This window comes from Dromaius novaehollandiae, chromosome W (assembly GCF_036370855.1).
Source record: "Dromaius novaehollandiae isolate bDroNov1 chromosome W, bDroNov1.hap1, whole genome shotgun sequence".
NCBI lineage: Eukaryota > Metazoa > Chordata > Aves > Casuariiformes > Dromaiidae > Dromaius > Dromaius novaehollandiae.
Genome location: NC_088130.1, coordinates 20,326,708 through 20,470,886, shown reverse-complemented (window position 1 = coordinate 20,470,886; position 144,179 = coordinate 20,326,708).

Below are 144,179 nucleotides of genomic sequence, written 5' to 3'. Positions count from 1 at the left end.
ATAAGTGTTCTATTAACAGTGAACCAATAATAAATATTGGAAATGACCAAGGGAGTGAAAGCTGGGAAATCACACAGATTTATGGCAACTGCCCTGCAAAACATCATCTATACAGATCAGGAGATGTGTTGGCTTTCCGCTAATGTTAATTATGCTGACACATCAAAAATTGACATGTCAAAGTAAAGATGACAGGTAGCTCATTACCTTTAAAACAAGTCCACTAATAAGCTATATATAAAATAAAATGAAGTCATTAAGTAAAACACATTTCTTATTTTAGGACAAAAGTCAAGCAACTACACAGTTAACAATACTGCTTCAGACACATTAAAGGTGTTAAGTTATCTTATATAGTACTCAGATGAATTATTTATATTTAAAAGGAAAAAAAAAGCACTTTCCTCGTATTTAAACATTTCAAATATTCCCCTCCATAAAAGTTGTGGTATATTATGCTATGCATAGCATAATATACATTATAACACATTATACAATACATAATACATCATATAACACATAAAATACCTTATAATACCACATACACCCTGCATTACAGGACATCAGCTAACCCTTATGTATAAATTTATAGCTTTAGAACGATTTTGAGGGGCAGGGGAGCATGTTGGCAAGAGACGATGGGATACATGCACGCTTACCACTACTTATTCATATCAGGGACTGCAGAGACTGACAAGGTGGGTTTACTTCTTCGATTCTAATTTTATATACACACACATACAAACTGGATTAAAAAGCAGAATCACAAGGAAACAATCTGAACTAAAGATCATCTCTGGAAAATTTCTTCATCCCAAGATAAAATTGCTGGTCAATTCAGAAGGAAATGAATTCCAAGTCTGACAAAGCAGAGAAAGAAATCTACCTGTCCTTCATCTTGGACTGTCTTCCACGCTTATCTACCTAACCTGAACACAAAGAAAGGTGAAAAAGAAGGCAGAAAAGAGCAAATGCAAAACTTCAAACATGTTTCGGCTGCCAGGGTTAAGTAACCCCTTATCTGCGCTATGTCTAAGGTGAGGGTTCAGCATCCATGGAGGAAGCTCCCTTGGGGCACACACAATCCCTTTATTCCCTTCTCCATCCTTAAGCCTGTCTCTCTAAATATAAACTTGATTTATTGAAAGTAAGACTCGAAGCAACTAGGAGCCTGCATTTCATTACAGTCAGCAGTTATGAAGAGGCTGGGATCATTATCTGTGCAATTGTTCTGAAGGCTCAGATATGCAAAAGGAGCCAGTCTGAATGCAGATACCCTCTGCTTTGCCTGTTTGTTATTTCTGAATGACAGTCACGCTTTAGCTCCCATCTCCCTCTCTCACAAGAAAGCTTGATTAGGTGCATAAAAATTTCTCATTCAAATGGAAATTCTGGTAACTCTGGAAAAAAAAAAATCCAGCATTAAAACCTTTGACAAAGAACCACTTTCACAGTACGAGATGCTGGGAAATGGTCGCAGAGCACCATTACCATTCATGGCGACTTCATTGATTACTAAGTGGAATAAATCAAAATGAAAGGATCCTACCCTGCACCTTTCCTACTGGTAATATCTGTCTGCATTTTGTTGTGCTGCCCCCACTACAGTCAGTCCTATGACTAACTGCAGGGCCCCCTCATAACCGGCAGCTGAGACAAAACTGCTGCTAATTCAGGGGATGTCTGCGCAATGCAAGTTCATTTTTTGGCTAGATCTACATCACTACTTCTACCTCCCTCCTCTGCCCACCCCCAGGAGAATTCTGAATTAGGGAGTCAGATTCCTGTGTGAGCAATTTTGGACAGGAATAATTTATTACGCTTCCAGCAAACTCAGCGTGCATGGCTAAATCAAGGTTTTTCCCATGACTTAAAAAAATGGCAGATCTTTTATTACCCGACCATTTTTTGCAAACTATTAATCAGTCCTCCTAACTTAGCAGTATAAAAGTGACTAAAAGAAAAAGATTACAAGTAATTGCCTCAGAAGAACAGTGAATGGCTCCAAGGGCTAGCACAGTCCTCGTAGTCCTCCAAGAGGAAAGTATGCACAGAACCAGCCTTGGTTTCTGAACAGTAGTGGCAAATCCATTGCTGAACTTCTGTGATCAACCACAAGCTCTTCTCTTGCCAAAGAACACAGACATATGTACAGAGTATTCACAGAACAGTCACAAACACAAAGTTATCTGTGTAAAGCTGTGTAAAATTGGTACTTTAAGTACAATCACTCCAATACATGAGTTACTGAATTACGCCATCTGTTTTACGGAATTTTTTTGCTCTATTAATGATCCCAGTTGATGTTATTTAATTGGATTTTCTAACTCTTCAGTAAATGCTTGTCCATTAAAACATATTATACTTTAATTACATGAGTAATTATTTCCCTGGATTTACTTGCTTTTTTAACTTGTCTTAGCAACCTTAATTAAGCATACAGTGGTCCAACCCAGTACTTTGCAAGTGACAAACCCTTCTAAAATAACATTATTCTCTTGGATATAAACAGCAAAATGACTGAACTTGTACTCATGGGCATCTTCACAAATGCTATGCAGGCTGATTCATCACTGAAATGCTAATGTTTGAGGTCAAATATTGGTGGTTCAGCATCCACACTATTCTAACTCTCAGAGAAAGAAAAGCTTCAAAAGACTGTATAGCTTCTCTGTCACAGCTAAATATTTTTTCAAGCAACATGCATTTAAGAGACTTAGGTCAAATAGGACAAATCCATAAACAAGAAAATCAGAATGGCCCACACACAAACACAAGTGCCCTCTACAAAACAACAAGAAAAGGAGATACTATTATTATATAACTTACAAATTCAGTGAAGGGGCTGACCATATGACATTGAGTAAGGTGGAACAACATCAGTTTCTCTGACTATTCACTGCAGCTGGGGGTGAAGTACTAGTCTAAACAGCAAGACTCTCTGCTCTAGGACTCATACTTCAGCAAGATAAAAGCTTTAATTATTTTTCTTTTTTTTATTAATACATCAAGCATAACCTCAGCAAAATGTAATGAAAGAGGCTGCTCTTTGGAGACCGCATAGCTACCACAAAACGGCAGTACCAGAAATGCAATGGTTCTTACATTTCTATCAACTCTTCTTCTCTCGAGAGAGATTCAGGTGAACCCACGTTTTATAAAATGAAGATTTGTTCCTATAATTAAAGCACTGGACTGGAAGAGCCGTCTGTACCACAGAATCAGTGTGTAGCCTTAGGCAAGTCTGTGCATTTCAGTCCCACTTGCAAAACCAGGATAGCAGCTCTTTTCTCCTGCCTTTTTAGCCAACAACAGCTAATGCATGTTTGCGTGTTGCATAACACAAAGGGTGTTTCTAAAGAGCCATTGCTCCACAAGTTCATAAAATTTAATGGCAGCTTCCCTGAAAGGGACCCAAATTCCACTTCTACAGTAAAGGTTAAGACAGGGCTTCCTTTCTGTCTAAATAGCCATTATGATTAACACAAATAAAATAGGTGGCCACACTGCTAGAAGACCCTCTGCCACTGAAAAACAGTTCTACTGCAAGGAAAAACATCTTGGGGCGGTGTTGCCACGTGCTTAACTACTAACCTGCAAGGGCCAGGTTTTGCCCTGTGAGCCCATCCATGCCCAGAGACCTGCCTTCGGAGCACAGCCCCGGCACGTGGCCTCGCAGGTGCTATCCTGCCACACTGCAAGCACGATGAGCCCAAAGCGTACGACTCCATCGGGTGCCAGAGCGCTTCCACTGCAGTAAAGGTGCAGCTTGAGCTGATCCAAAGTGTTTCTCCGGTTTGGAATCTATTTTTCTGATATTTTTCGTTTCACAATATAAAACACTGATATTCCAACCTGTGTTTACCAGCAATCCGCAAAGAGTTTCATGAGCTGGAAATAACAGGTTTTGACATACACTGCTCAAGACAAAGCGTCAACTCTTTTCTTCCACCACAATGCATGTATTTCCCTTCCACCCCCTTCCCCAGAACCAGCAGTAAACAAAAGCACATCAGAACAATACTTGCAGAGAGGAGGACATCTGGGGTAGCAATGAACACCAAGCTTTTGGGCCATTCGACTTTCAACCACGCATTGTTATTCTAGCACTTTCTGTATTTTTCTGATCAACAAGATTAAAAGTCGTCTTCCTTCCTCTTTTAACACAAATCAAGTTTCCTCAGGGTCTGAGAACTGAGTTTCTCAGGTCCCTAATTACAGCTGAGCTGAATACAGTTCAGTGGTTTCATGGTATTGTAAGCACTGATTTTATTCTCATAATTAAGTAATATGGACATACAGGAAAACAGCAATGACAAAATAGAGTTTAAGAGCATTCACATTTTAATAAGATGTATTTCAGCTGAAATATAGGCAAAGCTTGGGAAAATTAAGCATCTTATTCTATGTATACCAATGTAGTAATGTTTAACATTCAGTTTTTATTTCATCAGCTTCACTTCCCATTCTTGTTATATCCATTCTGTAATCACTCCAAGGAAAAACACAATGTTTTCTTGAGTTAATTTATGAGCCTTAACCCCAAATTTCCTTTCTTTGATCTCACCATCAGAGTTCAGAATGCACTTGTGCATTGTTTAACATGTAAAGATTACATGAGAAAGAAACCACTTTGACTGCTGCCTAACAACAAAAAGAATTAGGTATCTGTAAGAAAGCATAAAAAGACAAAGCTCACTTACACTGTAGGGGATATGAGATTTCCATCATATATTTATCTGCAATTCAGTCCATTTACCAAATCTTTCAAGCACTTAACATGCAATTTTAAGCAAAGAAACACCAAGTGACTCACGTGCTTAATTATTGTCAATGTTAAGCTGTTTTTTTATATTCATTTTTTTAGTTGAATTGTAATAGACTGAAAACATTATTTAGTTAAAATTACAACTCTATATGGATAAAAAAATTAAAGTGGTTCTAACTTTATACAGCAACATTAAATATTTAGTTCAGAAGTTTGACTGAACATGCATAGCTTTTTCTGCTAGCCAGGGACCATTCATAAGCAAACAACAGTTTTACAAATATATTCCTTCAATATCTGTTGCTAAAAGACATTGCAGGACTCACTTGCCTGTAAAGGTAAAGGGGAGGCTTGATTATTCATCTGTTTCTATGTTCAATTCTACTATGGCTTCTGGTGAGAAGGACACCCAGAGCAGGTGAGGCCAGAAGTCCAACACCATCCCCAGCACCGGGCAACAGCAGAGGACCAGTGAAGGGAGGGCAGCCCTATGCTGACACTGCCTTTGTATACACTCGCCCCTGCCCATGAGCTACAAGCTCAGGGATGTGATAATTCTGTGGATCTGGTAGAGTCATGTACATCTAAATTGAAATATTTAGAGGACAGAATCAAGTCCTGTGTATAAGGCAAGCAAGGGAGAAAATGCATGCCTACCTTTAGGTTTTAAGTATCATTAAAGTTGTTTTGAAGATGTCACCTTCTTGACTATAACCACTGTGGAAATGTGTGGTATATCTAGAGTTTGAGATTTTATTTATTTTTTTATCTAGATTTGAGTGTTTTTGTTTTTTCTTTTATGAAATCCTTTAAGCACTGAACCTGAAAACTGCTAAGATTTTTCTACCTTTGGAAAAGAGATGTAAATGAATTTACAAAACTTACAAATTTACAAAAAATATTTCTGTCATACAGATGACCTATGTAGTAGATTACTGCAAGAAATTGTATGTAAGCAACACTGGATACAGAGAGAGGAAGATATGGATAATGTAAGAGAAAGTGTTAATAAAAAAACAAAAAACAAAGACAACCCCTCCTTAGTTTGTAGATAAAGAAATACATGCTATAAAAAGGAGGAAGAAAACTGCTAAAGCCAAATGACGCCATTTCCATCTGATGCTGAATTGAAGAGCAAGAGGACTCTGGATTGCCACTTTTGTCTTGTAGAGCTGTCGTTCATTTTGTGGACAATTGTAAATCCACAGCAGTCTGTTCAAAACTGCTCCTGTACCACAATGGCGGTTAGGAAACATTTTTAAAAGTGTCCATTACAGACTATCTGGTTGTAGAAATCAGTCTTTTCCTACCAATTTAGGTCATACCACACAGTGCTTAACAACTGCATTAACCCAGGTTTTAGCTGCAAGTTGCTTCCAATTAAGAAGGTCCATGTACAGAAGTGGTAATATACTCTGCTTCTGCAGCTAGCAGAAAATGCTTGTTTTGCATTTTCTTTTACACTGAGAAATAGCGATCGAAACTAGAAGACAATTTGAGGTAAACATGCCAGCAAAACAAGGAGGGAGAAACCTCTAAACCTTGTGGCTTTAGCCTGGAGAAGGTAAAGAGTTCTCTGCTTCCACCTGTTGGTAAACAACTAGAAACTCATCCATGAAGCTACCTTGCCCACATACGCATCTGTATCCAGAGCACCAAAGCAAGTCCTACTGGTATTAGCCAAAGGCAGTAACATTATGGAAGTATTTTCTTTCCCTTCTCTGCAAGTGTCCACTCCAGCACTTGAGGAGGCACTACATCTGCAGGTCCAGCTGAAGCAGCGCTCAGGAAGCAGAGGGGCTCCTCCTTTGCCATGACCTTTTGTTCAAGGTCCCTTCCTGGAGAAGCTCCTACAGCATGGAGGGATCACCTACAGCAAGAGAGCTGGGTTAACCCTGGGGGAGGGCCCTCATCTCTCAGCCATGACAGCTGCATTAGCTTGTTGAGCCTTGAGACACAACTGGGCATCATCGCAAAAACAGGCATGAAGCTATGGAAAAAGGTGGCTGGACACTACATACCTATAGAAAGGTCTCATTCAACAGGGGCAGGCTTGGCCAAAGTCTGTATCGTGGAGGAAACTAGTACAAAGCACAATCACCACTCAGTGGTGAGTCTCATAAGTCTCTCTGATTTTTGATTTCCTACCCAAAATAAAGATAATATATTTAAGAACGGTTCCGCACCACCTTGGAGCATGCAACCACCATGGCATCCCTTGGAGGATGTCGGGGGTTTCCTTTGCCTTGTGCCCACCTTCCAAAACTCATTTGCTTCCACAAATATTTTTGCTCTGTGGAGCATGTCTAACTTTTATTGGTACTATGAAACGTTTATGAGACCAAATAGGCTCAAGTTTACTCCAAGGAGAAGGAAACAGGCAAGAGGAGATAATTTAAAGCAAGCTGCACCGATGATCCAACAATTTATATTTCCTGACTTGTTGGAGTCAATGCAATCATCTGTCCTCTGCTCACAATGATTCAAGCCACCATCCTTCAACTACCTATTTTAAGATACTCAAAACCCAAACACACATGGTGAATCAGAGAGCCCAGTTAAAGGCAAAAAACCCTGTGTGACAGCTAAAATGGTAAGCAGTTACTTCTGAGATAGGTAAATGAAGTCACATCCTGCCTAACAGGAGATAACCACTCAGTTAAAGTGGTAGTCCTTTTTAGCCTATATTGCTTGTAAGCATTGTTTTGAAATCATTGTTGATGGTTCTTCAGTTATCTGTCATTGACAGTGGTGCTTTCTGTCACAACCCTCAGGCTTACCGTCATCTTGAGCAACTTTGTCTTTACCAAGTACCTCACCAGATCTTATTTTTCCTTTAAAAAGTTTATTCTGCTCTTTCCTACCAACTAATCTATTCTCCATTTGCTTCTCTTCAACTCTTATTTTCTTTCAGTTGGTTAAAAATACTCCTCCTGTTCTAATGTTTTTAGCCTTGGGTATTTCCCCTCCCTGTCTTCTTTCACTCAGATCCCTCAGTTTCAAGTGCTAATTTTCTGTTCGTCTTGGACTTTTTCTCTCCAAATTTTCTTGTCCTGTTTTATGGTTCATGTTTCTGTACACCAAAACTTTATTCAAAATTAAACACTTTGTGAAGTACACTGCTGATGGGCCTCCACCAGTGGTTCTTGACCCTTTCCAGGGGTTTTCCCTTTTATAACAATAGTAATGGGTTTCAGTCTTCCTCCCATCAAGTCAAAGATGAAATTAATCAGCTTTTCCAATAGTCTCAAGCTACTCATTAAAGATTTACAGTTCATAAAAGAAATCCAGTAATAGTTTTTCTCCTCTTTCTCCCTAGTTCATTGTTAATTTTCCCCTAATAATTTCAGTATGCAGCACCTGATGAGAGAGATCCTACTCCATTATACAAAGATCACAAGTTGAAGAACTGCTAATAAATGTATAAGAAATAAGGAATAAGATTACTAAATTCACAGATCAAGAAAAAGAAATCAGGTAAGCTTGTAGTAGAATACTATTCAGTACTTTCTCTAAAGCAGAGGACTCTAACAGAAATTTCATTTCGGCAAATACAAGATTCATCATTATTACTGTGTCAATAGTGTTTCTCTATTTATCAAAGCACACCTGCATACTTGGTCTGCTCTAGCAAGTGAAAGCAGTGTTTCAGTGACTGATACTTTGTTGAGTCTGCTCTGGTTTCACTGCTAATACCTGGTACATTTTCTAGCACGTATCTCTCCCTTGCCACAAAGCCATTCAGTCATTTCTGAAAAGTAGCAAGGAATCATTACATGGTAAGAGCTCAGGCTCAGCTTGACATGCGTTGATGACGGAAATAAGACTCCACAGCTCTTTAGTCTTCAGCACACTTAATTCCTACAAATTAGTATTTTTTCTGTCATATGCCTCTTACCGATATCTTGCCTTCTCAAACAAAAAAATCACAGCGGAGATGGAAAGTCCTTTTATACCATTATGTTGTACAGATATTGTGCAATGTGTTGCTGGGGCAGCCTCTCCAACAAGAGACCGTAGCTCAACAGCTTACTAAAACATGTTTACAAGAAAGCTCAGATGACCAAAACTGGAAGGGTACACAATTAACCTTCACGCAGCAGTTCAGCAGGATTTGTGCAGTATTAAGCATTCTTGCAGCATTTAAGTGGCCAGCAGTGAGCTTATGGACCTTCAGCAGAGAACTGAATTCCCCCTAAACAAAACGGTTTTATAAAAAATTCAATGAATACATGAAAGCTCATTTTGTAACAGGTAAAGTGGTCGGTTGGCCAATATCTTCCATTTTTAGAAGAACAGAGCCTACATAACAGGAACATCAAGGTTTGATGCCAAGTTTCAGCATATGCAATTGAGCATTATAAGAGCTTTCCAAGTCAGCTAACAGCAGGAGTTCCTTTTCATGCCAAAAACGGCTTTTCCTTAATGAAAGATGCATGCTGTAACGCAGAGAAAGCATGGAAACTAATCAAAGTAGAGTAGTCTGAAAGATGTCAGATCAAAAGACCCAGCAGCACTTTGAAAAAGAGAAAGCACTGTGAATAGATATTTGACTGTTCGACAGAGTTCAAACAGGATGGCGAAGAACAGCAGCACAACTCCTCATTTTTCCAGCTAGACCCAGTGGCATAATTGTTAGTGTGGTGTACAATCTGCTTACCTAACACAGACAGTAAGTTTTATGTATGAAACATTAACTGCCAAAAACATGCCAAAACCCCCATATGCTGAAATATTTGTCAAGAGAATTTGTCTATCCATGGTAGTTATAGGAAAGAATGAATTAACACTTCAGACTATAGGCTATTTCCCCCAATTAGATTTTTGGGACCACTTTAAGAGGCTGAGAGGACAATTCATTCCTTCTACACATCTAAGCTCTTTTTTAAACTAGGAGTATTCTCTAAAGTTTAGTGAAGAAATTTCACACTCTGAATGGACAAGACTTTATACCTGACTTCTGAAAAACTACCCTCTGTGGGCAGGCAGCAAGGCTGCCTGTTACCGACTGAATCAAGCCGATAAAGATTCACCAGTTAGCGTGCTATTTAAAATACAGCCAGGCCCAGAGGCAACAACTGTACTGGATGTTGTACAGATTTATATAAGAACATGATGTTTGTCCAAAGACTATGAATTGACAGGGGGAGGGGGGAGGTAGATTTCTGGCTAAGATTTTGCATTCCAATTTTTTTTGTCTATTTGCTTATAAGAACTTGATCAGATTCAAGTATTTATTCTTCATATGAGCTTTAATTGCTTAGCCAAAAAATATTGTGGGTACCTTACAAATGTGATTCTCTGTCACTCAAGCCTATATCAGAAAAAATACTTGATATTAAGCCTAAAATATTCCATTTGGAAGCTCCAGGACCAGCATTACTCAAATGCTTTATTTCAGATCCCCAAGTCTGACACAATTCCTTCCTCCAAATTTTAATAAGCCCCAATGTGCAGTCTTTCTCATTACAGAATTGGTGGCACATGGAAGCATTTTTTTGTGCTTTTCAAATGCACCTGCTTTGGAAACAGCCTTTGCTAATGCCTCTCTCCCCCAGGGTGACACCCAGGTGCCTTCTCACATTTAATTCAAGTCTGAGCCCTCTGGCTTTATAGCCAGTGGAGGTCTCACAAACAGTCTGAGGACCTACTAGGTTACCTAACCTGACACCTGGCAAGCAGTGAGGAATATATTAAGTGACTTTATTCAGTCTAAAGTGCAGAGGACACCAAACAGAAGGTTACAAAACAAGTGTTTTTTTTAAAAAACACACACACACACACACACACACACTTCCCCTTCCTTTCCACCACCTTTGGCAAGTCCCACCAGAACCTGCCCCTTCCCTTGTTGGCAGCAAGAGCAGATTTCCTTTCAGCAGGACGCTGCCTCCAGCCTCTCTCTTCTTCACTTCTACATGAAAAGATTATTTTCCTCCAGGTCTTCAGGTGCCTGGTCTTTGCCCTGAGACTTCACCACTTCAGATCTGTCTGTTCTCCTCAGCCAACACAGAGCCAGTTTATATCCTCATTTAGGGAGGTGAGATTACATAGAAGATAAAGCTTCAAATGAATTCACACACACTGAGCTTCAGACAAGCCATATACCAAAGATACTCTCTGTATATCCTGAACATGGCTAGGCCACAGCTTGAGTCCAATTTAGTCCTTTGACAGTCAACAGTACAAACACTGAATAAGGAAACAGGAAACCCTCATTTTTTATATTTGTTCTTTTTATTTTTTATATTCATCTATATTCCTCATGGATTAATTTAAAGGACTGAAAATATGGTAACCACAGCAAGGCCCGTTCATTCTAAGCAGGACCTGGCCTCTGAGCAGTTTGAATTCTGTCTTAAATCCTTAGGGTTTAAGAGTGTTTTATGCCACTCAGTAGCTGCTAGAAACAACCTGAAATTTCACAGATAGGACAAACCTTATAGCTTCTGCCAGATGTTTAGTTCATTAAGTGTGTGTGAAAACTGAGGTGCGCCGTAAAACATAGCACTTCACTTCTGAGTGCAGAAGAGTAGATAGCATCATCTTTATATTGTTAATGTTAAAATGTGCAATTCCCAACCACTGTTCAAACTCAAGTTCATTTCAATTTGTATTTTATAGTATTTATCCTCAAATTAAGATGTTTTTATTAAATCAGAACAGTTTTGCATGACTGTTGCCTGTTTTGACTACCTAAATATATATTGTCATTAGAAGCTCTAAATTCACTAGCCTGAAAGGCACGTGCTTCACATTTGTGCTATATATTTTTCTCCATACAGTACAGTTGTAAAGCTTGTGCTGGGGAATCTACCACCTGGCATTTGCCTCCCACAGAGCTTTGACAGTAAAAGCTTTCTAACCCATTCACAGAAATGATAATTTCACTGATGATTTTGTACAAAGGAACAGTTCTTTGGATACCACTGTATAAGTCATGTTAACTGTGATTTCTTATGTCTACTGAAACCTCAGAGTCTGTTCTTGCATATACTTTCAACTGACCATAAGGCAGTACAGACAATCAGACATCATTCCCATTTCCATGAGAACATCATGTTATTAGTAAAATATGAAATAAAATTGAGTCATTAGGCTCAACAGTGATGGATGTAACCCTGCCAAAGACTGTGCCAGTCTCCTTGCCAGTGCCAGATGGTTTTCTTAGGAGGCTGTTTCATAGCCTGAGAAGTCTCATTGTCAAAAGTTTGCTGACAATCAGCCCAAATTTTCTCTCTTTATCCCATTATTCCTATGTACAGTTTTATGCCCATATGCTATATGAAGGTTGTGGGGGAAAAAAAAAAAAAAGATCCATTTCTGAGTATCTAACTTTATGTATTAGTAATCCAGCTGTTTCCACACCCAAACTGATTCTAAACACAGAGCTTTTCACATTGTATCACATCACTTAAAACTGTCAAAGACTTCAGCTAGTTTGGGCTGAGCAAAGTTGCATCCATTTCTTAAGTTAGTACTCAGAATCAGAGTCAGTTTGCAGATCCCTAAATGAGCTCCCACATACTAGCACTCCCAAATTTAGGAAAGGGATTAAGAGTGAGATCATACACAGTTTTCAGCTGAACAATGGTGTATAAAACCATACCTTCCACATTTACTTAATGGATTGAAAACTAGTGCATTTTTAGCAAGACCGCTAATAAACTCTACACCCATATTATGAAGCTAGAATATTTAACAGTGGTAGAGATTAAAATTCAGTCACAATATCCTTCGGTAGAATTTTTTCACTAAAGCTTATTTCCAATGTATGCATAAAAAATCTGGACCCATTCTGAAATCTCTGTTCATCTAAGAACATTTTCAATAACATCCCAAATGAGCATGGGAGAAGAGATACATTTCTTTGTTTCCTATCTAGAGCTATCTTTTCATCTGATTACAAAAAAATATATATATAGAGAGAGACAGTTGGGGGTTTTGGGGAAGTCTGGTTGCAGACAATAAGATTTATCTGGATCCACAATTTTTTATTTTTGTAATTCTGCTTTGTCAGATGCCTTTCTAGATTATTTCTGCTAGTTAAAACTGACTTCTATGAGTGCCAATATATTCTCATGGTACAACTACTCATGCAGCAGTTTTAAATTTGAGTAGGAGTGGATTAGGGGATTTTTGATTTTCCACTACTTCAAAAGTGTACAAGCAACAGTAACCAAATGTGGAATGATGAGATTCAGCCTAAGAACCTGAGCAAGTTATGTAAACATGAGGTGGGATCTATCACTACCCGTGCTGTTAGCCTGCAGAGTTACCTCAGACAAGCCACATTCGCTCTGGGCTTCAGTTTACCCATCTGTAAAACTGACCACTGATCTCTTAGATGAAACCTAAGAACTTTATAGCAAGTCGGGAAGAATAATCAAACATTAAGGTCAAGAGCAATATCCATTATATCTCCAGCACAGTGTTGAGGTCTCTTCTACTCTTTCTTACAACATATTTCATTCTTTCCTTTATCTGCAGACAATTATCTGCCACAAACTGGACCCTTCCTCCTCTGCAGTACTTGTGTTCCAGGTCTATATGCAAGCAAAATGAGGCACCTACACTTGGAAAAGAGGTAGTTGTGCTGAGCACTATTCTGACCCGAAATAGCTGCCAGGCCAAGGGGCCCAGCCAGTATTTTTGGCTTCCCATCTCCTTTGGTTAAGGAAGTTACAAAGCAGATGAGGCAGCATGCACCTCTTAACTCTAAGGCACAAGCTATTTATTAAAATAAAGTCTTGCATTTGGCCTATAGCAGAAAATGACCAACTCCAACATCCTACTCCAGACCATTTAATCCATATATACAAGACAAGCATTTCTCTCTCCTATAAGGTTCTCTGTTTTAAGAGTCTTCTGTATCTTCTTTAAAGAAAAGTTTACCTCTTGATCTGAGTTTTGTGGCTCAGGCCTTTCTCTTTAGTTTGTCTGAAGCATTGACTCACCTCAGTGCAACTATCATTCAAATCCCTCATTGCAACTACTGCTGCTCCACTGCCAGTGTGGCACATCAGGACTCATGTAACATTGCCAGAGCCCTGCGCACACTTCCATGGTTAAGTACCCCACACTTTCCCCCAAATAAAAAGGTTTAAAATTGCCTTGAAAGTTCTATTATCTGATCAGCTGCTTGAAGGGGGGGGGGGAAAAGCTTAACAAGCTTGAGAAACAGGGATTCTCTTTCATTGGAGCAGGCAAGAAACTGAGGAGAAATGAAGCAGACTGTCCCTTCAGGAGATTTCCTTGGGAAAAACACAGCTGAAATGTGAGAATATACAGCAAATACTTCAACTTCCAGAGGCGTTGTTTCTACTTGCTGTCTTCTGGTACATGATCATTTCTTCTGATTCCAGAAACTTTTATAAGATGCCAGATAAAGATCCACCATTTCCTCACTCGCTTCCCAGAACATGTTATCTGGGCAATGTTTCCTCTATATTACATAGGAGCTCTTGTCAATTCAAAATGCACATCCCTTTCTCTAAGGTTAATAACATCTTCTTAGATTATTGAAACTCATAGCCAAGAAAAGTTGAAGTGAGAATTTTAGATTAGTGGCACTTTTATTGATTCATAGCTGCTTCTATTATGATTTTATAATTAAAATCAGGTATAAAACTCATCCTCCTACTGCTTGCACAGATAGACAAACACAAAACTGTATTTTGTGCTAGACTGAGAACAGTCACTGTTGTTATACACTACAGATAGCAGTGGTGGTGGTGGTGGGGTGATGGCTGCACACGTACATCACCTTATGTTAACCTAAAGGAAGCATAAAACAAATTGAATAACAATCAGACCCCCAGAAGGTAGCAAGTTACCCACTTTGTGAAAGAACCACCCACTAACAAAATTACAGTTTTGCTTAACTGGGGAGAAAATAATTAGGATACTATAGGGAGTGGATTTGCCAAGATTTTTGGCATGGAAGCTGAATGTAAATCATGAGAAAAGCTTTTAGTTTTAGAATTCTTTCCTTATGTTTTAATACATAACTTTCTAGATGATGGCATTAACAACAGCTTTTATTGTGCGAAGCAATAAGAATAACGTCAGTGCTACAGAAATTTTCAAAACGCTTGAACTGTTTAGACAAGTTTTGTTACTTGCAATGTGAACTGCTGTAGAATATAGCATGTCACAGGATGCGCAAGCTCCGGGGTTCCTCCAGGATCCCTTCAGGTGAGAAAGTGCTGGATCCATTACTCATTTCCCAAGCAGACACTTCACTTTTCTGAATAATTCATGATGCATAATTGTCTTCCAGGTTTCTGTCAGAAAAACTAATCACCATGTTATTATAGTGCCCAAAAGGGTAATTAAAAATTGATTACCATAACAGTCAAATTTTCTCCAAAGCAATCGCAAAAGAGCAAATTCTTGATTTCTTGTCAATGTGTCTAAACTGCAGAAACAAACTAGAGATCACTGGGATGCTATCACAAGTGTCTCAGCTATCCGGCACAGATCTTTGTTTGCAGCAGAACTGCTGGGCTAAGGCAGTTTGTTAAATGTGGTGTTATTTTGTCGCAGAAACAAAGGGAGGAGGCAGCATTTCATTTGAGAAGGCAGCAGCAGCATCTATCCTGCCAGAGGCATCTGTGGCATGCAAGATCTCTGCTGAGGCAATTACACAGTCCTTTCCAGGCTTATGGAAATATCACTCAGCCATTTGATTAACTGTCAGGCACAGTAATCAGTTCCTTAACAGTTTATGAAGAGTAAACTAAATCACTAAAAGCATTCTATGTTAATTTGGCAACTTTCCCTACTTCCCTATCAGCCTAGCACTGAAAAAACAGGATGGCTTGGCACCTGAGTACAGCTCTTCAAGCAGGGCGTATGGGACACTTCATCTTTTATTTATATATATATTTTTATACATATATATATATACACATACATATATATATATATACACACACACACACATTATATGAATGATGTATTATCTGATGCTTTCCCCCCCCCCAACATGAATTCAGTATATTTCAGCCCCAGAATCCCATCAGTTGGAATCACAATGGCCACAAGAGAGAAGAGCTTTAAATATACTTCAATATTTGCAATAATCTGTCAGTACACAATCTTTAAGTCTGCATTCATTTGCTGGTAGACCACAGTGTTTGTAAAATTGTCTTAGGGTTTAATTTGATAAAGCTAAAGCTAAACCTAAAGCTAAGTCTAGATTAAACAAACCAAAAATAGTTCTCTTTTACAGCCAGCAGTCTTTGATGTCTACAGGAAAAGAGCAGTTAGAAATTTACTATGTAGAAGCTCATTTTAAGGACTATATTAAATCACAAAAGCACACCTTTAAATAAAGGGATAACTTGATAGATAGGCCATCTGATTTGAAATCAGCAAAACTGATCACTCACCTGGCACTTAATACATCACATCATGACAGATTTGCTGTCAGAAAGCAAACTGATTCATAGAGGGCTTTTTGGTGGGGTGGGCGGGAGAAAACATGGACATTTGCTGCATCTCTGCCACAAAACACTTTGAAAGAAAATGTGACAGATGTTCTCCTCTTGCTCTACCCATTTCCCAATCAGTATTTTCTAAAAGAGCACAGTATAGGATTCTAGATTTTGTCTGTTTGAAGGTAGATGCATAAAGACATGATACTGTTTTCTAACAGAGTTATGTCAAACAGCAGACACATGTAATGTCAAGATATGTGTTTAGCTAATGCATCTATTGCTGGAGAACACAGCTGGGCATTTGTTACGATACCAGAGAATATCAGTTCAATTACTTTAAAATGTTCAGTCCCAAAATGTCCCTTTCTTTAACACATTTTGAAACTCAGTGGACTGCTCGCAAGAGTCAGACAGTAGGCTCTTTCCCTTGCAAGATCGCCAAGGAAAGAGTTGAGGACTCAGCTTGGCATCAAGAATCTCCATCTCTCCTTGAAAGGATCCTGTAGAGATCTGCAGGGTGAAACCCCTGAGCACCACCAAACCTGCTCAAAGATGTACAGAAGTTAGATCTCTACCAATCTGTGGCTATAAAAACGTAACACCATTCTTACATGGATTCAAATTCATACGAAATGGCATTTTATTCCATTAATTCTACTTGATCTACTTGCAATCACAGCAAAGATACCTCAGAAATCGTTTTCCATTATTATCTCTAAAGTTGTGTGTCTATCCTGAGTGACTACAGTAAACTGGAAATTTGAGAAAAAAATTGATCAGCCCAAAAATTTGTTTGTATTTGAGCTGATAAGCTCTTCTTTACTCTAGGACTAAAATAATAAGCTAAAACAAAAATCCTACAACAGAAAATTCTGGCCAGCAAAAGAAGCAAGACTAATACTACTAGATCAGAACCTTGAAATAAAATGTGACAGATGAAAGACAATTTATTATTATCTAGCGATGCATTGCCAAGTACATTATTATAGCACATAGGCATTTTTAAAATCCCTTCAATGACTTGTCCAAACAATATTCCTGGGGACAGTGTCTAGTTGGGACAAGGAATACATGATGAAGAAAAACCATTACATTTCCATTTATTTTCAGAAAGATGACTGTAGTCAGCAGCCTTGCTGTCACCACTAATTTTATCATTCATTACTCAGCACAGCTCCACAGGGTTTGTCACGGCTGTGGAGCAAGGCAGTACCTTCCCATTTCTCCAGTACCTCCTATATGCAGTTTTAGATAGGTGACAGTGCTGATATACCTATGTGAGCTACTATTTCTCTATCTTGTTTCCAGTCAGGTGGCCAGCTTTATACACAGTAATCCAGGTCCACAAGACATTTGGTTTGATCCTGGTGTTTTCTAAGTAGGTGCTGCAGCCTGATGATGCTTAGTCTGAAAGACCTCAGCAAAGGATTCACTGGCTAAAGCAAAGAAACTACACTGTGAATGACAGTGACACTGAATTTCCATTTCATCAACTCCATTTGCTGTTGGAGGTGAAGTGTTTTGATCTACATAGATGGCATGATTTCTCATAGTTGACTACTGAGGAAGGAAACCTTTTCATTGCTAACCAGCACATCACAATATGAGTGAATCTTTCAGTGAAAGGATGGTATCACTTCAGTTTCATTAGAAAAAGAAATTTTGCGCTGGGTTTATCTTTAAATTTATTCCTTAGTTCCAGCCAGGATTTTGCTCCTATAGGATTTTTTCCCTGCTACATTAGTTTTGTGTCATTAACTTACTGCTCCATTAACAGTGCCAGTTTGTTAAAAAACAATTACATTGACTCCTTGATAAAACAAGCCATAGAAGCATGTGGAACAAGCCACTTAAGTAAATCCAAAGGTTTTGGTAGGACACACCTACTCAACCACTTTAAAATCAACTAAAGACTGTCAATAGCTATGGGCAACAACACTGAAGCCATGGCAGACTAGGAAAGATAAGGTTTGCAGATGCAGATTGAAGTTGTTTCTATGCTGTATACATTCAACAGCATATGCTTTTCCCCCCCCAAGATAAACTATCTCTATCAATAAGCTGTCTTTTACTTACAGATCATCTGCACTGCTAACAAGCAATACTACTCTTCCTCACCCCCTGGACGATTTCAGCTTCCACTTCAGAGGAGGTTACAATATCTACTACTCCCTTTTTCTTTACCTTAGATAGGCAGTACACCACAGTCATCCCCCTCCTTGATAATTTGGTGCCAGTTTTCTAACTGTTCGAATTCACATGAATTCGCCTGTTTGGCCAGAAAACATAACATTTAAGCAAGTCCTAAAGGAACAACCTAGTCAGTCAAGCTTTTACTCTCATGAAACGAACATTAATACTATTGAGGCAGCAGGAGCTGCAAAGCATGAAAACTAGGAAGACAGAGGAAAGAAAGGTGACAAACAAGTAGTTTGGCATGCTTGAAAATTAATGTTCCCATCATCATCTCCTTTGTTAAGCCCACTTAGGCAGATCCAAAGAGACAGAGTATAACCTAAGAACATAAATGTGTATAACAAGTATATATTTAAGTATACACTTAAGTGTGTGTATATACACATCTATACATATATATATATATATATATATATGTATATAAACACATACAGGGGGACAGAAAATATACGAAAAGAAAACCCTGGAACATGCCAGAAAGGATAAACAATCAGGGACAACTGAAACTTAAGCACCAGCTCTCTCCCCTTGTCAGTTCTGGGATAGCCAGAAGCCGACACCGACATCTCAAGCTTAGTCATAGTGCCAAGGAAACGGAACTGAGTAGACTCCTCAGGCTTCCCCTGCAAGAAAACACTGTCACACACACTTCATATCTGGACTAAAACCCACCACACCCTTCTTCCTTCAATAGCTTGCCCAGAAGCAGACCAGCTCATAAATGCCTAAGACCACATGGTGAGCAGAGGCTCTAGGCAAGACAGCAGAACTGTAACTCATTATTTTTCAACACATTGAAAGTCTCCAGCCTTATCAAAGTTCATCCAAATGTCTGTTGTGTTAGATTTAAAATAGCGCCTTAGGCCATTACAACAGGAAAGCGCATTTTGCAGATGTCCGGCATCTCTCCTTGAAAGGGCTCCATCCTTGTGATTCAGACTTATTTTCAGGCTTGCATATAGCAAAAACTGATGGCATAGAGTCTTTGCTGTCCAAATCAAGAGCATTTTTGGAGTAGCAATGGCTCATTAGTTCATTTATAGCTATAAATAGCGTATGTAGACACATTCTCCATGGAACTTCCTGGCTTATTATGCCTGCCCTTATTCTGCCCAGTTATTTGAATAAACCTTACTGCAGAAAAAACAGAAAAAACCACCCCCATACAGTGCATGTTGTTAAACCAAATCAGGATCAAAAGTGATTTATTGATTTGTTAATAACATGCAGTTAACTAGCAATCGACTATACATTCAAGATCAACATCAGTAATGGAACAGATAACCCACAGTACGAGCCCCTTAGTGTTGATCAACACCTACAAATTTCTAAACACCCTTGTATAACAAATCCCAAGCAGTGCAATGCCCTGCATGCTCACGCTCAATTACTGTTTAGTCCAGCTAATGGTCATCTCTAACATAATCATTTTTGGGCAAACAGCCTCTGTATGTGATATAAACACAAAACTGCACTCGCTGTTGGCATACCTGCCGCTTTGCCAGACATAGGCCCTGCAACAAAATCCCCACTCGTTTCAGAGGAACAGAAGTTAGCAGTGGCTGCCTGCTTCAGGGAGTCCAGCCTGTGCTGGTGGAGATACATCACATAGTGCTTTCCATAAAGATATTTGAATCCTATTTTCAATAGAAGCATCAGGATCTGCAGGCTAGACCTGTATTTTTATTAGGATGTGCAATAATATACAAACTTGCTCTTTCCTTATGAGAGCACAACCATCCATCGCAGATTAAAAGTGAAATGCAGCCATTTTCCTTCACCTGGACATACTCTGTAAGTTCACAAAATAGGCTGGGAGGCAGAAGCAAATTCAGTTTGCCTTTTATTTGATCAATGATGATGTTGTCATTATAAAAGTAGGGGCTGATAAATACAAGAGAAGAGTAAATTTGTAGCTGCCACTTAAGATTTGGATGCTAGTGGATACTCCTTGAATTCAATTTTTAATCTATGTACAGAGAGGCTAAAACATAACTAGAAATGGGAACTGAAACACACAGCTTTGTTTTGGCTTAGAGCATGTCCAGGATGGTAACCAAGAAAATGAACTGGAAAGGTAAAGGGCCATTAATATCAAATGCAGTCAATGCAGATCATTGAACTAGTCCAGGGCATACTATCAAGAAGATAAAGAGCTTTCTGTTGCAATGATATCATGAATGCTATATTCACTATTTTGACACATTTTTCAACCTTCTGTAGAAGACTGAATAGGAATAGCAGAACAATTTAACAGTTACTATTGAAAAAGCCATGCTATACCAAATTGCAATACATTGAATCCATGACACGAAGTCTTCCCACGCTGAAAAACAGACAAGCTGGATATCTGAATCTTCACCAGGTAGGCTGTAACTGCCAGCCACTGTAGGAGCCTGAGCTGATCTTGGGGAAAGGAGCTTGGGTTGAAGAAGGTGCTAGAAATGCATGCAAATGGGTAAAAACTTAATTGCCATGTGCATAAAAGACTGCTTCTTGATAGAAGAGATGTCATAAGCAAGAAGCCTTCTTACACTGGTTAACCAGCGTAATATATGAGTAATCCAGCTGTGTTTTTGAAACATTTGTCTCCCTGACTGCCTTCCCCCCGCCCCATCCTGTTAAGAGTTGAGCATAAACACAACTTCTGACCAGGCATACAGCAATATGGGAAGGACAGCAAAAGGGCTTCTGCTCCTGGTCTCTTTACCTCCTCTCGTTGTACCCCTTGGTACAGTATCACTTCTCATCCATGTGACAATATCGCATGGACAAAAGTCCCATTCCTCTATCCCATATCACAATCAGATCTTTTACTCAAAGCTCCAAACTTGCCTCATCAAAAATATAAAGATTGATTTCATTATGCTGGCAGTTTTTACGATCGCATATGGGTCAAACTCCAAAAACCAGTCATTAAAAAAGTATTTTCATTCCAGTCTTGTGACCTAGAAATGTTTTGATGTTTCAGCTGAATTATTCATTTCTCCTGTGTGTAATCAAGGCCTATTAGGTTTTGCCTGGAGAGAAGGTCTTCTAAATGCTGAAGAGCAGAAATCCTTCCTGCTTTCTACTCACTTTACAATTAATGCAGGACAGTTGCCAAAGCAGATGAAAAGATGTACATAAAAAGCCTCCAAGGTAAAGTCATCTATGGTGACCCAGCTGGTAAAAGATATCTTGCTAGAGACACGGCAGCTGTACATGAAAATACTCTACTCCCTGATGCTAGCTTTAGTCACAGTTGGAGCAATAAAAAGCTACTGGTAGCATTTTAAAGAGCGTCATCACATAAAAATCCAATTTACACTGGGATCAGACTCTTATTAGTGATGTGTGTCATGTAACAGGGCACCGCATGTATTGGCCAAGGTTTCTACGTGTCACCATGAAGCATTCTGGAGCCGTTTCCTGATACGGCTGGAGGTCTGCACCACATTGACACAGGGTGACCAAATCTTTGTCTTGTGAAACTGCAAAAAGTATTAAAGTCTGAAGCAACCAGGTTTAATTTACTGAAGACTTCAAATCTCATTACACTGTGATAGAAAGCAGTGGATAAAAGAGGGCTGGGGGAGAAGAACCAGACATCAAGAGAAATGGGCAGGCTAGTATGGGGACAAGCTCTTAAGTGCTGAACTCCGGTAGCACTGACTTAAGGGACATGAGAGCGCTGCACATCACAGAATTTGGCTTTGACTATAGCAATTCCACAGTTCCCTCACCTTCACTCCATTTCCCCACCCCAGAAGGAAAAAAGGTTGTGTGTGTGTACTGGAGAAAGTTCTCCAAAACTTTTAAGACTTCAGTTAACCCTTTGCAGTCAGACATTTTGGCCAGCAGATGCTTCACCACAGGTTATCCTGGCAGGAGTCCCATACTCCTCCATTTTGGTTTGGTTAAATATACCAAGAGAAAGCCTTCCTTTTTTCTCCATCCCATGCACCCAGATATCCTAGTCAACACAGAAACTAGCCAGTGCAAACATGAAAAGCAAAAAGCAGTCTAACCACATAGCAATTTACATCTTTTTGTATTTAAATTGATAAAAGAATGAAACTGGCATCTGTAACACATAAGACAACATCTTCCTTTGCTCAGTGGATCACAATTTGTTTTCCTGGAACAGTTTCACTAAGCACATCAGGACAAGAAAACATCTGCTATCCCCCAGAGACAACACATACTCCAGCAGGAGTGAGGAGTGTTGATCCCACTGCACTTATATAATCCTTAGTTTTCCTGTGAGAAGGCAAATAAAAGTATCAAGTGTGTGGTTTGGTTTTGTGCATTGTGCTTTAGAGAGTTGAAGGGGTTCAAGTTTGTTTATTTTATTTTATTGCTCCTCTGTGTCCACAAATTGCAGTGCAATTCTCAGCCAATTTTGCTTCAAGTTCTCACTGTGAATGAATATTGGCAATCTGGTGTGTACAGGCTGACGTTAGCATCTAAATTAGGTACCCAAGTTGCGAGACTAAGTTCAAAAGAAGCAAAGCTCTTCCCAAAATTGATGCCGAACACCTACATTGGCAGCCCATTAGGAATTACCTTCCAGAAGAGCATCTTTCTCTGCAGACAAGGAAACCCAGCCCACTTGCCCCTATGCCTACAGCTACCACTCAGTGCTGGTTTCTTTTGCCTACATCCCTCTTAAATAAAAGGGGTCTATTGCTAGAAGCAAAAGAGCAAAATAAAAAGCCCACAATGGAGATTTAAACTGATAATTCTATCTGATTATTTTTTACTTCATTCTTGTACCAGCACATATATTCCACTCTCCAGAAGTTCTGCAGGAGGGAAATTCCACCATCTAACAGGTCTAGTTGGATAATACTAATCTCAAAGTGCAGCTGTATTTATAAGAACTATCTTGTATTTGGAAATTCTCTCTTTGGGAGAGTGGTCCCCCCACAAACAAGAACAAAAAAACCACCAGAAAAATTACAAACATTTATATAGTGAAGGCAGCCAGCTTGTCCAAATGATCCCATTGCCTCAAATAGGAAATGCAAAAGGTTTTACTGTAGGATAACTACAAGGAAGGAAACTGCTTAAGGAAGGATAACTGTTGTGTTATAAAGCCTGACTGGATGATTATCCCAAAAGGTTGAAAGGGGCTGAGGGATATCAGGATATTGATATGAAGAAAAAGAGGGAGTGTGACAAAAAAAGAAAAGACTCACAGCTTTGATTTGCATCTCCCTTTCTATCCTCTGAGATTATCCATCCTTGGCAAGGGCACCACAGGACCCCCAGGCTACAGACCTTTGCCTAAGATTACTACTAAGGAATTGATTTTGACCTTAGAGCAATGTGAGGGCTCAGAGGCTCCAGCTCACTGCAGACAAGCTGACACAGCTTAAGACACCCTGCTAGGAGGACTAGCAGGTAGGATCCAACTCCTGAACCTGCCTGCCCATATGGCTAGCTCCTATAAAGCACATTTCAGCAAAAGCTTTTCTCCTTGGACACCAAACTTCTTCCAGCAACTGCACCTTCACTAGTCAAAAGCACTTCAGGAAAAGTGAGCAGAAAGGATGCAGCTTAATGACTGAAGGCAGCCATGATTTATAACAGAGCATCTCACTGGTATGAAATCCAAATGCCTGCACACATCAAGGAATGCTAAGAGCACAGAAATCAGATATTTTACCTTCTCAGAGAAAGGGTCCAGTCTTTTTCAGTGCTCCAGATAAGATTAGTGCTATTGCAAACAGAAAAAAGCTAGATCAGAAGCTTTTCAGAAGTTGCTGTCTTTCAACTTTTAGATAACTGAGGGAATAACAAGGCACAACAGGTACTGCAATTGTAATCTAAAAACTACCACCAAAAATTGGCAGACTCCCTTTGCTGCTTTATGCCCACCTCTATAAATATATCACAATATGACTAGGTAAATGTTGTAGCCCTGAACCTCAGTTTATCTATGGAGCAGACACTGATACCCATATCGCAGAGAAGAGCAAGAGAAGAGAAACAGGAAGAGGTCAAGGGAGAGAGGACCAGTTCCCTGTTTTTCCAGCTAGCGTGAGAAACTCCACCTGGATGCTATTTTTGAAATTCAGAGCAGCACGCTGTCAGCTAGAGTGGCATCCTTTAATGACAGATGCGCGCAGAGAGAGAAACCCAGGCTGCATTCACAGGACCACGTACACAACTGCATCGGAGGGGAGGGCCACTGGAGTCGACACCTTACTAACCCCCTTCTGCCCACCCCACCAGACAACACAGCTCTGAGGTACCCAGCATTGCTGCACAAAATACCTAATAAAAGCACAGCAGTGAGAAAGCAATACCCACCTTACTATGTTCATTAAATAACAAATACTGACATTTTCATACCGCCTTTTTGCAGAGTACAAAGACATTGTTGTTGAATAGTCTAACAGATGGCTATTCAAGTGTATGCATTTAAATTCCTGCTTCTGTTCTAATATTTCAAAGAGACAATGCATTTTTAGCAATGCCTTGTCATTGAAATTTATCCAGAAGGAAAAAATATATATGCAGATATGCACTAGCTAACTGGCACCACTGGAACTATTGGGAGCTCCCCATTAAATCCATATTCTGATTTTAAAATGGGCTACAAGAAAAACAGAGCCTTATAGGACTGAGTTCTCATGTTTCAGCTGAAAGTTGTCCCCAAAGAACTGCAGGAGTGGGAAAGAAAGGAAGAGCAAATGTGGGCAAAAAAAATCTCCTGTAGATACAGATTTACACGCAGAGGACTGGATTTAAAGAAAACAATTACCTTTTTGTTATGATGCTAGTGCATCAAGTTTGTATGTCAAACCCAAGGAGAAATCAAAGCAAGAAAATAAGTACAGAAGGAGAAGCCTGTTATTATTAGAGGGACTTTCTTCTGGTTTAAATATTTCTCTTTTAAATCTTCTCATGACTTTAAATCTAAGGCACTTTTGATTGTTCAAAGATAGCAAGTCTAACACTTCTATGACAGACCTCATGTACCTGCATGAGGATTTTCTCTTTTTTTAAAAAAATGCCTTGTACAGAAACATCAGCCATAAGAAACAGGCTGCAAGGACAAATGTTTCTACAGGAGAAATGTTTTAAGACACAGGAGTGGATGAAAAAAGAATGAAGCTACAGCACAATGCTACCACACTGTTCTTGACCAAGCCAGTTAATCATATTTAGCAAGTAGAAACCTTGAGGAGTAAGTCTGTCCACTGACTGTAAACAGGGCAATTTGTGCATCAGCTTCTGTTAAGACCCTTGGTATGACTTCTTCACAGCTCCAAATGCAACCCCTGATCTAGATGGCTGTAAAGAGTAAAAGCTGTAAGATCATTTTCTTTCTGCAAGATCAAATTAGATGAGTTTGTATTCAGCACACACAAATCTATATAAAGATTTGGAGTCAAGCACATGGTTTGGAAGTGACAGGCTTAAGGATGGTACAGACAGTCCCTGCCTCATTGGTGGCACACACTGGAAGAGTGAGAGCATTACAGGGAATTATAGAAAGGAGCCATCCCATGCAGAAGGCAAGCAAAGCTGCCCTGAGGAACCAGATGAATGAATTCATTCATGTTTGTAAAGTACTTATGTTCTCTAGCAGCAAGGACCACAGAAAGGCCTCAAGGAAATTATTAACTGTTCAGAGCAATGCTTGGAGAGCACACAAGACACATGGCAAGGGTCACAAAGAAACAACAAGCAAAAGCAAATACTGACTAGCTGTGGATACACACTAATCCTGTACAACTAGGGCAGGGGGCCTCTGGAAAATGAGTTTATGACTGTAGATCACAACAGAAATATAGAGGGTAGCAAATACTTGAATTGGTATGAAGAGCCTTGATTCTGGTAACTCATGTTTTTGAGCACAGTCATACATTATTAGGAGATGCAGTAAGGAAAATTAAAACCATATTAGCCACTGCTAGAGAGGGCCGCGTGCTTCCATGTCATACATTGAGGTGGGATCTGTGCTGCATCCCACCAAGATCACAGCTTCAGTAAAATTTGCCAGTGTTCAAGTATGATACTTTGTTTTTATAGCTGCCCTGTCAGCGCTTCAGAAAGTTAAAGCCAAACTAATGGATTAATATTTATGTATTTCCTATCCTCCAATACTGCTGGTCTTACTCTAAGCACAACTACTGTTTTCATGCAAATTCCAAGATCTCCAGAGTACTCAGCATGGCACTGTAGCTCATTTACACTGGAGCATGCAGGATCTGCTCACATCTATGAAAGCAAGTATTCTTCCCATGCTCCCTGGTTTTATTAGGGTTCCTTTCCCATGACCATGCTTAAACACCCAGAATAGAAAAATATAAGAAATTAAGAAAAACCTCACAAGCCATAGATTATCACCTATGAAATCATTCTGTAACATTAGCTAGACTGAGTTTTATCTCATTATGAAAAAAGACATAATTATATCTGCCATAAAAAAGTAATTGCTTTTTGTAACTAATTCTGGAGAAGTACAGAGGAAGGTCTCTGGGAAGACATTGAATGGATGGAAATATTGGGAAATACAAAGTTTATTACCTAGCTGTAGACTTTAGTGGTCAATTACTATTGTATCTCAGTTTTCATGTGCTTAACCTAAGGAAATAAGATGCAGGGCTTTGTCACAGGTTAAAGTCATTACAGCACTGCTTGGCATTTTCTGAGCCTCTAGAGCACATAAGAAATGCTGCCTACAGATCCCTGGTTTAGATTTAACACCAACAGGAAGCTCCTTCAAAGAACGGAGTGCATCAATACCATAAATACTGCATTGGGTTGTCACAGCTGTACTAGAACAATCAATGCATCATCTCAATATACTTTCCCCATAAAATCCTTCCCATAATAGGACGGGTGACATAAACAAATCTATTCCTTTCAAAATAAGTCTGCCAGAGAAAATAACAGAGTATAACTGAGTTTGAAAAACAGGACTGAAGAGTTCTCCCTCTGGGATTAAAAGCTTTTTTCCTTCATTTAATTTGCTGGAGAATGAAAGAAAGGTACAGCAAAGATGGACCTCAGAGCTGTTCTTTTAGATGATTGTGACAGCATCAGAAGCAACTGATGGAGCAGCGACAGCACTATCAACTGTAACATCAGCCTTATCCCTCTTGGAGCATTTTCCTGATTCAGGGCTGTGGAATAAAGTATATGCTGAATTCAAGACATTCCCACCACCCAACAACCATCACATTTTTAAAGAGAGGAAGGATAAGGCAGAACTGAAGTAGGATATCGCTGAATTTAACTCCAGGTGGTTTTTTTTTTTTTTTTTTTTTTTTTTTTTTTTTTTTTTTTTTAAGAATTGAGATTTTTCTTGAGATTCTGAAATGCTTAATATTTTTTCATTCTGGTTAATGAAAAAAAAATCAAGCATATACAAAAGCCTTTCACAAGAAACAGATTTGTTTAATTACACTGAGTATTTCAAACCAAGAAGAATGTAAGACTAAATTATCACAGCCCAGGAAAAAGTGAAGTCTCAAATTCAGATAGGTAATTACATTCAGCCTCTCTTAACCTTATGTCAAGTTAGGCAAAAATGGATGTTACACTGAATTACACCTCAGGATAAAGGACAAGATTAAGCCCTAAATTACAGCTGTCTCCACAGTACATTTTAGATGTTTCTATGCAATGCTCTGGATAAATCATACATGCAGCCAGAACTGGGACTTACCATTCAAAAAAGCCTTTTACCTGTAGCTTTAGGAAGATTTTAAAGCAACTTTTAATAACTGGGGTCTTTTATCTCCATTTTTTTCCTCAGATGATGCAAAGTATGCTCCAAACATTAGGCAGATTTTGATTTTTTTTGATGACCACTAAGTGTTCCAAGAAAAACAGATGTCCAAAGGATGATATTTATTCTTTATTTACTTGATTAAGATTTCAACATAGTCCAAATGTGTTTCCTCAAAGATTAATTTTTTTTTCTCCAAAGACAAAAGCAGAAATCCATCACAAAGAAGTAGGTAGTTAAAAACCACAGACCTAATTCCCTTTTGCATTTGTTCAAAAACCACACCACCGAGACACTGCATGGTTAGCCCTCTTCATTGTGCCCTGAATCAGTCAGGTGATTCTTTGGCTATTGAGGAATTTGTGTTCATTTACTGCTCTATCCAGTTTCCTGAAATTAAAGGCAAAACCCATAGTGATACCATTGGCGCAAACACTTCTGCTTATGCTCCATTAAGAAGACCTACTAAATATAAGCTGGGGTTTATGTTCACCTCAGTACCCACTATCCATTCAGTTTACACATGTAAACAGAGAGAGACTAAAATTTAGTTCCAATTTTGATCCTAGATTGGGCAAAATCCATTGCCAACAAGCCAGCACTGGAGTTTGCGGCACATACAGTTCTCTTCCCGCTTACTCTGGCCATGAAAATAATCACAGTAGGAATTTAGGAGATGCATTTGAACAACTCCCAAACTCCCATTTTCTGGAAGAAGTAGATTTATAAAACAAATGAGTAAACAGTCATTCCTTGTATTTATATTCCTGAAGTTTTAGCTAATTCATTTTTATATATTTTCCTCAGACACTTCAGCCCAAATTAAGCTCTGTCTTCTAGACCTGCCTACGATGTCCTTTGCTTGTCTTGACAGGTGAACTTCTGCCAATTTCTTGCATGTATAAAGTGTATGGAAGGATATTTAACTGCTTGATTTGCTTCCAAAAAAATAACAGAGTACACCTCAAAGGGGAAGTAAGCAGTTTTTAAAACAGGTCAACTATTCAGTTTTTATTTGTAGACATTTACACTTCAGGTATCAGTAATACGATGAGCTTGGATAACCTTATTTCAAAATGATCTTTTAAAGCAGTTTCCACATATTTCTCCTTTTAATGGAAAAAAACTTCAAAATTATACCCTGTTCAATAGATTATTTCATTAGAACCTTTGTCACATAACTTTTTTCACATAACTGAGTTATTTGCGTAGGAAATGAGTGATACTTCCTATCTGTTCACTTCAGAAGGTGGGGTGTTTTTTTCCTTATAATAAAAACACCATTATATAACTAAAAGAAGGTAGAAGTAGTCCCCAGATCATCTTGAGCTCAGCTGTACTCATCACTCAAGCTTGTCAGGTAGTTTTAGGAAGCAGGTCAAGTAGTTACAGAAACATCTTAGCACTACTTCATTTGTACTCCTTTCCTTAGAGGAGGGACCAATTAATTATTTAGGAAACCTAAGAAATAGTTACTGTAGACACAATGCCTAAGAAAAGTGCCTTAGGCTGACAGCTGCAGTTAGCAAGCTGGACAATCAGTCAGGCAGCATCTGATTAATACAACATCTCGTTTACATACACGTAAATACGCTTTAGTAGTCTGTAATTGAAAATAGCATAGTTAAATCACAACAGCTTAGCCCACCGAATAACATTGTGTTAGGAGTATAAAACCTTTCAGGTAAGGGCTGTCTTTACAGGAGCTCACATAGTATATGAAATTCAAGTATCATGTAATCAAGCGATGACAATATTAGTGTTTACTACAGATGCTTACTATGCTTAACATTGCCCCCTTGAATACTCCCCACTTTCCTCTATTTCTCTCCTTCTTCTGTTCCTCAAATGTAATACATCCGCATTTCTCTGGGTAGATTGAGGTCAACAGCCTAACAGATTAAAAACATTAATGCCCAAATCAACGCCATTGCTATTTACCATTGGGTTTTTTAAATATCATTGCTATTTCTTTTTCCAGTTCATGTACTTTTTCATCTTGCATCCACTGCAAGACAAACCAAGCAGTCTGAAGAACAGACTAATACATTAGGCTCACCCACTACTTTCCCTTTCTTTCCTATTTCAAATTTCATTTTGTCCTTTAGAAATAACTTTGAAGCAAACATCTTTAATGCAGGTCAAAGTGATGACTGTTACACAGGGCTGAGTGCCATGTGGTGTCCAACGTCCCTTCTCCACTCTTGCAGAGTTTTACAGAGCTTCAATCATTGATGTTCCTGCTGAAGCAAGAACTTCCCATTGACAGATACACCAAGTAAAATAAAGCATGTTACAAACAGTATTTGGCACAAATCATACTTTTAGAAGCCTCATTTCACACTCCAGGGTTTCAATTAATCATCACCTTTCAAACCTTCACTACAATTGTCTTCTATTTGCCAGGGAGCTCACACCTACTTCTCTCCTGTTATCCTCACATTTGTTTCCTGAACTATGTAGCTCCAGTGCAATCTTCTGGAAGGCTACAACCTCCCTTATAGTATCACATATTAGAGAGGTGGTTGTTAAAGTTATGAGATTTCAGTTGCTTTAAATATATATTATATATATATATAAGAGAGAGAGAGAGAGAGAGATTGTAGGGTGATGGCATACAGAATTTGAAGTGGGGAAACAGGGGAAGCAAAGCTAAACCAAGCAGCGCCCTAACTGAAGAAAACCACATACAACATATGTAGCAAGGGAAACAACAATGTGAGATCTGCTTGGAGATCCCCAAGGGCACAAAGAGACTGTAAGACAAAGAAGAAACAGCCTGTCCCCTGAACATGACCCCCAAAACCAGTCTCCCAAGGATCTGAATGGCACTGCAGAAGCTTTGCATGTTGCTGCTGGTGCAGGGTGTAACACCTATGTAACTTGACAGCAGCACAGCCTTTTACTGTTACTGGTAAACTCTTGGTGCTCATTACACTTGTATAACTCTCTAGGTTTCATTCTCCCTGCAACAAGACTTTTTTTTTTTTTTTTTTTTTAAAAGACAAGGGACAGTGGAAGTATGTGCCTACCTGCACAGCTCCTTGCATCCCAGTGGCACCGGGGATCTGAGTAGCCATCAGCTGCTTCCCTCCACTTGCCCCTGCTGCAGCTCAGGCCCTGCCATCCCTCAGTCACCTGCAGTCCCACTGCTTGCAAGGCTTCAGCTGACCAGAGATTCCCCAAAGAGTCTCAGGCAACACTGCCCCATCACAACTGCATGCTTGCTCCCTCCTCCATAGAGACAGGGCCTCTGCATCCAGAGGTGCTCCTTTACTAGTAACCTCTGCCACCTCGGGGCCCAGCCTGGACCAGCTCTCCTCACAGTTGAGCCTCTTCTGGGCTCCCAGTTCTCCCCACCAACATAAATCTCACCCTACACCAGTCAGATGACCCTCCCCTCTGCTCCCAGCTCCATAACCCAAAGCAGAGCACACTAGGTGGACAAAAGCAGAAGATACATTCCAGAAGTGCGCTCCCCAACCAAACTAAGGCACTTGCATACAAAAACTCAGTACTGGCTATGTGGGTGCTTTGGACTTCTCTTCCCACCATAACAGATTTTAGAGTGAAATTTTATTTAGGTAAACTTCAAATACAGGTAGACTTCAAGCAATACCTGTTGGTATAGAAATACAAGGACAGAAGTACAAGGCAGACAGCTTTGTTTGCCTGAAAGCTTAGGAGTACTTGCCGAGAAGTCTGGGAACAGTGCTGAGGAGACAGGGGCTTGTGTTTGCAGAAATAAGGTCGTCAGAACACAGGTAACTCCAGAGCTGTGTTCAACACATTTCATCTACTATGCTTCCTACACTATTTGAAACAACAACAAAACCCCAAAGATCTTTCCATTTAAAAGGATGATCTAACAAACACTGAAATGAGATGCTCTCTCCGCTTCCCCCCCCGCCGCAATGTATTTATCTTCAGCAAAACATTCACTTTATCTAGAACAGAATATTCTTGATTTTAACCAATATTTTGTCATTGTTGCTGTTACAAAAACACTTTTCTTCTTGACAAGTTTTATTCCTGACAAGTTTTATTACAGACACTGTTAGGCTATCTGTTGGAAGCAGACAACATATACTGCCCACACAGTACTTCTCCAGCAGGAAAATGAAGGCAGTGGCTTACAATATCTGACTGTGAAAGCAGACTGTACAGCTGGATTAAAATCAAGTTCCTCTTAAATGTCCTACAAATTATAGCAAAATCCCAAGACAAAAGCTCCAGTAAAAGAAAGACATAAAAAGTTACAGAAGAGTAGTCTACAAAAAACTAAAATTTTCAGAAACAATGATTTTCTCCTGACATCCTTGATGCTATAGGCAAGCAGTATTACAGTATTTTGCTCAGTATTCCTCACCAGTAGTTTTCAAATCTAATTGCTAGTTTTAAAACACATTGGCTTAAAACAGTTCCAGTAGTATAATCTCTTGTATGTAATTCTGCCCGTGGTCAGCCACACTACACATGGCGATGCAGACACCAACAAGTCGCCAGGTTCATTCCTTTGCTGCGAAGCCTTTGGCCTCAGATGACCAACTGAAATTAAGACTTTAAATCCACACTTAAAGCCACACTAGCTGTAGCTGTTCAAACTGCTTTTACAATAGTGGTACTTGCCATTAAACCTGTATCTGTCTACATAAACTGTAAAAACCAATCTGGGAAAGCAGTAGAATGAAAATTTAGCACTAGACATTTAAAAGGCACAACTGAACTTTTTCTGAACTTCAGGATAGGCTTTACATTGGTTTAGATCTCATGTGAATCCTAGCCAGGTTTCTTGTTTCCTCCATTTCTTTTAAACCAGTTTCATTGCCCCTTGATTTCACATGGCCCCAGTTCTGAAATATTTTTCCTCTCTTGGTGCCTATAATTCTGAGAAGCATACTTGTAAAGATAAATTATCCTAGTAAAGTAAAGCTGCTGGAATTCAGGAAAGACTGGCTATTGATTTCAATTGATTTGTGACATTGCTAGAGTCATTTATATCCTTCACTTTGCATGAGGAGGTATTTTATTACTTAGTATAGTAGTGAGATTTAAGTGCCATTTGAAATGCCGATTCATGATACAGGGCTATGGGGACTTTTTGTTTGGTTACCAGCTTTTTCCTTTGCTCTTTTCATAGAGATAAGAATTCTGAAAAAGATTTCATCTGTGCCTTAGGGATGGCTAGAGTAAACAAAACCTACTGGAAATACTGATATTCTGTGGGCAAAACACCACACACTGAAGCACACATCCTGGGAGCACAAGAAATGCCATGTTGGAGCAGACTATCACCTGCTCTAGAGTAGTCAGGAGAGACCAGTAGTTTTAAAAACAGCACCAGGCAGCATACCTGATTGTCATATATTACACAACTAGGACCGGAGAGAAAGAAAAATCCTCCTGAAGATTTTCCTCAGCTCACAATCAGCAAACGTGCTCTGAAACTCCAATGGAGCTCTATTTTAACCAAGAGAAATACTCACTATTTTCTATTTCTGCCCATTTTACCCACCAAGGCAATATTTCAGCTCCCCCTAAACACTTCAAAAAGCTACAGTTATTTAAAATCTGGTATCTTCTGCTAATCAATTTCTGGGTTTACTGATTACTCTCCATTTCAATAAAAATTCTATTCCATTTTAACAATCCCCTTTCAGGAAGATGCTTTCTTCAGCAGCATTCTGGGGAATTCAGTAGCTTTCACCTGTCATTTCCCAGACATGAATTTTTCATTTGATAAAGGCTAAAAGTGGAATGACAGCACCTAGAAAGCTCACTGGTCAAGTGTTAAACACAGAACAGCTCCAGGGAGCCCTGCAAGTCTAAACATCACAGCATTAGTTTACGTGGCTCATTACAGAGCCAGAGGCTAGTAGCCTTGAGCACTGTTTGAAATATGGAAGCTAAAAATACATGCTTGGCTCTCAGTGTTTCTGCTTCAATTTCACTAAAAGTTCCCAGGCTTGAATAAAATAAGAAAGTACAAAAGGCTAATGCCAAAATGTAGTGTCTCTTCTTGTCTCTTTGCTTGTTTCCAAGCAAAATAATCGAATCTTATCTCTCCATGTTAAAGGTTCCCAGACCCTCTTCAGGCTTCTGACGCAAGCTGAACAGGCTCCCAATAAGCCCACACAGTCAGGAGACCGGGACAAACACCATGGTGCCCTTGATCCTTTTCTCCAATGAGAACTGTAAAGAATAAGAGACATTTGGCAAGAAAGAGAGAAAGATCACTCTTCTTGCTTTTGCTACTACTAGAGTGACACCTGCTGTCATATCCTGCCTTTTTTAAAAGGAAATAAATACTAAAAATATGATAAAAGGGGCAGCCTCAGAATATAAGAGTCTTTAGGCAATAAATCCAGTTAATAATATTTCCCAAAGTGCATTATGTAGCCTGTCTCAGAGACTGCCAACCTACATTTTCAGATTTCCTATCCAGATTGACAAACTGTCAGCAAAGTTACTACAGTAGTGTGTTTTCCCTGCCTACCTGTGTGTCCCATGCACAGTTGAAAGCTGAGCCCACATTTATACAAGGTAAATGATACAATAAATGCTGGCATTGTAATATACAATCACTATGATTATGGAAGACACCCACACTGCAATATGATTAAAACAAAAAATATCATTTCACACAGATGCAATATATATATAGCAAGCATGACGAGGAACCGAGCTATGACATTAGCCATGACAAGATCCTCAAGAATTTGCATCTTCTGACACCTAAATTAAGTTTATATTCCTTTAATGGCTGCTTTCATTGCAACCCCCAGCAGAGAACTGAATAGTGAAAAAACATATATAAATTTTCTCACAGTGCAATACAGCAAACAGTGAGGTAGTGGTCATATTAAAAACAGAAGTAGAATGGCAGGTGAAGACTAGCTTTAACCTAATGAGCCCCTACTTCTAATTAGAGAACCACAGCCCAAGGTCTCTACCAGTCTGACCAACCTGGTAGGTTTCTGCTTCCATCCAGGCACAGTAATATTGCACGCTATCTGCATTTTCAAAGCCTTTACGGCCGATCACCAACCACTTTTACACACCCCTAAGCCAGACACACTGAGCTGGCAGTTCAGGCTGTAATGCCAACTCAGTTCAGCTGTGCTTTCCACACCCCAGTCGCACTGCACCACCACCTGCTATATTTAAGCACATTTCGAACCTTTTTGATTGTTTTTCAGAAAACAGAAGATAAAAATAAGCAGCTCCCAAGGGCAAGATACATCCTCGCCTAGCCCTCTGTCCTCACTTAGTAGAGGGCTCTACTCAGGGCCATGATGCGAGGGGGAAAGGAGCAGGCTGTCGCCCGGTCAGGCAGCACGCGCACCAGGAGTCGACCGACCGTCTAAGAGAAGAGGAAATACTCAAGCACACAGATGCTTATTTACAGTGTTAGCTGACTGAAGTGAGAAAAATGCCTCATCTCCTTAAGCAACCCAATAATAAAGGGGAAGAGGAGCAGCCTGGCCAGCAGGGCAATGGGACCCTGCCCCGGTCTCTGCAGAACTGAAGTTTCAGGAAGCAGCATAAGAAAAATCACATTTAGCAACTGAGGCTGAGCCCAAGATGCATCCAGAGCAGCAGCAGCAACCTGCTGGGGGATAGCGCTTTAATAGATCTCAGCCCAGAAATCAAACAGCCTCGGCCGCTCTTAACCATGACAGGATGCAAACCCCCCTGTGAAAAGCCCTGTATGGCCACCCCCACCCAGCAGCAGCAGCAGCACAGGCCTCCCCCCAGCTGCAGCCTATGCTGACACCTCGTGGCACTGAGCAAAAAACCATCAGGCTTGAGGAAAAACCAGTGACTGACGCATGTCACGTTCAGCCGTGGAAGAGACCCCCATGTGGGCAGAGTCCCAGCAGCCAGCAGAAGGCACTGCTGCCCCCAACACTTGTGCCCGTAGGCTTTATGCCCAGCGCACATTGCCCACCTCCAAGGTGGCACAAAAACAAGCACAAAACCCACATCGCATGTGCTAATTCACCAAAAATGCCATCTTCTGCCCCTGGCTCACCCATCTCAGTGCATCACAGACCACAGCCTACTCTCCAACTCCACCAAAACACAGAGCTTCACACATGCTTCACCCCATTGCCCAAATCCATCATGTTTGTTCACCTGCCCCCACATCACATTATTGTCACAGTACACACATGCACCACCACAACATCTCAAAGCCCTCCTCACCATAAAGGAGGGCCAAAATAAGCACACAGAGAGGGAAATATAAGGAAAGAGCATACCTGAGAGGGTGCTGGGCTCACGCCAGCTGCAGCAAACCCTCTGTCTCCAATGCTGCCACCATGCTCACAGAGCCAACCCCAAAAAGCAGAGGGACAGGGCCAACAAGCCACCAGCACAGCTCAACACAGGGCTGGAAGGAGATGACCAGAAACAGGCACTGTGTGTGGCCTCAGCTGAAATGGCCTTGGTGGGGTGGGGGTGGGGGGTGGAGGCCCCAGGTGAGGCCAGTCAAGGCCATTACAGCCCGTTAGTGCCCCCAAGGCCTTGATGAGGACAAGCTGTCATAGAGGCTTCACCTCAGGACCTGAACTTAAGCTTGTTTTTCTCCACACCACCTCCACGGCGTCTCTCGAATGGGTACGTGGATGCAGGGCAGCCTTTGCACATGCAGTTAGCGACCCTTTTGTCCAGTCTGAGTACGCGAACGGGAAAAAATATCCACTGCAAATGCAAGTACAGGCATGCAAAGTTAAGATAACACTAGCTGCAGCTTATTCTGTGGCATGAAATTTAAAATGAGGTAGTGACATTAAGTTGAAAGATGGGCAACTATTCAGGATGTTGCGGGATGTGACAAAGCCTTTCAGATAGATATTTAGCTTGCACCATGTCTAACACGCCTTTTCATGGTATTGGTAAAGCGAGTTTACCGTTCTCAGCCTGATACTTAGTAGAATGGACAGCAACAGTTATTAAGCTAAATTATGTCCCGTGTTAGCCAAGAAGCCAAGAAGGCTGAAATGACTAAGTTTTAAAATTTGGCTATTCAAGATCTTGCTGAAACCACATTAATCCAACTGCAGAAGGAAGTGTGTGTTGTATTTTTTCTGAAGATAAATAAATGCAATCAGCTGCATATCTAGTTCAGTATGTCTTCTGAATGTGGAACAGAGACTGGTAAGGCCTTATGAACTGAAGGCTCAGAGCAAGAGAATAAGAAATCAAGTGCTAGAAAGAAAAACATCAGTTGGGACTCTAGAAAGGAGTTAATGAGAAAAAAGAGAAAGGTCACTGTAAGCATTATCACATTAAACACATAATCATAGGAAAATGGGGCTATTAATACTGCTTGAATATAAAAATCCGATGTTCAAGCAATATTTTGTTACTTTTGTTTTAACTTTACTTTGAAAGTTGCATCCTCAAAAATACCTAGCAGTAAAAAATAAATCGGCATTAACCAACAAATGCAATGAGATATTTTTTAAATTAGAACAGATGCTAAATAAATCTGGAGAGACAAAGTCCAGAATCATGCATAGGGCACCAAGATCCTGACAGTGACAGTAATCACGTACTGAAATGCATTACTGCAAGGTGGAGTTGTACCCAGCATTATTTAAAAGCTATCTTCTGAAGTATCTTTACATTTCAAGCAGTAAAAGTCACATTTGTAATAGTGTAGAGCATGTATTCTCCAAAGGAGAGCAGCCTTTGCCTGGAGAATGCTCCCCATCTACAAAGGGCAATGCTCTCCATTTGCACTGGGATAATAAATGCTGAAAACAGAGGTTTATAAAAGTCTTTTCTCTATGAGGTGCTGCATCCGCTGTGTCTGAACTCACTCAGCAAGTGAATTGCCTGGCTCCCTGAACTCCTTTTCATTATGTAAACTCCCAGTAGTTTGCTACAGACTTTGAGATGAGCAGAACTCTCTTTTATGTATCTGTTGCTGTACCCCTGGGTATGATGCAAAGGCACCAAATCTTTGTGAAGACAACACATTATCCTATACCTAGAACTAAATTTTCAGGGAATGATAGGACACTAATGTTTTTATCCACATTGTTCAAAGAAGTGAGAAAATAATATTGATTCTCATTTTACAAATGAATTTGAAAAAAAAAGTTTCTCATTGTATCCAAAAAATGAGTGACATTCTATAGCACAAAGCCCCAAATAAAAGTGGAGAACTGAAAGGTTTGTTTTCATGGGAATATCTCAACATGGTCTGGCATCTGCACTAATGTTTGTAGAGAGAACAGGATCTCTATAGAAAGCTGGCAACACAGAGATCACGGACTTAACAGAACCTATATATACATCTAGTGTCATGTGCAAAGCTAAACACAAGTTTATCCGTAGTTTTGTATCAGTGGAGCAGGCTAGACTGGACAAAGGTGCAATCAGCTAAAAAAAAAAAAAAAAAAAAAAAAAAAACCCTTAAAAACCCAGGCCACCCATCTCAAGAGGGGTCATCAACATCTTTTGTATAGCTCACACACCTGCTGGCTGACCAGCTATGAAATGAAGGGGGAGACACAGTTAGCACCCAAAATATTTCACTTTGCAATGGAACCAGCCAGCCGTCTGCACCTGTATCCAAACACCAAAGCAATATGAGTGGAAACGGAGACTATTCAGGGCCTAGGGCAATGCTTACGGCTATTGCTGCAAGCTTTGAATCTCTAGCCTTGCTGTAAACTATAAGCTAGAACTGTGTGCTTGTTTTGTTTCTTTCTAATGCTTTAAGTAAAAGCCTGATGTTAAAAGACCTTCAGAACTGTTATGTTAAGCTCTTCCTTCAGCAGTGGTCAAACCTCTCACAAGCTGGGAGAAAGCGTGAACTCAAGTGAAGCTGCAACTGCTCTGTTTACGTCTCTGTGGAGGCAGCAGAGGAGCCTGTTAGACTAGGATATTCTCTTTGAATCACTGAAAAAGCCTTCAAATAATTAGCAAGCTCAACATCTGACTCTTGGGGAATATCACTGGGGTGTATGAATAGTGTCTAAAAGCAGAATATGATAACAGAGGTGAGCAGTGGCAAAGATGCACAGTCAGGGCTACGATGCTTGACTCCTCACACCACAGACAGAAAGTTAGACTGAGACTTAGGACTAGACTGAGACTTCTGCTTTATGCCCTTCATCTCCTTCTCCATATCACTGTGTAACATGCAGGCAGAGCATCACAAGCAGGGCAACAGCAATGCAGTCCCATCATCTCACAGAAATACTTGAACATGTGCAGAACAGTAAAAGATTTGGGTGACAAGAGAAGGACAGCCACTAGGGAAAGAGAAAGCCAAATATCATGGAAGGCTCCACAGCAGCACCAGGGACATGGCGAGCTCAGAAGTCACCTGGAACCTGGTCTGGCCTGCCTGAGTGGTAGCAGCACATTACCTGTAATGCCACCTCTGCCCACATACCTGCTTGAGCCATGGAGAGGTATGGCTCCCCGCATCTTCAAAACAAGATTTTCAAACACATCTAAATGATCCAATGATGATATGAACGGAGTCATTACGCCCAACCTGGGTTTTCTACTGCTGAAGTCCTACCCCAGGCTAGAGCAAGTCAGCAAAAGTGATGTTAATGCATCTGAAAGGAAAGACCATACCAAGCCTACCTCTTGTTCTCTGTTTCCCTGGTAAATGTAGGCTGCTGTTCACAATGCAGAGCAAAGCACCAAGGGAAGGGAAAGGAAACAGCTTAACAGGTTTGTAATTCAGAAGATGACCAAAGATCTCCTTGATCCATTGAAGTAAGAAAAAAAAAATTCCTTTTTTATCCATAGCCATAAAGAGCTCATAAAGACGGTACCTCTAAATTAGACTCTGATATTTAATCCAATTACAAATCTATGTTTAGACTATATGAATCCCCTTCTCTGGAGTCACCATACTTGTTGAAGTTACTCAAGACCTAAGAAAGAGTAGCCTGTCATGTCCCAGCCTCTCTAAACTGCAAATGCAGCCCTGTCTGGAAGAGCGATACACAGTATAGCTAGTTAATTCCTCCCCCTTCTACCCATTAGAAATGTAATGTTATTAACATTCTCAAAGTGTTTGAATTTTTAGCCAAACATCCAAGTTTTAGTGAACATCAAAAAAATGGATTATTCATTTCACTTGTTTTCCCCTACATAAATCTTCCCATCAGCAACTCCTGCGGAAATGTTCATTTCAGAAAATTTCCTAGGGTTGTTGTAAAAAACTATGTAAGCAGAAAAGTTTTTAAACCAGTTATGATGAATTGCTCAGGACCTAGCTTACAAGCTATTTCATACAAAAGCTAAAACTTGTACATGGCAGTTAAGCTCTTCCTTTTCTAATTTCATGGAGAGCCCTCCTTCTGCCTTTCCAGCCTCGCTGGAAATTAGCCTTTTCCCTTCCAAACACTTTTACACAGAGGCTCCTATTGTTTTCTCTCCAGTTCCCAACCCACACTCAGAGTTTTGGGAGAATAGAGTACAAGCCTTTTATCACCCAGTCCTTGTGAACTTCTGTTAAGAGGTTAGCCAAAAAGGGCCTTTGATGTCTTGCTCTGCCAGCTAACTAGCAAAGAGTAGTAGCTTGGCAGTAGGACACCAAGTGACTTGTTGGCCATTATTTTCCTGTCAGCTCTACCACACTATCATGGACAAGAAAAGAAATGTACAAAGTCAACCACCAGTTATATGATGGATACTTTTGCAATGGGGCTTCTGTGCCTTAGAAGTGCAAAATATTTAAAGCATCTTTCAGATAGAAATAATTTATTTCTGTGATACAGAGAATATAACAGAATTTGTGCTGACATTCCAGCCTAAAATGAGTATCTGACAAAAATGGGGATAATTTTAAAATACTCTTTGTATAAAGGCTGGAGAAGGAATTAACATCTATTATATGAAGAGAAAAGGAAGAGATTTTTTAAAACCTCCAACTGGATGCCAAGACAATATAGACACTTTAAGTCAATTGAATGTGTTGTGGCCTTTAAAAGGGCATGTCTGGAAGCACTGATAGAGATGGCAAATAGCTAAGATACAGTGGAGGCTGATGATGAAGAGATGCTGAAAGTGATGCCACAGGAAAACTCTGTGCTGAGCAGACACTGTGTTTCCCGACTTCATGTTCTCACAACAGTTCTGTAGTGCCTGGCAGTACCTAGAAATGTAATTACTGCTGGGAAGATGCATTTTTTTCTGGGAACTCGAGTCACACACTGTTCAGTCAGCAGCATTGCAGAGACTGTCCTGAGAAAAAAATCAGTGCTGAGTTATTATCAGCTCAGAAACAGTCATCCTGCTAGAGCATCAGTGCAGTTATAGCTTCTGGAGACAGGGAAAGAGAATAGATGTTTTCTGGAAGCCATCTGAGACAGAGTAACTCGAGCTCTGCTCCTAGTGTTGTTATCAGGAACAACTTTCTGTAAATGAAAACAATACATTCAGATTAATAAGAAAGTTTTAATGAACAAAATGACAAAAGGGATTGTCATGGGTCACAGAGACCCTTTGTCCCATGCCCAGGCCCACTTTTAATCCAACCCATAGAAAATGGTGATCGGAGTTTTGTTACAGGATCCTTAAGTGTCGACGTGACATGAATGACTTGACTGCAGCTTATACTCTGAAGACCAGGCAACTCTATCATAAGATGCACTATAACAAATGGCACCATTGCATTTTCTGAGGTAAACATGCTTTCCTCTCCTATATTTGATTTCAAGAATACACACATCTTCCCACTTATTTGGTAGCGGTCTCATCTTTTCTGCACAGTATAACGTCAGCTATTTTCTGTGGCATTCATACCTCAGAGCAATGGTAACAGAAAGTCCACACACAATAATGCACCAAGATGCTGTATTATTATGTGTTTCACAACCAAATATTTGATTTACTTCTGGTTCCTCAGTTTTCCTCATCATTTGTCACTCCTCAAGCTAAATAGCTCAGTTTGTGACCTTGAAAACCCTTTGCCTCAAACTGGAACAATTAAACCAGAAGAAAACAGCAATAATAGAGTTCAATTCTAAACAAGATGTCAACACAGCTATTGTGGAGACTAAGACTTCTCATCAGAGCCCTGAATTTCTTAAAATAAGAAAAAACAGAGAACTGAACCTGCTGTGGTAGAGGGTCAGCTTGAAATATGCCATGCAAGTATTTCTGTTAGGAGTGAGCAAATAGATTACTATCTCTTCATCTTTAAGGGACTTACAACAAAAGATATTTATTCTTTTATGAAGAACAAAGCATTATATGACAAGAAAAATAAAAAAAAACTATCCAGGTCTTGATCCTGTCTGTTTGCATGGTCAAGAAAACAATATATCTTCAGTAAAAACAGTAAAGAAAACAATGTTCAGCGATGCTTCTTGTGCTATATAAATTCCTGCTTTGATGAGCACTGCCAGATTACACATCTCCCTAGAGCACTATTTTTCTTTCCCTGTGCTAGGCAAGATTAGATTTCACCTTCTAGTTTCTTGCAGATAATTTTTATACCTCTTTGTAACAAGACTTAAAAGGAGATGGGGAAGTCTCTTTCATTCCGTAGCATGGAGGGAAAATCATGGCATAACTAAAGAATGATGTACTAGGAATAGGATCCAGGGCAGAAGCGGAACAGGCCACTATTTTATTGTTTCTCTCACCCCTATCTCCAAATTTGTAACACTGAAGAAAACTGCTTAGAATAACAGCATTACAGTATTTACAGAATGACAGTCACAGCATCCCATGCTCAGCAGGTCTCACCCATTTGGCTTTCACTCTCGATACAGAGCCATGCTGGTTTTCAGATGCACTTGCATGTATTGTCCTTGCCAGTCTTGAGGGTTCTTGAAAGATAATATCCCAGATGTCAAGTGAAGCGCCTGGAAAAGGTAAACGAATCCATGGGACACCACCTGAGAAGAGCTGAGGACTGCCAGCCACAGGGGCTCAGTATCTCAGAGGCTTGCACCCTGTCTTTTGCCTCCTCCTTTCCTGTACCCTTGCCTCACTCAGGCCCTTGACCAGTGATGACTCCTCCCTGTGTGCACTTCAGGTCCTCGGGACAAACTGAGTGGCATACGAACTGGGACAATTTGGTCAAGAAATGCAGAGTTTACTTTCTGATTCTCTCTAGGTCAAAGAAAATCGGTGCTGGAGTACTCCTTAACCCCTGAACTCTCCAAGGAAGAAGTTTTTGTTCAGCCCAGAAGCAATGCCTGTTCTTCCCCGCAATGAAACGTAGCCACGGCTCCCATGACCGGCTTTCTGCCACTAGATGGCAGAAAAGCTCAAGTGTTAACCTGTATTTTGCTCTCGCGCCATAAGCAGAAAGTGAATACTGCGTGTAGGATACGATATTCTCTTTAGACGCATTGTTCCCTGTGTGCATGGATGCTGATCTCTCCGGTGCTGATGGCCATCAGTTCAGACGAGTGAGCACAGAGTATATTCACTTACAAATGCCATCTTACTCAGATTTCTGAAAAAGTGCCTGTCGGTGGCAAACAGAGCTCAAGAAGAAACCACCAGCAGTGTGGTACAGCAAATGGCTTCACAGACCACCTAAAAAATTCCTGTAGCTGCCAGGTTATCTTAAATCTAGGTGAAGGTACTGTCTTCACAATTAAACCACTTCAGAAAGGACTGTCATATTATGATCATATACTGGTATTATGACAGAATTTAGAGACCTCAGTCAAGCAACAGAGCCCAAGGTCCTTGTCCATCTGTACTGAAATACTTCCACACCTCCCAAGATCTGATTGATATTCTAAGTATAAAATGAGAGAGAATAAGAAAGCAAGATTTCATTGGCTTCACCACAGGTAATACCTATCTCCTTACATATAATTCACCCAATAAGCTTATCCTTATGTGACTCGTCTCACTCTAACCTCCAGTTTTGATTTCTTCTTATGATAAGAGCAAAACCTTCCCACTACACCTTTTACGGTTTAGAAGTCTACTTCTTCCGTAGTGCCTGTCTGCCACAGCTGAGCACTGGATTATTGACCTGCTTCCCTTTGTGATTAACGGTAAAAGCTACTGCCAGCGGTATTCCCAGCTCAAATTTTCCCAGCTCTTTACAAGCTGAACCTTTCAGCGTAGGATGCAAAAGCCTTCAGCAAGTGCCAAAACAGGTCCCCTGCTTACTTTGTATTATCAGACATTCAACACGCTGTGAGCACTAAACAAACCTAAAGTCTTGGATATGTTATAAGTGGGATCATAAAAAAACACAGGACACCATCGTATATGAGCCTATCCTGGACAGGTTCCTTCTTAGATTCCTGGTAAATGATAAAGAGGTGCAAGAAAGAGGACAGGGCATTTACAAACCAGTAGTCACAGGTGAGCTAAGATCAAAAGATTTCACCCACCAAGGCCTCTGAGACTCTTTGTTAGAAATGTTTAGCCAAACTGAAAACAAAAAAGTCTAAGCATTAGTAAATGTTCACGTTAGGAGACACAAAACTCATATCTGTGGCTATCTGAAGAAAGCGCTTCCTTCCTAAAATACTGCTGTTTTATTGAACCAAATGTTTTGCAGAGCAAGAGGCACCCAGGATTTTGCGGAGCCCTTCATGAGGGCAAGTAGATAGAGATGTCCCTGATTTATTCACCTCCGTAGCCACGCCACATCAGTGCAAGGGGGTCCCAGCTCTCGGCCCCCGCAGCCAGCCCCCAGGCCAGAGCAGGCTGCGCGCAGAGCCAAAGGCTTTGCCCTGACTCCCTGCCAGGCTGGAAAGCCAGAAGGTGGAGACAGCCAGCCACAGTCAGCACCAGAAACCAGTCAGCTGTAATGTGGCTGGGGAGACAGGCAAGGCTTTCACCAGAGAGAGCAACATACTTAGATACGGAGAGGAGAGAAGAAGGGAAGGCAGAGAGACAGAGAGAGAGATACATGGGATATTTAGAAATTCAGGCGCATGTAAAAGCCAAGAGACTATTGATCAGATATCGGTACAGAACAGAACTGGGCAAATTGTTCAGAATGTTCAATTCGTTCTGCAGTTTTTAATGATTCCCCATTTATGACCTAAGTTCAGAGCATCATTTACAGTTACTCACAGTGATTTTCAGTAACATCTCTCATGACTAGATGACTACGAATGCTTACACAGTCCTCATGAAGTCATAGGCATTTCTTTGCATCACCCGATTAAAACAAGTTCTATATATAACAAGCTAAGTTCGAATTAAAAACTCCACAGCTAACAAGCAACTTGAAGTTTGCTTATTTTCACATTTGCTTTGAAACTTTGCAATATACTTTTGGTAAGTGTGTAGACTTAAATTTAATTCCAAAAAAACGTTTCTTCTAATGAGGCTTCTTTGCTGGAATATGTATGTTGCACATGCACCTAGCAACGAGCAAATATAGACAGTAAAGACCCCATCTAGAAGTTGAATGGTATTTGCAGTTTTCCTACACCATGAACATAAGTCAAGTCTGAACCATGAATCAGTAAAGCAGATGTAGTGGAGTGCACCAATCTTAAAGGGTCACCAAGAGCAATATAGAACATTTTCTCCTGGTAGTTTTTGAACAGGCTGTAGATGAAAATTATTTTCCTGCAGCAATATATTTCACTAGTGCCAAACCTATTCATCTCCATTTGCCTCACAAAGCACAGCCTTTAACAATGGTGATATACTACAGAAATAAAAATATATGATAGCCCAGTTCTATGAAGAGGTTTAGTCAGTGGGAAATCTACAATCCTAATTTTATGACAGTTTTAGACTTTGTTTTGACTCATCTCACACACGCAGCCCATACATCATCTCCGATGTTCATTTTCCTTTTCGTATCACTTTCAATTGGGAATCATACGGCCCAGCCATATGGCAGTCACAAAGTGCTGAATATTGGTGTGGAGAAAGTGTCTCACAGAGTCTTTGCACTAGCCCGTCGGTATATCATTTTCTTCTCTCTTTCACACCTTTAATACTGAGAGGTGTGGCACAGTGGCATTTCAAAAAGAAAAGGGTTGCTTCTCTTGCTAGTTACTAGCCTGGTAGCCTGAGCTTTAAACTGTTGGCTGTTCTACCAAGCCTTTGGCAGAGAAACCTAAAAAACAGAAGAAGTGCAAGATACTTTCCATCAGTCTACATCAACAGGGATCATCCTGCGATGAGGCATTCAGAGCCACTTAGACTGCACTTGAGACAAGTCAGTGCCGCTCTGTAAGGAGCCCATTTGGCCCCCAACTGAGCAACAGCCCCCGCAACATCACACCTGGACCCCTGCCCCGCCACCAGCCCCACTGATCTGGGCCCTGGGCCCTACACCAACCTGTGAGCGAGTCTCGGCGGGGGGGGGTGGGGGGGGTGAGGGGCACTGGCGAGGGACGGATGGACGGACGGATAGCCGGGGCACTGCTAGCGGTGTCCTAGTAGGGCGGCCGCAGGTCTGAAGGAAGCCAGGGCAGGCTCACAGCGTGCAGGGCTGGAGGGAAACAGGGGGAAGAAGGTAAGTGTGCTGAGGGACGGTGCGCTGAATACCAAAACGCTTTACTACAGCACTATCAGTCTGCTAGAACTATTGGCAGAGAACACTTAAGAAATTCTGCATCGGAGGCGAAAAGCTCAGACACCCCAGTGCAACCACCCTGCATCCACTAGCATAAAGCTCTGCACTGCTCTGTTTCTGCACCAGGTGAGAAAACTTAACAGCATCAGGACTAGGTACGATATTTTGTTATTATACACACTTTAAACAACGTTCCTGCCTTCTATTGCCAGCAGATTATCTTGCAGCATTATCGCCACCGCTTTGCTTTTTGCTGTGCAGAGAACTCCAAGGAGGATTTGGAAAGGGAACTGGCATGCTGGGTAATGTGGCCATCTTTGCTCAAGGGGCCAAAATACAGTCTTACAGTGTTCCCCCAAATTATGCTCAAAAAATGAAGAAAAGCACCCTACTCACAGCTGTGTGGAAAAAGAAACAGTTTTTACAATAATTTTTTACTGCTTGCCACATTAAAATGTGTAGATATACATCACCTATCAAACTATCAATAGTCTACAATGCAAATTATAGCATAAACCATAGACTGTTGTCTGAAATATTTTCTGCTGTGTGTGCATCTCCATTTCTTCACCTTTCTATATTTTTATTTCTCAGGCTGCTCAGTTACGTATTGTAGCCAAAAAAACATAAAACAAAAGCAGGTGGTGGACAGGGATGCATCTCATATGGAAGAGCCAGACCCATTAAAAACCTTTTTCTAAGATATCTGCATGGTGCAAATGAGTGTGGCATTAGCTGGGCAGAAAATGTACCTCTCCTGAAGGCATTTCAACAATCACTTAATAGAAACACGTGGTAGAAGCCTCAGAACGAATGGATAGCTGTCCAGGAACTTCCCCTTTTTTCCCCAGCAAAAAATGGAACAGATAGAAAATCATATGTTACCTAAATTTATAGTTCAGCAGGACAAATGTGTGCATGAGTCAAATGTTCACAGCCCTCTGTCAAATGAACTGACATCATTTGTTTGCAGAATGATAAAATCTATGCAGAAGTCAAAAGATTAACTTTCTTTTCATATTAGGCTAACCTTTGCTGCCAGTCACACTAGCATGAATGGAAGTAAAATCACTGCCTTTTTAGAAGTTATACCACATTTGTCATGGTGAAGCTGCTACAATGGCTTTTCTTTAGTGACTCTTTAGTACTATTGACACTGTAATGCACCAAATTTCTGCAAACCCAGCCAGTTCTGCTGGGTTTTGCAACTGAGGCATATTCAACACCTGTATGTTTTGTAAAATGAAAGTCTAAAATTGAGGGAATGGGGAAGAATTTTCTTTAGGCAAGCAAAGCACAGCTGGTGGACATGGGGGGAAAGGCCCTGAGTGACTCCTGTTCATTTTGAGGATGGTTTCCTGGGCTACTTAAAAGAATGCAACAACTTCTCCAGGCAATGGAAGCAGCAAAGTGCCAATCCCATTAGGAACCAAGCTCTTCCACCAGCTGAAAACAGTCTAGCATCCTTCTGACACTGAGCAATGGAAACAATCACGCCCCAATTCTCAGCATGTCTGCAGAGCAGAAATATCACGCTTTCCTAAATGTTAAAGCAGAGCATACAGTGAAGTAATCCTCATGCAGCCCCCAAAGACATCTAAGATGGTTGTTGTTCACATGACCTCCTAAAAAATACCTAATATTATCTGCAAGCAAGTATTTCCACCAAATATGTGATCCACTTGGTGTAGGTGGTCTGGATTGCCCTGCCTCCTTTATACAGTTTCCATCGGTTATGTGGTGGTGATCAAAATGCAGCTGACAACCATTCACTGTTCAGCTCGCTGGCTTCTGCCATTCCCTCCCCTTTCATATCTTTTACTCAATATACAGCCTACAGTAGCTGAAGAGGCACAACCGCTCCCATGACAGGGGAGAGGAAGGACTGTAATGCAAGGCTACAGCCAAACACACGCCTTCCACTGGCGTCAATCTGATTGTAAGACCCAGTTGTACCGGCTACAGTGCACCAGCCCCAGCTTTTCTCTTTCTGCAGGAGGCCATGAATCAGGGACAAGATGTTGCCTCATCATACATCAGAGTAAGCAAGCAAGCTACATTTGCCCCACAGATTAATGCAGCAAAAAGGAGGAAATGGCATTGCCAGTGACTCAAGCACAGCCCTACCTGCAGCTGTAGGTCCCGACTCCAAGTCTTTATAAGCCACCATTGCTTGCTACCACGTATGCTGGAGATCTATGAGTTATGTATGTAAAAGGTGGTGGGTGCAGGATCTCCAGGAGGCTGGGCGTGCAAGTCCCTCTGGTAACTCAGGATCCTGCAAGGGAAATATGGAAATACAGGGCAGAAAGAGTCAAGATGCTAAGCTCTTAGTTTGGGGAAATGTAGGAGATAAAGGCTCTTCAATACTTAAACAGGTGTTATATAGCTTATAAGGCCCCAGTTGTTTTGCCATTCCTGAACAATATAAGCAATTTAGGATTACTCCAGTCCTCTGTATCACCTCTGAATTAGACATACGATTTCACACGTCAGTTAGACCTGTTGGTAGGAATACCTGCACAGCAGTGAAGCCTATTTATGTTGTATGAGAACATTGTGAACAGTTTATCAATTTTGCTTTCAAACATATGGCACACACTCTGTCCACATCCACACAAGCAGAAAAGCAATGCAACTTGCAGCCCAGTCTTACAGTTTTGCACTGACTTAGCTACCTCCACTTAGAAAGAAATCTAGCTGAATTTTTGCAGATGTCAGGTGCGGCTTGCCATTACACTGGTATAGAGAGAGCTACGTATCAGGAAAGTGTATGTCGAGGAAGAAGCCTTTTGCAATTAGTGCAGAGAACAATAGGGGTCTCTAAAACATAAGATGGGACACAAATATTGCAGATACCAACAGTTAGGCTGCAACAATCTCTGTATGCAAAGGAAATTCAAGCATGAAAAAGAAGAACATCTTGCACGCAGAAGCATGCATTAAGTTTACTCGTTCATATTCACTAGTTCTGTCGCTTGCACACTGGGAGGAAAGGTAAAAACACCTATCACCGGAAAACAGAATTCATGTTAGAGGGAAAGTCTGTTCCGCTCTAGCACAAGCAGATTTCACTTTTTCAAAAGCTATCTGGTGCTTCACTAGCAGAAGCAATAGATAGCGGAGCCTGTTTTCCTCAGACACCTCTTCTGTGCATTCCCCCGAGACAGTCTGATGTGCAAACCTCTCGGGGTATTATTGTTGTGAGTCAGTCAAGCAGTCACTGTGTGTCATTCAGTGCACCAGCTGTCGCTGCACAATAGCATTCATTCCATTGAACAATAAATTAAATCTCCCCTGAGTGCTAGCTGTGGTCTGCTCTGTGGCTTACTATCACTTAACACGTGTTACTCCACACTCCACACACCACACTCAGGAATTCAAAGCCGATAATGCAGACACATGGATTCACACTTGACACCCCTCGTGAAAGTTTCTCTTTTTTTTTCCTTTTAGATACCAAATATATAAACTTCTGTCACAAAGGACAGGCTTGCAGGCAGGTGAACAGTGAGGTGCAGAGAAAAGCATCTCTGCTGTTAGGTCTTGTTGACACCGTTCTGCAGGAGGTAGCGACTGGCAGCTATATTTTGTGCTTTCTTGGAGCCCTGTTAAGAAAGCAGGCACCACATTTTGTGGGAGAAGTGATAGAGGCATATCTTCACTTTATCTTTTGTTCTACAGTGAAAACAAATTTTTGCATCAAGGTCTGTGACATTCTCATTTAGAAACCACCTTGCATTTGGGATTTTTAAATGTCTGAAAGGGTGAAGAGCGAAGGCATAGATCTGAAGTGGCCAAAAATCTGGGTCAAACTTATTCTAGATGCTCACTGCCTTCTTCTCCTCTCCTTCCTTCATGCCAAACAGCTCCTTAGCACTTCACGGCTTGTATGAGGGATCAGCAGCTCAACCACATTCCCTTGACCAATGCAGGCTCTCAAATCTTCAACCTAAACCAGAACTTCGGCCTCCTGAAATACCCCTTAGCCCATGATTAGCTTCTTCATCCCTAGGTACATCCTCATTCTCTTCTCATTCTCTTCCACATTCTCTTTTCAATTTTTTTGTCTCAATTCAGAACGAAAACAGAATCGCAATAGCCAACGCTCCTGTTGGGCAGAAGTCCCATTTCTCATCAGCTCTACAAGCCAGCAACCAGCAGGAGCGACAACAGACTGCAACAGGCTCTGCAAGAATGGGACTGCGTGTAGTTTCCTGAAAACTGCTCTGCTGGTTTGGAGGCTTTGCTCAACTTTCTGTGTCTGTTAGCCTTGAATTCGGCCTCCTCACCAGCAGCAGAACTGTCCTCCTTTGTTCAGCACTGTTTACTGGCTACTGTCCCAAACAATAACCAGAACGCTGGAATAATTAAGGTCATTGCTAAGTGCTTGTAGAATTACCACAGGCCACTGTGCAAGTGATCACAGACTGAAATATGAGCTCTCTGCACATGCTTGCATATCTGATTCAAGACAAAACACGTTCAAGTAGGCCATGCTGTGGTCTTGCAAAAACACAGCTTCTTGGTTTTGCAAAAAACAAAAACAAAACAACAAAGACTCATCTGGGAACATTCAGCTTCCTCTTTCCTTTTTTCCAAATCATAATACCTCAGTTCAAGTTCTGGGATTATTTTTTTCAATTTGTAAAGCATTTGAGAGACCAAAAACTACAAACCAGTGCTATTAATGCTATTAGGTAGATCTGTTATCTAATTGTCTGCAGGCATTTTGCTAGCTCTGCTAGTTAATAAAACATGTAATGTAAAGCCATCCCTAACAAGAAATAGAAACACACAAATAAATGCATCTGTTATTTAAAGCCACTTGGAATTGTGAGAGGGGAAGAGAGATCAATTTTTCAAAGACCCCATATTTTATATTTAAATTAACTGTTACCTGTAGGTCAGATCAATTTCTTGTGCTGTAATTGAAAGCTAGCCTCCAGCACCAGAGGGGAACTGCTTTTGGAGTTTGGAGTTGTAAATCTGTTAAATCTTTTCAACATGATATCCTGTATTATTCAATCCTTTCAAATTACTCAACCCCAGCCTCCTGCGTATCCTGTTCTACTGTCTACTGCCAGAAGAATAAACATAAACAGGAGTAAACAGAAGACTAGAACAATGAATAAATAGAAGAATAAGCAGAAGAATAAACAGAAGAATACTGCGACAAATTGTAGGGGCATAGATTTTAGGCCTTTTTTCCTTCCCCTTTTAAATGCTCTGTGCTGCCACATGTTTCCAGACATGCTGCTGCACGTAAATCTGGAGGCTGGTTTGAAATTCATACTTCTCATCTTCAAGACACCTAACTTAACTTTCATGATTATTTTTCACAACTCTTTTATGAAAGCAGTTATGTTGCCAGTCCCCCGGACATGGGAAGCATCAGAGGAGGAACTCTTTGCCCAAGGCAATGGCAGCACGGTGACAGTCAGAGGAAGATCTCCAGGCTTGTGGCACAACACACAGGCCAGCAGACCGTGCTGCACATCCGTAACGCGGCACAGCCGCCGAAGCTCCGACCGGGGACTGCTGCAGATGGGGCTAAGCAGACCGGGAGGAGAAAGGCAGTGCCACCAACACCAAAGGAGCTGGCGTGGGTCAAAGGTTGCCAGGGCTGGGGGTAAACCTGCCTGGCGGGCAGCCTCCGCTCCTTGCCCTGGGTTCATGAAGGTCCATAGAAAAGGACTTTGAAATAGGCTTTGAGTTGGGAAGGCAAAACTTTGTAAGGATGGCACAGAGAAGATTTTCACGTTAGGAGTGGAATCCATGAATAGTCAGGAAAGAGGAGTGGGAAGTGCCAGGATTTATCAATGATGAAATTAATTTGTTGAGATGGAATTATAGAAAAATGGCCAGAACTTCAGAGGGACCCATCAAAGCTAGATATACAGACAACATAATGGTAGATGACATTTAACATTGATGAATATGAACTAATGTACATTGGAGGAAATACTTTGTTCACATTACTGAGTCCTAAGCTAGTTATAATGAACGATTCAGGAAAAAATATCTCCCTGTACTGTGGACAACGTAATGGAAAGATTGTTAAAAAGAAGGTTAAAAAAAAAAGAAAATGTTATAAGAAGTAAAATAGTATATCATTATATTTAATCGGTGCATGAAAAAATCACCTGAAATAAAGTTTTGATCAGCCCATCATGACCGTAACAAAAGCAGAAGTTTCAAACATACAGAAAGAGAGACTAAGATGCTCAGGATGGCTTAGCTGCAAAAGGAGATGAATTTGAGGTCATATCAAGGGCACATAGTTGAGAAATGTTCTCAAGGAGGTAATTCACATATTTTTCCTATTTCTGCACTTCCAGGTAGACTGGGAATTTAAGTTGTTTACCCACTTTGCAAAATGTGTGTGGGGGGGGCGTGTTTTAATATTGCCATTCTGCATTGGGATGAAGTCAAAACCTTCAGGAAAGCAAAAGTAAACAAGCTCAAAATATCCAGTCCCCCAGTGCGTAGGCACCGGGCCACAGCAGACCTATGTGCAGAGGGCCACTCTGTCTAGCTGAAACCACAAGCCCTGGCAAGTACATTTTTCTAGGATGCCCACGGTGCTGAGGTAAAGGAGAAGTCTCACTCTGTTTGGTTTCGAGCAGAAATTCCTCACTGTACCTGAGAGGCCCATTCTGGTAAAACTGTTCTGTTGCTTTCCCCCAAAAAGAAGGGGTTTTTGACATGCTAATGTTGACTCTAAAGATTTTGGCTTGAAAAAAGTCCTGACCAGACCTAATAACTATGAAAGAGGGAGAGACACATCACTGAACTTAGAAAGCAACAAGTTTAAAAGAAAATACTTGATTTGCATAGCAAATAATTAGCTAAGGAAATTCTGTAAATAATTTTAAGACCGAGAGCTAAGGGATGGTGCACATTCTGACTGTAACCTGCACAGGTCTCAGGATAGCTGAAATTAATTCTAACATATCCTCTGCTGTGCTCTCGTGCTCTCAAGAGCTGCAGCTCTAGCAAGGCTGTACTCAGCAGCTTGGCATCGGACGCTTGAAATTCGAGCATCCCCCGTGTCAAAAAATGGAGTTTTACACTTGCTTAGAAATAGCTTGTTCCCCTGCTAAGTTTGCCTTGCCTACTCCTTCTGTGAGACAGCTTGCACCGAGTTGCAGCAGAGCACCGCAGGCAAAGCTACATAATTAATACACTAGAAAATTAATTAACCTAGTGCTCAGTGAAGAGATTTGTTCTCGGTAACATGATTCTGAATAATCACTTATCTCTTGCTTTCATTGACTGAACAGTTTGCAAGCATCAGCAGCTATTGCAGGCAGTTACATCACTGATCTGTCATTCTTTCATGGCCATACCATATGGACGATAATAACTTAAATGGAGCCTAGCAGATGTTAAGGACACCGTGCATGGCTGGGAATGCACAGATAGGCCCATGCATGTTTGCATTAATTGAGATGTTTCATGCTAAGATTTTTATCTTCTAATAAAAAATATATGAATATATTGACATACATGTAGTGTATATCTGTGTCTATGTCTAGTTACAGTGCTGAAGAAAGCAGATGGCACTACAGAGCAATTTTTTTAAGGGGTTAATTGATCTTCTGAGACTGACTGCCACTCTAAAAAGCAGGGAGAGAAATGACAAAAGATCATTTTTGATTCAGTTAGACTAGCAAAAGGTTTTGCGTGTGCAGTCCCACATAAAAGTTTCAATTTTAACACATCTTGTTTAAATTTAAAGAACATACAAATTAGAATCTTTATTTTCCTGGCCTCCTTTTGCCAAATGCATTCCATCATTTATTCAAGGGACAGAGCAGCCACTGCTTAATAGATCTACCCAGAGAAAACCGAAAAGCAAACATCCATTTGGGATGACCTCTCCTCCTTCCTGAGGCCTGGGGACACGTGAAGGGCCCTGAGAGAGCCTGGGCCTGCAGCTTAGCTCTTCGACAGCAGCCCACGCACCCCTGGGCTTCTCTTTTCATCTTGCTTACTCTGTGAAATGCAAAAAAAAAAAAAAAAAAAAAAAAAAAAATCATGGTACTTCACAAAAGGGAGGGAAAATTTTCAAAAGCAAACAGGAAGCTTCAAGCTGCAGTGAAGTGACCGCAGTAACACACCCACAGACACACTCTCTCTCTCTCTCTCCTGCTCTGGCAGCTCTCAGAGACAGGAGCTTGTCTCAGTTGACCTTCAGACTGACCCAAACCTCCGTTCTTATGACTAACTCAAATTCAAGAGAACTCAGTGAACTTCCAGAAAACTCACGCAATATCAAAGTGAGAGTACCTAAGACAAAATGATAACCTGCTTTTGGTCTCTTCCACTTTTTTCTTGTTCCTATGAACTTCTCCTGCTGGGCTAAAGTACTCTGTCTGCACAGTTGTTTGACAGTATGAGGGTTACAAGGGTTATTCTACTTCCTTATAAAGTTGTAAGCAGTTAGGGTAATTGCTGTATTTTCCACCTGCAAGCTCATTTTCACACTACTTTCAGCTGTTTCTCTTCATATTGAGAGTAGTGAAAAAGTACTTTTTCTACTGAGTTGAACTCGATCATACAGCCTCAAGTCACTCAAGCAAATTTACAGCGCAGAAGCAGAAATTACTTACATTAGCCGAAAGAGAAAAAAAAAATGCCCCTGTTGAACAAGCGAAAATTTCACAATAAAATAAAAGCAAACTCGGAACTGTTCCTCATGCAAATCATCAGGTTACCTTGTGTGAATCAACTCAGAAGAGTTAAAGGAAAAAAAAAAGTTTCCACACTGGAAGTGTTGTAGAAATGGTGAGGCATTTAAGAGCAGTTACTCTGAGGCAAATCCAAGACATTGGAAGAAGGAGGGACAGCAGGAGCCTTCCTCGTACCTGCAAGGTGGCAAACTTGGGGAGAAGGACTGCTAACCCCTCCATTCATATGAATGGGCTCTTCAGATTTGGGGGTAGGGTAAAAAGTTTCACCAGTGGGCTCTAAATATTAGAAATAGAGAGGTGGACCATTTGAGAAAGGGCTGGAGAGATGGACTGGGTAGAAAGCCACTAATTCACGTATTTTAAGTGAAAGAACAACTGAAACCTGCTGGATGTCTGAAATGCCGAAATTGTGTATTCGTTCTAAAACCCTAAAATCACGAACACACTTGTGACACAGGGAAAACTCAGTATTTCTAAGAGGAATGTCCTGCACATGTGCACAGACACTGAGAACACAAACAGCTGATTTTCCAGCACCAAAACCCAAACAGAATGGGACTCAGGACATTTATGGCTTTAACAGTGTCACTACAGCCTGAGGTTTGCCCATTCCCTTCTTCTTGAGTATAATCAAAATACCAGTTCTCCTGAGGAACCCTGCCCCTCCTTGAAAAGAAATCTAATCATTTTAAGAGACCTCTTGTACACTTGAATTCGGCCCTTCAGCAACCTGTGCTTCCCACCATAGCTTCAGCTTTGAGATAAACTCAACAAACACACGTATACCAAACTACAGCATTAGCATCCTATCTTCACAGAGGCCAAAACAAACACAAGGTTACGCTGCTGAAACCCCCAAGCACTGTCGATACACAAATATGTTGCAGTCACACATGAATGTGCACACAAGCAGCCAACATGTTGCCTAAACATACCAAAAAGGAGGCACTGAAGCTTCCCACAAGGAAGCTGGCCAATAATGTAGCAAAAATTCACAGACACTTGTTGCATTCACCCAGCCTTGTAAAAGTACGTGTAACAGATCACTTAGGGAGAAAGAGTGATTATGAATAAGGGATTGGCCTTGAACTTCGGAGAGTTTGGCTCTGAGCAAAGTTTTACCTCTGAAAATAGCCAGGATACCCACTTTCCACATCCCCCAGCCTGCAACCCAACCATTCAGGCCGCAGCTCAGCTGGATTTTTCTCACATAAAGGTCTCCTAATTGCTACAGCGACACAAATGACATTTTGAGCAATACTGAAGAGATCCTTCTCCCTAATTTTCTACTTCCTCTACAGATTACAGTAGATATGGTCACACCAGATCTATCCCTTCTCGTAGTATCATTGTCCACTTCCACTGACTGAAAGGCAGGGATGTGCAGGCAGGTAACTGAAGCAGCTGGGAGCCCAACATAGGTATTCTTTTTCCCCCCAAGGAGGACAAGAAAAGAGCTGGAAGGAGGGCTTCAAGATGGGATGCCCCCATCTGCCCCTTCTCCCTTCCTCTGTCACAAAAAGAGAAAAAGCTGTCACATTGCTGCTCGGAGAAGCGCAGCTCATGGGCTGCAGGGAGACCAGCAAAGGGCTGCTGCTGGCCTCCTCCCCAGCTTGTCCACCCCTTGTCTTCTTCTTCCACGCACCGACTTGCAAGCTGTCATTTTGTGAGCAATCAGGGTGTTCCCACCTCTCCCGTCCATGGGCTTTCCGGAGTCATTAGTCAGTTGTTCCGGCCTTTGCTCTTCCCGGAGGAGCAGCACGACTAATGACCGGAGAAGGAGGCAGAGCCCGGCACTAATGACATTTGCTGAGGGTTGCAAGCAGAGAGGAGTTAAGCAGGAGAATCCAGAGAAATAATACGAAAGGACTTAGAGAGGCCAAATGTGAGCCATCGTGACTCATCAATACCTAGCTGAGAGAAGCTGCAAATCAAAACACAAAAAAATATGACTTTCAGGTCAGCCTTTGCCTCCCACTAGCAGCAAACAAACAGAAGAGGAGGAGGTTTATCTTTTCTTTTTTTTTTAATCAGTGGATCATTTATGACTAAAGCACCAGCCCTATATTAAATGAAACAGAAAGGCCAGCTGCCTACCTGAGCAAGTCTGTCCCCCTCTATGCATCAGGAACACATACAGTTCAGAAGTTGCAGAGATGCTCAGAAATTGTCTCCCACACCCAGCCACTTGGGCTCATAATCTTTAATGTCTGCATGGATCCACCTGTGGATTCCACATTGCAGGATTAGCCCATAGTTTCTAGGAACTCGCTTTTGTGCCAGGCTTGGAAATTGCTGAGGGCTGAGCAATTTTTGAAAAAATCAGCCATAATGATTGCAGCTGAAGTTATTACATGCTTTAGAAAATTTCCTACAACTCACCAAAGTTGCGCAAGGGTTAAAGGAGAGCAGAGGAGAAGCCTCTGTTCGACTGTGCTGAACAATTGGGTTTATTTCACTCTAAAAGAGAAATCTCAGCTTCCTTCTCACAAAGAAATTCTTCTTCTGAAAACATGTGCGTGACAATGCAGAAGACAGTTTCTTTTAACCACCATCAAGTTAAAACCCTTAGGTGTGTATATGTGTGCTGTAAATAGATACACATTTTCAGAAAAGATGTGCGTGTGTCTCTGTACATGTGTTTGTGAGTATATACGTGATAATGAGCGAGGTGCTAAGTGCCTTCAGTTCTTACCTGCATCACTAGAAGAGCAGTGCAATTATTCTACTTAATTTGGCTCCCTGGGAACCTCACAATCTCATTAGAAGAGTTCAAAACTCACTCGGGACCACATTTCTGCACAATTGACTCACCTGGTAATGTAAAAAGCACACAAACAAACAAAATGCCACAAAAATGATTTTCCTATGGCAAATTACTGTATCATTATTATCAGTTCCAGGCCCTTCATTTGTCTGTGTACAGGTGATGATAAATGCGCTATCCTTTGGTTTTGTCTGTTTTACTTTCTACAGCCTCTGAGTCACACCAATTACTAGATATTAAGTTGCCAAAACACCTTTTTAAAAATTAAGTCTATTTTTAGAACTATTTACAGTTTTTCAAAAGGCATTATAGAATTGCTTTCCTACTTGAGCACAGCTCACACTAACAGTCTTTTCGTCTGACTCTATCTGGGCATTTGGAAAGTGTTTAAACTAGCAATGTGCTCTTAATCTGGACAACATCTGAATAGGAAGAAATATTCCGGGAAACCTTGCTTAGAGCTAACAACCTGTGAGGGTCCAAGAAAGCTTTTTTGGAATAGGAACTGGACTGATAAGTCAGACCCTACTTCCCCTAACGTACAAGACAGGGAGACCAAAATAAGTAAATAAAAAAAAAAAAAAAACACCCTTTTTATTTGCCAGGTTCCTTATTAAGCACTTTTCCCAACATGTTTGAAGATCAATCAAATCTCAGCACAGACCAATTTAGAGGATTCCCAATTCTCTCACAAACAAAAAATCCAAAGGTTAAGCATGTGGCATTTATCATTACTTTGCAGCTATAATATGGTAGCACAGTACGGACCTTTTGGAGACAGGATGTTTACAATGTAAATTCAATCCAACTATTCAGTGACTGATGCAAGACAGACTGTGTGGGACCACTGTCCTCAGGGGAAATATGAGCATGTGTCCAAATGATAGAGAGTATGGGGAAAGCTGCAGTGTATAGTGTTGCATACATGGACAACAGCTAAAGACGTTGCTGCCCTCAAGGCCTGCACAATCCAGAAGAGAGCTCAAATGCAAATCTGAAAAACATCAAGCTGCAATTTACTGAACAGAAAGTTGAAAAAAATGCCCTTCTGAAGAGCAAAGCATAATCACAGCTAAGAATTCCTCAGTGAAAACCCAAAGAACAAACTATAAAAGAGCCACTTTTTGCAATAATTTTCCTAAAAGGGAAACTCTGGCACAGCACTCTACGGAAAAATCCCATGGCAGATGTTGAAGGGAAAGTCCCCCTTTAATCTGCTGCTCTTTTCCTGCAAGCTTCTTTCTTTTAACTTTCCTCAAAAGATTTGGTCAGCGACATCCTTCAGCATATCCCACCGATTTCTCATAGCTGGCCAAATCCTGCTGCTTTGGAAAAGCCTTTACTCAAGGCCGTTACCTTGTAGTCTTCCCTCAAAGGAAGAGATTTACACTCTCCTGTTGCCTTAACTAGCCATTCTGCTCCACTGCAAGGGCCAAATATGGGCCGATGGTTTACTATTTGGACCATTGCCACTATATGGCTTCAGCCCCACGCTCTGAACCCATGAGCAGGAATGTCTGACCAACAGCACTCGCTCTGTATGGATGCCAAATAGCTCTGCCTTCCTCCTTGTTTATTTGCAAGAAATGTTTGTTTGTTTGTCTACATAAGGGAACAAAGAGGTTTTATGGCTCGTGAAGGTAACTTGACAAGCGGTATGCCTTCGTGGAGGGGAAAGTTAAGAGCACTGAGCTGGCTGCCTCAGGGAGGCAACAAGCACAGCACGTGCCAGCTTAAAATATCTGAGGCCCAATTCATATTCAGCCAGAACAAATACATTTATTGCTAGGTGACAGCCACGAAGGCAGCACGCCAGGGAGGACCGACAAACTCGCAGAGCAGCGCAGGAGACCTCAGTCATTAACTGAGCACCTTTGCTAGCTAAGTTAATGTAAGTGGTTAGCAAGCATTAGTGCTGGAGGAGGAAGAGGAAGGGAGCTATCCTTCGGCAAGGCTCCTTCCCCAGGCTGGAGCTATTACATGGGGCCAAAATCCAAGTTACACAGTGCCCCCATGCCTGAACTCGGATACCGAATGAGGCAAGCATCACAGCAATTGCCTGCAGAAATGCACCCCGGGGTCTGTCTCTGCGACCATCACACCTTCGCTCTGCAAAGCAGAACTAGGCAACGTCACTTCGCAGCACAGGCAGAAGGGAGGTCTTAAGAAGTGAAGGATTTTTTTTTAATCTTCGGGATTTTTTTTAACATACTCACCCTTTGTAGTGGCTGTGGGGCTTGGCTACTTGCTTCACTTTCTAAAGAAAAGACCAGCTAAATTTGTCCAGTCATTTTTAAACACTGTGCATGGGGCAGAATGTTTATCCAATTTATTTTCTGCCATAAAAGTCAAGGTGTTAAAGAGCCTCCTCATCATTTCCCCTATCCACACAAACATTTATTATGCTTTAATAAACATTATGCCTGAAAAATAGAGTGAGATTGTGAGGTCTTTATTTCCAACCTTTTTTCAACAGCTTCTGATTTCCCATTCATGCAAAATTTTACTCTCTAGCAGTTGTACTCAGGCCCTGGTTCTGCAAACACATAAGCACAATGTAATATTGTACAAACACAGAGCTCCATCTTGTGCAGCGGGCTCATACGCATGCACAGTCATCAGGCTCACTGCTTGCTGGACCGCAGCCTGATTTTGTAAGTCAATAGCACCACTTCAGAGACCTATTTTTTGCTATAGAAGATTTCTCACAGGCACGTCCCACATGGGCTCCCTGTGCGTGCCAGACATGCACCCTATTAGAAGGGGCACTTTTTTTTTCCTTCAAAATCTCTCTGTGCACAACATAATTCCTGTATTAAATGGAAGGTTAGATAACATGCCAGATTTTTTTTCCCTCTTTTTTAATGATATATGCTAAATGAGAAGATCAACTAATGTTTAAAAAGTGCTTTCAAGGTATTACATAATACAGAAATATTAAATAATATTCATGTGCAAAGGAAATAGAAAAGAGGCTACAGTACTCGAGGTCTTTTTTCAGGTACAACACAAACTTGAGCTCTACACAGTGTTCCTGAATTACCTTCTCATCAGGAACAGAGAAGTCCCAAACCTCACAAGAACAGGCCTTTCAGCAGCCAGCCCAAATTACACAGGACTCATCGTGCTGGGTGAGCCTTCGAAGGGTCAGAGGTGCTCTTGAGATAAGCGTCTGAACTTGTGGCGATTCTCTGAAACCCATCCAGAGCTCTTGAGATTATGAAACTAGGTTGGAAACAGAATAGCTACGCACTTCTGTGTGTGTTGTTTCTCTTTCTTGCCGCTTCAGGCTAGACCAGAAAAACCATGAGAACAACAATTATCTCAGGCAGACCTGCCAAGTTTTCTGTTTTTTTCCCAGGAGCCTGCTGCTTTTTGTCCCTTTATATGGGGCTACTGGAAACCCCAGCTACATGCTGCTGCTTCTAATGACAGGCTTTACGATTGGCATGGGAGGGTGGGGGCAGTGGCGCTCTCACATGCGATCAGATAATGACTTCTGCCCTCTGAAAAGCAGCCATACGTCATCACAACAGCCAAAGCGCTGCTGTCAGCTTTCAATTGGTCAACTTAATGAGAAACAAACCTCTCTAGTTAATGGAAGCGATCCTGATTATTTTATGATTCTGTGAATATCTGTGTTTTTCTAAGTCAGTTTTGCTATTTGAATGTTTTTTTTAATATGCCTGACTCCTGCGTTTCTGTGGGAAATACCCACACAAAGATATGGGAAACAGATTTTTTATTGAAACCAGAAAATAGGAAAACTGACTGTGCACAAGTGCAGCCAAATACAGAGAGACCTTTCCTGCTGTCTCAGATATTGCACAGGCAGTGATTTCTGCCCATGCAATAGAGATGTGAACAGCTCTTACTGTTGGCCAGCCACTTGAAAATCACCACTAATATGGAAAACAGAGGGGATTTAGACTTCCTAATTCAATATCCTGGGAAAACAGCTAGATATTTCTATTCTCTTCTAGCTTCCATTCTCCAGTATTGCTGAGACTTGAGCAGAGAGGCAACTTCCATCCCAGAAGCAAGCCCATAAAAATCACACGGATTTCTCATATGAATGTGTTGCCCACCCAATATCACCTCCCTCGAGCATCGGCTTGTGTTTCCTCTAACTACAACAGAGCACTTGTGACCACCTTCTGCTGTGCCTCATAGAACTACCAGGGACAAGGGTGTATCCTTCTGATACTGATGGGCGCTGGGAGAAACAGAAGCACAAAGAGAAACATGATCACTTGGGCTCTATACGGACGTCACCCAGACCTCTTAGAGCTACAGAAGCTTTGCATAAAATAAGGAACAAGTGCTGTTTCCACTATATAAGAGTAAACACTTCCAAGCCAGGGAAGACAAGGGTTGACGCAAAGGTAGCTTAGAGAATCCGGTGAAAAAGTCCTTCCATTTTAAGATCAATAATTAAATAAAAGGTCCTCCCATCTCCACCCTCCTCCTCTCACTTCCAACCACAGGCAAAACAAGAGGCAGATAATTGCTGTTTAGGTTTGCTGCTACTTCTTCTTTTCTTTAGCGACTCTCTGAGATGGCCAGCGCGTCAAACTGAGGTTAACGTTTTACCTTTGGTCTGTATTGGAAAGCCAATGTCCTGAATTTTTAATGTCGTCTGTCTGCCTTTAACTGGTGCTTGACTGGGGTTGAGAAAAAATGCCTAAATACATGTAAAATACGGTATTTCTGCTCTGTGTATCCTGAGATTACCAAAGTGCTTTTGAGAATCGGTGGGTTTTGAGCTGACTGCTGCCAAGCCTTTGCAGAAACTAGGATTTCCCTTTCCCCATCCAGTCATTTTCCCTCTGAGTGCAATGGTGGTGCTTGTGGCCAGGGTTGCGGAAGGAGTGCTGAGGAAGTGCTCTTGCCACTTTCTCTTCTTTGTATGAGTATTTAAGGCTAGATCCACTCTCTGTCTCTCAAGTCCACACAGTCCTAACTAAATTGCCAATTTCACTGAATTCCTGATTCGTAGTTGGCATTTTACTGCGCTTGCTAACATCACACCCATACCCCACCGCTGCTGCAGCATCACCACTTGTTGCAGCAATGAAAAGTGCAGTGTAGGCAAGTCGCTGGAGGTTTACCTCTCATGCATTTGGTCTTGCTTGGAATAGTAAGAATGACCAAAGGCAGCCTATACTGCAGTAATCTGGAAAATAACAGCAAAAAAATGGTATAGAGGTGGCCTGACAAGAAGGCTCTCAGGAGTCAACAGTCCTAAGTATGTATGCTAGGTTATGGGCATACAACCAAACGTGGTTTAGCCAATGATTGAGGCAACTGAGCAGCTTGGTTACAGTATGTTTGCGTCAACCTCCCCCTTTGATGTTTAGGCAAAAATTCACAGCTTGTGTGTGTAACAGCACAGCATGCACAGGGTCAGCTGCAGTGGCGCCGGTGACAAGCAATAACTCATTAAGCTACAGCAGCTTGGTTGTGTTGGACCCAGTGCCTACACCCTGCTGCTCAGAGCGTGCGCAGGGAGAAGGCAGTGAGACAAGGAGATGAATGTGCAGCACACCAGTTGCCCTGCAGTTTCCCAGGTGCGTACTTCTAGTGACCGCCATACATGAAATTTTCAAAGTGGAGAGAACCATTTCACACAGAGGCATGTTTAGGGTGCCTAACAGTATCTGCGAGCCGAATTAGTAGAGAGGTGCTAGCACTCTCTAAATTCACATCCTGGCATACTCACATCACTTTACCTAGTAAAGACTTCATACACTAGACTTCATACATTCCCAAATTAGCCACAGCCTGTTGGCAGTACAGGTGGATAAACATCATATGCATTTGAACAATCTGAAAAAACACACCGTCACAGCTGATATTAAACATTATCCGTAGGTAGTGTTTCTGTGAGATGCGCATATTACAGCTGCATTAATACTAGTCTTTTTCTTGGATTGTGAGCAAAAACATATCAATCACACACATTCAAACTTCTCCTCCATTCAAGTTATTACCCTAAGTTTCAATTGTGGATAAGAATGACCAGACTCGTACACTTCAATATGCACTATATATTTTCCTGCATTTACCCCATATGGTGGGGGAATAACTAGTACTGATATATTGAATTTTAATAATGTGCATTTATATCCACTCTCCCAGAAATTACTGCTCTTTTATTCAAGTTTGAGCCTACCATGAAATGCACGTAGAAGTGCATTGGAATCCGGGCCTTACACAGGCTCAGGCCAAGGTAGCACAGAAAGATACAGCTTTGAAAGAGTACAATATAACCCTTCTTCTGTAAAATAAGCCGAGTGTGAAACCATGTGTAGGCTTTATCCACCCTCCTTCTGCCTTCTCCAAGTAGTGCTCTACTCACTTAACCTTGCACTGCCACTGTGGTCCCCAACAAGGACTGTGTTTTTACCCAGTCACACCTTCAGGCTAAGGGAAGGGGAAGATTTCTTGCACACACTTTCATCCATTTGAGTTTTGCATAGGATCATAACAATCTTCCTCTGAATAAATATTTAAAAACCTTACAGGGTACAAGCATATGAATTAGTTTTCCACAAATGAGGACAGGCAAGCAGAAAGGTATTTACTACAATGTGGGCTTGTCCTCATCATTATCAGCATTTGTTCCTTTGCTAGAAAACAACCTCCATACTTAGGATAACAGCTCTAATACACATGCCTTGCTCACAAAGATCAACATAAATTCAAATGAACAGGAACTGCTACATTTAAATGCATAAACTCTAACTGTGAATTAACTCTCATCAACAACCCAAATGCAGGTTTGGGAGATCCAGCTTTAGCAAAAGACTCAGTGGATTCCATCCTTCCCATTTGTACCACTGCATTTAGGAGTAGGACCTGCTGTACTGCTCTGTGCAAAAATATATACACTTTAACACATATGTTACACTGGTGTTTTTTGCTGAAGACCCACCTGAATCTGGTGACATTTTCAGAGACAATTACCATGCCACAACACTTTCCCGTACAGCCTAATGGGTGCAGAGACTGAATTATCCACCCGTCCTAGGCATGGTCTTGCTGGGAAAGGCCGAGGTGCAGCGACAAGGCCATGCGCAACAGCGGGTAGCGCTGTTGCCTGTTGGGCACGCTCTGTGGGTGACCAGAGAGACCTCAGCCTCCACTGTGTTCAGTCTAGGGATTTCCATCTACATTCAATGTACATGCAGATGGATCTGGAATTAAAACAAATATCCTGAGGATATTCCCATTAAAACTTTGTTTGAAGACTCAATAAATCACTGATTTTGAAAAAGAAGAGAAATCAAAGCCTACTATTTAACATGAAGTCTCTTAAAACACATTCAAAATGGATTACCACAAAATATCTCATCCCCCGAATACATACGCACTGTGCCCCACTGTGCTTAAGTATGCGATGTTTGATCTTTGAGTATAAACCAAATAAGACAAAGTCTTATTATTCCCTGAATGTGTTTTTCCTTTATTGAGTACATCTGTATTATTGATGTTTTTATGCATTTTGATAATACTGCCTCTGTGGTCAATGGAGTTATTTATGTACTCCCACAACATACTGAGCAGCTTCCCGATGAATCACTTTCCTGCTTTTCTTTGAAACAGCAAGGAATGATTATGACAGCACCAGGAAGGTGATGAATTCAATTTGTCCTTCATGTTCAAGGCTGCATAGTAAACCATGGTACAGTTAGTCACCATAGCGGAGAGCTGGCAAGTACATGAAGATTTTATGCAATTACTGTCTCTCTTTCATTGTACCTCATATCCTCTGAATGTCAGTTCACTTTCTTTCCAAAAGATTTCACTCCTTTTTAATTACTTCCATCACTTCCTCTTCTTTTCACTCCCCGATGAAACTACTTTGCACTGAGTGTTTATGTTTAGTATTGGTACCTATAAATCTGTTCCAAATAATCATAAAAGTCCTTAGTATGTCATTGCAGGGAAGGAGAACTCTTTCTTTTTTTAAATTTTTTGACAGTCATGCTGGTATTTAACTTTAATATGAATTAATCAGGTCAATCAGCTAAGATAATACTTGCTAGAAATTGCTTCATACACAACCAATTGCCACATCACCTTTTAATGACTTCCTTATACTCTAGCCTCCCTCTTCATTTAGTACTGTAGCAACGCTTCTTCTAGGTAGAAACATTACTTACACAAGTTCCAACCTGTAGCTTTCAGAACAACACAGAAAACATAGTAGGTGGCAGTATGCACAAGTAAATGTAACCTAGCTGACACTGGCTATTATGGCCAAGTCTTAAGACAAGCACAATAGCCTCAACCCAAAAGGGGTAAAAATATTAAAAATAATAACAATGCCTAGCTGGTCTAAAAGAATAAATTCATAAATAAAATACAAAAACATTCATGGTAATGAGCCAATAAATCAAATTATATTGCAGAAGAGTGCATGCCAGTGGCGTAGCCCACCTCAGTACAGATGAACAGGAAGCAGTGACCATTGATTTGGGGGTCCACTGCAGGGCTTCCTACCTGAACTTTCAGCCTCTGTAGCTGTGCTATCAATTAAAATTTAACTGAGGAGAAGACACAGCACAGTGACCTTTTGCAGATGTGAAGCATGCTGTGCCTGGGAATCGTGGCTGAGGGTAAGAGATCATTACAGCACGCTGCTGAATTGAATGATGTTGCATCAGATTCATAATGCAAATGTGCATTGTGGATACAGAGTGCCAGAAGAAGACATTAACCCAAACTAAAAAACTAAATTCTGCAGTAAAACCAACAGTTAACAGACCTCAAAAGGAGCAGAAGCCTATTACATATTAGCGAATCTTTGAAGTAGGCAGCTATACTACTGAACATTACACAATATGTAGATGTTATTAACGATCTATAGATTCTAATCTATATATGATATAGATTAAACACAGGTTGAGAAACAAAGGGCTCAGTGACCCACGGTTAGCTGGTGCACCAGCTTAGCATATCAATGTCCAGATACACTTTTGTGAGCGCTCAGACTCACATTTGTACCTCCAGGTTTTTTCTTAGTGCTTAAATCTTGCTTCAGTGTCAAACCCACTCCTCTAAGTTTATATTCAGTTTTAAAACTAGAATCACAGTTTTTACAGAGGACATGTGCATACAATCCGATTAACTGTGGACTGTATCTATTAGAAGAGCACTGGAAAAACTGTGCAATGGAGATTGGGTGTTTTGTATCTGATTTTGCTGTAATACTAAAATTGCAGTCTCATCACTTGTGTTGAAAATCTGCTGTCCAACCTGAGGCACAATACTACTATGTTTTCTTTTCTAATTTAAGAGTTCACGAAGGTTTTTGAGCAATTAGAACAAGTTTTTGGACTTCCTGATGTTAGGTTAATTCATGCTTCACTCTAAAGACAGTAACACATACATCCATTTGTGAAATAAGTGGTTCAGGTAGCGTTCTCAAGGCAAACCAAGAACGCTGACTTACATAACATTAACTACAGCCTCTTGTGCCACTGTTATAAGGGTTTTTAGACACTGAAAAGCAGTCTTAAAATAACTTTCTTCTGTTAGAGAATTAGATGGAAACTGTTTGAAAAAAAAGGCATACCTAGCTTAAAGTGACATTATCCCTTGAAGTGACCTTATTTATTTGAATCACACTACTGCCTGTAGACAGGGTCAAGGAATAGGACGCTAGTCGCTCAACAGACATGGCCACAAAACAAAGAATTTACTGTTGAGATTCTGCCAAGGGCAGCAAGAAAAGGAGGCTCACCAATAGCTGAAGGATGATAGCACAGCGAGATTTCGGCAAAGAGAGCACGTTCCCGGAGGGCCTCGCCGAGCATGAGCAGTTGTCAGCATTACAGTGCTTTGCAGGTTTTTGAAAAAGTGATTTTAAAGGTAGGAATAAATCTGAATAAATCACTTTCTGAGGCCGTCTAAGAAAGCAAGGGAAGGAATTTGTGTGGTTACTGATGCCTGCCAGGTCTCTGCAATACGGTGCTATTGCAAGCTGCCCATTTCACTCCTGCAAGGAGTTTTCTTACGAATGTTTTTTGTTGCATGATAACTGATGAAAGGCTGTGGCAATGAACAAACAGCCTGCTCCTCCTTAATGACTAATTCCAGGCTCTTTCAGATCTGAGAGCCTCATTGTCTGAACATTAGAAAAATCCCATTAGAAACTCAGTCTTACTGCTTTTCCCTGTTGATCTGCTAGGGAGTTCAGGCAGACTCATCTTATCAGTTGTAAGATCTCCCATCCCACCCTCAGATCCCGTGAAGGGTAACAGCCACTGTGGAAAGTGAATGGCTTTTCAAATTCAAATGCCTGCCACATCTACTGGTACTACTCTTCCAGCAGACTCTGGGAAGTTTAGCAAGTAAGCTAACTAACTCCAAAATAAAGCACTTTAGTCTGTCCTTAGAATGTTTTGAAGGTAAATATATCCCTACCTGCAATTGTCAGTTCCATGGTGAGTGATCTTCTGGAGCTTACACATGGTCTGATGTCTTCTGGATGCACAGATAATCTTCAGATGTACACAGCTGGAGTGATTAAGATAATTTAATATATACATATTTGGGAACATATGATGTTTGAACATTTCCAGTTGGTACGCACACGTTATAGTTTCTAAGATCCTGGTGGTCACATAACCAAGTTCACAACGTGATTGTGTGACTCCACAATCTTAATACTAATTTTATAACAAATAAGAAATTACTAAAGAAGTAAGCAGGTGATTTTGATTTATAAGGCAGAGCATGGTTATGAACCCTTGCTCTGAAAGCATAATAGATGTTTTTATCTTTTTTTTTCGCCTTTCAGTTCACTACAAAAGAACTTGGAGCTGAAAGACAGCAAAGAAATCATACTAAGGCAAAGGAGGATTCAAATGCTACTTCTAAGAAATATAAAGTTCAACTGGGGAACAAGAGGGGACAATATTAATTGAGTTCAGATGCTAGGTTTCATAAAGGCACTTGCAACAGTGGCACAAACACTATGTACTTCACTGATAGCATCAGCAACCTTCTGTGTATTATCAAAACACGGCTGTATTGAAGACACTCAAATATCAAATAAAAACTCTGCTTTCTGAGTTGACATCATTCCTGCAGATATTTACACATCAATGGTTTGAGTATGTACAAATCACAGGGAACAACCGCTCTCCATCCCACCCTCAGATCCCATCAAGGGTAACATCCAGTGAGGAATGTGAATGTCTTTTCAAATTCAAAGACCTGTCACATTTGTAGTGACAGATTCCACAGCCAGTAACAAGCCATACAAAAATGTAAGTACATTTTATTTTCTCTTTGTAGATACTATTATTCATTGGCCTCAAATTCACTAGCAGCATATTTTACATGATTTGGAGCAGTCTTCTGCCAGTGTCACAGACCTGGATCCAAAAAAGGGCGAACTGTGATACTCAGTACTGGAAGCCACAGCACTGTGTTAAGTGCACGGCTGTATAAACCTGGTGGAAGTGGGTTAAAATACTCCTGGATTTTTTCCTGCTCTGATACAATTGCCATCTCAAGCAGAATTTGTACAGCTGGCACCTAGCAGGCAGCCTGAGGTAGGGATCCTGCTCCCCGGAGGAATACATCTCTTCTGTGCTGTGTGGTGAAGAGGTGCTAGCATGAAACTCATGGATCTCAATACCATGTGCAGGCATTTTTTGAAGTCCAAGCCACTAAAGAGAAACCCCTGGTCATTCATGGGAAGGAAGGTGGGCACAGCAAAGTACGACAGTCCCACTTTGCTCACAGGGAAGGGGCATGGCAGGAACATTGCAGGTCACCCACATGCACTCTCTGAACAAGGACAAGGAGAGATTTTTCTCTGATAAGGGGAAGGGATAGACAACTACTATTTTCTCAAATAAATCTTTCACCACTGCACCAGTTGCTGCTCCTCTTTACAAACCAAACATACCTTGAAAATGTCTGGAAGGAGGCAAAATGAAAGAAAGAGGTGTTTTGAAAATTTTTCCAAGTGGTAAAATTTGAGCTTAGTATTTTTATTAAAACATTGGAAGAAATAAGATTTAATGGTATACACAATTTTTTTCCATGGAGAAGATGTTGAGTTTGGGAAGATACTCTTTTGTCATTGCAACAGGAGCTAGAATGCCTTAAGCCAGTGATAGCACTGAATGTATTGTGTAGCCTGAGGGACACTGATAGTTATTTAGACAATGGCACCATGTATCTGGGAATACGCTGGACCATCTAAGGAGCAATGTCATTTCTATGGCCTCGGCAATGTGGGAAGAGGCTGATAGGAATTGACTTTGGTAGAGAATCACAAAAGCATTCTCCAAAACCAGTGCTTGCAAAATGTGCTGGAGTTTGGAAAATGGTAAACAGTGATCTGGGTGGGACTGATCATCTAGGAAGGGAGCAGATGGCACTGGGGAATCCTGGCAGAGACAAGATCACATGCAAATGAGTCTTTTAAAAACAAGAACGGGACTGGGAATGGGCAGATGGAACAGTGTAAAGGCTGGGAGTAATACAGGCAAAGGGGGCTTCATTTTAATTACTAATTTTTTAATTGAGAGTATTACAAACATGGATCAGGTGGGACTGGGCAGCTGTGAAAGGACATCTGGGACAGGATAAAGGATGGCAGAGATCTGGGAGCAAAAAGAGGGGCATTGCTTTGTGAGGGGGCTTGACAGCCCCATGTCATATCTGCCCAGGCCTGGAAGCCAGCTGGGGACTTCTCTCCTCTGCCTCAAAGAGACAGCGTTTATCCCGTGTGCAAGTGTACTGGGCCAATTGTAGATAGTGCCATTCAGGCAACACTTCTGCTCTCACAAAAACAGTAAGTGCCATACTCCGTGCAACTGCTACACTCATTGTTTCTGTGTGTTATAGCTCCCACGAAAGACAAGCACAGGAGAAAAGATCAAGTGAGGATCATGTTCTCTTCATGCTTTTTAGCAGTGGATGTTGTTCAAATATTACACATGGCTTATAGACTCTATTTTAACATATTGTTTAACACTCAACATAAAGCACTTGTCATTATTTACTCAACACCCTCATTTTTCCTATTTATTTAGATTTTTAAACATTTTAAATCAAACATGGTGATCTGCTCAGTCCATCACAATGACAGACTTTAGACTTGAAACTTGCCTTGAACTTGAGAAAGCTGTAGGTTTGCTTTACTTGTGACTACACAATAATCTTCTAAAGAGATAGAAAGTGTCAGAGACATAGAAAATGGGTCAAAATATGCTGGCCATTATGGGCAACAAATGGCTTTAATGTGATCTGTGAGTTCTTAACTGAAATGCAGATGGCTCTGAAAATCAAGAGGCTTATTGGTATATAGCATATTCCTATAGAGTTACATGTGGCTGTTCATTTTAATCTTATAAAATAAACACATTCAAAAGATGACAACACTATAGATTTTTTCTTAGCTACATTATTTTGTTGCTGCTTATAGTAAATTTAAAATCAGAATAAGGTAATTTTTAGAACATTCTAAAATGATTTCTGTGAAGTGAGCTGTAGGCAGAGTAATTGGTTCTTGCCATACTACTACTGGGTACTGCAAATAAGCTTGCACATGTATAGCTTTTTATAGATATATCTAGATATGCATATATACAGAAAGAGAGAGTCATCAGTTACTGTTATCATCTGAAGGGTGCCTTATGAATCAGTTAAGATCACTTCATAACCAAGCTGAAATTTTAACACACAAAACTCCTTTCACACCCACACAGTAGCGCTACACATTTTCAGCGAGACAGAATAAACTGATGCTGATCCATTGATTATCAATAGGCTCACACCAGTTTACTCCGGCTGGGCATCAGGTCTGCAGCTGAAGCTATCACCTTTCACAGTAATACAGCTTCTCTCCCTTTCGAAAAATTTGCAGTAGGGAGTAGCAATGCAGTTGCTGAAAAGTGACACAGAGTTTGTCTTCTCAACCAAAACTCTTTTATAAATTACTCAAGCAGTTGCACTTAAAAGAGATGAAATCTTGGCCCTGTTGAGGAGAGTTTTGCAAATTACTCCAGTGGGGTGAAGATTTGCTCAGAGTCTATCATCTGAACAGCGTGGTCAAACGGACGCAGTAAGTTCTCTGTTCTTTGATTCTGGTTGAGTGTTGACATTGTGCCGTTCCACCACTTTCCAGCCCATTAAGCCCAGGACGTTACAACAAGAACACAGAGAGGAAAAAGTGAGAAGTACAAAGAAAGTTGCTGCCCAGTGTTCTCTGGCTTTTATAGCATATTTTGTGAAAAGAACAATGGAAACCATGCTTTGTAATAATTCCCTTTCCCTCTTCACCCTCCCAAGAGCACCCTTTGAAAACCTAAACATAAAACAACTTCAGACTCTTTTATTCACATACACCCAGAGTACATGTTGTGGTCCTGGAAGAACTGATACGCACAGTAGCTCACGTGCACACTGATCTACCCCAGTTGGTTATGGCATTCTGCCTGTATCCTTTGTCTTACACAAACATGCAAGGCATGGCTGTCAGCCCAGCAGGATTCATGCCTAGTTAGGTCCTATCGCTTAACAGCACTTTTCATAAGAGGCTATGAAAATTGCAGTGGCAGCCATAATATCAATTCATGAGACGGGACTGCATCAGCTTTTTGGCCCTGGCAGTAGAGGAAGGGCCACTGACTGCAATAGAAGTCAGGTTTTTGTACTGCATCAGGACAGCCTTCATCAATTACTCATATTATTTATGAATCTATGAGGTCATCTAGGTCAAGTCCCAATTTTGCAAGGAAAAATGCAAATACATCTGTGACATACAAAGAAATAAGTTTCCTTCCCTAAGGTCACCATTCATTTCAGTTCCCCAGTCATATCCTCCACACCGTACTTTTACACTTCCATCTTTTTTCTCAGGCAAAATAAAGAATGTGCCTTTTTTCAGGATTTCTGAACATCTAGTAATTAGCCAGTCAGATATTCCAGCATTCCCCATATGCATGTATACATCAACTCTATAACACGTGAACAGCAAATCTGAGATTTGCAAGAAGCATATGCAGCAGTAAATCTAATGCTTGTGACATTCTGGATGTATTGCATAGGTGCATAGCAATTTCCTAGTGCATGAACAGGGAGAATGGTATTTATGGGAAACATGAGATTTAGTAATCATGTACAAACAACCTGTACAACACAGAAATATAGGTATGGAGTTTCCTAAGAAGTGCTGAAAACATTGCATTTGTGCTGTACAGTTTAGGAGCATATATATGATTTTCAATGATTAACAATCACGCCACTATAATTTCTGTGGCAGACATAGCACACATGACTGATAATGCCCTTGTTATCAGTTCTCGTTCAGGATAGATCATTTGCAAACAAGACTTACTACTGTCTATTTGCTCTTTTAAGACCAACACGCTATTAATGTGCAGGTCTCAGTTCAAGACAGGTATTCACATTCAAAGACCTAACATCAGCACACTTATTTTTAAATTCAGTAGAGAATTCTGAGACTGAATAGAGGACAGGCAGACTGAACTGTCTGTTTAGTCCCCTTAATATTGCAGAAACACTATCACAGAGCTTTTAATCTGTGCAGATAAACAAAGCTGGTGGCATTCAAAATTGTAAAATCACCATATTTCAGGAACAGTAAAACTGACAAAGGAGGTTTTCTACAATGACTTTTCATGTCTCCATCATGTATATTATGAAATAATTAAGCTACTAAATTAGGATCAGATTTGATCCAGTTGTGAGTAAATATATCATGTTTTGAGTTTATGCACTAATGACTAAGGCAAAATGACCAAAGTTTAAGAAAAATGAGTATTTTCAAAAAATCATAAAAAACAGAGAAGTCCTCTGCCCAAAGCAGCATTAACTAGACTAAAGTTAATCTTGACAAGTCTTTATATAACATGCTATTTAAAAACCTGCAATGGTTTTATAAACAAGGTTTCATAACCTTCATATTCTAGCACTAAACTAGCCTTACACTTAAAAGTTTTTCTTGTAGCCTAAATATCCCTTGCAGATCTGAAGTTTCATATGAGTCTCCATGTTTGCCAATCTTTTTCTGTTTCTCATGTTTTTTACACTTCTGATGATTCTTGTTTCTCTCCACTGGATTCCTGTATTAGTCTACATATTTCTTGAAATGCAGCATATAAACTAGACAATTTTCCAGCTGGATCCTCCCAAATTGATATACCAGCAAACTTACTGGATGAGCCCCCTATTCTACCATTAAAATCATAAATGAAGCTCTGAATAGTACCAAAACCAACACAGATGTCCAAATTCCCACTTAATATTTCCTTTCATTTTAGTAATCATTTTCTATCCCAAAAACCTACAGTCTGGTTACGATTGTCCAAGTACTTTGCACTTAACTGCAGTTTTGTGCAGGCCATAACTCTCTAGCTTGCCTATGGGATATTATGTGAGACAGTGTCAAAACCTGTACGTAAGGTATGTCACAGCTACTGCTTCTCACCAACACAAAGGGCCTGTTACCAGCCATAGCATGACTTATTTTTGATAGAGTCATGCCATCCCTTACTTATGTTCTTGTAATATGGTAGGCTTTACTGCACTATTACTTGTTCTACTGTTTTTCTAAGAAATAAATTTAGGGTCAGAGCTCTCCACTTCTCTGGGAATTCTAGTCCTCAGTTTATAAAGAACACTTTCAGAATGCCTCTTACAGTTGTAAATATCAAATATGCAAAAACTAACAGCAAATCCTGATCTTACTGTGGTAGGCCATAGCCATAGGTGACGGTCATAACTCTTATTAAGGATTAATTTCTCAAAACCGTTCTTGTTATTTTTGCATTGCAGAATTGGTTTAATTGGTAATTTTTTTAAGGCACAGACCAAGCTTACTTTTGCAATTATACAGCTGCCAGCATAGTCTTCCTTTGGTTAGAAAACTATTTTTAGAACTGTATTTCATATTAAAGTATTTTTTCATGGTAATAGTTCTATGTTCCTATTTTAAGCCAAATTTACTATGCTATCCAAAAAAAGACCTCATCCATATGAATTAAGAGTCACCACAGAGATGTTATAAGGATAAATAACATTGACTTTTACTCACAGAGAACAGAAAAATACTCAGAAACAGCTACAGCAGGTAAATACGGGGTTTGGACTGCTTTTACAAAAAATTCTTTCTTTAAACTGGTGACAATACAGAGGCTATCCACATCCTATCTAGGTTATATGAGGTGAGGTTTTGGGTCAGTCAAGTTTCACATCCCAAGTGAAGCAATAAAGTAGAAACTCAATAAATCTCTATTTGACAAGACTAAGTTAATGTTACCTTGACCAAACAGCAGTGTCCCAAACGCGCCACATTTTGCAGCAGAATTCCAGTCTCAGCAGCGCTAATTAATAATGCATTAGGAATTCAAAACATACCAAGACGACATGAAAAGCAGCCTTTTATATTACAAAAAAAGGAAAAATGTAGGCCTGTTTTTATTTGGCTAATGTCCATTGGAGGAAATTCCTGTTTATTCTGTTGTTCTCTGGCATTTACTTACTTTCTAGGTAAAGACAGATTTACATTGATTCCAATGACATATCTTGGCTGCTTTATGTCTCCTAAGGGCTTTGCAGCATGCTGTTTTTTCTATGTATTTCTCCATTCCTCCATTCTGGTACTCGGTTTCTCCTACGGTATAACACATGCACCATGGCAATAGAGTAAAAAGGAAAGATACAAGCTGCACAATTCAGCCTGCTGTTTCTACTAAACCAGAACTAACATTTTCTAAATCCTGACATTTTCTCAGTATTAATTTTTCAGTAAGTCTGTATTACAGTCATCGGTTATTTTAGTCCTGCTCTCCTCTGTCCTCTCCTAGGCTCAGCTTTAAGGTCCAGTCTCTGGCTGTCTTCGGTCTTTTCCACAGGCTGCAGAGGAAAGCACTGCTAGGGGTGTTTTTATTGACTGCCTCACGGGAATAGGCTGTGCTAGTCAGCACTTTGCCAAAATGCCACAGAAGACTCAGCGAAGAACACTGCCTCCTTCCCTACCAGGAACTGAGATCTTCTTTCATTAAAAGAGTACTAAGTATGTCCTCTTATTTGCTGGTCCATACACACAAGAGACACAAATAAGAGGTTATGCTGCAGTCATCAATCTAGAGGCAAATTTATTTAATGTTAAATGCTATTTAATGCCGTGGTTTTCTTCTTTGCTTTTTACTCCTTTTTAGCACAGCTCTTGGGGAAAAAAGGTTTTAGTCATGTGCTGAGATCCATTTACTTTCTCATACAACAGAAGCATAAGACTGTATGGATCAATGTGACTGATTAATAAGCTGCTTTTCATATCTGCAAACTTTAGGACATGTAGTACAATTCTGAAGACTATGAAAGAAAAAATGGGGGTGAAAAGAGGGAACACCATGCACTAAGAGGCAGGGGAAAAAAAGGCAGTGGAACAGAAAACTTTGCTGTCAGTATTCATCTGGCACCAAGTGCTAAATTCTAGTTGACAGCCAACATCTTCCATATTGTCTTCGTTGTTGCACTGTTCCACAGAAGATAACACACCTATCGTCTTTAACCGCTGAAAGCAAAAACAATCCATGCATATTCTCTCAGAGTGCAAAACTCATGAAAGGCCTGAATGGGAACACTAGTCAGTGCCATAATCAAAATCAGTATTATTTGAATAAGGCATTTTACCCATTCTTAGATCCTGTGTCATATTAGTAAATCAAATATATGAAACTTGTGATTGCAATTAAGATTCTAAAAGGCAAGGAAGGTTCTGTAGGTATAAGAAAAAGCTTGTTATTAGCCCAACTTATAATAGCTTTCAGCCACACAGCTCTTCTGCCAGTCACACTTGCCTCTCTTAAATGAGTTATCTATAATGGCTATTATAGCATTAGTAATGTATGACTGAAAAACAGAGTGCTTTGGAAACATTGTGCTGGGCAATGATAAACTATAGATGGCTGTCACCTGTCCAATGTATGTAACTTCCTCTCTCCTTTAGGTGCCATTTTAATACATCAAAGTAATTCAACGAATCTAAAACTCAGAACAGGTAATTTAAAATGTCTTACTCAAAGCCTCGCTTGCAAAAATCCACAGTGGAATGTGCACAGCCATGAATATACTCAAGAATTTGGCTAACATTTTGGTTGCATTCATGCCAGATTCAACAGGAACTCTTGTGTGCATTAATGGAAATATTACTATAATTTACAGTATAACTTGAATTAAGGAGTAAATCGCTTTGCAGACTGCTAAGCAATTACTCCTAGAGAGCTATCAGCCTGTACAGACCAGAAAATGATCCAGATCTTTGCTTGTAACAAACCAAAGTATATCATCTGCATCAGACAATTATATACAAGTGCTATTTTCTAAGTACTCAAGGAAAAGGAGATCATCTTAAAACTCCCTAAATCAAGTGAAAGACAATACATCTGCTTACGCAGCTCAAAAGCAAAAAAAAAAAAAAAAAAAAAAAAAAAAGACTATTAACCAGCCCTCACAGCACAAGTCGTGTCTCTTATACCAAGCAGAGTATGATCCCAATGCATACAGTAGGCTTCCACTTCTCCCTCCTTGCTCAAAACCAATTGTGCTGCATTTCTGACAAGCACAGTGGCCTTTTTTCGGGGTCACGAGTTTGCCAAGTGCTAAATTCCTGCCACTGGAACTTGGCTTTGCCACTGCAGGGCTGTTGACATACAATACTTGCTCGGGGCCACCAGCTAGTCAGCATGGCACCAGCCTCATCATTGCTTGTTTACTACAACTGCAAGGCAGGATTTAGCTGGTTGCAAACATTTGTTTTCACAAAACACTGGACGGGCATGTCTGCTTCTCTATATTCTTTGCTCTTAGCTGTTGTTGGAAGCAAATGCTTTTCTCCATCTCCCTGGAAAATTCAATACATGAGTGATTGAGAGTTGTTCTTATTTTATCTGTCACTGGGCAAAGTTTCAGTTCTCTCCATCCTGTTTATTCTCCTTGGTCCTTCAGGTCTTGTGAGACTTAAAGACAGATAACAGTTTAACATTTAACCTGTGCCCATAACGACTCCTGGAATACATCAAGTGAACTGAATGAACTCACTCTCACATACATGGAGGGGAATCTTATTTCCAATAATACTATACAGAGGGACAGAACTGTATGGCAACATGACTTTTAATGTGAATTTAGTAAGAAGCATCACTTTCTTGCAGGATAAGTGTCTGAGTATTTCTTACTGACAAATATTAGACATTAGCATCACACATTGTCATAAATGTGACTAAGGAGTTCATAATTTATAAATATCTGTACTGTGCCTTTAAGCTTTCTTCCAGTCCTCTGCTTTTACTGCCAGTACTCAAAATACCCTTGAAATGTCTGTGGTGGGATGATTTGCTATGCTTTGCCAGAGCAGGAAAAGAATTTGAAGAAGGCTTTTTGGCACAGAGTCAAGTTGAAAGCATGTTTCTTATATGCAGCCTCTCAATTCCCTCCATGATTAATAAACCACATTTAGCGTATGCCTCTGATGCTTGGAATATCTTTCTGAAGATGTAGTCATGACATTTTTTATACTCTTAGGAAATAATGAAGAAATTAAATTTATTTGAAACTGTTGTATTGTATCTCTTAAATTTGACAAGAATGAACCTGCTCCCTTGCAATTTTGGAAGAATGTCTTGAAAAGTGTGTGGCAATGCATCTCAGAAAAAAGGCAAGAAGTTCTAAAAGAAATACTACAAATAGTATCATGTAGCACTTACAACTTTATTTTCAGCCATATTATATCATGTAATAAGGGGAACCACACATAATCCACCAAGATTTTTACTTAAAAAAAAATGGTGTGACTTCAGATCCAGCTAAGTATAAGCATAGAGGAGGAAAAAGCATTTCAAAACCCTGCATATGTAAATCCCCAAGTTGGGTTTTTTTTCCTGTAACCTCCCTTTGGTAGGTATTAAATAGAATCAAGCATGTGCAGACCTTAAATTTAGCTCATCAGCTATCACAACAGCTGAACTGCTCCATAGAGGGGCAGGTGCTGTTGATCATATACACATTTCTGTGCTCAGAGCTATGCTCGTGGAAAGCGTATACTGTACATTCCAGATTCATGATGACACAGCTGTACCCCAGGATAAGCGTTTCTGAGCTCTGCACTGCGGATGTCCCTCGCCTGCCAGGAATCCTGCTGCCTGCGAGTCGTGGTTAGAGTTTGCAATGTCACTAGCCAAAGTGCAAGCTGGGGCCCTTATATCGCCTTAGAGAAGACGCATGTTTTTAAATGCACAACCCCACGATGCCTGACTAACGGGCACTCATAAAATGTATAAATGGATGGATAAAGTCCATATAGATATCCAGAAAATTCCTTTGCAGTTCCAGCATGAATTGCTACCAACTTTTCACAGGAGATTAGCTAAGCCTATTGCTCTCTGCTGTTTGGACTTGCCTTGTCTAAAATAGGAGGCAAGAACCTAAGTCATTTTATACAGGAAGAAGAGTACGCAGGAACAGGATAATTTTAGAGAGGAGTCAAAGTGAGAGCAGGAGAAAAAGGCACATCAGTTTTGACACAGCAGAGCATTAGTTGCATGTTTCAGCCAGGCACTATTGTATCGGATGCTGTTGAAGGCATGAGAGCTGCATTTCTGATCTGGGGAAAGTCATTAGCATAAAATTAGCATTGTGACTGCTGCTCCACAGAGATCTGGATAAATCTAGCCCTACATCTACCAACATTTCAAGGACCAAGTCATCCAAGCAAAGGGTAGACTCTCTCACTCTTGAGTCACCTCACAGGCGCTTTCCTTGCCCTCAGCACCTCAATTTGTCTCTTGACTTAGAGCAGAGCACTTGCCTTTGAGCAAGGTTACTTTTGCCTCATCGTGTTCCTAGGGAAGAGGACTTCAATGTGCAGGAGTCTCCTGGCCAGAATTCAAGTCATCATGTCTCTCCCAGGACTGAACCCCAGCCAAAGTGCACCTCTTCAGTGTGTCACCCCTCAGAGACGGCTCTCAGCCTTCTGCCATAGTTGCCATTTCTCCCGCTGGTCACCAAAAGGAAGGGAAAAACCCCTCTAAAAAGAGCTGCATGAGATCTACCATGGCTGGTCATGACCTCCCCTTCACATAGACTAAGTAAGGAGCCTCTCCAACATAGCACTCCAAAACGATGTCAGAGGAACATATTCAGTGGGAGAAAATCAACAGGGGAAAGTTTTTAAAGAGGCCATGGGAAACACGCTGCATGGAGAGAGAAGGCCCTTCACACCGCTCATTACTCAGCCCTTTTGCTGGGCGAGCAGGCACCAAGGAGGAGAGAACGTCCCAAGCGAGAAGGCAGCGCTCGCCATGGAGCCCACGTTTCGCAGCAAGAGTAGTCTCGCCTGCTGAAGCAGGATAGTGAGGAGAAAGAAACACCTGTACCTGTTTACAACTGAACCAATTGCTAGGAAGGACTTGATGTTCTTCACCCCAGCTCTAGGATATTAAACTAGTCTGGCAGTGCACTAAACAGAAGGCTGCTGGCACCTGAACATCAGAAAAATACAAGGCCAGTCCTGGGTTGCAGGGAGGACAAGGGCAACCTGGAGAAGCTGCAGCTCCTGAGGTCCATCTGCAGCTGAACACACGTGCAATGTTGTTCTCATGCACAGCAGGTCTGAGCAGGAAGTGCAAAGCTGCCCCATCCTGGGAGCTGGAGAAGGCTCCAAGGTGGGAACAGTTAAGGTAGGAAACATTAAGTGGGAGAACTGAAGCACTACAGTTACTTTCTTTGTCTTACATTTGGAGGAGATAGTGAGTTTCTGGTCCTGAATGACCTCCAAAGACCACTTAAACCAAACTGCCTAAGGCCTCCTCTAACGGTCAATTTTGTTCTTGTTTCTTTCACCTTAAGTCCTGAGTTCAGGATTTTTTTTTTTTTTTTATTGCTGGAAATATCATGCTCACTTGGCAAAAGGGAAAGAGTTCACAGCAGTGTACTTGGGTTCAGTTTAAGTGTTTGACATCAGCCACAGAAATGGAAGAGAATAATTCTGAACTCAGAAACTGACTGTCAGGAATGCAAATGCATTAGAAAGCTCCAGTCTGCACATCCACCTGAGTCTGGAGTCAGATGTTTAAATGATTTTTTGATCATCAAAATGATTTTTTTTATAGTAGATTAGTGCTCTAGTTTTAAATTGGTCTTGTAAAAAAGCATCTCATAAGCTAACATTTGGGGAAATGGGACAAAACCGCAGGCAGTTTATCTTTCTTGTAGGTGAAATGAATAAATCATAACAAAGACTCATAGAAATACTTGTAGAACAAACCTATCTAATTTAGGGGGGGAATCTGCTTTTCAAATGAGATACCTTTATTCTTTTTTGGTAAACAAAAGATAAATTCCAGACTATAGACTCATTGAATGCAATGACCTGTCAAAATTGTGAATGCATTCTCAAGTGCAAAAAGTTACAGAAATCAGAACAGGTAAATCTGTTAAAACATTATACTGCTGAGACAACTGTATGTAACTGCAACCCAACAGCATTACACAGATAAGCTTGTTGTTGATACTCACAAAAGACCACTAAATATTTTTGAAGGAATTTGTCAGGCAAAAATATAAACTTTTGAGAACCTGAAATCTACTGTACTGGACAGGGGTCATAGCTCAGTCATCCTTTCACACTGCGAACCCAAGTGGCAGTGTAACTATGCGCTATACTGAAGTCCAAAATTGGCATTTACGAGGTGTGGGGGGCTTTAAGGCCATTTATTAGCTTTTATCAGAGGTAACATTAAAATCTAATTCATTTTGCACTGATTACACCATTTGCTCACCTTTTCACTTCATTCCTCTCAAATTTTTTTCCCAGATCACCCTTGGCACCCAGGTCAAATGGAGTTCTCCCCTTGATTTTAAAGGGCACCGCAGCAGACTCTCGAAGTCGAGCACCTCACTGAAAGGGGCATGGACCCCCCCAGCGAAGGGACAGGCGATGCCGGCATTCCTTCTGTAACCCATGGACTCGTGGGGAGCTGGCATGCCACAGCACCGCCCTCCTGGGGACACATCTCTTGGGAAGGCTGCTCAGGCTCTGCTGACTGTCCGAGCGGGAAGAGGCAGGAGTGAGGTCTGAGGACAGCAGGCACAGGCTGTCCAAGAGGACTACAGCAGGCAAGGAGTGGGGTTCATTACCTCTGCACCTCCCCTGGGGAGCACCAGGCAGCAGGGCACAAGTCACCTTTGGTACAAGCGCTGGGAGCAGACTACCGATGCTGTACCAAACACAGCTATAGTTTTATATATCCACTGGCATGGAGGAATTTTCCTCCAATATGTACTGATGTTTAAATAAGATCAACGTGTCAGAATACTCTTTGCAGATTTTTTTTTTCTTATAGTCTGAGACTGCAGAAGAAGGCGGCTGTTATCAGTATGCTTTGGAAGATACTGTTTCAGAGGATCAGCTTTGGCCAAAGAAGTAGTACTTGACACATTAAAACAGCCCCTAACTCTCCTCCTAAGCAGCTGGCTTTTCTGTAAATTTAGTTATTGATCCCTAGGTCTTAACAAACTAAAACACCTGTTGCAATAGCAGGATTGCAACATATGTACTGCTGTGGTATGTGCTAATAAAGTTGCTTTGCTCCACGCTTGATTTTTGTAAAGTAAATTGATGCTTATAGAATTTGTCCATATAAGAATATTAAAAAATGTTTTTTATCCAAGCCAAGGCATATCTGAATAGTCTCACTCACTGAATCCAATAAACAGGGTTGCTCATTTACCCTGAATAACCTCGATCAGGTCTGCAGCTTGCAGTATAGTAACACTGCAGTGCCTCCTATATTCTGTGACAGCGTATCACAAATCAGAAACGAAAGGTCTGCATGCAAGAGAAAAAGGGGACCTTACTTCTATGTTAGGTAAGGATGACAGCTGCTACTGATTACGGGCACTACATGATCTGTGACATTTTCACTGGGCATTGGATAGAAACTACAAATGCACATGCATGTCTACCCTGTGTTGGTGGCACACACCCTACCCTTGCTCTCCTCAGAACAACCAGATCTAGAAGGCCAAGGCTAGAACAGACTGCAGAGAGCTGTGCCCCTTCCTGCTCTCTGCACAAGCTGACCTGAGACAGAATGATTATACCCAGAACAACCCACGCAGTACCTGCAGCGCGCTCCAGAAATGCTTTAAACAGCTCACCGACATTTCAAGAAGAGTTGGTGTTCAGAAGACATCTGCCCAAATTTTGCTCCTAGGAGTGCTGTTGCAGTAACACACAAAGGCCTTGCTCAGCATAAACAACCTTGCCATGCAGAACCTGACCTGCACAAACACAAGGCACATCTGGCAGTGTAGCAACAGAAGGGCAAACAAGAATACAAGCACAGTGGTAGTATGACAGCACTGGCAAAAAACAGGGCTGGAAAGGTCCTCATGAGGTCATGCCACTATTTACCCCTCCCCCTGTCCCAAGGCTGTCCCAACTATATGTAGACTATTCCTGACTGCTGTTTGTCCAGCTTGTTCTGCAAAGCCTCTGTTGATGAAGACACCACAATCTCCCTAGGCGAGTCATTCCAGCGCTTCACTGTCATGGATATGGAAGACAGATTGTTCTCTTCTTTTTAAAGCAACCTTTTACATATTTCAAAACTGGTTACATATATTAGCTTTGCTGAGAACCTTGATTCTGACTAAGTTAACTTTTTATTTTTTAATTGCCCACAAAAGGTTGATCTCAAGCATCATTGTCCAAACCCCAACTCCTCAGGCAGAGTATAATTCTTGGGAAATCTTCCAACAGTCTTATCAAGTCTCATGTCTTCAGACATCTCCTGGAAGGAGAGTGCTCCTGCCATTGTGTACCCATATGCCATACCTCATCGCCCACTGAGTCTCAGTCTCCTGCCCTCTCTGCTTTTTCCCAGTTCTTGTTCCTCACTTTCTCCATAGAGCTCTGTCTTCTCTTTTTGTCTCCTATCTTTGTCCATGTATCCTGGCTCCTGCCTCCCTTCCGTTACGAACAACACACTCCACAAGCCACCTCCATTTCTGCCACATCTCCTGCCTTCCTCCATTCCCAGATCTCCCACCCCAGGTATTCCATTAGGACATTTCCTCCTCTTCCTCCAAGGCAGCACCAGCAGAGGGGGCATTTAGAGCATGCAGAGATGAGCTCTCCTTGTTCGGGCCATACCTTCCACCCATAAGAACAGCAAGGAAATCACTGGTTGAAGCTTTGAGAGCGTGTGCTCAGTGCAGTTCTGTCAAAAATCAGTCAGCCAAATTAATCCTCACCACATGGCTTACTTGGGAGGGGGGTGAGGGAGAGGAGATCTCAAGAGACGCATCCCTGACTCTGAGCAGATCATTGCTTCCAAATACCAAATCTCTGCTCCAAAGCATGGTGGTATCTACAGAGGTAATATCTGAATTCTAATTTCCACACAGAAAAATATACCTTCCCAATCTCATTCTTGGGAACAGTGGCACCATTTCTAGTTGGAACTGATCCAAAATGGAAGCCAAGCTCAGCTATCTGCTTTGGAAATGTCACTCATTTCAGTCAGGAATTATGCAGACCCTAAAATTTAAATCTGAAGTTTGACAAAACCATAAGGAACAAAGCAGGAACAAAGTTTTATGAAAAGAAGCATGCACAACCTCATATACAGAAGAATACTAGACCCTAGTGACACTCACTGTTTCTAATGCACGTCAGAACAGAAGCCTGTTCTTCTGCAGAATCCTGACTTTAGCACTTTACTTTTTTTATATTTATCTATCATATGTGCAGAAGTTCTTCACAGGGCTTAAAGAGTTGTCTGGAGCATCACGTATTCTAAACTGCGCTACATATATGCTGGCCTGAGTAACCCACCAGGTAGTGGTGATTTGCCACAGAAAACAACATGCGCAAATCAGGTAATTATTTGCTGTGATCCTTTAAGAATTAACTAAGTGTGGTTACACGAATAGATTAGAAACAAGTAGCAAGCTGTTTTATTGCTCACAGTTTCCATGCTCACCTCTTCAGCAGGTCCAAGCCAACCGGAGCTAGTAGATCTCTCTGTTTACACTCTGTCAACTGCTTCTTTTGCCATCCACCTATTTTCTAACCCTTGCTCTCTCACATCAGACAAGCTTATGTTATTTTCAACAAATCTCTGCTACAACAAAATCAGTCAGTGCTCTGACCTTTACGTTGCAACCAAGAAGCTACTGAGGAACAGTGATGGCTTCTACAGTTTTCAGCTATCGTTAGGTAAAAGAGGAACATGATCACTTGCAGCTTTCATCTTCCTTAAAGGAACCATCTCCTTTAGCAAGATCTCTATCTGTGAAATGAATGAAAGCCATTAACACCTTTCAGGATAATAACATTATATATGCTTCTAAATAAAGAATATGTGCATATAAAATTCACACATATAGGTGTGTAGTATGAATAGAACAAAATGGTCAGATTTCAGAAAAACTAAGTTATTTTATTTGGAAAAAAATCTCTAAAAAATACATGACATGAACTAAAGTGTTACACGCTGTTGTTTTGGTCCTCTGTGCAAAGTATCTTTGAGCATGTTTTGTACATATGATCGTCCCATATTTATGTACTGAAAATAAAGAACACTGTATTGAAACTCCTATTACTGTGCACTAACATAAGTATGAAAAATGAATGGAGGTATTAATTGCTTAAATAAAAAATATAACCCTTAAATTCATACAGCTGCCTTGCTTAATGTATTAAATTGACTTTCTATGTAACCATTAGTTATATTGTTAGGTAAACAGAAATTTAAGGAAATGGATATTTAACTTGTTGAGCGCATCAAATTACCACTGATCTCAGCTATCTTTTCAAGTTCTTTTTAAAAATACATCTTCTTTCTTTTTTTATCAAATTATTTTCAATGCTGGGCACTGTGAAGTGCACAAACCAAGGAAGACTTCACCTCCCTCGTATGCTGGAGCTGGGAGGAGCTAAGATTTTCAAAAGCCAGTTCATTGACTAGACATGATAATCTAGGCACCTTTTTGCTATGGTGGCCTCTAGCAGCTACTGAAAAACAGGAGAACGGTGAGATGTGCTTTTTGCAGCAATGTTTGCACCAAGGCCGGTTGTATACGCACATGCAGATAGCTACAGGCTGGGCTGACGTGCTTCTCTTTCATCTATATTGTTTTGTACGAGTGTGTTCCAGGATGTATAATACTCTGCTTTGTTAAGTAGGACAAATGTTGCCTAACCTGGTACAACCCTGGGTCAAGTTTGCTATGCCAGCTGGCTTTCGATTTTAATGCTTGAATTAATGGTTCTTTAAATATTGACTAAGGGAGCACTGCAGGAAAGAATATTTAACTCTGGAGCAGCACACGATTATCATATGGACAGTACCAGCTCAGTCCAGCTGTCCTTAGAGTAAGTCTACGTGATACGGCTAACACTGGCAAGCTTTCAAACACAAGCACTAAATCAGTTCAGTACAATGAAATAACAATAATAAGTCTAGGAGATAAATTATGAATCGGTTTAAGAAACTAACCTTCTGAAATATGCAGATTAACCTAAAAAATACAAATCTTGATGACACAACTTCGGTAAGTGCCTTGATATATGCGTGCAATACTCATGACGAGTGACGGCAGAGGCCTGCGTGCCGGGCACGCCGGGCACGCACCACAAGACACCAGCAAGGAAGGGAGGGGCAGAAAAATGCAAAACCAAGAGCGGCAACTCATACTCATTCATGGCGTGGGCTTGTTACGGGACAGCCCGCTCCCCCAGGAGCTCCGAGTTGCAGGGCCACTCCGACAGGCCGCGACTGCCAGCTCCCATGGAAAACCGGGAAAAGCGGGAGATGGATGGGTGAGGCAGGCAGGACATCCCAGTAGGCCAAAAGTCTAGATTTGGCATGTTGGCTTATTCCCAGCTGCCCTGAGTTTGATTGAAGGGTACATTTTTAATAATTTAGAAAAACATGATAATTTATCTTTGCGGGTCAGCCGTAAGGACAGAGCTACGCTGTCAGTCAGAGCATTAAAATGCATTTAAGTTACATCATTACAACAGGATATTGTACCAGTCCTGAAAATTATCCAGAGATTTGAGGGGGGAAAACAAAGCAGCCTGATTCTCCTCTACCTTAAACCGGTTTAAAAGAGCAGTAGCCCACCAAACGAAGGGGCCTACAGCGGGGCAAACAGCAGGGCCAACCCGGCGCCGCGGGCCGCAGCCGCCTCCCGGGGGCCGCGGGGAGGCTCTGCCGCCCCGGGCGCCGAGGCGAGGGCGGGCGACCGCTTACGAGAAGGCGGCGGCAAGCAAGGGCGGCGGCGGGGTTTCCTCGGCCCGGCTGTTACTGGAAAGCCGTCGGGGGGCGGGGGGAGGCGGCGGCGCTGCGGCAGGATCCTGCGGCGGAGCCGCCAGAGGCGGTTTCTCCGCAGTGGCGGCACCGCTTCTGCGAAGGGCGCGGAGCCGGCGCCGCCGCCCCGGGCCGGTTCGAGCCGGTTTTAGGCGCCCGGCGGCTGCCGCCCCCCTCGGTTCCCCCACCGGGAAATTGGGGCAGAAATACGTTATTGCAAGGCTTAACGGGGGGAAGAGGGCCGCGAGAGCTGCGCGGGGGAAGCGGCCCTGAAGGGGAAGCCCCGAGTAGGTGGATGGCAGAAGATGTCACCGCGGGGAGAGGGAAAGCTGCCGCGGGCGGGGAAAGCCCTGCCGCCGCGGGGAGGCAGCGCGGAAAACACCGCGTCCCAGAGACAGACTCTGCTCTGATGCGTGAGAGATACTGGTAGCGAGGGCAGGTTAGCGCTAAACTGCCCCTGCCCGCAGCGCGAGGAGGTGAAGGCTGCGATATAGATGAAAACCTACTTCTGGCGTTACTGCCGCTACGGTGCATGGGACTGTTTTATAGCCCAGCGTTGTTAGGAAATCAGAGGCGGCCACCTTCTTCCAAGCGGCCCTGGGAGAGCCACTGCTTCCCCTGCGCCTCTCCGCCCCGGAGCCGCCCCGGGCCTGCCCGCTAGGCTCCTGGCTGCGGTGTTGCGGCTCCCTGCATCACTGCTGATGGTGCAGAGGGGCCACGGACGGCTTGCAGAGTTTCTGCTTTGCAGAGGCAGTGAAGCAGCTGCACATGTCCATGGAAAGTGAGGCTTTGCAGATAAATGGGCAGATGAGACCCAGGTTTGCAAGCACAGGTTTTTGAAAACACTAAAGGTTTTTCACAAGGGGAACATTTCAATATTTCAGAAGGAGGAAAGGAAAAAAAAGAGTTCACGGGACTTCTGCACTTCCCACCTTTGGCAAGGGTGCCACCAAGGAGGTGGAGGGTCGGGAAGCCGGGACTTGGGCGCTCTGCCGGTCTCCGGATGGTTGTAGGGGATCCCGGCTTTCCAGGCTGGCACGGGGTGCGCGGGGGCCCTAACACACCAAGTGGCCTGGGGACATGGCTGGGGGCGTCGGGGAGCACAGGGAGCACACCTGCGCTTGCCAGGTGTGCGTCTGGGGCAGTCCACCTAGGGGAAAGCTTGATGTCTTCTTTATTATTCAGAAATTGCCAAGAGTGTATTTATTTCAGCTAATCATTTTCTGACAGAAAATTGTTCTTTTGGAGAGTTTCTCAGCGGCTGCGTATTTCCTGCTGAAAAGCATGCTGCAGTACACGTTTTTGATGCGAGATGAGTTTACGTCCTTTTAAGTGTGCTTGTGAGGCACCTTGCATGACATGTGCTCAGGAACAAAACATCGAAAAGGTCACACACACAGTCTCCAGCCCTGTGACACTGTGAAGAAATACTGGAAGCACAGAACTAATCCAGAGAAATGTGATTTCTAAACAAGTGAATATTTTGCTAAGCGATGCAGAATGACAACATTGCCTGAGTGGAATTAGGAGAGTACATGCTTGCTTTCAATTTTTGTGGGTTTCAGATCTTTTAATCTTACAATTATCTTATGCTTTTTAAAGTATAGATAAAATATCTCACCATTTAACTTTAAAGAGTTTATCTCTTTTTAACATCTGCTTTTCTGTGGTTGTGTGCGCTTCACAGTAACACACAGCTTTCAGCGTGCACTCCAGGAATTACCCCAAGACCACAAAGCCTGCCCTGCTCTGTTTCTTCTGCAGAAGGACTCAGAAGGCAAGAAGCCACCCAGAAACATGGAGAGGATATCACCTACTGGGATATCTTCTGTTTAGCATATAGGGAATATTGTAGCCCCAGATAGATTGCACTAACGAGCACACTCCAAGCATTTCCCAAGATGCCTGGGCAGCAGAACACAAGGCTACTGGAAACCCATGTCAGCTTTGGGTTAGCTGCTTTCATGAACAGGAGGACACCTGGCTCTGCTGGTGAGATGTCCCAGCCAGAGCAATTAGCTCCAAGCAGGAATCAGACCAATTAGTTCCTAGCAAAGGTTCACAGTAACACAGTGATACCTTCAAGCACCCAAGCAAGGTCATTTGGATGTAACCCAAGTACCTTTCCACACCCCTAAAGAGATTGTGGCACGTAGAATAACCTGAGCAAACACTATTTGCCACAAGTCTTGAAAATAATATTATGAATTATTAGTAATACTAATCTCTTTGCACATGCAAAATAGTAACTGGACATCTAACAGTGCCCAATGTGGGACTTAGAACTACACCATAGGTATGCATTTATTTTATAATACAGAGAAAATCTGAGATAAAGGTATTCTGCCTTTTATTGCTTTCTTAACAGGGTGATACATTGATAAAAACCTCAAGACATTCATCCAAATGGGCACAACAGCAAACCATTAATAGGAGGGAGTCAGGCTTTGTTCTTCTTTATGGAAACAGCTGAGCAGGGACAAAAATTTTCAAAAGAATGGTGAGAAAAGAATTTCAAGTGCTGTATCTTTTTTTATTTAGCAAATATTCATCGAGCTACTTCAGACATTTTAAAGGGATGTTGTTATTTGCTTTCGTAGTAGACAACTTGCAAAACCTAATAGTATAAGACTAACGAGTAATTTGATACACCAGAAAAGTCAATGTAGTTTAAATTTAAATGTAAACTTAGAACTAATGTTTTAATAAAATCTACGTAAGTATTTATACCAGATTTCTTCTTATTCTGAAAGAATGGAATAGACATAGAAAAAATAAAGCACAGCTGGTTTGCACAAAAACAGCATTCAAAGATTGCTGGGTTTTGATTGCTAAAATGCTAGTCCTAAACACTGTTTTTAATGATATGCTGTGGGCTTTATAGTTCAAAGTAGTATATGTTGCTGAAAATTTTTTTCAGAGCATATCACTACATGTAACAAAAATACTTTTAAAACAGAGTTGATATTTGCAGGCACTTCTGCAAAGGTGTGCTTATCAAGGACTTCATCATAGGAATCCCCTCAGCAACTGAGGAAGAGAAATTGCAACAAAGGAGTTTTTGGACTATGAACTATATGCGTTGCATATTCTGGACTTATTTTGTCACAAAGGGAGAGTTACTGTTAGCTTGAACAGACATACACAGATTCTGAACTCTTCTCCCCAAACAATTTTCCTCTACTGCACATCAATCCTAACTTAGAATTACAGTGTACAGAATAAGTCATTATAATTAGCATTTTTTTCCAAGGCTGTAGTTATCCAGTTTCTAATGTTTCATATTAATTCTTTTTTCCAGAACTTCTTCTGGAGCAGAGCCATGACTACATTCATAATTCTTGGCAAGCATACTGTACACAGTAACTTTGTTGTATAATCGATATTTTTAATGCAAAAGTTGTTAATTTTCAGTGGACAAAACCCACGACATTGCTTTCATATCCCAGTGAACATAACTCTAAAGAGACTGGTTCAGATGTTGAGCACAGGCACATTGCTGAAATAAGGCTAAATTCAGATTCATGGCAAGAGACATCCAAAAACACATCCAAAATGTGTTACATGTGAGTAGTCTAGAATTCATTTAGAATGTCTTCTTCCCATTAGCACAGCTGCCAGCAAACTTGTTTGTTAGGATATTTGCAATGATACTACATAAAAGGACGAAAACCACAGCCAAAACAAGTCTATTTTTATATGATCAAATATTCATGGAAATTTTCTGTGGTGTTAAATTCTGCTTATGAAAACCGCTTTATAATGTTCTGAGGGGATTTTTCTGGAGCCACAAGTACTATTTGTGCCAACTCATGTTGTGTTTGCCTGTAATACAGAAGTATAGAAGAGCAGAAGAAAAATCGTGTTCATTTGCACTTTCGGTGTGACTTGGCCTGGTCTCCAAAGTGAGACGTCATGCCTCTACAGAGCAGGTTTAGGCAGATTTTGAGCAAAAGGATCGCTGAAGAGAGAAAAAGGAGAAAAGAAATTGAATAAGTGGCTACCAAAGACAAATTATGACAGTCCAGATACAGTTTTTTGATCGCTGATTCAATTTTCTAGTCAAAAAATATGCTGTACTTTATCTGTTTCTAGACATCGGTAGCACTCAGGATAAATCTATGCAGTAATATACCATTGAAGCTGGAGAAGATGAAAATTAACGAAGTTACTATAAGGTCGAAAGAGGATCTGGTTTCAGAAGACATGGCAATGGGAAAGATTAAATAGAAAATTACACTGTTGGAAATCCTTAAGGATCTTGGGACCAATCTTGTTTGAAACTTCCAATAACGATAATTTACAAGAAGTTAGGACTGTGTGGAGAAAACCTGCTGATGGCATGAGCTGGTGTGATGATGATGTGGTGAGAAGGCATTGTCAAGACAGAGTTGGGACATCATACGAAAGCATTGGCAGACCTTGAGAAAAAGCACTAGAAAAGCAGGATGAAATTCAGTAGTTCAAAATGCAAAGTCATGCACAGGGGGCTAGTAACAACATTCTGCTACAAGGTAAAGATCTTTGGTGGGGAAATGGTTCAGAAAGAGAAGGACGTGGGTATATCCCAGTACAGGAGAGGACAGCTGTGAGTCACAGACATAATGCAGTCATGAACAAACTGAAGGTGGTACCAGGATGCACTGGACAGAGCATTTCCACTGGAGATAGGTAAGGTCACACAGCTTCATAATTCCTTCATGATCTATAGTACGAGGTGCATCCTTGTCACCCATGCTCAACAACAGGGATCACAAACTGAAACAAGATAATGAGGGAAATTAAGAGTCTTTTTTACCAGGTAACCCTAGAAAGGTTTGGCTTTGTAGGTTGGGAAGTGAAAGCTGAAAAGGGTTGTGCTTGTTCTCTGCAAATACATCAAGGGTAATGAAGTTGAAATGGGAAGCATGTTACGAACAATTAGACCCATGAGTTTCTGGAACAAGCTATAAACTCCTACTGGGTTGTGAAGTCTCTGATTCAGAAGCTTTCTGTGTTCCTCTTTATATAGTGGCAAATGCCATTCTTTTGTCACAGCATTCACAGAGCCATTTTTTGACCAAAATAACACTGGTGTGTTGTTGATGGTGGGATGGCACAAACGCACCATCTGTGTACTGGATCCCTTTGGGACTTCCAGGTTGGTCATTATCAAAAGTGTTTGCTGGCTTGGGTAGTGCTTACTGCCTGAATAGCTATTCTCTGTTTCCACTGGGGAACATGAGGATGCTGCATGGGTGGATCCAATCCGTGGATTGTGTTGCTTTACTGCATTGTACGAGTAGTACATGCATAACCACTCCATGTTCCTTACTGTTGTTATGTAGCGTTCATATGTGAGGAATCATTTGTATGAATGTGCCAGAAACCTAAGGAGAAAATACCTATAGCAAGGAATTAAGAGTTAAGAAATAGAAGAGAAAATACACAATCAATTAGCTAATGACATCTTTAAATAATGGCTTCTCATTGACCATCTCAGGTTCGATGGTACAACCCCTCTGCTCACCTCCTGGGCTCATCTCCCTTCCCCCATCCTGAACAGCACCAGCAACTTCTCTTCAGCAGCTTGTGAGGCTCCAGAGCCTCGAGTGAATCTTTCAGGGAAGCAGCAAAGCCAGAAAGCAGAGCCAAAAGAAAGCCATTTTCCAGTGAGGGAAGAGTGGCAGTGCCTGTTGGCCATGGAGCCGGACAGGAGGGTGACTCAGGAGCAGAGGCTGGGATAGGGACTGGAGGGGATAAGTGGCTCTCAGGGAAGCGGTGCCGTGGGAAGGTCTGCACACGTCTGCTTATCACTGCTGTTGACTCACTCACTTGCCATACTGCCTGTATTTTGAAAGGCATTTTACCAGAGCTGTTTCATCCTCCGAGAAGCAATGGTTTGTAAACATCTCTGCGCTGAAGAGAAACATTCTGGAGAAAATCACCTTACCTTCTTCTGTGCCTCATATTTAAAGTTCTCAAAACCATGAGGACACAATTTTGAAAACCACAGTCAGGACACAGCCAAAACAACAGTCATTTTTTGGAAGGGGAAAGGCAAGCCGTGTCCTTCCTCCTTGGGATGTCACTGAGCCAGCAAAGCAGCACATGCTATAGCCCCAAAAGGGGACATCTCGTTGCTAGTCCTGTCTCCACAATAGAGCTTTCCACATGACAGCTCACCCCCTCCAGGTTGTCATAAAAAGCTCGGTTGCAAAAGCACTGCAAAAATCAGGTACTTGGCAGCAGGTTAGTTCCTCTGAGGTGGGGGGGTGAGAAATGGCTATAATTATGGACTGTAAGTGTTTACAAGAGGCAGGGAATTGCTAACAGCCTTTGACTGCTGGCAGGGCTGAGAGGTAAGTATTTATACTGCCAGTCAGTAATTATACCCAGTTCTCGCTCTCTTGCCATGAAGAAGCAGAGCTGCAGCCAGCTCGGATCTTATCACATAAACCAAAATATATTTTCGAAAAGATCTGAGAAGCAGTAATTAACAATGTTACATCTCTAAGCTGTTTTACCTTCTGGGCCCCACTTGCAGAGGAGGACGCTATCTGTGCTTTTGGATTTGCCCTCTCAGTCTCACAAGGCCCTCGTGTTGTACGTGTCAGACAGGACAACTCACGTCCCTTTTGCTGAACAGTTGGAGTGGGTTTTTTTTTCACTCCAAATTTCAGATTTCTTGGAGTAGGGTGGGAGGAGTGTTTACAAGGCAAATTTTTCAGATTTGCCTCAACACTTAAAAAGTGTTCACATTCACTCTACATTTGTAAGTACAACCGTAGGGATATTAGGGCACTCGGCTTTCCAGGCACACAACCCACAAACATAGATATTCCTCTTCCTGTTAGTGTTGCATGCACAGCTACTGTTTACAAACCAGGTTAGGCATCAGCCACAAAAAACCCTGTAGGAGCCTTTTTGAACTTATAGCCTAAAAACAAGTTGATGTGTTAGTAAGAGCTTTGCAGAATGGAGTATTAAATGGGAGCTTTCTTAGAGTTTTAAAAGACATCAGATATAACTAGGGATATATAGTCCTGTTACAGAATTTACTAACATGGCTTCCAAAAAGCTTCTGGGAAGACTTACTTTTTTCCCTTTTTCCCCACTTCAGTACAACTAGTCATATACAGTCTATCCAAATATGATTTTTCCTCAAAATATGCCATTTTATTAACACAAAAATATTTTTTGCAAGAATATATTGATACTGATGATCATTTTCCAACTCTAGGCTGGAATTTCCACAGGGAAGGAGAAAAGAAAATGTGTGCCCGAACTGTTTTATCCAAAGCTAGAACAAAATGTTAAAATCTCAAAAGTCATTGCAAACTGCTCTTCTCAGACTAGCTTCAGCATTTACAGTAATTTCTCCAGCTCCCATCACCACAGCATTCACAAAAACCACTCCACAGGGATTCAGCTTTGCAAACAGATAAAAGAAACTAAACTAGGTCACACTTAGCAGCTCGCCACCTTGCCAGTGTCTCTTTATGTTTAATTATTCAAGTCCCACACCTGAACTTCTCACAACTACAAGAGTTTATTTACATAAAGCCAACAAACAGTATCTCCATCAGTGGTACACATGAGGCTGCGCCACTCATAAATGACTGTGAGATGGAAGAGCTGACATGTTTGCTGAGAATAAGCATCACATTAATTAAAGATGCTCTCAGGGGAACAAAACATAAGCCGCCGTGATTGAGCTCAGCAGCCTCGGCCCCTGTTATTCAGGATCCTCTGGGGCAGAGCCAAGTGAAGGATAATTAATGTGCCTGGGAACCCATACAGCAACCGGAGGGGCAGGGTGGGAAGTGGGCTTTCTGTGTCCTTTACATGTAGGTTTATTTGAGTTGATAGCTAATACATACTTCTGGGAGTGCTTGTCTATTGGAAAGGATTTTCTTTCTAGAGTGATGTTTCTTTAGAGACAAGTTGTGCCACGGAAGAAGCAGAGAAGTCTTTTCTTCCTAAAAGTGGTGGTGCCAGAATTATACTACCACAGACGTCTTTTTAAGCCTAAAGCCAGACAAGTTTATTGACTAAACACTGAATGTGTTTGAAATGGAGATTTCCTTTGTACTGAATTCTTCCCTTTGGTGGTTATAGCATCTATCAGTGCAGGGATCATGGGGAGATATTAAAGTCCACGGTACACCACTCTCTATACATATTATAAGGGCTAGTGCCCAGCACTAAGATTTACAAGCCAATAAAATATCCACAAAGATCAAGTCCACAGCTGAACTGGAGCTTTGCCAAGTAAAACTATAACTTTTTTCTTTATGCTATCACCTTTCACAGTAGGTAGAGCTAGAAATAATTAGATGATAATATGGGGGAGCTACATGTTTAAAAGTCAGTTAGCCCGGGATATGCTGTCCTTACAACCATGTAAACAGGAATTATCTTGAGCCATTAGCACGGCACAGTAATCTCCCCAATTTCTCCTCTCCTCTAGTTCCTTTCTCTAACCCCACTGTTAGCTGTTGAAGGAAGGTTTGCCACAAATTCAGTATCTGCTACAGAGGTGGTCAGGACCCTGAATATGTAAGGACTTCTGTCTGTAATTCCAATTCTGTAAAGAAATATTACTAAACCCATGAACAGTCCTTGCAGAAAAAGTGAGAGTATTAAGTAGGTACAATTCTGCACATGATTTTGCAGGTTTGGCCAGGTTAGCAAAAGTGTGGAGGTGGAGAGCTTTTCCTATTGAGTCTCCCAGTCTGGTTTTCAGCACAAATTCTGACACCAGCCCTTTCAGCGATGTAAAACCCAGCAGGTAAAAGCTCTGCTACCTAGTTTCAATCCTAACATGCAGACATTGGACTTTAAATCATAACATTAAAATAGCAGATTAATAATTAATATTGTTATCATGCTACTAATGTTGTACTAAAGACACGAATGGAATTTTAGGAAAGTAATAGTGTGTCGTACTTTCCTTGAAAGTAATCTGATCAATTAAACAATTTGCCTTAATAGAAGACTTGCTTTTACAATCTGAGCTAGGATCAAATTCAAAACTAAAATGTTTTTGGGTTGAATGAAACCACAGTTGGTGGGGGCAGAGGGGAGAAACAAGAGAATAAAAGGCAGCTGAATGTGTTCTCCATTTTTAGGGTACAGGAATTGTTCCAAATATTCCTTTGAAGTTTGAAATCAGGCTTTTGGTTGGCATAAAAGGCCTCCTCATCATAACTGAAACATAAAAGAATTTTATCTTTCAGAGTTACTTATTCCAAGTTTAATTAAACTTCATTCAGCTGTGGTCTGGCATAACTCCCCAACTTCTCTGCTCTGACAGTAGTGTGACAAAAAGACCATGAAGCAGCATCAAAATTTTACATGTCAGGACAAAGCAAGGAGTGGCTAGCTAGTTATATTCAGTCTGAGAAGCACCAGGACTGATCCTGCATCCTGATATTGGGACTTACATAATCATCGGTGTACTGTCACGGTCATGAGTAAACCAAGTTGGTCACAGACTGAAAATGCCTTTGAGACCCTAACTATGTTGCGTGTCTACACTGCAAAACCAAAAGTACAGAAACTTTCCAGGGACCCCGCATACAGGCTCCGATTGCTAGCACACATTAGAAGCCTATGCCAAAAATTGCCCCAAACCTCCCAACAGGGTAGGCAAAATCAAATTTTCACTGAGACTCTGAAGGGACTGAAGGCAGGTTCCACTCTACGCTGTTCCACCCCTTCTCCAGTCCCGCCTGCCCTCCCCTGCCCAGCTGCTCCCCCGAGGGAGCCACAACTGCTTTATCGGCCCATGCCAGCCCTGCTCCCACCCATATCCCATGCTGCTGCTTGCTCCTAGCTGCTGGAAGACGCACACACTTCCTTCGGCCCAAGCACCTGTCCAGTCTCCATAGACCCCCGCCACACACATGACGTGGGAGGATGGCGTCAGATGTTTTAAAGCCCATCCTGGGCTTTCCACAATGCTAAACACAGAGTCCATAAACCTGGCCAGCCTAGTGCTCCTTATGAAGACACTTAGTCCACTTTCTTTCACTCGGTGTGAACTACAAATCCAAGGGTCCAAGAGACCTTTCTCAAGGACTCGTTAATAGAAAACAGTCAGGGACCCCCCACCATGCCCAAAGCGCGCACATAAGAGGGACCAGCTGAAACACACCAATACCAAAAAGGATAGCTGAAGAGACCCTGACCCTCGTTCTGCCCCTCGCACAGCTCAGTATGCCCAGGGATCACCAGCCTCTGGAAACACAAGAAATAATGAACTTTAGGAGCAAGTGAATGGAGACTTCAAACACTGTGGAGCACCTCTTATTTATGCAATAGCTGTCCTCATGATAAGCCTTTGGTGCTACCAATACCATTAAGAGAAATCGCGGCCATAAGATCTAGAGTCTAAAGCAGCCAAAAGTTTTCATAGTAAAGGCTTTTGATGGCTTCTCTTTTAGCCAGAGTATTAGTTTTGGCCTGCTGTACAGCTGGAGAGCTTTCTGGACACTGAAATACGTGTTTTTGATTAAGCAAAGCACCTGGACACTAATCTCACAGGAGCGTTGAGATCTGCTAATACCAAGATGTCCTGTGTTGGTTTCAACAAAATCGGTATTTTAAATAAAAAAAAAAATCATGACATTTCTCCCACTCTTCTCTCAGTAGCATGGGAACTGAAAATGCCTTGCACAGAAAAACAAGGTATTTCATTACATGAGGCCAATAGGTATTTTCAGTACTAAGTTTTCTACCCTAATACCTAAACCATCTAGGTGTCATCGGGTCCCGTTTGCTGTGCTGGGCTGTCACTGATGGCACAAGAGCCCAACAAGACACTGCTGTATTGACAGTGGAGCAGGCTACTGAGTCACAGCCTTAGACCAATGGTAGCAACCTGGGCTGCTAACGGTGTATTTTTCAGATGACACACAAATGAACTCTTGGCCCCTTATGATACTTAATTTGACAGGGTACTTTGAAGAAGAATGGAGGTATTAGCCCTGGTAAATTGGACAAATTCTGACTTCAAAAACTACATTCCGACTGCATACTGCACTCCTTTGACATGAAATCATTCTTTAAAAAATGAGGCCTTCCACAAGTGCACCAGATGCGGCAGATTGGCAGGCACAGCACAGCACCACAGAACCAATTCCAGAGCCATTTTCCAAAGGAACTGAAAGGTGAGGTATCCCATTTGCTGATACCTTTGGCCTTAGATCCCATTTCCTAGTATATTCTGCCTTTCTGCTTCCTAGAGTTCCTCCTGAAGGGTGAGGTCTTCAAGATTTACCCATGAAGTCACCAGTCTTTGTCTCTTAAACATATAGCTGTGCAAGACTGAGGAGCGCTATTGGGAAATTATGGGGAAGTATTATGTATCTGCAAGTTTCCTTTCTAACCTAAACAATGAGTTTTTTCATGCACGCAAGAAGTACTTATACGTATTTAAAGAACAAAAGCGAACTTTGAAAATGACGTGCAAAAGCAAAGGAAATACGGAGAAAAATTCTGGAACAATAAACAACATTTTCAAGAATTACCAATGGCAAATAGCCAATTTACATTTACAGTATCTATGTGTAAAAAGGTGAAACAGTAGCAAAGGCAGAATAAATAAATAACAGGAGAATGAAGAATGAACACCACCTTTCTTTGTTCAGCAGCTTGCCAAGGCCAGTCCCACATTTTCTGTTCTGGTAGATATTCTCAGGAGTTTAAAACAGCAGTTTTTTCCTGTTAAACTGCCTGAATTGATTATTTTTTTCATCATACGCTAATAGTTATGACTGGATATTTCAACTGGAGGAGTAAGCATAGCATCCTGCATGCTGCAGGGCATGAAGCAGTTGCTAAGGTGCTATGAGAAAGAAATTCCTCACCAGTGTGTATGGAGCTGCACAGTATGCTTATGGCTCATGAGATGTTTTTGTCTTCCACTTTCCCATCAGAGAAATCTAGGTATAGTCTACATTAACTGAAAAAACTCCACAGAATACAAATGATATAAAATCACTCCGGACATATCTATAATCAGCTTAATTTTCATGCCCACATAACACTTTGCCATAAAGCAAGCAGGCATCCGTGGCCTGAAATTTGAAGGCCTATTTCAGAAGGGCATGTTATTTCCTACGTACTTTCCTAAAAGGAACATTAGGAAGAGAGTTTTGTGATTATCAAAATTTCATTTTTATCCTGTAGATTCTTGCAATTATTTTTCTAGTACATTACACAAAATCCTATCTGGCTTTAAATCATGATGTATTGTTCAAAGAAAGGGTACTACAAGTTCTTTCACTTGACTTTAATATGTTCAGTAGATCAGAGAATAGATACTTCACCAAAAATTGCTTCTTCTGGAATTTAAACTAATTAATCCGGTATTTGTTCTCAAGGGTAAATGTACACTACAAGTTCTTTGCGATGAGTAATTGAGCTTTCACATAGTTTGCAGTACCGAGCTACTTTTTCTACTTCTAGTTCAAGTGCACTGAAAAGGAGTGTGAACATACTTTTTAATAAGAATTAATGGTAATATGTTGTCTTTAAATTCCAACATTTTTGTCCTGGAGTATACATATTCCATACTAGCATATGTGGTGAAATGAGACCAATGAAGCAGAGAGAAAAATCTGTATTTCTGGTTAGACAAACGTTCCTGAAATATGCTGCTTATTTCTGGCCCTTTGGCGATACATGGCAGTAGTTCTCTAAACCAAGAGAATCTGCCTTAATGTGCATGGAGAATTTTTGAAGGCACTTGTTCAGGAAGGACAGGAGTGGTCTTTTCATTAATTTTTGCTTTTTGGACAAATACTACAGTTTGTATAAAGTTATTGCATGCTGTAATTACTTGATCAATTATGATTTCTGCGGCCTTGTTTTCTCACTGAGTATACAGTGAAACTCACATTTATTAGAACAAGACATATGTAATTGAGCATGTTATGCAAAGACAGCGGTGCAGAGATCTTCTGCTTTACCGTGCTGGTGTACCCACATCGTACAGAGCTGCACAGGCTTGCAAGGAAGTTGTGCTTAGGAGACACTGTGCCCAAGTTACAAATCTCTGCTAAGAGGGCTGTGCAAACACAGCTATGCTGTTTCCAGACCTGAGCGAGCTCTGTGCAATCGCAAGACCTTTTCCATTCTAGGGGTGGCTCTAATTTCATGAAAGGAGTCAGACTTGCACATAAAATCAGTTGTAGGGCATTTGCTTTTTCCATGTTGATATCCTAATGCAAGCTAGCTGGAATATAGGTATTTGAAGCTGAAATTATGATCCTGAAAACATAAAACCTCTGCTGTTTCCCAATGCTGGAAACATTTATCTGACTCAAAGTTCCCTAGGCACCATGTCTTCTGCATGTGAGTAGAAAGACCACTTTGAGTAGCTCTGTGCCTATCTCCTGCTTAACTAATGAGGAACCAAACTCCTAAGCAGTCTTCCCTCTCCTCCTAACACCCTCAAGGTAAGCTTTAAACACACCTCGCACATACCCACCAAACTGGACTTCTCACAAAACGCCATGTTCTTTCAAGTTAGAACTTCATTAAAAATAAGCTGAAGGTTTTCATGCTTTTCAGAATGAACTGTTCATTTGCCATTTAATTAACATTCATTGTAAAGATAAACACAGCTCTTAACCCAGAAATCACTTTATTCTGCTTTGTCTCTTTGTAGAGTATGGACACAGAATTCTACAATTTAAACAGATGCTGCAGTCTTCAAAGCTGTCAGTGTAGATGGAGTGTCAAAAGGGATATTTGTTGAAGAGGGATGTTACCATCTTTGACTTTCTCCTGGAACAAACCTTCACATTAATTGCACAGGACATTAGACCTGTCTGTGAAACATCACTGGCGGTGCTGAAGTAAAGAAGAATGAAGTGCGCTTTTAAAAATTAGCTGACTTACTCTGGAAAAATATATATTAAATCCTCTAAATCAAATCATAGTAATTTTTGTGTATTAAGGTGTTTTTTCCATCAAAATTAAACCTTAGAATTACACAGTCATTTAAGCGATGCTTTCTTAGGAAACCAGCAGCATAACACAAAAGCATCATTCATATATATCTGGTATGCTTTGCTTAAGTCTCATATGCAATTGCCTTATTAAATTACCTGGTGCTCTCTGGTATTTTGCTTAGCTTTGCCATAGTAGAGAAGCAATGCAGCTGTTTCTTCAGTCTCAAAATTCATCCTTTTTTTTTTTAACTTTGCTGACTGCAAGCCCAATGAGCGATACAAAACAGTTCAAGCATTCAGACCAAGATTTTAAGAAAGGAGTGCCTGCAAAATTAGGTCTGCATTTTCATCTAGGTTTCTACATGCTTGGCCTCACTTTACAAATGTCCAAATGTCCAGAAGCTTTTGTGATTTTTTTCTTTTTTCCTAACAGCAAAGTCAATCTAGGAAACTGATGGCTAGAACGAAAATACAGTGTTGTCTTCCTCAAAGCAATAAAAATCCCAACTCTTGTTTTCCTGAAACGTTCAAGTTATTGAAAAATTATTATAGAAAAATAGCAGCTACACTTTAAAAGCATGTTCTACCTTACACAATAAGGACTTGAATATATCTGATGGTTTATTTAGAGTAACATACATATCAGCCTTAACCAGATCTGTAGCTGACAGAAGCCAGGAAGCCTTTCAGCAATGCCCGTGACTATGGCTTGCAGAGGCAGAGTATAGTAGACAAAGGAGTAAGTTGCTATTAGGTAAGCAAGGTTACAGATTAATATCACTTCGGTTCCTGTGTGCTTGCCCTAGACCATGCCACAAGATCTCACATTTCCTATCACACTTTCCACCCCGTCGGTGGTCACCTGCGTGCATGCCTGCGTTGGGGATGCCCAATGCTAGTTGTGCTTGTCTGGCTGCACTGAGCTGGCCTTGAAGCATCTTGTGAACCATTTGCAATCCCACTGCTAGCACAATGATCATTGTCGCAAACAAAAAGAGAGAGAACACTTTTGCCACACCTTTCACAAAACCCGTATCTTCTTCACCCCGGAGCGATAAGGCTCAAGTAGTTCTTTTCCATTTTACTCCACATTAGAAGGCACAAGTTACCTTGTAATTTATCCACATTCCTGGTTTAGATGCACCAGATTCACCTGGTAACCATTTGCATGCCCTCTCATGTGATTTATATTATTCCTACACTACACGGCTTCAGCGCTGCAGGATTTGGCGCAATATTTTCCTACCGCAAGCATTTTGGCACCCTGAGCTGCTGTCAGAGCTCCTAAAACAATCAATGCTGTTGGCAGCTAGGCATGCGAACATCCTCCCTTCCCCGGTGCGGAGGCAAAAATGAACAAAAGCCTCTGCGAGACCCAGAGGACCTCTTGGAGAACAGATGTCACATTCGGGGCTATCCTGGCTGCCCATAAAAGGCACCTCTTGGCCTGGCCTTTTCCCCCTGTGTGGAGGAGCAGAATGGGTTTGGGCGCTATCCAAACACGCGGAAAGTGAGTTAATGCCACTATTATCCACACAGATGGGCATAACTCCGAGCCGATCAGAGCCTGCGTTTGGACATGTTTGCCGAGGGTAGTATGCCCAACTGGGAGAGTCAAAAGAGTCTGTCAGTTTTGAGCTTTCATGCTTCTAGCTAAGGACATGCCCTGCTGCTAATCTCACTTTTTTCCAAACTAGATTAGATTTAAGACATGAAAACGCCTTTCCCATGGCTCCACAAAGGCATTCCTTATCTCAGGCCTAAACTATCAGGCAGAGCAGTGCCTTCTTCTGCTGGGATGAGCCCCGCTCTTTCTCTAGTAACAGGAATTACAGGCCAGTTAGGCCGAGACTTGCACCGATGTGCAAGGCAGCATACGCTTGCTGCTGGCAATCGGATGCCAATGCTTCGAAGGATGTAGACACCTCCACAACGGGCTATACGAGGGGATGCAGCAGCGTAACCAGCAAAACGATATGCACGTTTATGACTGCTTCATTGCTCTGCTGCTAAAAAGTAGCCTAACCAGATGCCTGTGTTTCCAGCCTCAGCAGGATGTCGTTGACTACCTCCTTTCCCGGAGGCCTCATGCTGCAAGGGCGATGCTGCTACGGGTGCGTCTCTAACTCCCCGCCTCCGTGGCTGGCTCCAGCAGCTGGCCCTGCCAAGCTGGGCGCAACAGGCTCCAAAAAGTTGTAGTTCCTGGCAGAAAGCAAACCGATGCTGTCTGACTGTACACAGAGGTGGGTGACCTAATCTTCCCTTTCTCTCCTGGGGGATTTTGAGCATTATTCTTATTTTTATGCATCACTGGATTTTACCTTTGATCTTTTACCAGCAGCGACTGCCCTTACTGATGACTCATTAGTGAAAATCTCCGACTGCAATCTGAAGTAAATAAATGTCACTCATGTTCATAATGAATAGTCCAAAAGCACTGACTCAGTCACGGGAGCCCCAGCTTACCCACAGGCCCCAACGGTTTGATCCCAAAGGACAGATCTAGGTGGCTGTCATGTTCCAGTTGTTTCCAGCTGTTTATTCCTGAATGGGTGTTTTCCTTGAAATGTTTATCCTCCTTCTGTGAAAGCCATCTCCCTTTTAACCGTGCCTTTCTTTGCTTTGAAAGAAATTCTTTGAAACAAATTATAGCAGAAAATTAAGAGCACATATGTACTTGGAAACATCTCATTGTGACATCAGACTTTTCTTTGCAGAAAGCTCCGGGCAGATCGCATCCACTGTAATTAAAATTGCAGCTCCAATGTTTCCTGCACTGAAGTGATTTGGAACAAACCTTTCCTGTTATAAGCAGAGTGTCTCTGTAAACTCACATTAACCCTGTGCACATTAGGAAATTTTACTGCTTTCAAAATATACTGGTTGCATTTCAAATTCATTTGCACTAGCACAAATCATAAGTACTTTCCAAATAAAATCAGCACGTGCTGAATCTAGCAATTCTCTCCACCAAAAAAAAGGCAGGGGGGCAATACAAATCTCATATCTGGCTGTAAAAAATACCTGTTTTTTTCCTTAGTTATGTTCATGACCGTCTTGACTATTTTGCAACGTCATATTAAATTAGTTGTTGAGGATACTGCACATGACCACTGCTAAAAATAGAGTTTTGTTTTGTGAGGACAAGTCATGAAAGGAAGTCATTAAGAGTGCTGCGGAGTATATACAGGATTTGAGATAAAAACTTACAGAAACTGATAGCCAAAAGGAAGTTAACGTTTCCAGGTACAAATATTACAGCGTTGAAATTGCTGGTAAAGGAAATTATTTCCAAACACTGTTAGTCAAACAAACTGCTAAGGGGAAAACAAACAAGCAAGCAAGCAAACAGCAGTAGAAACAGGCTGATGGTATTTCTAAGTATCAAGAAACAAATACCAGGACCTAGTTTCTGCATGACTTAGTGCATGCTCGGAGTTACAGACGTCAAGTGCACTATCTGTGCCTGTCCCACGATGAATGTCAAGTATTCATTCAGTTCCTTCCAGAAAGCCAAGGACAATAGGTGAATTTTGATCTCTGGCGGTTGCACACAAGGTGTGTCAGCAAAGATACTGCACGTACTTGGAAAAAGGGGAAAAAGCAGGGGAAAGCAAGGGAAGGGGGAGGAAGAAAAAGGGGGGAAAAGGGAGAAGGGAAAAGGGGGAAAGGGAAAAAAATAAAAGGGAGAAAAGGGAAAAAGGGAGGAAAGGGAAAAAAGAGAAAAAAGAAAAGGGAAAAGGTGGAAAAAGAAAAGAGAGAAAAAAGAAAAAAGAGAAAAGGAAAAAAGAGAAAAAGGGAAAAGACAGAAAAAAGAAAATAAGAAGGGAAAAAAAGCTTCAGAGGGTCGCAAAGGCCACTTGCTGTTGCCGCTGCTGAGCGGTGCTGCAGGATGCCCCTGCTCTCGGCAGCAGCCGGACTGGGGGCCTGCCGGCGCGTACTGTGCCTCCCGCCCGGCCCGTGAGCCCGGCCGTCGTGGCAGGGAAATCGGGGTACGGCCGCAGCGGCGTGAGCAGGACTCAAACTGACGCAGAATCTGGTTATATCGTCACAGTCAGAGATGGCGTCACCGCCGGTGGCTCTGATTCCAGCGGTGATTGAATTGCACACAGTTATTCTCTTCAGAGAGTATTTAGCTAATGTATTGCTTTATTTTGAAGTGCAGTCATGTAAATATTCATGGAAATATAGTGATGGGGTATTTTTTTTTTGCAGACTTGAAAACCGTAGCTATAGATAATAGACCACCAAAACACCATAGCACAAAAGTGTGAGTATCTTGTAGAATAGATAAAACAGAATTCTAACATATGTATTACACATATCTATTTATATTTTGCAATATATGGATATATATACACAGGATATGTGTATAGAGCAAAGTAAATCTGGCTCTTTCTGACACTGTTTTAGGTCACACTCGTACAAAATTTTACTGAAATACAAGAAAAGTTTATAACCAGCCATCAGCATCTGCATCAATTTCGATCCCGAGTCTCAATAAAAGGTCAAGTTGTTCGAATTCAAGAAAAAAAAGAAATGAAATGCGGTGAAATTCATTCTAAAACCAGAGCACTGATAACTCTACAGGTAGATCAAGGCAGGCACAAAACTCGTATTTGACGGCAAGTCTGGAAGGGACTCTCCTGGCTGCTGTTAAATGCTCTATACTGGTGAGGAAAGAGGTGGGCAGGTGGCTGAGCTAATCCATAGCCCGATAGGGTCCAGTTCATCAAAAACGTCTCTTGCTTCTCCTCCCCGTCGGCACCAAGCCCCAGGAGAGCTACCATCTCCTTCCCCCCGAGGCAGGGACCACCGCCCCATGGCCTTCTCCCCCTCCTGCCTGAGCGCCCAGAGGCTGCTCCATCCCCTCCTGCTGCATGGAGACTCGGAAATAGCTCACTTACGCCCATTTTTATTCAATAAGAGCCCAATTATAGAGGTCGCAACCTTTTCCCCCAAATGCTAATCCTCCAGGCTCTTATCACCTTGTTAAACGTTTAATGTTGGGAGCGGGCACTGGTGAAAGCCAGGTCGGGTCACTGACCTTCCCGGTCAGGGAAGAGGCCGGTTGCTGGGCTCTAATGTCCGTGCCCCCGAGGGCTGCGGGGAGGAGGAGGAGGAGGAGGCAGCAAAGCAGCTGCTAATCTGCCATCGCAGGACGCCAGCATGTTCTCCTGGCGTGTATTCGTCTTCGTTTTTTCAGGTCCTCTCCCTTTGTCTTCTCACGCGCGCACACATCATTTGCTCACTCCATATAGCCAAAGAAAACTAAAATTAGCAGCTCTACGGAAAATAATCAGGTTGCCTCTGCCTATACTCATGCAAGCATGATCAGACTTTTGGCTAATAAATAGTTAACAGAGATACATGACCTTAGTTTCAACGCTTTAAATGGACAGAAGATCTTTCAAAGTGCTAGGGTTAGGCTAATTCACCTGGTTTCTATTTTCAGTACGAAAGAAACAGGCAGAAGCTCATGCCAATGTCAAAGAGATTCCCTTTAGCGCAGAGAAACTTTTCTCCTCCCCAGACAATAAGCCACTTCCATAAGCTCCCTCACCTAAGTGCCTTCGGCCTTCCTTAAATGGGGACTTGCGCATGTAGATAAGGATGTGATGAAAACAGTTCTGATTATACTTAAAATTCTTCTGCCACTTCACATTAATTTTTGGACAGACTTGAGAAAGTATTAATTGTGTGAGCTGAAAATTGAGGACTATCACACATTGGGGTTTAGAGGTACCTACAATTAAATATTCCAAAATGTACCCAAATGCAACAAGAAAATCAATGTGCAAGTCCTAATTGTGCTGACAGATATCATGAGAAAAATTTTCTCCTCCCACCAAAATTCACTCCCCTCTTTTGCAGTCCTGGGCAGCCACAGGAAACAAAGGTATCTGAATAAAGTCAGTGGAAGGGATGAATCTCTATCTGTAATCACATACCTCACCAAAGATGATTCTCCTTGACTTTCACCACGATTTTCCCTACATTTCATGCTCAAAATCCCATCAAAATTGTTTCTTTTTTTCATGACCTGTGCCCATTAAAGGCCTTTCTGTGCCAGGAAGGCAGCATGTCTTCTACAAGACATGCAGAATCACAAAATAACGTAGACCAGAGGGAATTTTTGGAGGTCGTCCGGTCAGGCCACTGCTCAGACCAGCCAACTTGCATCAGGTTGCACAGTGCCATGTCCAGTTGAGTTCTGAGTATCTCCAAGGATGGAGAGTCCACAACCTCTCTGGGTAACCTCCCAAGTTTGACCACCTTCATGGCAGGGGGAAAAAATCCCTTACCTCTAATGAGGATTTCCCTTGTTGCAACTGTTGCTTCTTTTCCTAACACTGTGCCACTTGGCTAGGGTTAGGGTTGAGAGAAGGTGAAGAGCCCTCCAGCGCAAGGGGGGCTGGAAAGGGTCAGCCAAAGGAAATTAAGGCTGCCAAGAAATTCTCCCATGAGGAATTTTTAGACTGGGAAAGCCTGCACTGCCTTCTCTGAGACTCCTCCTCAGGCTGGGGATTCATATGCCTTTTCCTACTAGTTTCCCAGGAAGTTGTTTACTTTTTTTTTTCCCTTTTAGTCCAGCTGCGTCTTCTACTCTGACCTACTGAGAACAAATCATTTGTATCCTTCCTGACACAATGAAAAACGAAGCCGCATTAACTAGAGGCAGTCACTATGTGATGATCACAATATTTACATTGGATTCTTTCATTGACCCTAACGTTCATTTTGTCAAAAGTACATTAATTATTTGACGTTTGCATCATTTAAGTCAACATGAACAAGCAGGTCAAGATAAAGCCTTGAGAATGTTATCCTTTTTTTTCATGTTGCAATGCACTGCCATTCTTGGGAATTACTGTACAACACAGAGCGGGCTGAAAAGCTAAGCTGCAGAAATGTGCAATGCCAGTAATAGAACATTTTGTGAAAAGGCAAGTTAAATACCTTGCACACAAACAATTCAATACGCTATTAGCAAGATACATTTTCAAGCAAGCAACAAAAGTGAGGTTTTAGATAGAACCTGCTAAAGAGTAACAATTTAAGCATTATTTAGAAACCAATTTGCAATATTTCTATTACGAAAAATCTCCCAATTTTACGCTTGATAATTTCCTTGTATTTCAGATGTAGGTGGGGAGGAACTTGTCTGATACAGCAGCTTCTTGATGCAGAGTCCAGAATTAACTCTAGTGGAGAAAACATACCTAAATGTACCTTAATTCATAAAAGCATATGATAATGCCACCATACACAGGTATTTGGCAATCCTGCCACTCATCATGGTTATATAAAGTGACTTCATGTTATTAGTATGCTATTTGGTAAATGTCACTGCAAAACGTTAGGAGGAAGTTTCCGGAGCTGGAATTCAGAGGTCTGTTAGCCTCTAATCGCCAGCAAATCCTGTACCATGGACCCTGAAGAGCCTCCCATGGGGCTGGAAGTGGTTCACAGGAGAAGCCGCGGCTGTGGGGAGCGCTTCCCGGCGGTGAGGGCGCAGGGGCTCCCTTCCTTCCCGGCCCTTCAGAAGCAAACCGTGGTCAAACCACGCCGCAGAGAGGTGTATTTGCAGAGGGAAGTGCACAGAAGAAATAATCCAGGGGAGCCGATGCAGGGTTTTCTACTCCAGTTTCCCACCTTGGACAGTAGCCAGTCGCAAATGCACCAAAGGAGGTGTAAAACCCATGGAGCAGGCAAAATGTAGGGCAATCCCTCCCTCCCCTGACATGGCATCTCATCCTGGAATTAGATATTGGCGTAAGTCCAGAAACCCTTCCAAAATGTTTTCCCCCTAACTGTAATAGCACTAGGTATTTTCCTTCTCTGTATAACCATCTGATTGATTTATTTGGAAGCTTGTTACATATATATGACATTAGTAATTCTGGTGACAATGAGTTACAGAGCTTAACGTTCACACCTGCATATTACTTCTATTTATCAGTATGGCATTTCTTGCGATTTCCTTACATTAAGTGCTACTTTATTCTTGCTTTGCAGAAGGCAGAAAATAAGAATTCTTGATCCGCCTTTGCTATCACCGTCACTGCTTCATCTACTTGCATGGTGTTCCCTGTCACATGCGGTGTCACATATATGTTATTATTCAGGTTATTCTTCCTGCCTGCAGTAAAACTGCCCCCCACAAGCGAAAGACCAAAGAATGTTAATAAAAATGCATTACTAACATCGCTGTATTTACATGATAAACTTCTGCCAGTGCAGCTACCTGAGCAAGGGTCACCCCTCTCCTCACGCCGGCCGAAAGCTAGAGGGGCAGAAGTCTGCAGGGCAGACCTGGCGTCAGCATATCCATCCCAGTCACCGCCATGCTGACAGTCTTCCCACGCTCTTGATCATTCTTGCAGTCTTGCTCTATTTCCCCAATGCCTTCCTGCACAAAATGTCCAGATGATTTCTATACGGATAAGGAAATGATGAATATGGATTGGTACTGACCATCTGTCCTGAAGCATTAGCTAGCCCCCATGGACAAAAGCTTTTTTTCTTAGATATATTTCTAAAAGTATATATGTACACTGTATTTATATATGCACACATATATACTTATTTCTCCATGACTTCTCTGAGAGATTCACATGTGTTTTTGATGATAGAATTGATTTTAAGGGCATGATACTTTAGTGTCTTACGGACACGATACTTTGCAGATAATTATACTGCTGCTGATTAATCCAGGCCCACATCAAAGTCTTACCTAATGAAAGACACAACTTGGAGAACCAGATGGCATGTTTGCCGCTTCCTCAGTTTTTACAGGCCCTTCCCCCTCAAATTGAAGCTAGATGGTTACTAGGCTGTGCTAGGCCGTAAAGCATGGAAAACATAAGGCATCCCCTTAGTCTTCTGTTTAATCTATACTGCATGGTGGGAAAGAGGGCTATACGATCTCCAAGTGTGGCCTAACTCCCGTGCAGTGCCCCAGGCAGGGGACATGCGATGCACCAGTTTTATCTCCAGCACAATTTACTACCACTAGCAAAGGAGGAAACTGAGAGACTGATTATTCAAGCCCAAAATTGCTTCTCTGTGAAGTCCTTAGTCATCAAATCTCTTTATTGCCTTTTGCAGGAAGATCATATACTCAGTGACAGAGCCCTCAGACATTATCGTGTCAGAGTAATAAAAAGTGAATTGTTTTGTTTAGTGGAAAGTTGAGCTCAGTCTGGCATGATTGCAGGCAAGAGCTACTTAGGTCCTTAGGAGGATGGAGAGGCAATCTCACGAGAGACGACTAAGACAAGTAACCTGGCTGGGGAGGCAGAAAGGAGCCCGAAGTGTGATATCTTTGTGCTATATATCAAGGGTAAACACCAAGAACAGAGAGATGTATTTAAACTAAAGGAAGAAGCTAGTAAGGAGAAAGAAAAAGGGGACAGAAACTATCCAGCAATAAAACTGAGACTGACAATTCAAAGAAGCTGATGAACAATGACAGCAGGAAGCGTCTTAAATAAGTTCCTCCCTTTGGCATAACATGACAAAACTGGCGCTTGTTTGACAGATGGAGCTGCATCGCTGTAGGAAAGGGCAGATACCACAGGGTTGTCTGTGATGGGGGGCCTGGAGTTGATGGCCCAGGAGAATTTCCCCTAGCCTGCCATCCCTTTACAGCACAGAGGGGACACAAATGCCCGTCTGTAGAGGTATCCTCCGCTCGCGGTGAAAAAAGGCTCTGCATGTGGACTTTAATCAGGCTGTTAAATCCCCTTGCAGCCAATGTGACCCATTCCTATCCAGCCTTACTGGAACCGGCTTCCGGATTTGTTCCCTGCAAGCCACCTCCTACCAGGCTCTTCTTGGAAGTGCTCACTTGTGTACTTGGGTACCTGTCAGTAAGCATAGCTCCGCTTCCAGCCTCGTGGAGGAGAGCTTTGTGATTATCAAAGGCTTTTTATAGCCGCGGCATAACAGGGCAACGTAACAAGCAGAGCGGATTGCGACGGAGCCAGAACAAGCACTTGTTGCGAGTGACCTGCGCCGCTACTGCCAACACAATAACATTTTGTACTAGCACATTACTGAAACCTGTCCAAGTTCATCGATTGTTTTGAGGGCAGTTTGTTTAAGTAGGAAAGCGGTACTCCAGGAATATTGTTGAGTAGGAAAGTGCTGCGCCCTTAAGCTTACAATATAGGAGGCGGAGCAGGCTTTTCAGAGCTCGCACAGCACACACTCCATATCTGAAGGGCCAAAAAATATAAAGAAGGAATACAACTTAGTTGTGGGGAGGAGAGAAAGCCTGCAAAATTCAAACAGATCACTGCAGTTGAAATCATGCCACTGTTTTCCAATGACCAATGAAGTCAACACAAAGTAGAACCAGATGTTTCGTGAAGAATCAAGCTTTAGGAAGCAGCCTCCTCTCCTCACTCAGCCCAGCTATCTTTGCAACTTTAAAGATTGAAGTTGTCCACAGGTTGGTTTCCCCCCCCCCCCCAACTAAACGGAGCCTGAATTCTGCCTACAAAGTTGTGCATTGGTTTCCACATCTTTCAAAAGGAGGGAAACCTTATTTGCTTAACACACTTTGAAAGCTTCAATTATGTGGTAATCCTGAAGAATTACCAGAATTGCACGTAAGCTTACTTTCCCAGTAGCCAACATTGCCCCCTCCAACCTCAGCTTGTATGGACATTTTTCCCTTGCAAAACGTCTCTGAAGTTTGGAAAACAAGTGCTTGCAAATTCCAGCAAAAATAACCAGCTGTCTTCCTGCATGAGGTTGTGTCACACACACCAAAGTTAAAAAATATATCAGTATGATCGCTGAGCAAGAATACTTTTAAAGATATGAGGTTGCCAATATTTTGTTTCAAACTCCTGTTCAGAGTTTCCATAGCTGTACTTGGTGTTGGGTCCTTAATGAAATACTGATGGAGAAATCACTTATTTGCAGTTTGAACGCCAGCAAGCTGAGAAAGGAGATGCTAGGCACTGGCAGAAAAGGTCAGGATGCTACTGCTGCAGAATGAATAAGAAAAGGTTTTTCTTCATATGGGTGCATGGCTCCATTTGCTTAACCTGGTAATTTCCCTGAGAAAGCTTATGAGCCGGTCAAGGACTTCACTGAAGCAAAAAGAGCCTCAGGATTTTCAGTAGCACCGTGACCTTCGCAGAACATGCATTGCCAAAAGCTTTAAGAACAGTCAATACCGCAGTGAGATTTGCACTGCCCTAGACAGCAGAATGCACAGAAACAATGATTTTTTCCTATCAAAGGTGTGCAGTCACATTCCCTGTTGGTGTAAATGGGTGAAATCCTGCCAAAAGTGGCACTTGGTATGTGTACTGCACATGGAGGAGGAGGAGAGAGGGAATGCAGAAGAGGAAGAGGTCTGATTTCCTATACTTTTTTCAAATGTTTCTCCAGATTGCATGCGATCCCCTCTGCTGACTGTCTCACTGTAGTCATAAATAAGCACAAAGGTCTTCAGGGAGCAAACGGCTGGCATTTAATTCATTTTGTCATTCCAGGTGGCCTTTAGCTCCAGTGGAAACCCTCCTAAGCTGTCATCCCCGAATCCTCTGGAGCAGCAACCACGGCACAAACATACCATTGCTGGGAGATATGCGAAATGTTACACAAAATTTCCCTCCCCCTCCCTCCCACTGCTTCCCCAGCAAACCCGGGAAGGTCCGAGTGCAACTGCCAGTGCCAGTTCACCTTAAGCATAGATGGCACGAGATAATTTCTGCAGTGAAAATGAGACCAAGCAGATCATCTGTCCTGGGCACAGCGCTCGACTAGAGGAGAGGTCCTCAACAACAGCCGCTCGCTACAGCTCTTACGGCAATAAGAGTTTCACTCAGCGCTACAGCTCTTACGGCAATAAGAGTTTCACTCAGCGCTCGGGGAAAACATGCTGCACAAGCCGCAAACTTGGAAAAGGCTACAGGGATTCTTCCAATTCCTCAGGCTGCTGAGCAGCCACAGAACATCAGAACATTTTTCCCCTGTTCCCATATTTAAAAAAAAAAAAAAAAAAAAAAGTTTGGCAGTTTTGATGAACTCTGGTCACAGCCGTTTTTCGTATGTTCTGAACTCCTGCATAGTGTGCGCAGAATTTTAGGATGCGACCCTCTGTGTTGAGAAACCCAAATAAACAGCGGTGACGCTAATGCAGTGTTCGTGAACAAGGAGAAGTCGTCATCCAGTTTTGGAGAGCTGCAGGAATCCCCAGGACAGAAGGATGGAAACCGCAGCCAAGAGGCGAAATTTAGATTACAGGACATAATCCAGGAGAGATAAAAGCACTGCACTTAAATATACTGACCTCAGTGCCAGTGAGATTTTTTTTTTCCCCAAAGGAAGGGGGATACTGACACACAGTAATGCAAAGCATACATAATACATGTCAATGCCCTTGATTGGGATTCAAAGGTTTAAAAGAGAGAGGGAGATGGAGATAAAGAAGAAGAAAAAAATGACTGTTTTGAGCAACTATGTTTAGGCTTGGTTGCAACACATTTGCATTCTCTTGTCTCTATAAATCAATTGCATGGTTAGGATGCAGGAAGGACAAGCGCTGTCATCTAAAAGCTGGTCCCTCTGCATCACAATTCCTGCACTGGTATCTTACTCTCCTTATAGTGTTTCAAAGCTATTAGTTCATAATCTGCTTTTACGCTGATGCACTACAGTACTGGAACAGCAGCAGAAAACAGACAACTTTGTAGTCCTCGTGCACTTTTTTGGTTCAGAGTTAGGCTCTGAAACAACACTTTGCAGGTAACCAGCTAGCCGCTCCAAACCCACAATACTTCTGCCTAAATGGCTTCTTGCTTTAATTACGTGTCACCAAATGGTTACTAGATCTATTATCTGATGATGTATCATTTTAAAAAAAACATACAGGTATCTTTCAGGCAAAAATTTGCAAAAGGCTTGTTCTTGGGGCATTGAAAAACCTTCTCAAAATGATAGCCAGTTAACACACGCTCACTTTCTGCCAGCAGTGCAAGCCCCTGTTCTTGCCCCAAGCGCAGCATGTGCGTGGAGTTGAGTTTATGCCTTTGGGGTCACGCACAGGAGAAGAGGATCTCTCACGCAGCTGAGGGCAAGAGTGAGGTCGAGCAGGGCAAGGCCAGAGCGTAATCCCTGCCATTAATTCTTTTCCCCCGAGATGGGCCATGGCCAAGTGCTAGGGAAGGCCGCTGGTCGCTCTAGCTAGAACTTCCTCTTTCACTTCAGACTTTTCCTCTGCTTAACACAGCCTAGGACTTACGGTGATGTTAGGCAGTGCAGTCTGGGTTGTGTTAGCCTGAAAATTGGAGAGAAGGACATGGTTTATCTATGTTCAGCAGCCTGCAAAAATTAAATTTAGGAGGAAAAAAAATCACTTTTGTGTTCACTACAAAGAAGCCCTGTGTGTTCTCTTCTCCAAGAAACAATACATACATTCAGAAACCAGCTGGCTTCTATGGAAAAAAAAATCATAATGGTCACCATAGTGACCATTTATCTAAGATACTTCTATATATAGATCCAAATGTTTGCAAGACCTTCCTGCCTTTTGCACCATTTGAGAATTACCCTGCAGCACGTTTCTCTCACTCCTCGACCTCCCCAGCTCCTGGCCTGCCCAGCTGCCCCTTATCTCCTCCATATCTCAGTTCACACTGGTTTCCATACGAATCCTGGTATTTCGAAGAGGGTCCCATTTCTTAACTACCAGCTGTCCTCTATCTGTAAGTTTGCTTCTTAGAAAGCTTCCTGGCAGGGCTGGATTACTTGTAGGCAAAGCAGGTGGCTGCCTAGGGATCCCCCCGGGGCCATCCGAGGGAGGGTCTCCTACCCCTCAGCCCTAGGCGCTCCAGACCCCCTGACCCTGCCAGCCATCTCCTTTTGCCCTACCCAGAACCTTTTCTGCTGCCACAAAACTAAGTTTTGCTGTTCCACTGAAGACAACAGTGAGTTATGCTGTTCTCGTCCCTAGGAATTAAAATTTGATTTTGCTCACATTGCTAGGAAGCCCTGTGCCAGGGCCACCAACTGCATGTTGCTCCCCCTACACCTCTTGGCATCCCACCCAGCACTTTTTGTACCTAACACAAAGTTATGCTCTATGAACAGGATATTAACTCTGTTATGCCCACTTTCTACACTCTTTATCTCATATATTTCCCTTTTGCTCCTCATTTACAAACAAGCTTCCCTTTCAGTTATGGAAGTGGAATAATTCCACCAAAAATTCAAGGAATACATGATCTATCCAGACATGTTTGTGATTGCTGTAGACTTGCTTAAGTCAGTCAGTCAGTGTTTCATTTGTAAGTAAGCTAATTAAGTAACCCGACTGGTTCAAAGTAACAGGAAATAGAAATAAAATATTCTTTGAAACTTATTCTAAATACCAGGCTGTGCTAATGCCATTAGCACTGTAACCCCAAGATGCACATATTCCTTGTTATTTCCTTGAATTCTCACCACCATTTTGCAAGCATTTACTGTTAAGAGATTATTTTGCTTTATCAGAGAAGATAAAAGTGATATGAGGAAACTTAAAACCCAGGAAGATTCTACCTTCTCAACAAGATAGAGCACAAGACAAAACTATTTGGTAGTCCAAAAGGAGAGAGGTAATCATATCTGTGGGCTTTTTTCCTACAGCGTGAACTATTTTGCAAACACACCCAAATACACTGGGGTTACACCAGTTCCAGGAAAAAAGACTGTCATCATCAGCAAGATGTGCTGAATTCAGCCTGAATCCTGAACCCACACGGCATAACCCTATCAGTTGTGTGTCTGGAGCTTCCATATGTGACTTCTGATGTGCCAGCAGTAGCCCCAGACCTGCTCCTGCGTAGTCAGGCTGATCCGCCACAGATCTGCTGGACCTCACGGCCACGCCAAGGAGGCCGGGGCAGAATTGGAGATGGCAGATTTCCCTGGGGGTCTCTGTCGGCAACCAGCTCTGGGCCAAAAGCATTTGTCACGTTCCCGTCACTTCAGTAACAACTGCAGCATCATAAAGAAAAAGTACTTCGTTCCTCTCTTTGGTCACCTTTCACTGTTCAAATTCTCACCTCACTGCCCTACTGGTAGAAGGCAGCAGTGTTTTGATGTAACCCAAAACTTACAGAAAGAGGGAGGGAGAGAAAATCTGCTCCAGTTTACCCCACTTACCCACAAAGGCATTTGCTCTGTGCTATTTCCATTTATCTAAAATAAAGTACATCTAAGCAAACTTCGCCGTCTCCCTACAAAATGAAATCTAAGACTTAGGAGACACCTCTGCGACATTTGCAGGCAGGCACACGTAAGGTTTGGCCACACTCTCGGCAGAGGGGAGACTGTGCTGAAGAAGCAGCCTTGCAGCAGAAACAGACTATAACAACTCCTGCCTTGTTGTACTAGGTGCAGTTCCAGGTCTCCTCGTCAGCTCAAGGGGAGGCTTAGGTAGCCCACATCCTTCTCCGTAACACCTTGCAAATTTGTTTTGATGTTCTTAGGTCTTTTAACAAGACACAAAGCATGTGTTTTACCATGTTTTATTGCTCTGCACAGGTTGTTCTGATGATTCCCCACCTTTTCATCTCCAGCTCAATGGATAAACAAAATCTGCTAAATATTTGCATTAATCAAATAAAAGCCAATGTCTGTGACCTTCCTACTTTGTTCTCTCATCCCCAGTATTGTCATGTTTTCATCATTACATTTTTCAAAAGGTCTTTTGAAAAATAGGACAAAACTCTGTTGGTGAGGTGTGTTTCTAGGACACTTGGCAAGATGCTACTATTTCATACTTGATGTGCTATATCTAGTTTTTCTGTAACATCCTTTCACACTGTTCTTAAAACGTCCTAGGAGATGCACCACATTCTACCAAAATGCTTATTTATGATCAGGGGTAACTGGAAGATTAATTTGCTCAAGACAGTTTTCCAGTTGAAGTTTATACAAGAATCCTCTCCTATTATTTTTGGACTGGGTTTGTTAAATACCAGTTAAAGGTGGAATTGTTAATTTGGAAAAACACTGTCTCAGACATGTAACTCTCTTTAATAGCCTATGTTTTAAAGAGGCCAAATTAGATTATTAAAGCAGTTCTTTCCTGTTTACACTTTCACCAAGCGGATCTAAGCTTGAGAAACTGAGGAGCACACAAATTATGTTGATTACCATGAAGGCCTCAGGTCCTCAAAGTGACTGACTAGGAGTTAGACTTTTGAGAATCTTGGTAAAAAAAGCCTTCTTCATTAAATAACACAAATAACTTCAAATATGTTTATGGCAGGAATGTGCTTTTCATCTCAAGCTTTCCCATTTTGCATTATAGCAGGTTTTGTTGGTCATAAATTCAAGGAGATGAATCCGCACACCTGAAGTCACAGGAGCCGATGTCCCAGCAGCCTAAGGGCAATGTTACATCTGCAGGTTGGCATGTTCAGCTGCTTCTGGGGTGAGCAACCGGCAGGAAGCAACGGGCTTGATGCTTCCTCCTTCATTTTGCCCCTCTGCTGTATAATCTCCTGTGTAGTCATAATGCTGAATTCCCCCGAGCGTCGTGCTATTCGCCTCCCAGCAATTCACGCCCGAAGAGGACAGCTTTTTCCCTTGGACGTATTTGTTAGAATGTGACAGCCAACGATAAGGAAGAGCAACAAGCAGGCTTCCCCTGTCATTGCCGAGGGCGAATTCTTCCTATATCTGCCAAAACAGCCCAAAGTCTAGGGTTGTGTATGTTGAAAAAAGCCAGAGATAAAATAAAATAGAGAGTAAATAGAGAAATATTTTAGTGCTTTTTTGGTATAAGAGGGAAGAGGATGATACGGTTACTGTAAAGCAAAATACCTGTATGACACAAACTCAGTTATTCCCTATCTCACTCTGTTGAACCGATCCAGTAGCTTACATGCTTATGCATATCTATGTCAGGAAGGGATACTTGTTTCTCCTTAATTGTATCTTTCTTCTTCCAGAGTCAAAATCCTCTGTAACAGATTAGATTAGATTTGCTCAATCCCAGAAACGTGAAAAGAGGCAAACATTTAAGTTAGTGGAAAGAAAACAAGTGTAAAATCATACTGAACCAGCAATACCACAGGACCTTCAAAGGAGCTCGAAAACAAACCTTCCCAAGGTCACAGCTGTCGGGGGATAGAGAGGCAAGTGTTCAAAACAGGGAGCCAAGATCCCTCATTGGGACTTTTCAAAAGCAAAACTGCAGTAGAACGATCAAAGTCAGACACAGTCCCTAACTGAGACCTTCCTGGAGCACATCTCACCAGATCACCTGAACACTTTCCTTCTCAGCCATACGGAGGGCAATCTGAGCACTGGCTCAGGCCAAAGTTTAGCTGACTCCGTGCGCGCGTGCACTAAACAGGCTCTACCTATATTCCTTTAAATCTATTTCTTTAACTCCATGGCATGTCATTCATTCTGCAATATTATGCCACATTGTTTCTTAAAAGATGCTTTCAAGGTATCTTGAAACAACTTTTGAAATCAGTGTTTCCTGTAGTGTTTAATTAACCCAAGAAATGCAGGTATTGTCATATTGAAACAGGTATTTCCATGACAGGAGCTAGTCTCTGCCCTTTAACATAGGGTCATATTTTCAGATGACAGAAACTAGTACAATTAAAGCACTTCAGTAGGACTACGCAAAAGCACCAAAACTAAAGCTCTGCTCTGCCTTCGCTACAGCCGGCTCTAGTCCTTTTAAGCATGTTCTTCCCCTTCTTATACTTTAATTTGTTGCTGAACTTCAACTTAGTCATTAGCAGGAAGCTGCTAGAGTTGAAACTAGGTATTGATTTTTGCTTGTACTTTATTTGTTTTTGTGTTTTGGTTTTTTCATGAATGTTTTCAACAAACAACCCAGATTTGTCAGGAAAAACCCAAAGTAGGGCAAATTTGGGGCCAGGGAACTTTTCAGTGTCCCCCTCCCCTCATCACACTGCCAGAACGGCAGAGGAGAACTAGGGTACAGAGATGGGGGGGGGGGGGGAATATACACTATATAAATTGAATTGGGCTTGTATTTATACATCTTGCCTTAATGAAAGACTCCAAGCCCTGGCAACTCATTTCCTTCTCTTTTCAGGGTGGAAATTGCCCGGTAACAGCAAGAGTGAAAAGGTGCATCACTTTTTACTGCCTCACAACAAGCCACTGAGTGGTTTGAAATTACTAGGTCACTGTCTCTGGGTTGAGACACTCCAAAAATCTGGCTCTTTTGTTTGAAATGGGGATTAATATTGCAGCGCGCGATTAAATCTCAGGAACCCTGATCCCTCAGACAGCAGATAAGCCACAGCACGCTAACTGCGGAAAGCTGGATAAAAACAATGTGAATATGAAAAACTAGGGCTTACTAGTGTTGCATCTGTGGGTGACTCTGGAGTCCATTCCTAGCTTTCTTTTACAGTAATTTATTAATTAATATTTTGCTTAAGGAGAAACAGGCCTATCATTTCCAGAGGGCACGTAAGGACAGCAAGTTTATGTTTGCAACATAATTCAGTTAAAGTGCAAACAAAAGGACAACATGAGCAACAAGTGCTGTCTAATAATAGCGATCAAAATCGGCGGTCGGTAATGTGTTGATATTTCAAGTTTATTGATCCAGGCGATTCTGGTTTGTCATTTAGCAAATGGGCTTTTTAGCTGATACGGTTTCTTGCTCTAGCGAGGGCTGCCCGTTACAGGCGGCCTTGGCCAAAATGGCTTCGGGGGGCAGGAGGGAAGAAATCCAGATTATTCGCCTTGCAAATTACACTTTCTTCTCGTCTTGGTTGTGCAGCACATAGCAGGAAGTGGCTGAAGCGCCTAATCATGGTTATCAGCAGCAATAAGGTTATCCAGGCTCCAGAGTTAATCTCCTCCCTGCAGCCCTCTCTGCAGTCCCCATTGTGCGCTGCAGACGCCGTCCCGATTTCCCCCCCGGGCTGTTTATTAGTGCCTGCAGAAGGCTCCCCTGTCATTTAGCGTCTACTTATCTCCTTGTTCCCCCTATCAACCCGTCCTTGACAGTCCAGATGCCCTTTAAGTCTCTAATAAGTTAAGAGGGAAGAGAGGAAGGATTTGGAAAGCGGCTGCAGATTTCTCGCTGGCTCGGAGAGGCCCGCAAACTCTAGTTACGCATCCTATTAGGAAAAAAAAAAGAATAACACAAAAAACCAAGCAATTACTTTTACAAATAACCCCACGTGGCATTTGGCTTTTGCTGTGTATTCTCAGGACACTCGGCACGCACTGGAGGCAAAAACGCAGCATGGGCATTGCCGTATAGCTCGGGGGAGAGCGTCCTCCCGAGGAACAGAAACACAGCCGCGGCGCCCGAAGGCCTCCCAGCCATCACGCTGTGCTTATCCCGCAGCAAGGCTAGGGCACGTCACGGAGCCAAGAGGATGCCCAACCTCTTCCTGAGCTACCGGGGAAGCAGCTGGAGCGGCAGGAGGCACCGGCTGGCTGCTGCCCCGAGGCTGGGCACCCCGGCGCTGCGGGTCCCCTGCGCCCCCCGCCCGGGCGAGACCCACCGGCGGGGCCGGGCTGACGTTGCTTCCGTTTCTCCCCGCTCCTCCGGCACGGTGTAGGCAAAACCTGCACGTGGAAACCAGAGGAGGGCACCTAATTCTCCTGCAGGTAGGACAAGCCACAGCCTCATCTCTGATTTGCGGCGCAGCTGGGGCCTTAAGGCAAGGAGGAGCGCAGAAATGCAGCGTTCTGCAACCAGAAACGTTGCTAAAGACTGCCGCGTATGCAAGCCCATGCTCGGCCTTCTCCTTCCTGCGAGCTCCTTTATCTTCCCTTCCATGATTTCTATGCACCAGACAGGAAAAATTAACTTGCGGGTTCCTGCGGACATAATACATGACTATTCGGATCCAGACTCATTTGGGACAGTCATGAGATGTGACTGAGGAAAATAATTAAATCTAATCAGCACTGAATCTCCTTTTTTTTCCCCTCCCCTTCTCATCCTAGTTTGAACGTTTCAGTGTTTTTTTAAGTAGCGGACACAGCTTGCATGCGGAGCAAAGACGGACAAAAAGTTCTGCATTACAATGGCGCAATATTCAGTAAAAAACTCTCTTTTAAGAAGGTCTTATGGGCTAATCTTTCTTTCTAAGGAATCTCCAAACTTTTTACTTGCATCTCCGTTTTTACAGGACTCTTGGCAAACTCACAGAGCCAGGATTGTCCCTGGTGCAACTCCGCAGGGCTGAGCGGACTCGCACTGGCTGTAAAGCTAACTGCTAGGTGTCGTATATTCAATATAGATTGACATATGACTTATGGTCTAATTGCCGCTTGCTTTTTATTGGAGACCATTTTCGGCTCATGTCTGGTGAAAGTACAGCTGCAACATCTTAAGTGACTCCATCACTTTCAATAAATCTCTCTCACAGAAACAGGTGTATTTATCCTAAAGCTGAAAGAAAAAGAAAAGCACACAATGAGCCTAATCAATTTTAGAAAATAGCAAATTGGTGAGAGTCCAGTATGAAAAGCAGGGCTGCATAATCAAGGCGGTAATGTATGAATAGTCTGTACACACTGAAACAACAGCAGTAACCATATAAAAAGCCCATAATTAAGAGATTTTTATCTTAAATCTATTTCCAAAATGGTTCCACTTTATAAAAGGCTCGAGCACTTTTACACAGTCACCACAAAGAGGCAAAGTGTTTAAAAAGGTCTTCAATGGAAAAATAACTGTTGCATAAAATTGTAAGGATTTTTAATAAACTGATTAGCATCATCAGAGAGACATCCTGAAAATAGCAAATATCGTACCTATATCTCAGAAGGAAAGTTAAGTAATTTGAAAAACCATATGCCCATTATCCCATCTTCACCAACATGCCAAGACACATTCTGAGGTGAAAATAAAATGAAAGAGGTGAAGATACATGAAAAATGAGAAAAAGAAAAAAAAGAGAAAAAAGCAACATTATTAGGCCAAAGTTACATTATGGCAGGCTAACCTGATATGTCTAGTAAGACAAATTAGAAATGCAGGAAGTCTAACACATCTCGACTGCAGTAAAACTTTTGCTATAATATGAGAAAGTGGTTAAAGTGAAGAAGGAGATGAGAAAAAAACTTCCACAGGAGGAGAATTTGGCGAGAGAAATGGCGGGAGGTAAAAGTGCCAGGTTGGAGGGCAGTTACAAGTTCAGTTTCTTAGTGATGACCCTTGAGGCCCTACTATCATAATGTATTTGTACTTATCGGCATCAGCTCTTGCGAAGAACAAAACTATGTTGCTTGTGTAGCCACCTCAAATATTTCTGCACCCAATTTGCCAGCCCTCTGCTGCCAGCATTAACATGTGAATACCTCTATCCACATCTACCACGGCCACAGTGTTTGCATGGGGAAGCCACATCGGGACCGAAAATCTTTTCTGCAGTAACTTTTTAGCAACAATCACAGCAAATGGCCTCCTGTAGCTTCTTTCAATGCCTAAGTGCTGAGTGTTGCAGAATTTCCGCCACGGCCAAGGACTTCCCTGCCTTTTTGGTCACTGTCCCCCCAAAAGCATAGGCCTTGAAAAATAAATTCAGAACTGAAGTTTCTCTTCCATGCTCTTTCTACCTTCCGTAATAAAAAGTATCATTATTTAGCCAGAAATACATGCCCTTCCATCCCTGAAATCCCTGAAATATGATCCTCACCTGCTATGGACTAGAATCCTTTCTCCTATTCCACTGAAATATGGATAATAAAAACTAGAAGGGAAAAATGTGGCTAGTAGTTGATGGATGGTACCAACAGAAATAAAGACGGACATTCTTTGAAACGTCCAGTTTATGAATGGAAACTCAGACATCATAGTAGGAATTGAATGAAGACCCAAAAAGGTAGGTACACTGGCTATCATTTCTATCGCTAAAGAAGGCTGGTTATGTATTAGTACTGATACAAGATCTTATCTTGTCATTTACATAATAAAGTGAGAAAGGAAATATGGATTCTATTGCTTATGAACATGCTAAAAACGTTCCAGATACACCTAACCTGCAGAAAAGTTAATCGCTTACAGCAGACAAGGTTTATTTTGCCATTTCAGCACTGTCTTGAACATACACCCAAAGAAGTGAACAGATGTTATAAAATACAGCATGACAACAACACTCCCAGAAATGGAAGGAAGCCAAAAATAAGATAAGGCCTCTGGATACTTCATTCACCAACACTCTCCTATAAAACAGTCTTTGAAAACAAATTCAAAAACAGTACTATGCCACTTCTGGCAGCAGGTGTGGAAGGCGGTGTATGATCACTAGAAAAACAGGATAGGAACATCTATTCCAATGTCTTCTACAAATGAGACATTTCTCTGTCCTCCATCCAACAGTTTATGTCTTTCCTCTAAGAAAAGTCTTCCCCACCATAGATTCTGTGATTGTTTTAGTGATGGGCAAGATAAGGCACAGAGACTAAGCTGCTTTCTTTGGTAAAGACTGAAGGACCCACTCCTAATCCTGGCAGGTCTGACTGCCCCAGGGCTGCAAGGTCTTCTGGAAATGCTACTGAGAAAAGGTGTTGCCATGAACAGCACCAGCCACTACCGTGTTAGATGTTGAGATGTGCATCTAAGAGAAGCAGTGGGCGTTGCTCCCCATCCCACTGACACTGGATGTTCGCACCAGACCAGACGTTTACATTCCTTTCCAAGGATCACCCCAAGACTGCCAACATAGCTAGATTCGGTATCCATCAGTCAGTAGACCTGCAAATGCACCAAAACTGACCTTCAGGACATATGCGTACAGAGCAAAATCAATCAGAGGAATGACAGGCACGCAACACGCAGCAGGAGAGGCTGTAGGAAAGCGTCAGAGAGAGGACCACAGTCAGGTCCAGGAGACAGGAAAGCATTAGCCCGCGCTGGTGTGATGCGCTTGGGCAACCACACACACGTGTGGGAGCAGAGCATCAGGCGCTTGTGGGGCTGCGCTGGTGAAGTGCATGGGTTATCGGAGCTGCACTTTCGATTCAAAACACCTAAATGCTGCTCAAAGGCCACGCTGGAGAAACACCTAAGCTTCCTTTTCCATGCCGCTCCATACAGTCGCTATTACAGAGGTGATCTCATTAAAAATGGGAGCTAATAGGAGCTTTTTGTTAGGAGCTCATTTTGAAGAGCGTAGCTGTAGCACTTTCACCTCCAATGCTGTTAAACTCTGAGATGTTGTCAGATGTATTATCTGGCACTCTGAAATATTCTGAGCATTTGCAAATACGCTCCCAAGAAACTGAGGGGGAGACACGACAGAATACATATTCCAGCAGCAGCCAGGCTGCACGGCTCTGTCCTGGCCTACCATGTACTCGGGTGACTCATACAGGCAGGGAAACCATAGCAACTACGATACAGCCAAAAGTACACATATCTGCGTAAAGGTGGGTCAAAGTACGAGCGCATGGGTTTGGAGAGGTCAAAGCTACTCGTATGATGAAATAGATTTTGGTAAGAAACCAATAAAAGGTTATTAAAGAAACACAGCTGCCAGGGGATTGGAGGAAGTGGCCTTTCGTACTTGTTACAGGGTAGGAAGCAAAGGGTAGGGCTCAATGGTAACTTGCCACGGAGGAGAGGAGTCAGCAGTGAGATCCTCCAGGAATCAGTGCAGGGACCGGCTTTATTCAACATCTCCGTCAATGACCTCGAAAAGGGAATCAGAAAGGAGATGTCCAAAGAGCAGACTGAGCTCTTGGAAGCAGTGAATTGCCATCGCCCTGGCAAGGAACTCCAGAAAGACCTCACACAACTATAGGAATGGGCAAAAAAGTGTCAAATAAGCCTCAATCTGGATAAAAGTAAAGTTTCTAGGCAAAAATAACCTAAGCCATACCTAAATAGTGCTGAACTCAGAACTGGCAGCTGCAATACAGAAAAAAGATCACAGGGTCATTGCTGACAGTTCTCTGAAATCACCAGCTCGGTGTGCAGTGCCAGCCAAAACCGCCGAGAAAATACCGGGTGTCCTCAGGAACAGTACTGAGAAAAGACAGAGTCTATCATTTCTCCACTGTATAAAGCTCTGGTTTGCCCTCGTCCTGAGCGCTGCGCACAGTTCTGGTCTCGGCATCTCAAGCGGGGCACAGAGGAGCTGGCGAAGACACGGAGGCAGGCAACCGAGGGCTTGGAGCATCTCCCGTGCGAGCAGAGACCGGAAAGGCCAGGGCTTTGCAAGGTTATAAATGCACTGAAAAAGCTGAATGCAAAACTGCTGTTTACCAAACCCTGCACTATCACTAGCGCAGCTGATGAACGTAGCAATCTCCCGAGGTCGCTTCCAACCGGAGCGATCCTGCGACTCGGCGCCGCCGCTGGCGCCTCCACACCCAGCCTCACCCAGAGGTTTCCAGCCGTCGCCCTCCCCTGCAGCCGGCTAACCCGTACAGCTCCACGCAAGCTTCCTCCTCCTGATCAGTTATCTTCTACCCTCAAAGACAGAGGCCAACTTAGTTCACGGTGGAGGTGTTTGTAAAATAGTAAGGTATGACGAGTCCCCCTGAAAATTTCCCACTAACATGCCACTGAATAAATAACAGGATTCTCTGCCCATCAAAGAAATTAGATCAGCAGCACTTGAAGAGCCTCCTTCTATGCAACTGTTACCTTGAAAATCCGTATCTATTTCATAAATATACGGAAGTCACATAAGCTCACATCAACAAACACTACATGTCTCTTCTAATTAATTTAACAAAGTATGTAACTGTGGTTTTTCTCCTATTACCTATTTTTCATTAATATTCAAGGTTTGTACTCATCCTTGCCATATGCAATATTTCTAATAGATATATTACTTTTTTTTTTTTTTAAACAGGCACTGTGCTTCAGTGTTTGACCAGTCAGGATCCTATTTAAAACACAAAGCACCGCATAGCTGAACACCCATTATATTGCAAGAGACTTGGCTGGGCATTATTACAGTGTCATATTTTGCAACCTTCTTTTTACAAGAACAACCAGTATTCCCTTCAAGACATTACACTCAGCAGTTTTAGCTTTGTAAAATGTATGCGTTAAGTTCAAAGGCAAGTTAGTCTGATGGAAAGTGCCATCCCTGGGTGAGGGAGAAGAGAAGTTACCTGGATAACAGCAATCCGGCCTTTTGCAAAAAGCTTAGTTTCATTCGAAAGAGCTTTCTTCCACACATTAACGAAGACCATCTTTACAAATATCCATGCTGCTCCGTTGTCCCAGATAATTGCAGGAGCTCCTCTGAAGTGATGGGGATGGAGGACAGGGAAGAGGGGGATGCTCGGCTGAGGTTTTATTGTTTTTCACTTAGCATCTCCCCTTTGGTAAAGCAAGCCAAGCAAACAGCCTGATGGTGAGCAATAGGGATCTCCTGTGTAGTGGTCCAGCCCTGCTGGGCTTCTTAATATTGTATCTGACCACCTAGCAAAATACAGAGCACCTCTTGGCTCAACTTGCTCAGAAACCTGTCCTTTAGAAATGAAAATGCGCGGCGCTCACTGAGGTTTGCAGGGATGTCAGGACAGTGCTGGCACCTCAAAGGTGAGTCCCTCGCCCAGCCCTGGCTGGGACATGCGAACGGCACATCAGTCCTTCCTCACCCCGCCTCTGCGGCCAGAGCGTTGTCATCCTCCAGGGCAGTTTAAATAGCCGAATCTTGATTATTTGGGTTCCTTCCACCTTGTTGTCCTACTGTCTTTTTTACTATACCCTTCAGTTCTCTGTACAAAGCCTGCTTTTTAAAAATCAAGCTATTACATACTTTTGGTTATGTCTGCTAGATTCGATCTCTTTGGGAAAGCACTAGAGGTTTCCCATCGATGTGGATAAGTTGCAGGGGCTTGAGCAGCTCCGAGAGTAAGAGGGAGCACATCAAGCAATGCATGAAATCTCACCTCGTACCAGGTAACGCTCCCGGCTGAGCTACAGCCCGCTTGGCTCCACCTCCCCATAAATCCTTTCCCGAGCAACGTTTGCAAGCCCTGTGGCATGGCAGCTTTCTTTTTATTACACACTTGTACAGCAGTAAGTGTAGGAAGTTCATGCTCCCTGCCTAGGATCACAGACATTGCAGCCACGTGAACACACTACCTGCAGCAGCTGTCCCCATGGACATATGAGGGAGGGTTTTTTTTCTTACAACTTTTTAGAAGCTTATTTCCTCACCAGCAAGTCATCTTTGAGATCATGAACAGAATATATCTATTTTTCCTCAGTGCATTAACCCAGCCTTGAGTGCTACTTCTGCTTTAGCTGATAACAAACCACCGTTCCCGACCTGCAGAAAGATCCATACGTTTGGTTGACAACAGTAAACTGCAGTTTGTGTTTGCATTTTGTTGAGTTTAAAGCACTCGAGAGAAGCAATCTGCGGTATTCAGGATGCAGGAAAAGGAGAGAGAAATATGTTAAGAACGATGTTTTTCGTTCTGCTTTCTGCTAACATCATCTGATTTGACCTGGCGTTTCTAAACACCTGCAGCACCATAGATTCCAGCCCACGGAAAAGCTTGAGGCTTCTGTTGTCATAAACTTCATGCAACCATACACAAGGAGAAGCTTATCATAGCCATGTTTTGAGCAGCACACCAACAAATATAATTAACACAAGAACTTGTGTTAAAAACACCAGAGGGGGACCACACATCGGCGGTACCTACAACGCTCAAAGGCTCTACTACAAACATGAATCAGCTAAAAATCTCCATTGAATTGCTGATTTGATATTGGCCCCACATCGATTCATTGTGGCCCTATACATCAGGTTGTGAAATTTTAATTAGGAACAAAGCTGGGTTTTTTTTAAGAGCATTATAACTACTAATATCTTTTTAGTCTTTACTGCTGTTTTCAATTAAATTCTTGTTCTGACTGTGTTGCAGCAATCGCTCCCATCTGCAAGCAGCAGAGCGAGTCTCTGCCAGTGATGATATGAGACCTTCTGATCGGTCCAAAGTTTGGATGATCCGAAGCAGGTAAGCATCCAGAAGTTCAAAACTTCTTCAGAGCTCGCTAGACCTTTCCAAGGTCTCACAATTAAGATTTCATAGAAGAGCACTGACCTATGCGTCTGATACTGATTAAGAATATCCTAAACAGCCCAGAAGGCAAGTTAAAACAGTGGCCAGGAATAGCAGGGAAAGCCTCAGGGTTTGTAGCATCTGGGCTCCTCTCCTCTACCCAAAAAAGGAATCAGTTCCAAAATGACAGAAGTTCCAAAATCCTCAAGTTCTGCTGAACTAATCAGACCTACCGCATCCTGCAACGTTTCAGGGAGATGCAAGACGACAGCACAATGTTCCTAGAAACAATCAAAACACTCGTCTCTCCTACCCTTGACAGGGCTGACACAAAAAAAGGGTATCAGTTTATGCCGTTTCCGGAGCTCTGTGCACTGAGCACCAGGATAAAATAATGGATGTTACCAGGAGCCTTGACTTTATCAAGCTCCCTGTCTCACAAGGGCCCTGACTTCTAAGCAAGTTGAAAAATGCAGTCACCAAGAAAATGCCACTGCATGCAACGTTTCTCATAAGCAGCTAAGCGCACACATCCGTAGCAATATTGCTACTGATGAACCTTGGAAGCTGCTTTTATAGATCTTCATGAAAACAATTTGGAGCCCCTTCCAGTACTGCTGAAACATCAGCCAAACACAAGCCGTAACAAAAAGCAAACGGACACGTGCTAAAATTGGCTTTACAGAGATGGGGTGAGACCATTTCTGCACCATGAGGACGACCGAAACAGCTTTGCCAGAGCCCACAAGTGGGGACGGACTCGCCGGGATCCTCGTGACTTCCCAGTTTGGTGGCTCTTCCCATGCCGTCGTCGCTCTGCGGCGCCTTTCGCGGCCCCCGGCTCCCACCGGCCCCTGCGGCCACCCGCTCCCCTTCCTCCTGCCCCTACCCCACTCTGCCCCCGCTTCGCAATTTCTTGGGCCTAAACTGGTGAGAATTTAGGCAAGAGCCTTTATTTTCGTGGAACCCAGGGAAAAATTTTAACCATGGCTGCATTTCAAGGAGTTTGCAGCCCCTGTGAAATCTCACGCTAGAAAACACTGTTATGTTTAATGTCTAGCATAGTTCTCCACTCTGCTTTCTCAGATATTTTGGCATTCTAATTCAGCTAGGTTTTGTTTTACTTTTTTAGTTCATTTTATACACAGACATACACACATACTCTGGCTATTCTCTATATTTGAATATTCTTTATATTACCTGCCTTCTGCACACTCAAGCACACCAATCGCACTGAGCTGGAGGAACAAATCCGTTTTGCTTCGCTTTGCTTTTTCTGGCATCGTAGCACACACAACACACAGAAAAGAATGGTGAGTCAATATTATCACACGGACTGATGAATATTGTACAAAACAGCGAGGTTCCTAATTAGGTTCAAGTTAGGAAGTTAGATTTGTCATCGTGTACTTCCCTGAGAAAAATCAGAGCACTATGACTCATTTTTATCTCCTTCTGACCACGGTACTAGCAAGCCTTGAGGTCCAGAGGCTCCTCCCGACCTTTCCAAAGGATGTTTCAGGCAGTTTAAGGAAAAACTGTTTACAAGCCATAATAAATGGAAAGTTCCCTTGCAGGCAGCACATGAAAATATTATGCTCCAGCTTCGTGCTGCCTGCAGATCACGCTGCCTTAAGAGCTTTTTTCATTCACTTGAGCTGCAGTGTATTTCGTGTAAAAGCAGGTGCTGCTGCTATCGCCGCATTGACTGAAGCTGAGGTATGGGTTTCAAGTTATGACCCTGACATCATGGTTTGGCTCGGGACGCTAACACATGCCTCGCTGAGATTACTGTGCACTTGCAAAGCACGCTTTTGGTGGTGCAGCAGTCTCTTAATTAAGCTCTCTGCCCAGAAGCACACCAGCATAAGGAGAGAGTTCACTTGGGACCATGGGAACATTTTGTTTTGTCCGTGTTAGGACTGCCTTTCGGAGCAAAGTTTCAGCCAGGCTTCACGCGGCGCTCGCCGGAGTCCGACAGCGTTAACCTTTTGTAGACTGTAAACACAGCCTGTGTACCCGTGTCTTCCAAAGGACTTATCTGGCTCCCGGTCTGGAAAATGCCATTGTGTTTAAGTCATTGGCACTGATCTCATGCAAGCTGGGCATATACCATCAATTTGGGTTAATTCGCCTTCTGATTGATTTGTGGGTCGCACCCTCACAATATTTTGCCTAAACCGTGTCAAGTATGAAACACGTCTTTTGTGGGAAGTCAGTTCGGTGCACAAAGGCTCTCAGAGAAGGGAAACCAGCATCTTAGGAACTGAATAGTGATTAATTCTGAAGACAGTTTTGTATCTTAATATTTGTCTTGGAGGTTCAGCTACTGAAATTATTTTCCACTTGATTAGCAAGCGATGCTTTACAGAGGCACAGAACATAACAGCTCTTGTACACAAACAAGAACCAACAGTAACGTAAGAGCTGACAAATAATAACTGTCAAGAGTTGGAAATATTTTCCTTCTGCTGAAGAACTTGGAGGAAAAAGTAGCTGGGAATTTCCCGGACTCCAATTCAGGGCTATAGCCACACTGCGTGGCCAAAGTCACTCAGCTCCAGAGTGCAAAACTTAAGATGTTTGAATCTTTAGGCATGCAGAAGCGCTAAACGCCCTTAATCCATCATCTTTCTTTGCAACTGTGGCTGCTCAATGCTTTTAAAAAATCATCCGATAGCCCTCTGTAGTTAAGAATCTGAAGTGAGAAGAAAAAAAAAAACAAGTGGACGCCTGGAAAATTGGCATGAATCTCTGCAGCAACTCTTTTGCTTGTAAAACAGAGGGACACAAGAATCAAAGTCGTAGGAGTGCCATGAATTCTGGAAGTGATAATGGATTATCAGATGGAAAATGCTATGTAATTGTAAATTATTACTAGTATCATTACACGGCTCAAAACACCACCTCTGCAATCCAGTGGCATTTAGCAGCATGCCCTGAGAAGTATGCCTATTGAAATGTTTCCCGCTCTTTTAAAAATATCTCTAGTGCCTGCAGAAACAAACAGCACACTGGAATATTTTATCTCCAGCAACAGGGACAACAGAGCATCTGAGCTGTACACAGTGAGACTGAACAAAGTACTTACAATTAAACAAGAAGCAACCAAACTTCCAAGACCCTTAAAACATAACGAAGCCTTTTCAGGGGTAAAGGAGGGCAAGAACAGGAGGAGGCACTTAAAAATCTGCTTTGTGTAATATTATCATCTCTAGTTTATTGAAAGATCTGGAACTTCAAAATACAAAGCCTTAAAAAAGGCTGTATGTAAAATCCTTATAAATGATCTTAGCATTTATGGGAAATTCTTACGAAAGCCTTGTCCCATGAGATTTGCAACGACCTTTCTCAACTAAAATGATCCAAACCTTTCAATTTTCATATATTTATCAGCAGATACACTCAAAGCTTACATCAATGCCTGAATATATGACCTCAAACTCTTAATGATCCAGACATTGTGAATTCTTTCCATCAGAAGGAGACCTGGACGGACGATCAGGTATGACTTTGGTTACAATCTTATTTAAGAAGATGCTGCATAATGTCTTCTTTCCTTGAGGGCACTAAAAATCCAAAAATACAAAGCAGTTTCCTTGCCCAGAATCCCAAGCATCTTTTTGGGGAGCCCCAAAACTTGCAGCTTTTACTCACCTGAAAGTGCCTGGGGGCTTCCCAACCCAAGCCCCGGTGACCTGTGCATGAGGCAGCTGCTTCAACTGCGGCAGTCCCATATTTTGGGCAGAAGCTCAGCTTGCTTTTTGCCAGTGCTCTGAAGCGGCAGCTAGCACGAGGTGGAGGAGGCAGCCTGCACCGCGCTGCCGCCAGCCACGCTTGCCTTGCAAGGGATGCACGCGTCCATCTAAGTTTTCATCTTCATGTTATTTTTAAGTTGCTTATGTAGCCCCCTGGAAAAAGCTCTTGGGCCCATTTTGTTGTTTTGCATGGAAGAAATGTTTACAGCACACCTGCACCATTCACAGCTTAAATGTTTTCGTACCACCTCTACCTCCTTTTGTTGCTTTGTGCTACATTGGCCTGGGTGATGCGCATCCTTTATGGGATGCCCAAACCTGGTGCAATCAGACGGGCGAATCCGTATACACGAGATAAGGACAGTCTGCATGAAGCTACCAAGGCAAATACCTGTTTGAAATCAATACGAATCCTAGACAGCTCTTACTGTATGCTTTGAGCTATTCTATTTTGAACACCGCTAAGACTCTTATCAGACCAATGGAGCAACTCCATACCCAGGCAAGCCCCTGAGCGCTGTTGAACAGTGATGCAAGACTGCTGTTCATTAACAAAACTTTGTTATAGCAACTACTTGAAGTGCAGCAGCACTTTATGGCTAAATACATAGCTCCAGATCTCTTGGACCTGTTCTAATGTTACCTTGATGCTTGTGACTGTCAGTTAGGCTTAGCATTAGTTATAAAGCCATGTCGTTTCTCATCATCCTCTCCTCAAAAAGCTTTTAAAAAAAATAAAACCAGACTACATATTAATTGGTTTGTTTAATAAAGCAACACAATGGCTGTAACCCAAGTGCCAGTCAAGCTACATGGAGCATGTCCAAAGGGAAGAATCAAAAACCACATACTATAGCTGGTTTATTAAAAGAAAAAAAAGAAAAAGAAAAAAAGGGAAAATGACCTCACTGCATTACTATTCTCATCCTGTGATACAGGCTCAGTTTTATGAATACAGCAGAGGCTGGTTAGCAAAGACAAAAGAAAATACCTTAGCACTGACATATTCAACAGGATAGATTTCCTCAGGGAGGTGAGATAAATGGGTTATAGCCCCTCCATGGCACCTCCTTACTCCCGTAAGTGGCAAACGCTGTGCAGCACATGACGGGAGAGAGGCCGAACTGCTGCAAAACCCCTGTCACTGCGGCAGGACCATTCCCACTGCTCACGGCTTCGGCCGCGTCCCTGCCGGCGCCAAGGCCCAGCACGACAGGCGTTACGCAGCTCGCCGAAGCAGGCGCCTTGAAACTCCTGCCCAAAGGGGTAGGACGGCAAGCAGAGGCATGCAAGGAATGGTCCCGGACCTGCAGCCCCTGGGATGCCTATTCATTGCAACGTCTATGCTACTGTGTAGCATCGGAAATGGTTAAAGCCAGGCGATAGTGCAAGCCTCAGAAAACAAAAAGAATTGACCATATTTAGCAATGCAAAAACCGAGCTGCATCTGGTGACTATTACTTTAACTGCCTGTGCTGCTCTAGAAAACTAGAGGTTATCAGTGCCGTCTTGTTTCAGCTGCTACGAATTCCTCAAATTCATCAGTTGACTTCGTATTGCTGCAGCACAAACGGAGGTGCCTGCCCTGACATCGCACGCTGTAAAATTCAGAAAAAAGCTGTTTTTATTTAATGCATTTGTTGCTGCCTTCAGAAAGAGGAAATTTTTGCGTTACCTCCCATGAGTCATTAGCAACCAGACATTTTTACCTCCCACACCAAACACTGATTACCTCCCTTGAGTTTATTTTTTCCTCCTGTTGAGCTTGCTAGCACTTGCTTGGCGCACTCTTTCTCTAGCAGGTCTCCCCAGAGGTTATGATAGCTCTCCTACTTGAGAGAATTAATGTCTCTCTCAAACCCAGACACCCCCGGACCTTGCGAGGAATTAGTCACCGACACGCACGTTTTTACGGAGGAGAGGAGCGAGGTGAGGCGAGGCGAGGCGAGCGCGGGAGGCTCCGCTGCCAGCTATTTCGCAGCCCTGCCTCCTCCTCTTTTCAAACAGGAGAAGCTATTTTGGAGCACGCAGAAGACATCACCAACCTAAATGGCTACGTCTTGTGTTTCACAGAGGTAAGGTGTGATAAAAACAGTGAAGGAAGGTAGCCTAGTCTGTAGATTATACGGTAGCCAATGAATACAGGCCTGAAACCCCATGAGAACCAGGCGGTTTCAGTGACTATACGTAAATGAGGAAGCGGAAGGCAGCTGCACGCTTGGGGAGCCCCAGGCACCCCCAGAGGGCTTTGGCAGGGTCAGCGGGTCTCCACGCAAGCATCAGGTCTGACCTAGGTGAAGCTTCATTAGCGCCTCCGGGGCATTCCCCCCCTCGCGCTGCAGGTTTGCTCCCTGAGGGCTGGATACCACTGAGTGGCCATCAAGAAAAATTGGGTTTTCCTGCAAGGCAAAGCTCTAAGTTTATCCTTTTTTTGATGGTGCTGATTACATAACGCTTGTAACGCATTTACCAGGGTCTCACCCCTCCTGGGTAGCATGGGAACGGCGATAGGGGAAGGAGAACCTTCCTTGGGCGAACGCAGTCAAAATAAAGCCCCTGGGATCTGGATTTTCATCAAGCGTTACCTATCCCCTTTTGTACCCACAGCTAGCTGCGGATGTAATTCCTATAATTTAAATGTCTGAGTACTCTGCCTGCAGGCACAATCACATATTTAGATGTCTAGCTGCTGTCAAGCTCCTCAAGCTACTGGTGCCTGCATTTGCTGCTGCAAAAACAGAGACCTTTGTTTAAAAATCTGCTGCGTAAAGTGTGTCTCCTCAAATGAAAGGTAACATCTGTTCGTAGCATGTGTCACTGTCAAACAGGGAGGTTACGGACAGATCCTACACACGTTTCTGCTGATTGAGACAGAATTTGAACCCCTGAAAGAGTTCACTTCTACTAATTATTGTTATTACTTTTGCTTTCACTGGTAAAAGGGTTTCAGTTCCACCATGTCTGCATCTCAGACGATTCTAGACAATAAGAGCAGATCTGAAAAGATGAGGGCTTCAGGTACTTAACCTGTACGTAAGGCGCACTGAAACTGGGGAACAGTTCACTGAGCAGCTCCCTCCTCTCCTTCTAAGTATCAGTTGGCCCAACAGTTCATAAAAGATGCTTTAATTGAAAAATAGCTAAGCAAGATCTCGGCGCACAGGAGACTCTGCTACTGTACCAGGAAAAAGCCATGAGCAACCCTCTGGAGAGCTTGCTTGATTGTTTGTCTCGGAAGAATATATTTTCGCCATCCCCTACTCTCTGTTCTTGTCTCCATGGTGGGAATTCCTCGGGGGAATTTTCATTAGACATTCCAGGAGAAGTGTGCCAGTGGCAGGAGCTCCCAAACCACGGTCGGCTCCCGTGCAGGTGCAAACCAAAATGACAAATGAGATTAGACATCTGGGTGAAAACAACAGACACTAAACCATCCACGCGGCCTGCGCTGCAACTTTTGGTATCAACACGGGAGGGACGAGTCTGCTGGAGGCTCAGGGAATGCTGTCACATGCACTATGTGATGTATCACTTGAAAATGACTCTCTAATTACAATTAGTTACACTAATTATCAGACTGAAAGAGAAATAGGCCCAGACAGATAGGTGTGAGAATGCAGCTGACTGCTACGGGATGTAGGCAGGTTTGTTTTTTTAAGTGGCTAGCAGAGAAACGGGGTCATGATTCCTACCCGTGACCAGAAGAAAGGCTTACTAAATTCTATGGAAACAGGTAACAGAGTCTGAGACATGTATCATAAAGTAATTGTCTATTAATATCAAGAAAACCATGAAGCCTTAGAATTTATACTGGCTTTGGCAGAGAGAGACTAGACATACGATCTTGGTATGATAACACCTAGAAAGGAATTTATTTCAGATTACTTCTGGGTGGAGCTCTTAATTAAGTTATGAATTGGGTGTGAATATCAAATGTTGGCAAAAATAGAATCTTCAAAATAACTTTGAAGGAAACTGAGTGATTAAAAGCAGCTGTGAGAACTTCGGACACAGCTAGTGAAACAGTTCTCATATGTTTCTGAGAGCTGGAAAGAGGAAGAAAAGAAAACTGTAAATTCTAAACATGTCAGAGAATTACAAAAAATAGTAGTAGCTTCATCAGTCTGCCATGACTGCAGAGAACAGGGTTTCCCAAACTGGTCCCAAGAGGCAGCAGCGACCCAGGCCACACCTGCAGACCACGTCAGGTCCATCGCAGTCTCCAGCTAGGCGCCCCTCAGCAAGCCCAGCACCTCAAGGAAGTGGAAAGCAAAGAAAGTCCCCCCACCCCGGCTTACACGGTGAAGCTGACAGCGTGCCGTGCAGAGATCGCTCATCCCTGAGCTCTCCGACATGCGCATGCGCACCCACATCCAGCCTGCTTTCCTCATCTCTTGAAGGACGTTTCCACAGTGAAAACCAGTTGGAAAAACTTACCAAGTTCAAGTGTAAACATTTATAGACCACAGGCAAATGACTGCAAGGAAGGGGAGAATCAATCCTTTTAGAAATATTAAGACAGTTGTTTGAATATATTCACCTTCAGTCATCAGATGCCAACTGCACTCTTGCTGAATAAAGAAAGAGGTAGGAAAAAACATTCAGCCACCGCTCACGTTGGCGGAGTACCGAATGTTGATAACATACGATAATAATGCAACACCCCAAACCAACAATAACAATAGTATGCGATTTGCTCCTTCAGGACAGCGGCTACGATACCACGGGTGCTGAGCAAGCATTTGGGAAGATGTGGCCTCTGTAGAAAACAGACCAACGCATGAGATTAAGAAGCAGTAAGAGAGATGGGGGGAGGGGGGCGAGAAAGAGGCCATGGATAAAAACTCCTAACGTGCCTGGAGGGAAGACAATAGACATGGCCAAGAATTCTGTTTTCAATAGAAAATACAGTTTTCACAAAATCAAAAATTTTCATCAACATCAACTGCAGTGGGAGAGAAGGCCATGTGATGCCAGGGGAAATGCGGTCTCCACAGGCAATCCAACTCACAGGAGAAAACAAGGGCACAGGACATGCGAACTGCAACCGCTGAGAGAAAACAATTCCTCTAGGGAAATGTGGTTTAATTTTGAAGTGACTGAAAATGAAATGTGTTGGTCCACTTTCAACAGGCTGAATTGAAGCATTTCAGTTATGAATCATTTTTTCAGAACTTTTCATTCCATGGAAAACATCATTTTTTGTTTTGACTCTTTGTCTTCATTTGACTTGGCAATTTTTGGAAGTATTAGCGTTTCATATGGGACAGCAGTTCTGATTTTGACTGTTTTATGGAGACTTGAAGACTCAATTTTCAATAGTGCCCTCAGGCAGGAGCCTGACCATAGGGCTAACCGAGCGCTTGTGCCAAGCCAACGGGAAGAGCGGCACCGGGGGGGGGATAAGCGGCCGGGCGCTGGGGTAGGGTGGCAGGGCAGGGCTCCTTCTTTTGGGCACAGCACCAGCTTAAAGCAATATTCAGACTACAGTATTGTTGTTAGTGATTTTCAATGAGATTTGAGCTCCTGAACAATTTTTTTTCCTTTCACGGCCGGGCTGGCACATTCTAGGTGGGCTCTTCCTCGCGCCGCTCTTTTCTTCTTCTCAGGACATGGCAGGAAGTTTTTAACGCCTGCATTTCCGGATTCAAATGTTTCACAAGAGAGGTATTTAGACATGTTTTAGGGATGCAGATAAAGTTGAGAAAATTCTACCGGAAGGCGGCGAGTCGGCATATGCAGACCGGCAGGCACACCTTCATTACACTGAGCTAGTAAAGCAATATACGGCTTCCTAATACATGTGTTCACATCCATTTGGGGCAAGGTCACATATGATGGTAATTCCCACATTATTACATCAGAGACTGGCCTAAAAATAGGCTGCCTGAACTTTGTATAGCATGAGGAAGTCCTGTGACTCCCTGCCCAAAGTCAGTCCCGAGCAGCTGTATGTACCAGCCTGACCCTGAAATGTCTGGCTCTGAAATAGAGCTGCGTGGGAAAGCTTCTGTATGTCATATACAACCCCGTTTTTAACATTTAGCTATGCAAGATCTTATGGCCCCGGACATGGGTTGGCGTACCCTGTGAAGCAAAGGTATGCAGCCCTGTCGCCCTTATGGTTACACACCGCAAACCACCCAGTACAAAGTTAGTTTAGCCTTTGGCAAGCTTCAGATTCCCTTCCCCAGCCGAAGACGTGTACCCCAAAACGGGACCTGGCAGAATACAGAAGTTTGTTTTCAGCAGTATTTAAATAAAGTACCTGGATCACTGAAATGGAAAGCTGCGAGTGTGCAAGGGCACCTCATGTGATGCATGACTGAATACCTTTCTCCGTTAGTCACTCAGGTTAATGTTTGTTTTCTTGACCGATGTCCTACATTGCGCCGTGCCTCTACAATTGCGTGAGCAAGTCATACAGCTCCTGCTACATTTCTTTTCTACTGGATCAAGCATCCATGTCTAACAGGGCTAAGAGGGGTTATGAAGAAGAAAAGATCATCAAATAGCTTAGTGCTGTCACGGAAAAGCGATAGGGCTTTAACTTCAGCAGTTTTGTTGTGTGCAGAAAAGCACAAAGCCAGAAGCATACACATTATCTGTCTGTCTAGAGAAAGCAAGTAAGCTTGCAAGAGCAAAAGAGAAGCAGGGGCATGGAGAGGTACATGTGAAGTGGGTCACAAGTACTTACGCGTGTACAGACTGTTTTCATCATCAGAAATGACATCATTAACAGTTCTTGACCTTTTTGGATGCCTGGTCTTAAACCTGGCCCTAGAAGAAATGGAGACACTGAAGCCCTAACCTGCAAACATCTCTCCATTTTTTCAGATGGACATGGGAAGGTAGCAGCAGTCCCAACGATACTGATCTTTCCTTGCTATGGGGCAAGGCATCTCCCCACTTCAGTACAGGCGCGACTGCCTCAAGTTTTGCCCCGTCACACTCCTGTCATCACCTCCCACTTCTGAAAGCTTCGTCATCACAAAGACTAGGTCTTTGTTCTCGGCAGCCAACACGACTGCACGAAACAAAACAGGAGCAAGATTTCTACTACAATGTCTCGCCATCCAGAAACATGTGTTTCTTCTTGTCTGACTTCCAGCATAATTACATCAGGCTGCATCAGCTGTATAACATGACATGCAGTTGCATAAGACAAAATGCCTCATGCAATTTGCTGCATCATCCAGGAAATCTGAAGAAAAAGAAATAAAGAAGCTGGGCTGTTGTGTTTTGCCATGTGTTAAAGGCACTTTCAGATCTTTAGTCAGGAAACCAAATAGCTCTCAAGCAGGCCTTTTTAATCCACCACATTTTGTGCATCATCTTCACTAAAGCTGTCAGGGCCTCCTCACATGGCTCATTTCAGCAAAACAGCGACTCTTCTGTAACAAGCAGCATTTTGCACCCGTCGTGGTCTAGACCCCACTCTGAGGCTGACTCTGTCGCTCTTATTCCCACTGAGTAATACACCTGACCCGGGGAGCGACACCGCCCCGTCTGGCTACAGGACTGGCTTGTCATTCTGCGTGACGGTCTCGGCAGCACAGCAGCAGCACACGTTACTGCTTATGCCACAAACATCCATCCCAAACGCCCTTTCCACTTTATATCCAGGGCCACGTACAGCTATGGCGCAGAGCGGAGAGCTACCCGGTTTCCGCTAGCTCCTGGGAGCTCACTGCCCCTTATTCTTATTTAAGGTAGGTCCAGGATTTGCCTTTATACTCCTTCTCTGCAAAATGATTGGTTTTGTGCTATGAATTTTGTCAGCATCCAAAGTATGTTTCCCAAACTAGCAAAAACAGATGCAGGCACATTTTCACATGAAAAGCTATTCGTCAGATGTACAGCTATTTTTCCTCCTCGAGAACTAGATATGCACGATAAAAAACAAGCCCCAGAACTAAAATGATCGCAACCATTTCTTTGCATTCATTGCTTATTTTCCTTCTCTAAAATGTAACAAGTTCCAGCAAGACAATATGAAATGATTAATATTTCATCATGTTTTCTATTCAAGAGCAGCAGAGAAATTTCCATTCCTTTTCACATAGCAAAGACCAGAGCTGGCACACCCAGCCCAGGCTGATTTTTTTCCAAAGTGAATGCAATTCTTTTCCTTGCCAAGGGAGAGTATTATCTTTTGCACCACGCCAGAAATGGATGGAAAACATCTCCCATAAGAAAATTTCACTCTTCTTCATTGTTCTTTGCACATAAAAAAAACGTGCCTTCCCAGTCCTCAGAGGGAATAGCCATGCCAGTCTGCATTCAAAGCAGGTCATTCTGCTTATAGGGAGAGAAGAAGGGCAAATAAAAAAAAAAAAAAGGTATTCTGCAGATCCAGTGACAAAACAGGCTGTCATCTAGCCCACGTGAAGTGATTTAGGGCCTTCTGTCTAGGTCCAGCAGAAAGCTACCTATCTCTTGAAATTTTTGCTCATTTTTCAACAGCATTGACAGTACTACCAAAGTCTGAACGTGCACGGAGGCTCTTCTGGCTGTGAACAAACTTTTCCAAGTAATTCAGAATGGTGCTGTGGGGCACCTGCCGGCCTACATCCTATCTAACTTGGAAATAAACTGAGCACTTTGCTGGCTCCCAATTCATTATCTTCCACTTTGGGCAAGCACCGGTGCTCAGCGACTTCTTCATTCTGTAGTCACCCCTTGGATCACCCTTTGAGCCCTGACTTTTTTTTTTTAACTTAGAAATTCAGGTTTTGTCTTTAGTCCCTCCCTTCCCTAAGGGAAAGTCGGTCTTTGTATTCTGGCCACATCCTTCAAAGTGGCCTTCATCTCCCAGCATGAAACAGAATGGGGAAACTGAATGGGGATTATAGGGGTCTCTTGCTTGGGAGCAGGTGCTGGTGCTGCTTATTCACATACCTGACCCTCCTCAGAAGCTCAGAGTCTTCTTTTATTGGCTATTTTCCTTTTGGTACCTCCACTTCAACTGAATGAGTGGCCATTGCTAACCCAGAGCTCAAGCTTCTTTTCAGGGGTCTCTCTGCATCCTGGCCCCAAGCTAACAACTAACAAGTTTCACAAAGGTTGCAGATCCTTAAAATTTAAAAATACCAGTCAAAGCAGGAGATAACAAGGCTTTGTGTCCACAGGAGAAGAAGGGAAGCCTGCTTTCCTACAGATTATGTCTTGTGAGGGGATTCTTGACGGTCTAACTGGTGAAAGGTCCAGTTTAGGCTTTTTCCCCGCAGCTGCAGCATCTCTAACCTGGCTGGTGTGTGTGGATCTTCCAGTGTCAGCTATGGGCTGCTTAAGCTCACGTTGCCACTTTCCTCTTAGTAAGACCAAAAATACAATTTTCTCTCCCTTTGTCTGCTGCTTACCTTCATGAAATGTGTTTATACTTCCTGATGTCTCAGCACTACTGATCATTCATATTTAGATAAAAGCTGACTTACAGGTTTGCAAGTTATCAATGGGGGATGGATGGCACCCGCAGACTCCCTCAGGATGTGACCACGTAAGCCTTGTTTCTTTAAGAAAGCAAGATACAAACACCAAACGCCCTCGTGGCACGATCACATGAAGCAGACACACAGGAACAAACTCACTTTACCAGCATCATAAAAGGGTAATAAAAATGTTACATTTCCTACTGAGATCACATGCGAAATATGCCTTTCTCCCCAGAACAAGGAAAAAGCTCACCAGTGATAAGATAAATTACACCCGCATTCATTCTACAGTGGCATTCTTCCCTGAATCACCAAATTCATAAGCTCTGCAGACTTGCTGCAACCATTTATAAAATCTCAGCACAGGCACAGGTTCAGTGAAAGCATGCTTAAAATGAAATGATGATTGAAAAGTTTAAAAGAATATATTTGTTATTGCACACCAGGAACAGAATTTTCAGACAAAAAAAATCACCCTGCTTTTGTGTGAAAAATGAGCATTTGGTCACATGTTTGGACATCCTAACTCTCTGGGTTGAACAGTACTTCCTCAGACACTATATTTATTGAGCATGCAATTATTTGGAAGCTTTTTCCAAACAAAGTTTCATATTGCAGTCCCCTCACAGCTTGTTTTATCCAATCTGTCAGCTTTTTTCTACTTAAAATGTAGGCTTTTTAAGCCTCTGACCATCGTTTGGTTTTGTGCCTGTACATTGCCCAACGCCAAAGGGCGCAGGTTGCAGCAAGCCGTATGGCATAACCACCCAAATAGCAATAGACTATAATAAGAAATAATAACCACAGCAGCACAAATGTTTTATAGGAAAGCAATATAGCTGAGCAGTCAAGCTATTAATCTCATCAGAAAGGAGGGCAGGTCAGCTACAGTGACTGGTCCCACATCTCATCAAAACTTCCATTAACAACTTTTTATGACAGAGTGCTCCTTCACGTGTGCGAGAGTTGCTGAAAACATTATCGGGGAGGAATGGCAAGCTCTCGCGTGGACAGGATTGGAGGTCAAAAGGATCCCGACAGCCAAGGGAGATGGGTTGAAATCAACAGGATAAAATTCAGCCAAGATAACTGCAAAGGACTACAGTTATAAAAGCAAAAGCTGACTCTCTGTAGTGATAGAGGATCTGGAATTAGAGGTTTGCAAATCAAACATGTGAAACTAGTGACCAATTCTCATCTCTGTCCACTGGGAGAATTGCCAGAAAAAATTAAGCTTGAAGACTACTTGAAAAGGGGTATGTGTTTAAGCTGTAAGTATAGTGAAACATGGCAGCAAAGACTTCTTCACCGAAGGGGTTTTCTCTGAACAGGTTAGATGTCTGTCAGGTGTAGACATCAACCTGGATGACCTCGGGAGTTTTCTTCCAGCTCTGAGCATTTATGATTCAGAGTTCCTCAAGGTAGGAGGATTTATTGCTGCACAAACTGCAATTTGAAGGGCACACCTCAGTGAAACCACTGCTTTATATTCCCTGCTTTGCAGGTGAAACCTAGGACATACCGAGCAGACTACAGTGCAGGTGTCTATGGCTTATCACTACACTTTGCGCAGATGCTAACTCCCACATTTCCCTATTTGGAAGCTGAACTCTTGCAGGCTGTTACAGCATGGTGCTTCACTACTTTCATGCTAATAAAATAAAGTGATGGGTGCTTCCTATCTTCTACATCTTCAACTATAAAAGCATTTCAGAAAGATCTGTCTGTATAAGGGCTTTTCTACACACCTATGAACCTTAAAGCACAGGAAGTAGGCAAATGAGTTAGACCAGAGTAAGCTAAACCCAATAAATACCACTAATTTCAAGTAAAAAAGTTCTTTGTGTTTGATACAAAATATATTTTTTAATCCAAATCAGCTTTCCTAAGTGATCTATTCAGAGAGCTCTGAACCAGCCTAAGGAGGAAGCAGGACCATTACTAAAAATTAGGGTGCTAGCTGAGTTAGGAAATTAAGACTTTGAAGCAAATGAGCGAGCTGCTGTAATAGAAACTGCGGCGCAAGTTCTCAGTGGCTCCACTACTCTGCAGTAAGTGCTTGTGTGCACGCTCCTGTCTTGCGGTGTTGTTCACTAAACACGAGGTCCCGTACCCATCCCTCTGAGCCACAGGCTACCTGACATTTACTGTGCTGTAGGAACACGTACACACGGAGTTACTAGGGAGTAGCTGGCACCCTGTAAGAGCACACCTTAACTTACTTCATGGTAACTTGCTTGCTCACACCTTTAATCCCTTGGTGTATATATAAAAAATAGGACTAATTAAGTTCAAATGCTTTTGAAATGAACTTTGTGGGCTAGGATGCTCTACAAGAGCAAATCATGTATTCAGTGATGGTAATTAATCATATATTTTAGAGTTATTAATGGAATTTGCTTCTTTCAAAGTGCTGAATGGAGAGTTCTGATGCAGAAGTGCTTATATGTAAATAAATACCCAGAGATTTAATACCTTAATGCTGAGGTCTGTCCCTCAATAACCAAGGGAACTCTGGTTTTTAAAC